This window comes from Carassius carassius, chromosome 42 (genome assembly GCF_963082965.1).
Source record: "Carassius carassius chromosome 42, fCarCar2.1, whole genome shotgun sequence".
Classification (NCBI taxonomy): Eukaryota; Metazoa; Chordata; class Actinopteri; order Cypriniformes; family Cyprinidae; genus Carassius; species Carassius carassius.
Window position 1 is genome coordinate 19683922 of NC_081796.1, and position 144179 is coordinate 19828100.

The 144179-nt window shown below is 37.5% G+C and overlaps 6 protein-coding genes and 1 long non-coding RNA gene across 16 annotated transcripts in view; 6 read left to right on the top strand and 1 right to left on the bottom strand.

The window, feature by feature from the left end:
• Positions 1-73, bottom strand: part of LOC132124093 (kelch-like protein 24) — a 15408-nt gene extending 15335 nt beyond the window's left edge. The window contains exon 1 of the mRNA XM_059534892.1: positions 1-73. This exon is cut by the window's left edge and continues 110 nt beyond it. The gene's annotated coding sequence lies outside the window, so the exon portion shown is untranslated.
• Positions 74-1822: 1749 nt separating this feature from the next.
• Positions 1823-51726, top strand: LOC132124094 (SH3 domain-containing kinase-binding protein 1-like). Of its 5 annotated transcripts, none has more exons than XM_059534893.1 (19): positions 1823-2129; positions 13926-14083; positions 33496-33619; positions 34450-34476; positions 36239-36345; positions 36534-36717; positions 38358-38551; positions 43652-43727; positions 43852-43946; positions 44205-44306; positions 44629-44680; positions 45573-45644; positions 45900-46059; positions 47425-47498; positions 47749-47858; positions 48326-48475; positions 49424-49644; positions 49820-49883; positions 50956-51726. In XM_059534893.1, exons 1-19 carry the CDS (start codon positions 2126-2128, stop codon positions 50992-50994), a joined length of 2013 nt encoding a protein of 670 aa, XP_059390876.1. In that variant the 5' UTR covers positions 1823-2125; the 3' UTR covers positions 50995-51726. The 5 variants fall into 5 exon arrangements, with proteins under 5 accessions (XP_059390876.1, XP_059390878.1, XP_059390879.1 ...); XM_059534895.1 differs by having other exon boundaries at positions 47785-47858; XM_059534896.1 differs by having other exon boundaries at positions 36534-36660.
• On the top strand, positions 33626-34145 carry LOC132124095 (uncharacterized). Its single transcript, XR_009426715.1, has 2 exons — positions 33626-33868; positions 34101-34145. It is a non-coding gene; the product is annotated as an uncharacterized LOC132124095 (long non-coding RNA).
• A 4434-nt stretch (positions 51727-56160) lies between the features above and the next one.
• LOC132124098 (mitogen-activated protein kinase kinase kinase 15-like) lies at positions 56161-84531 on the top strand. Of its 5 annotated transcripts, none has more exons than XM_059534901.1 (30): positions 56161-56956; positions 58186-58325; positions 59096-59119; positions 61367-61444; positions 62253-62446; positions 62993-63161; positions 63242-63348; positions 63473-63643; positions 66382-66494; positions 66592-66751; positions 66931-67081; positions 67176-67283; positions 67368-67417; positions 68254-68349; positions 68426-68513; positions 68591-68724; positions 69081-69208; positions 69304-69434; positions 69515-69620; positions 70805-70962; positions 71249-71432; positions 74428-74605; positions 77340-77514; positions 77601-77786; positions 78820-78925; positions 79014-79245; positions 80100-80215; positions 81593-81708; positions 81848-81951; positions 83136-84531. In XM_059534901.1, exons 1-29 carry the CDS (start codon positions 56650-56652, stop codon positions 81926-81928), a joined length of 3987 nt encoding a protein of 1328 aa, XP_059390884.1. In that variant the 5' UTR covers positions 56161-56649; the 3' UTR covers positions 81929-81951; positions 83136-84531. The 5 variants fall into 5 exon arrangements, with proteins under 5 accessions (XP_059390884.1, XP_059390882.1, XP_059390888.1 ...); XM_059534899.1 differs by having other exon boundaries at positions 56162-56956; positions 81848-81924; XM_059534902.1 differs by having other exon boundaries at positions 56847-56956; positions 57588-58325; positions 81848-81924.
• A 15389-nt stretch (positions 84532-99920) lies between these two features.
• LOC132124010 (C-C motif chemokine 20-like) lies at positions 99921-101865 on the top strand. Its single transcript, XM_059534732.1, has 4 exons — positions 99921-100160; positions 100468-100570; positions 101421-101498; positions 101607-101865. Exons 1-4 carry the CDS (start codon positions 100049-100051, stop codon positions 101641-101643), a joined length of 330 nt encoding a protein of 109 aa, XP_059390715.1. The 5' UTR covers positions 99921-100048; the 3' UTR covers positions 101644-101865.
• Positions 101866-117790: 15925 nt separating this feature from the next.
• On the top strand, positions 117791-126890 carry LOC132124099 (transferrin receptor protein 1-like). Its single transcript, XM_059534906.1, has 17 exons — positions 117791-117911; positions 118046-118268; positions 118730-118901; positions 119031-119168; positions 120956-121040; positions 121133-121261; positions 121420-121518; positions 121945-122084; positions 122178-122338; positions 122418-122534; positions 122620-122705; positions 122803-122866; positions 125470-125575; positions 125675-125765; positions 125956-126189; positions 126304-126453; positions 126554-126890. Exons 1-17 carry the CDS (start codon positions 117867-117869, stop codon positions 126794-126796), a joined length of 2283 nt encoding a protein of 760 aa, XP_059390889.1. The 5' UTR covers positions 117791-117866; the 3' UTR covers positions 126797-126890.
• A 3983-nt stretch (positions 126891-130873) lies between these two features.
• Positions 130874-139931, top strand: LOC132124100 (activated CDC42 kinase 1-like). 2 transcript variants are annotated; one of them, XM_059534907.1, is made up of 16 exons: positions 130874-131545; positions 131701-131878; positions 132053-132123; positions 132710-132937; positions 133029-133181; positions 133368-133645; positions 133722-133848; positions 133928-134074; positions 134194-134288; positions 136052-136246; positions 136693-136784; positions 136910-136954; positions 137039-138420; positions 138508-138603; positions 138694-138821; positions 139041-139931. In XM_059534907.1, exons 1-16 carry the CDS (start codon positions 131498-131500, stop codon positions 139045-139047), a joined length of 3270 nt encoding a protein of 1089 aa, XP_059390890.1. In that variant the 5' UTR covers positions 130874-131497; the 3' UTR covers positions 139048-139931. The 2 variants fall into 2 exon arrangements, with proteins under 2 accessions (XP_059390890.1, XP_059390891.1); XM_059534908.1 differs by having other exon boundaries at positions 132731-132937.
• Positions 139932-144179: the final 4248 nt, after the last annotated feature.

The following is a 144179-nucleotide window of genomic DNA, read 5'->3' on the forward strand; positions in this document are numbered from 1 at the left end:
GCAGTGAACTAAAAAGATCGTCTGGAAAAAAACGGTCCGCTGGGTGCTTTATTGCCGTCATCACATGCGAAAAACATAAACGGCAATCAGCTGATGGCGTGGGGAATTCTGGGAAATGTAGTCGTCAACTCAGTCTGAAGGAATGACGGTAGAGGCAGAGGGGACTACAAGTACCAGAGTTCTCAAAACGCCACATGGCCACAGATTGTTTGTAAACGTTTCATCAGTCACAGGAGTGGCGGAGGTGAATCTCGTCTGAAAGATGTTCAACTGACGTTGTGTTTTTCTCTTAAGAGTTTAGTAGAAGCTTATAAATGTTACAAAATACATTTTGTATGCCTTTTGAAATTACAAACAAAAACCAAGACAGTAGGACGACAAATACAACCCACATATTCTACCACACACTATAAAAAGTTGCAAAATACAACAATACCAAGGTCTCCACAGTTTTGACTGATACAGTGTAGTACTAACCCTTCTATTTGATAGACCTCATTTTTCGAATCATTTAGCCGGCAGATAAATCTATACATAAGATTTCTTAACAGTGCAACGTTTTTCTTTCGAGTACATTAGTGGTCGATGTTCAGTGCTCTTTCTCGCCTCCATTGTCTGAGGTTCAAGACAAAGATGTCCTTCTGCCGCAGTCCTTTCAACCGCAAAGCCAAAGTTTTAAACAGTGACTGGCTGTGCTGGAAAGCAGATGAGGCGGTTGAACTTCCTTTCTTCTGAATGCCTGGAGGCTAAACGTACAATGTTGATGCCTAAAGCGTTCTCTGGAAGACTTTTTCTTCCTCTTTCAATGCTTTCACCTGCAGTCTATCTCTGTCCTGTTGCTATAGTGTGTCTCTGTCCTCACTTGGTATCCACACCATTAGTCCACAGCAGCTGACTGCATTTTCTGCTGTCTAAAGCACATTCCTCTTTCTCTGTGTGTTTTATGTGATTAGTAGTCATCCCAGCATTAATAGTGCTATAATACAGCATGGATCTAATCAGATAAGCCCCACTAAAACACAACAGGGGAAAGCCTAGTTCAAGTTCACTGACTTAAGCCAAGCAGAGTATAATACAAGAAGTATTGATTTTTTTTTTTATATTCGAATATTCATTAAAGAGGCATGGCCAGAAATTCATTCAAACTGGCTGTTGTATCCTAGACTAGACACAGGGTGGCAGCAGTGGCTAATGGAAACAACATAACAGGACATTTGCAAGTGCACACAAATGGGGATATGGGATTATTTGTTTTATCAATAGAAATTTAGAGCTCGTGTGTATTTTATACAAATAAATCCACGCTCTATAATATACCTGTAATTATTTGTTAAACATGGTTAGGTCCAATCAGCCACAGAGTTCATATAATAACATTTTATTTAGGGTACTTACCCTATATACCCTAATATGAAAGTGACCATATTTCCTGTAAGTGTTACATGTTGTAATAACAGCCCTCTATTGGACATTACACCGTTTAGAAATAAGTAGTAGAATTAGTATACAAATTTGGGAATATTACAATATTATTTAAACAAAGCACTGCCAAGTCTCCCTATAGATTACATTCCTTTCAGACAATTTAAAGTTATTCAAAAGTAACCAAATATGTTAGACCTCAGTGATTAATCTCTATAATTATCAGTATCGATTTTTTATTTTTTATGTTTTTTAGAAACAATCAACTGCGATCTGCAGGCTCCAGGTATTTGTTTGTTAAACAGCGGAAATCCAGTTCGATGTCCTCGATCATTACAAGCGCATCTCTCCAGTTCTCGCGAGAACTTTCGGTTCACGAGCGCCACTGAGCGCAGTGACGGCAAGCTGGAGTTAGTAAAGCGACGGAGGCAAAACTGTAGTGAAGCTTTTTACGGCTGGGGCAACATCCACATCATCTCTTCCCCCTCTGCATTGTTGCCCCTTCCCTTTTTTGCTCGTTTTAATGAGGGGAATAATAATCTGTAAGAAATATGCTTAGAAGCCGCGTTGCTCTTTGATTGTAAGTGATTATTTGCGGTATTTCCGACCCGGGGGCTTCATCTCCTGCAAGTAGCGGATTTCTGGCTTTTTCTCTACATTGAAAGACATCCTACACAAACACGCCGCGTAAACAAGTTCATAAATGGGTGAGTACAGTAGATTTGTGGATAGTCCGGTTATTTTAAGCAAGATCTTGACCAGAGTGTTTTATTGATGTGGCATACAATACATTAACGAAACTGAAAATCATTGATAGTGCTTGCATCATGCATCCGTCGCTCTCATTAGAACTACATTGAAAGAAGATCTGATGATTTCAAGATGTGGACACGTTTGCATGTTTTTCCTCTCCTCCCCTGTTCGGAGATCATGAAGAGTTAAAAGCTGAATTTCATTTCCCTCTGAGGTTTCCTTCTCTCATCCAGCTGTCCGTTATGTTTCTATTAACTGATGTGGTTTTTGCTACGTTGTTTCATATGAGGAACCCTCCTTTTAATATGCATGTTATTTCATTAGGACATTACAATGCAACGGAAACATGCATTTTTAATTGCTATTTTAAAATTGTCAGTATCAGCATAAACTTTACTAGATTGGCTGTCAGTAAGTATTAAACAATGCACATATTCTATTTTCAGATATTTTAGTGAATATTAAGTAAATATATGTGTAAAGTAAGTGTTCATTTGAATTCAGTGCATTGTTTCCAAAAGGAAAGCAAAAATGATGTTGAGATTCAATTATGTCTAAATGTAAAAGTTAAAATGCTTTGTATTTTTTATAGCATTAAAGTCGGCATTAAACATAAAAATCCACCCTATCTATTTTCTAAATGCATGTTATTGATCTTCTTGTAAAGTTTTAAGCATGCATGTTTCATTTTTTATGTTTCATTTGTATTTTTTGGACATGATAATTTAAATCAAAATGTCATAACTTGATCTTCTGGTGAACGAAGTCCCAGCCGTATATTTTCTTTCTTTTTCGATTTCAATTGGAATATACATCACAATACGGAAGAGAAGGCTGGTTGCTACTTCTGTTTCATTCATCATGACCTTTAAGTAGAAAAAATGGAATAACATTGAACAAGCTTATTTTCTGTATTTAGTTCAAAAGGCAAAACATGTTTCTTGAATAAGGTTGTATCAGTTAAAATGCCGTTATGTGCTATGTTCTTGAAATAGGGTTTAAATAGTTTGTACGTGTGTTTTTTAAACAGACTTTTAGACAGTTTATCACAGTCCATAGCTTGGCAGCGGCAGCCAAAGACGTTTTTAGCATTTCAGTCCAAAAAAATAGTTGCTGGTGTCGTTTTCTTACATTGCACTGATGATAAAACAGGATGACAGACATTTTTGAAGAATTCCACACTATTGTGGAATGAGATGTTCAGAACTGCAGTCATCACTGTAACCTCAAATGTTGTGTCATGCTAAGCAGATCAGAGCCTATCATTGACAATGGATAACAACCATTGGTGATTTACATTAACAAACTAAAAACACTAATTGACTGAAGCACTAACAGATGTACGATCCTCTTATGATCCATTCTGTTCTATCCACTCTCCCGTGACGAATTCATGAAAAGTGCAGCATCTTTGACAAAACACCAGCGTGAGACAGTCACACATGTGTCTCTGATCTTTCGGCAAGATTCATCAAAGCGTTTAGATCAACAGATATACGTGTTGAAAATTGAAACAGCACAATATAGGTTTTGAGCACATTGCACAGCACATTTGGTTACATTCTTCAGTGACTAAAGCCATCCGTGTACAGACCTACCAGAGTGTTTGTTAGGAAAAGTTTTAGTTAGTTTCTGCTTAAATATAAACACTAATGGTTATAAATGACAGAGGGCCAGCTGTGTGTACCAACTATTTAAAAAAATAAATCAGTCAGAAACAGGACTACAGGAATTATATGATTTAAAAATCAATCTGACAATCGAGGCATGCTCTGCTCTAAGTTAAAAAGTGAGTAAAAAAAAGGAAATTATGTGCAAACAACTATTTTTAGCCCCTAAAGATTGTATATAATAGTACCTTGAAGGGATACCCAAAAATGAAAATTCTCTTCTTATTAACACACTTTTATGTTGTTCCAAACCTGTACAACTTTCTTTCTGTCAAGTTATGTTGGAGATAAGAGTAAGATTTGTGGAATATACAGTGGAAGTCAATGAGGTTCAAAACAATACTGTAGCCCATTAACTTTTATTTTAGAGACAGAAATACAGCAAGACATTTTTTTTAATCTTTCACATTATAATTCGTGTTCTACAGAAGAAACAAAGTTATACAGGTTTGGAACAACATGATGCCTGTAACTTTAATGATAATGCCACAGAGGAACAATATAATTGGAATCCCTATCAGAATAATATTTTCCAGCTGATGAATCCTTAAAAGCATTGACAGCCAATCAGAATCTTTTGCTGCAAGCTTTTCCTCCACAGTGATGTGGTGAGCTTTGGATTCTGGAAAGTGTGCAGTGCACTGTACTCAGGTCTCTTTACTATCATGGCTGCTGTGTCATGCTCATTCATTGCCTTTTGGCAGAGAACAGGGAAGTGGTGACAGAGGTATGTTTCTGTGTATGATAAGTTCCCGTTATGTAGTGGAGCATTTACACATCTACCTCATGTTCCTCCATGTTATGATAGTTGCTCTTTTATTGCCAGTGGAAACAGTGTAGGGGAACCAGTAGCAGCAGTTGTACTTATCACAAGATCTACACATCGGCAACTTCTTTTGTTTATGGTTATTTGGTTAATTTGATTATTCTTTCAGCCTTCAACAAGAGTATTTTCTGCTCTCCGTTTAACACATCTTCCATGTTTAAATCCATTGCTGTCGATTTCCCCGTGAATGCAGCACAGATATTTTCTGCAGATGCCTTCTGACTCTGAGCATCCCTATGTTGGGTAATAGTACTCATAGATCTTTATAAAATATTCCAGAAGAGAGCTATTTTGGACGGAATTAACACAATACGTTTATGTGCATGTCACCATAGGGAAATGCACAATATGCAATAATAAAAACCAAAAGGTTTTGTATTAAAAGGAAAAAAGTTTTCTTCAAAAAGAAAGAGTTATGTCTGTTTTGGAGCATGAGTAATCGTTGATGTCTCAAGTCTGCGGGAGATTGCTTCATTCAAGAATAAAAGTCATGTCACTTCATGCGATAAAAGAGAAGTTCCACGGCTAGTGTGAGAGTTTTGTACGATATTGTGTACAAAATATCCCATACAGCTGAAAAAACATCTTCTGAAAGAGCTTTTGTAGATTAATAATGTAAGTGTTGATACACTACCTGAATATATATCTGCAGTAGGATATACAAACAACCGAGTGGTTTTTACATGCAAGTACCTTCATGATTTCTTAACGTGTCTGACGTCGGAGCTGTAACTTTTAAGAGAGAGTATTTGTAATGAAAGTTGTAATGATGAAACACTCAAAGTTTGTTGAGTGTTGGCTTTAAGGAAGTAGTGTTAGACTTTGTGGTCAGGATTCGAGCGCAAGAGTTTCTGTCCTACATACTGCATCATTTAATGGCATGTAAACTACATGTTTTATGCTTCTGGGAAAAGTGCGTCATTTTATAACTTGCACCAATCATTTGTTAGTTTCTCTAAATTTCTGCACATGACCCAAGTCTAACCCACATAATCAGTGGCATAGGCGACAAAATTTGGGAAGCCAAGACACATGGCGAGCCACGTGTGGTCATGCATTTAAGAGGATCTTGCCCTTTTCTTCTATAGAGGTCCTGTAAATTTGTGGTTTGCTTGGCAGAAACTAGGATTGTAGTGGTATACCAGTATCACTATATCATGGTGTTAAAATTGATGGACATATTACAGTGTACATTTGCTTATTTACAATGCTGTGGAGCTGTGCAGTTCATCGGAATACAGTTTTTGATTCCGGCCTCCAATGATTATAAAAATACAATAATCAAGATAAATTAAAAAGTGACGTGACATACAGCCAAGTATGGTGACCCATACTCAGAATTGTTCTCTGCATTTAACTCATCCAAAGTGTACACACACAGCAGTGAACACACACCCGGAGCAGTGGGCATCATTTATGCTGTGGCGCCCGGGGAGCAGTTGGGGGTTCGGTGCATTGCTCAAGGGCACCTCAGTTGTGGTATTGCTGGCCCGAGACTCGGACCCACAACCTTAGGGTTAGAAGTCAAACTCTCTAACCACTAGGCCACAACTTCCCTACGAATGTTTATTCCGCCCCCTTTCCAGTGCATGTGCTCAGAGACGGAACAGAACTCGGACAAGCAAGTGAAGTGAAGGTGATGTTTGGCCTTTGGGTGCATACAGTATGGGTGTTCGGTGCCTTGCTCACTTCAGTCATGGTATTGAGGGTGGAAGAGGTACCAAAACTCAAACCCAAGACTTTTAGGATACAAGTACGACTCTCTAACCATTATGCATTACTGCCTAATAGCATAAGCAAAGTGAACTTTTAGTTTAAGATGCACGCCTAAACGGTCAAATGTACACAAAAATGTGCCGAAATATGGAGCTTGGTGATTATTCACGTAAATTCTCATCTGTCATGACTTAAGAGAGTGTAAACAGTTGTGAATGAAAATACGTGTGTAACAGTAAATTGGATCGTTGCGGCTCTTAAAGTGACAACAGGCTTTTCCTGCTGTTGCTTGTGTGCTTAATATTAATCAGACAACAAAAGACGGAGAAAATCACTCACTGCTTTTTACTGGAGGACTTTCAGCTTTAGTAAGAAACAAAAAAAGTTGAATTCTTCCATTTAAAACCAGACCATAGCGCAGTGTAATGAAATGGGTCAGGACTACGCCTGCGTTCACAGCACCGCTCTAAATGTGGTATGCTTGTGTTGGAATCTGCTCTTTATCACAGTGGTTGTTTGTGTCTGGGTAGTGGCTTTATGCAGTTATATTTGGCTCACAGTTCATTCAGTATACATTCTGAGGTGTGTAATGGGTCAGGATGGCATGAAATGGTTTGGCTGTGAAGGATATCATCGGTGTTCTTTTCTTTGACTCATCTTGGAGTCACTCTGAGCCGTTCACACCTAATGCTCATCCAGTCTTGAGCATGAGGTTTTTGCTGTATAAAAATACTTTTGCCAATGTGATTCATTTAATTCATGTCTGTTCCATCTAATGCAATCTAATAACATAAATTTGATTAACCTTAAGGTAGAGGCAGTCGGTCTGAGTCAGTATGAGAGAATGAACAATTTAAATCAGCTGTAAGTTACAGGCTTCCCACAGACAAGAACAATGAAGGATTTTAGTTCAGCTCAATCACATCATTGGCCAAAAAGGTTATTTGTCCAATACTGGAATATTATTGATCTTGTTCCAAATCAGTGGAACCTAAAAATAATGCTTGTATCTCTTAACTTATACAGTGGATTATTGGGTACAAGGCTTATATGATCGACATTAGCGCTTGTTCGGGAGTGGATTTTGTTAAGGGGCAAGTGAAAGAGTAAGAAACCTGATCAAGTAACCTGATTTAAACATCAATAACATACAACAACTTGGGCAGCACTGAAACTATTGCGAGAATGATTGTAGAGTGTGAATGATTAATAATAATTAACTTACATTTTAAACAGATTTTTGACTGTTTTTGCTCCATTTCACAAACAAAATAGTTCTAAGCAAAGCCACTGCAGAACAGTCACACATCTCCGAAAACAACACACAACAGTGTTTTCGTTTTTGAACGAATCAGGTGAGTCAATGAGCTATTCATAAAGGCCCTGTCCCAAATCACACCCTAAACCCTCACAGTCTTCCTCCACACTTTTGTGACATATTGGCGCTTTGACTGTTGGGTAGAAGTCTGCCACAGAGCTTACCTCAGTGCGGACTCGGCAAAAGTGTGCAATGCATTTAATAAGGTTAGGAAAATATTGCCCTTCATAAAGTTAAAAAGTGTCCTAGAAATCCATTTAAGGCAAGTATTACAAATATACTGATTAAAGTAAAACCTGATAGAGCACTGAGACAATTGCTTCAGATTATATTTACACCAAAAAAAAAAAATATATATATATATATATATTCTTACATTATAATTTTTTTTTTTTTTTTTTTTTTTTTTTTTTTCTTCAGACAAGTAATTTTTTTTACTCAGGTGAATGACATGTCAAGGCTAAATGTTGTAGGGGACACAAATAATACAGCTAAAATTGTACTTGTAAGTATATTTATATAGAGAGGAAACGTGGTTAGTTTGGGTTAGTTTTGGGCTAGTTTTAAATAGCAATTGGGTGTGCAAACGATGATCACACTACAAACAATACAAAACTATAATGCATTAAGAATGAATTGTTTAACTGGGTCTTCAGTTTATGATTAGCTCAGCTCACATCTTATCTGACTATTCTTCATGTTTGAGTCGTTCTTTCATCACGTGACAGCCCCATAAGCTTTGACCATAGACTGTATAAAAGGAGTTACCTTGGCAACAGATCTGTGTTTATTTTTTTAAATTATTATTATTATTTTTGTCTTTGTGATTTTAAGTTAACTGCCTTAATGTTTTAATGTTTGTATTGTTTAATAATAATAAAAAAGACTGTATAAAAGGCTTTAACCTATCGTTCGTACTTTTGTCACGTGACGTGAAGGCATTGGATAGAGAAATTAATTTACAAGCTTCCTTACAAACAGGTGCATAGTCATTATTATTATTATCAGCATCATCAATATTATAATTATTATTTACTCTTAAAGTTACTGCGTTTCTGGTCTCAAATTGTAGCTTTGACCCCCCCTCCCCGGCGGATCTCCGCCTATGGTCAGGCCTGCATAAATTTAGTCAGTATTACAAATCGAGTGTGTTGATGTTTAATGCATGAGCTCAGTGAGTTATGCTGCTGTGAAAGCGCATCACATTGTTTCACTGAGGTCCTGTTAAGCAGACATCAGTGCAAACCAGCTGAGTCCAGACACACAGGCTAAAGGAGCTATTTAAGAAGAGGTAGTCAGGTGGTTGGCCAGTTAAACACACATAGTCCTTATTTAGCTCAAGTGATGTTGTTATTGTAGTAGTTACTAGATTTTTAGATTTTATGAAAAAAAACACACTTAAGTGGTGTTTGCAGTGCATACACTGCAATGCTTCCAGTTAATTGGGCACTATTTGAATACATTTTCTTTTTTTTTATTCAATAAAATAATATTTAAATATAGTTAACATATTGTATTTTATTTAAAATAATATTTTAGTTAAAATAATATTCTATGTCATGTCAGTTACTTTAATATTATTAATTGCACAGATAACACAAATGATCAGTAAATCATTTGAAAATATATTTTGTCTTACAGATACAACTAAATGAACAGTGAAATATTTTCTTCATAGGGACATTTCCTTTTTTTGTCAATATTCTGTTATCCTTGATGTCAAATAGTTTTATATAATCAATTCATTACAATTTCAGAGCAATTATTTATAGTTACTCTTACAGATCACATTAAATTAGCAGTCCCCATATTTAGAATTTTTTACTCTGAATGTATCAGAATATAATTATTAGATCAGATGTATCAGTACTATGATAACTGGATACTATTTCAGTCTCTCTTGTGACCATTAAAAAAGCAGAAGAAAGACAAGAATTAATAAGAAACAGCTTTGTTGTTTTTCGTTGAGTGTAAATGTGTTTGTGTGGATCAGCTGAAGAAGGGTTGTGCTGAAAAGTCAGACAGAGGCTGACATTTGTGGGTCTGGCAGAGATTCAAGACAAACTCCTGTATTCTCAGTGCAGGGGTGTAAGTGTGGGTGGGAGGCTTTTCTGCAAGATTTCACCATAAACATGGCAGCAATGTCACATCTTTATTTCATTCCAAACCTCAAACAACCGGAAGACAACAAAGGGACAAAAACTGAGAGAGAAGATACTGCTCAAAAGAAAATCACAGATGGACCTTGAATGTTATCATTACATTTACATTTACATTTATTCATTTAGCAGACACTTTTATCCAAAGCGACTTACAGATGAAGACAGTGGAAGCAATCAAAAACAACAAAAAGAGAAATCAAGGGGTAGCACAACGTCCTTAACAGAATGAAAGATCTTTCATTGTGTTTCAAGCCCCTTGAAAAGTCAACGAAGAATAGTTGTGATTTAGGTCATGTTATGATTCGATGTATCTATGGCTGTAAAACTCCACAGAACGCAGGTGATTTCTAATTAAAATTGAACACCCATCTGTTATAAATTGTATATATTTCCCAATCCTTGTATGTTTGTTTTATTATATAAATATATGTTTATACTGTCCTGGTAAATTGTCCATTCGTATTTGTTTTCTAAGCTTTTTAAAACTAAATTCTACACTTTTCCCAACAAAACAAAGGTGAAGGAACGGCGAGAATAGTCTGCAGAGAGTCTGCACCTGATCAGCCATTACAGATGATAAATCTCCATATATCAATACAGACTGTAGCATTTCTGTATTTATGTGTGTGTGGGTTTGTGCCTGTAGGTTTTTTAATATCTGTTCATATGCGTAGGTGCGTTCCACCAGATGTTTGGAAGTTTTCGTTACCTTTGTGTTTGTTATGGCTGCGGGCTGACCGATTTCTGTTATACGACCTCATGCTTTCCTCCATGGATAGCTCAGCATTTTCCAGAATATTATGCAGGCTCATCTGAGGGATCATATAAGCCAATGCATTCTTGAGTATTTAATGGTAGGGTATTGATATCCTTCTGCATGGAGCAATGGGGTTGGTTGGTATCCGATATAAAATCTGTAGACAGGGCTTCTGATATAGATCAAACATTGTATAGAAGACACAATGGATGTTTGCATTATACTACTATGTGTGTGTGTTAGGGTTGTGCCGATAGACGATAGTATCGTGTATCGACGATAGTCAGAGATATCGACATAAGCAGATTTCTCTGTCGATAATCAAGACTATATTAGGCTCATTTTCCTATTAATGTATTAGATTATAATAATAATAACTATTATTTTTTTTAGGCTGCTTATTAAAATAAAACTGCCCAGCTATTTCATTTCAGCATCGCATTTCACACACACACACACACACAGCTCGTGTGAGCGCAGGAGGATTAGAGCCTGAAACTGTCCGCCTTGACTCTGATAACTCGTTAAATCCATGAAATGAAAGAGATAGAAAACGAGGAGTTGGTGTCCCACACATTTAATGGCTGCTACACGACAACACGCTCTTCTCATACATGAGAGATTAACTCTTTCTTGGCGTTACAAATAAAGTAAAGACAAAATATTAACAAGGCGGCAGAGCGAACTTATCATCCATAGTGGTTCTCACGTAGACCTTCTATTAGACTTATCACTTATAACACTCACTATGTGGTGATGACGTAGAAGGACTACGTGAGAACCACTATGGATGATAAGTTTGCTCTGCAGCCTTGTTATTATTTTCATGCACACTGCACTATAATGTGATGCATGCAAAATACAGAGTTTTGGCCGTTACTAAGTCTCCATCCACAAACAGACGTACATCGTCTGCAGATATAAGGTGTTTCATTGCACTTTAACAAGTAATCTGAACGGCCTATATATGTGCACTATTTTAAACGAGCCCTCACTGAGTTTAATGCCACAGTTATGTTAGAATGCATCTCATTCTTGTTTCTGTTGCGGTGCGTCGAGCTCGTCATGAGGCGCGCGGTCCGGAGCGCTGTATGACTGATGCATCAGTTCAATTCAACTTTACTCCAAATATATGAACTTACCTGTTTTAAATACTTTATATTTAACTTGTTCGTTTATGCCCAATATTAGTGTTAAACTGTTGGACTTTAAATGAAATCTAACATTGATTTTCACCGTTGACTGATTATGCAGAACATTTAGACTGATAACTTCCGCACACAGATGCTGCAAATTGTCACAGGACGCACGATATGACAGTTGTGTCTGACTATATATATGAACGTAGCTGTTTTAAATACAGTATTTTTTTATTTAACATTAGTTTATCAGTATGTTTTAAAGTATATTTTTTCAATAATTGGTGATTCCATAGGCTCTCTCACGCACCTGCACGGTTTAAAACACAAGAACAAAGAGTCTCTCTCTTGCTCCACCCATGCACGATAAGATCGTGTATCGTCGATCTCACGGCTGACGATATGACGATTTGAAACATGACCATATCGCCCAACACTTGTGTGTGTGTGTGTGTGTGTGTGTGTGTGTGTGTGTGTGTGTGTGTGCAGTGTGCAGTGTGCATTGCATTGGAGTGAGCCATGGGTGTGATCTCTACTTGTGTGGCATGGCTTGATGACTCATCATTCTATCTCCATCTCTCATCTCCATCCTCACTGTAACCCCTCCTCACCATTATGACCTCATGCAAACTATTATATATATGTATTATAATCTGTAAAGTGAAAATATCTTGTGACTTTAATTTCTCGTCTCCTTTCGCTTCTGCCTTGATCTCATCTAGAGTAATCCTCCTATCTGCAGCGAAAACATGATGCCTGCTTATGCTCCAGGGGCCTATTAGCTCTTATTCCTATGGAAGGACTTGTATCTTTCTTTGCTATCTCAGTAAATGTTTTATTGCTGTAAATATATGATTATGTGATAAAAATATGTTAAGATGTTGTCAGAGCAGAGCACAAATGATAAAGTAGTTTTTGTGGTAAGCATCAGTATTTCTATTGTTCATTTGGGGATTTGCATAAACCTTAAAGAGTGTAGTGTGTCATTTCTGCACCATAGTGCCTACAAATTAAATAAAAATAAAAATAAATCATTGGGATTAAAAGTGATTACACTAATGATTTTTTACAAACAGGACAATAAAACGGGTGGAAAAACTCCCTTTGACTTATATTGAAGGAGAGTCCCAAGCCATATCTAGACTCCCAACAAATTATTGAGATTTGGGAATGGGCTGATTTGACTTGAAACAGTAACCGCAACCAATCAGAATGCCATAGAAACGACCCAGAACATCTTAGAATCACGTAGAAACATCCTTAAAATCCCGCAAAACAATTTATGACCACCTAGCAGCACCTTAGAAACCATCCAGAACACCACAGTATAGCAACACCTATAAACCATCTAGAATACTCTAGAATCAACTTAGAACACAAAGACATCCCTCCAGAACCATCCGAAATGCCGATAATCACCTATCAGTGTCCTAGAAACCATCCGGGATACATTAGAATCATCTAGAAACACCCTATAAACAACCCAGAACAAATTATTATGACACACTAAAGCAGCATTATAACACAATAAAACACTCCAAACACATTGGAACCAACACTCCTAGCAACCACTCAGAATCCCCTTGTATCACTGTATAACACTCTAGAAACCATTCAGGACAACCTAGAATTACCTAGCAACACACTAAATATTCCAAACATAAAAACACCCTAGGATTATCCTAGATTCACCTAGCAATACACTAGAAACCAACCAGAGCACCCTAGAATCACAATATAAACCCTCCGGAATGCTTTAGAATGGCCAACCAACCAAGAACCATTGAAACCACCCAGAACACATAGCAGCCTAACAACACATGAATTAATAACATTTTAAACATCTTAGGACCCACCTAGCAACAGCGTGGCAACCACCTATAACAGCCTAGTGTTTTTGTTACCAAAACAGGATCTCTGTGGGTTTTGCATGTTGAATTAGAAAAGCCAAATTAATTATGCGTTTGCATTTCCTAAGGTGAAGTGTAATGACCACAATTCTATCTAGTTTTTAAGAGACATAATTGGATCTAATGCAGATGGAGCTGTCATTTTCATTGAAAGTTGCATGTCTGTGTGAGTCTCATACAGTAATACAGTATACCATGCTTCCTGTATGAAACTATGACCTCTAAACCTCTGTTTGTTGTCCTCTCTCTCAGTGGAAGCCATTGTGGAGTTTGATTACCAGGCCCAGCACGATGACGAGTTGACCATCGCTGTCGGTGACATCATCAGTAACATCAGGAAGGATGAGGGCGGCTGGTGGGAAGGAGAGCTGGACGGTCGGAGGGGGCTCTTCCCCGACAACTTTGTCAGAGTAAGTGCTGAACTCAGCATTTCCCCTTTTGACCTTTCCCTGCAGGAGGAAGTGGATGGATTCACATCCTAGACTTACCACTGGACGTCGGTTTCTCGCCTTAATTTTGCATGACCAAGCCATCAACACTGTTTCAGGGTGTTTGTGGGTGTGCGTAGTGTTAGGGCTGAGCGAAATAGCAAAAACAGTTTAAATTTCTCACTTTTTAATGCGACCAATTACACTACAGTTCAAATGTTTGGGGTCAGTACGGTAAGATATTAACAGTTTAACTGACTAAAAATAAATTAATGGTATTCTTGTGAACTTTGCACATAAGAAATGTTTCTTTAGCAGAAAAGCAGCATGATCATGTGACACTAAAGACTGGAGTAATGATGCTGAAAAATCAGCTTTTTTAATCAAGAATAAATTACATTTTAAATTAGTAAACAGTTATTTAAAATTTATCACAATATTTCACAATATTTTTACTGTGTTTTTGAACAAATAAAAGCAGTCTTGGTGAGCATTGGAGACAACTTAAAAAAAAAAAGTAATATGTTTTTCATCCCAGACTTGTGAATGGTAGTGTAGATTCAAAATGTTAAATCAAATAAGTTAATTACAGTAAAAATGTAATGATCTAATCATTGTTTGCTAAATTCGCAGTGAAACATTAGTAATGAAAAGGCATGGACAGTTATTTTTGCAGCTGACAAATGCATTTGCAGGAGTTTCCCTTTCAGACACAATTTATGCAAGGAGAGTATTTAAATATATCACACAAGGTGATTTACTAATATTTGCGGTAGTCAGTTTACTGGTATTTGCACCATTATTTTAACCCATTTTGCACTTGTGTTTTAAGTAGATTACCCACACCTGATTATCATGCTGTGCTCATTTGCGACCCTATGCTAATTTGTGATGCTCTTTGTAGATTGCATTGGTCATTAATGGAAATGAGCCGGCTGTGTCTGTGTTTTTTAATTTGTGCTAAAACTTTCCACTTCTGATTGTGCTTTTATGGCATTATCACTCAAAAATTTGGCACTCTATCTCCAAATGAAAAAATACATTTAAAAACGTATTGTTTGTGTTTTTCTGCCAAGTCATTGAATATTGTATATTGAATTTTCATTATATCGCTCGTTATATTGTTCAGCTCTAGAGTGTGTTGGCAATTGTGTATGTTTGTGTTAAGCTGAACTCAGCAGGTCTCTAACACTGACTGTCAGAGGATGTCGAGTGTGTGTGTGTTGACTAGAAGAGAATTTGGTAACACTGAGATGCAGCACTGCAGACGGACAGTGACACCAGTACATCAGGGGCATATTGCAGCAGAAAACCTGCAAACTCCTCCAGCAGATTGTCATGAGCTCAGGTGTGAGGAGTCCATGAAAGCTTTTTAGCATTGTAGCACCACATACTTGTTACACACTGGGACTGTTCTTTGTACTTTATTAGTACAGCTCTCTTTGTAATCTCCTTTTGTTTATTCTTCTTACTTTAAAACACATTACTTTTTAACAAGTAATACCACTAATGTTGGTGTGAACTTTAGAGAAAATCTTGTGGTTGGAAATGTTTACAAGTCAAGTCTCAAAGCCTGTGTATTTTTTAGTGTTTTGTGTGTGTGTATGTGTTAGTAGTTTTTGTATGTTGCAAGTTAGTTTTATAACCCTGTTGCAAATCCATTAAGTTTCTCGTTCTTTTAGTCTGTTCATTGAGCTGCTTTTGTAAATGAAACCATGTGAAATTGTACTTGAATCAAAGTTGGCAAGAACTATTTTTCTTTCTGTCAAAGCCCACTCAAAACTTGAGTTTAAGCAGTGAATGCGCTGTAGAGAGAGACTCTGTAGCTTTGCGAGGTCACTTCCTTTTCAATGGTTCATGGTAGGGAAGTGCAGACTTCCTCTGATGGCACTGGGGAGAGAAGATGCTTAACAGAGAGACAGTGTGAAATTCAACGGTTGCAATTTAAACAGCTCTTTTCACAGCTTGAGCACAACTGATGAATTCATTCTGAAGACACTAAAACAGTCGTCATGAAATCATAGTGAAGTTATTTCTATAAATAATCTTATGATTTTCTTCACAGACTGCATGTAAAAACTTGATTAGAAAAAAAGGTAGTGGAATAGTTGAACGCTGAAAATGTGAAAATGAACCTTAATGTTGTTTCTTCTAAAATGTGGATGATTTTGTTCTTATAATCAGAACAGATTTGGAGAAACGTAGGATTAAATCACTTGCTCACCAATGCCTCCTCTGCAATGAATGGGTGCCGTCAGAACAGCTGATAAAAACATCACAATGATACACAAGTTATCCACACAACACCAGTCAATCATTTTTTTTTGCACAAACTGTCCTAAACAAATGTGTTGGCAGATGGCATGATTTTTAATAAGAAAATATTTTAATGTAACTGTTAATATAAATAATAAACTGTCAATTTGTTAGGTTTCATCACATTGTACCACATTAGCTTGTTTACTGCCAACATGTGTGTCGTATTATGTTAACATGCTAATTTTGAGCTTGCCAAATAAATGGCTACTAAACAAGCTAGAGCAATATTTCCATTCTTAAAATGGTTCAGATAGTTACCATATACCCACACATCTTGCATAGTCATTTAAAATAAACAAAAAACTAACCTTTAAAATGGATGCTCATGGGTATTTACACCATTCAGCCCATTGTCAGAACAATAACACTAATGTAAATGGCAGGTTTTGGCTGCCGTGAAGTGTTTCAGAAGCGGTTCATGGAGTCTGCTTAGTACTAATGTAGGGCCAGTTTTGTTATGTTCTCTCTGTGGGTTCGGATATTGCTGAGTAGGGGTATCAGTAAAACAGTGCGTGAGTCATATTTCCACTTGAACAGCTCAACGCACATGCTCATGGTACGGCTCACAATGGTCATATGAGCACCCGAGAGAGGTTGGAACATTCACACTGTTTTGTTTACGCTAAAGTAATCAAGATATGTGACTGTGGTGTGCTGGTGTGTATTGGGACCCTTTCCAGAGGAAATTTGTATTGCTCATATGTTACTCTTTTGGCCTGTTTACTTTGATGATTGCTATCTGACTGGAGTTTCAATTTATACTTGACCACATAAAATATGTTTCCTGATGTTTATGATGTTAATCTGGTCTTCTGTTTCCGATGCACTACATACAAATATTCTGGAGTTTATTCCATGATGATGCTAATTTCAGGCAGCAACAGTTTCTGTTAAGTGATCTCTTCATCTCATATAACAGTTTTTGAGTTTTCCAAGCCACATTCAAGATGGATGGCAAATCTAAACATCTACTTTTACTTTATTTAATATTTCAGTAGACTTATTGGATTTCTCCTTCTCAGATTTACACTACCATTTTGGTATTTTTAATGTCTTCTATGCTACCAAGGCTGCCTTTATTTGTTAAAAAATACAGTAAAAATTAATATTGTGAAAGATAATTCACTTTTTTCAATTGTACTATTTATATATATATATATATATATATATATATATATATATATATATATATATATATATATATATATATATATGTATATATATGTATATATACAGTACAGACCAAAAGTTTGGAAACATTACTATTTTTAATGTTTTTGAAAGAAGTTTCTTCTGCTCATCAAGGCTGCATTTATTTGATCAAAAATACTGAAAAATGTAATATTGTGATATATTATTACAATTTAAAATAATTGTTTTTAAATTTATTATACTTTAAATTATCATTTATTTCTGTGATGCAAAGCTGAATTTTTAGGATCATTATCACATTCATTATCAAAGTTGGAAACAGTTCTGCTGCTTAATATTTTTTCAGAACATGTGATACTTTTTTAGGATACTTAGATGAAGAAAAAAAAAAAAAAAAAGCTATGTTTTTTAAATATAAATATTTTGTAATAACAATATACACTACTGGTCAGTAATTTGGGGTCAGTAACTTTTTTTTCTTTCTTTTTTTTTAAATAAAATCAATACTTTTATTCAGCAAGGATGTGTTAAATTGATAAAAAGTGATAGTAAAGAAAATATATTATTAGAATATATATTATTAGAATGTTTTTTTTTTTTTATAAATGCAGTTCTTTTTAACCTTTTATTCATCAAATATATTAGACAGCAGAACTGTTTCCAACACTCATAATAAATCAGAATATTAGAACGATTTCTAAATGATCATGTGATAGACTGATGTTACATGTGACACTGAAGGCTGGAGTAATGATGCTGAAAATTCAGCTTTGCATCACAGGAATAAATTATTTTTTTAAGTATATTAAAATAGAAAACTATTATTTTAAGTTGTGATAATATTTCACAATATTATTGTTTTTTCTGTATTTTTGATCAAATAAATGCAGGCTTGATGAGCAGAAGAAACTTCTTTCAAAAACATTAAAAATAGTAATGTTTCCAAACCTTTGGTCTGTACTGTGTATATATATATATATATTAGGGGTGTAACGGTACGTGTATTCGTACCGGACCGTTTCGGTACAGGGCTTTCGGTTCGGTGCACGTGTCTACCGAGTGACCGAATGCAATATTTTGTTTGCGGAACATAGGCACATTTTCGTGTTTCCAAACGAACATATTAAGTGGCGGAAGTCTCCGCGTTAAGCGCAAATCCCGCCTTGCAGCTGATTCTAAGGCCGGTGACACACTGGCTGCGTGGTGTGAGCATGCGTTTCTGCTGCGTGTCAGTTGCTTCGCGTTTTCTGTGTCTTTACACACCAGAATCATTCCTGACGCGGCGCTGGCGCGCTGCTGCTACTGTAGGTGACATAGAGGGAGACCTGCCGCCAGACCAGGATCTTGTCTTCACGACAACAATATCTATACTTAATGTTGAGCATAAATATAAAGCCTACTGATAAAGGACACCATCAACAGTATTGACGGCAAAATAGACTATGTTTGACAGGTGCAATATGCCAGTGTGTCACCGGCCTAATGTTTTCAAAAGGTATCACGCGAGTGTGAACATCACTACAACTAGGAAAAAAATGATTGTAATTCAAACGCAGCTCCCGTCAGCATTTAAACAGACCTTTGCTCTTAATTCCGATCGGTCCAACGCAATAACGGAATCTGAGCAGGTCTAAAAACTGAAACTGTTGATGCTGCACTTCACACTTTGGAAAAGTTATTGTAATGATTACAACCTTTGTAATCGTCGGGAAGAAGGAGGCGGGAACCGGCGGACAATCAAACAACACTTTAATAAAGCAAAATAAACACAAAACAGCGCACCAGCCCCTCACGGACGACTGGTGCGCGCAAATAAAAACCAAAACACAACTAAAAGCCCAGGCCTGGTCCTCTCTCGTCCTTCACTGTCGTCGCTCCAGTTTTATATCCTTCCATCTCCTCCATGGGCCTCGAGACCGGCGGGTCGAACAGGTGTAGCTCATCTCCAATCACTCCACCGGCCTCGCTCCCATGTCCCTCGGCCCCGCCCCACTCGTCACATACCCCCATCGCCCCTCGCAGGCCGGGGGGTACTCCCGAGACTGCGCTCTACCCCCCCCCCTCTCCCTCCGGGGGGATGCCGCTCACGGGGACCTGCGGGAACCTGGGGGTAGGACAGACGAGGTGAGAGAAAAGGAGATGGAAGGAGGAGCGACAGAGACGAGAGAGGGGAGAGAGGAAAAAAAAAAAAAAAAAAATCCGGTTCCCAGACGCACCGCTGCTCGGCCCTCCACCAGCTGGGCGATCTCCTCCGCGGTGCCTGGCGGTGGCACTGGACGGCCCTCGGCGGACGGCACGACACTCCTCCGCCGCCCGGTGTCCCCCGTTCCCTGCTCCTCCCCGTTCCGGCAGATGGCAGCAGGCTCCGGCCACCTGGCGAACGGCGCAGACTCCTCCGCTCCCTCACGGACGGCAGCCGCCCCTCCCTATCGTGGGCGGCCGGTAGCGAGCTCGCCCGTCCCCGGCAACTCGCTCCAGCCCACCGCCTCGAGCGTCCATGGCGGCACACTCCTTGCCTGCTCGTTGGCACCGCGGATTCACCACAGCGGCGAGGGATCTTCAGCAGCGCATCCCTCCTTCTCCCGGGCTTCGGCACCACTGTAATGATTACAACCTTTTTAATCGTCGGGAAGAAGGAGGCGGGAACCGGCGGACAATCAAACAACACTTTAATAAAGCAAAATAAACACAAAACAGCGCACCAGCCCCTCACGGACGACTGGTGCGCGCAAATAAAAACCAAAACACAACTAAAAGCCCAGGCCTGGTCCTCTCTCGTCCTTCACTGTCGTCGCTCCAGTTTTATATCCTTCCATCTCCTCCATGGGCCTCGAGACCGGCAGGTCGAACAGGTGTAGCTCATCTCCAATCACTCCACCGGCCTCGCTCCCATGTCCCTCGGCCCCACCCCACTCGTCACAGTTATATATATTTTTTAAATATGAGCCGGCCTACAAGCTGGGATTGGTAATGCTGCACTGTAATCATAGTTATTATACTATAGTTTTTATTATACTATACTATACTATAGTTTTTATTATATGATATTGGTTTGAGACTGAGAGTATTTTATTTAGTGGAGAACTTTGCAGCAGTATTTTATTTCTTATTCTTTTTTTATTTTATTATAAATTATATTTTATTATTTATTTTATTAAAAAGTATTTTAAAAAAGTGTAAACAAATTGTTAAAAAAAGTTTATAGTAATAAACAACCTGCAGTTTAATTTTTGCATTTCTTTCCCTTACTGTACCGAAAATGAACCGAACCGTGACTTTAAAACCGAGGTACGTACCGAACCGTGATTTTTGCGTACCGTTACACCCCTAATATATATATAAATATACATATATGTATATACAGTCGTGGGCCAAAAGTTTTGAGAATCACATAAATATTAGTTTTCAAAAAGTTTGCTGCTAAACTGCTTTTAGATCTTTGTTTCAGTTGTTTCTGTGATGTACTGAAATATAATTACAAGCACTTCATACGTTTCAAAGGCTTTTATCGACAATTACATGACATTTATGCAAAGAGTCAGTATTTGCAGTGTTGGCCCTTCTTTTTCAGGACCTCTGCAATTCGACTGGGCATGCTCTCAATCAACTTCTGGGCCAAATCCTGACTGATAGCAACCCATTCTTTCATAATCACTTCTTGGAGTTTGTCAGAATTAGTGGGTTTTTGTTTGTCCACCCGCCTCTTGAGGATTGACCACAAGTTCTCAATGGGATTAAGATCTGGGGAGTTTCCAGGCCATGGACCCAAAATTTCAACATTCTGGTCCCCGAGCCACTTAGTTATCACTTTTGCCTTATGGCACGGTGCTCCATCGTGCTGGAAAATGCATTATTCTTCACCAAACTGTTGTTGGATTGTTGGAAGAAGTTGCTGTTGGAGGGTGTTTTGATACCATTCTTTATTCATGGCTGTGTTTTGGGGCAGAATTGTGAGTGAGCCCACTCCCTTGGATGAGAAGCAACCCCACACATGAATGGTGTCAGGATGCTTTACTGTTGGCATGACACAGGACTGATGGTAGCGCTCACCTTTTCTTCTTCGGACAAGCCTTTTTCCAGATGCCCCAAACAATCGGAAAGGGGCATCATCTGAGAATATGACTTTGCCCCAGTCCTCAGCAGTCCATTCACTATACTTTCTGCAGAAGATCAATCTGTCCCTGATGTTTTTTTTGGAGCGAAGTGGCTTCTTTGCTGCCCTTCTTGACACCAGGCCATCTTCCAAAAGTCTTCGCCTCACTCGTGCAGATGCGCTCACACCTGCCTGCTGCCATTCCTGAGCAAGCTCTGCACTGGTGGCACTCCGATCCCGCAGCTGAATCCTCTTTAGGAGATGATCCTGGCGCTTGCTGGACTTTCTTGGACGCCCCGAAGCCTTCTTTACAAGAATTAAACCTCTTTCCTTGAAGTTCTTGATGATCCTATAAATTGTTGATTTAGGTGCAATCTTAGTAGCCACAATATCCTTGCCTGTGAAGCCATTTTTATGCAACGCAATGATGGCTGCATGTGTTTCTTTGCAGGTCACCATGGTTAACAATGGAAGAACTATGACTACGTTTACATGCTGTTAAAATTCGGGTTATGGTCGGGTTAAGGTCACTATTAGGGTTTCTGAAACATTCGGGATAACCCGTTTACATGCGTGAGCAGAGAGAGTTACCAATCCCGATGTAAACGGCGACGCACGGTTAGCGTCTGGACGTACGGACAACAAGACGCAATATGCGTCATTTCCGATTCTTCTTCCAGTATCCAAAGACAACAACAACAACAGCAGCAGCAGGCGGATAATGAATAGTTTGGGGCAGATAGCGATAGTCTTTGTTTGCGCTTTGGCGCTGGTACTGATCCACCAGCAGCACTTGACACTACTGTGCCTCTATACTGCACGCGGGGTTTTTTTATGCGCCGTCTCTGCTCAAAAGACCAAGATTCCTTGCGAATAGAACATGCGCAGAACACACATTTTGATGGGGATATGCCGAAATGCGTTTACAAGACCAAATATTCGGGTTAGAAAAGGGGTACCCCAGGTATAATATCCCGGTTTTTAAAAACTGGGATATGAGCATATCCGGGTTTTTGCTGGTGTTTACATGGCCGTGCGCGACCGGGTTATTGCTAATATCCCGTTTTTGAACGGGTTATTGGCTGCATGTAAACGCAGTCAATGATTTCAAGCATCACCCTCCTTTTACCATGTCAAGTCTGCCATTCTAACCCAATCAGCCTGACATAATGATCTCCAACCTTGTGCTCGTCAACATTCTCACCTGAGTTAACAAGACGATTACTGAAATGATCTCAGCAGGTCCTTTAATGACTGCAGTGGAAAGGTTTTTTTGGGATTAAGTTAATTTTCATGGCAAAGAAGGACTATGCAATTCATCTGATCACTCTTTATAACATTCTGGAGTATATGCAAATTGCTATTAAAAAAAATTAAGCAGCAACTTTTCCAATTTCCAATATTTATGTAATTCTCAATATATATATATATATATATATATATAGTTATTCCTGTGATGGCAAAGCTGAATTTTCAGCAGCCGTTACTTCAGTCTTCAGTGTCACATGATTCTTCAGGAATCATTTTAATATGCTGATTTGCTGCTTAAAAACATTTTTACTATTATAAATGTTGAATTGCATATACAGTCAGAGAAAAGTGAGAAGCAAGAAACTGAGAAGCAGAAGTCTCCATTCTTTCTCCATTTAGTCTTACCTATGGGTTTGTGAGAAAGAGATTGTGAACATTCAGACGCACATAATAAACATCTGAAAAATGTGGCATATTTTCTCCAGCTTCATTCCCAGACCCCTGACCACTTGAAAATTATGTATCTTACATAATCTTTTATATACTGTTAGTATGTTTATTTATTTATTTTAGTTCATTTTAGGCTGTGCTTTAAAAGGAATACTTTTAGTTTAGAGATTGCATATAAGTTATGACTCTAAAGTACCACTGCTAAAAATTTAAAGTTAGATTTAGTTAAATCATCTAGTCATTGAGGATAACTAGTCGACCATCTCACCCATTCTCATCTGATGTACAGTATAAGTGGAAGTGTGCACTTATCTTTAAGTGGAGAGACAAGTGTGCATGTTGCCATCTACAGGTGTTTCCTGTTTGAGGTCTGCCACAAGTAAATCTCTCACTTATCCTGTTTGTCTGTTGATTGTGCTCTGCCATGAAGCTGGCGCTTTCAAAAAGCTCAGTCAGATCTCTTGTAGTTCAGCTGAGCCTCCACATGCAAAGGGGAGGTTATAATAAAGAATGATGATAAAGATGGGCCGGTCAGTTCTTGAATGAGGGGCTTCCTTTCTGGCCGATTGGCTCAGTCATGCATGCGCTCCAGCTTCCTGTGTTGGTCATGTGATAATGGACCGATAATTTAGTCTCTTCTGTGATTAAATGAGTGGTGTAATTTAGAATAAACAGGCATCCGTTCTTCACAATTGCTCAATCATGTCTGGACTCGTGCCAACCCTCTATCTCCTTGGTTTTCTTCCTCTCTTTTTCATTATCTGATTCAAGTCGACACAGCTGGAAAGGATTGTTTCAGTATCATGTTTTAATTAACCTCACATAATCTGCTATTCTCTGAATACAAATAAGGAGACTATGTTCTGTCATAAATGACCTTTAACCTTTCATTCTTCGCTAGGGGTAATTACAGGTTTCATTTCACTAGATTTTATTTTTATTGCATTTTATATTTTGGATTTCATCATAAAACATAAATGGCATTAATATTGCTTATTGAGTGTGCATGTTTGTATATAAATTACATAGATCATATTATGATCTTATCATGGAACAATTTGTGGAAAAGCCATTCCATGATGATGACATCATAATATGATCTGTTCACCACACCTAATTTAATGCCATCAAATATTTATTGCGTACTTACAGCTTGCATACTTTCTGATGAAATGTGAAATGTGCAATAAAAGCATTACTCCAGCATCTTGCATAGCCTTTATGATTCAGCAGCACAGGCTCGATCCACTCAGATCTTGTGTCAGATGGTCCGCAATGCAAAACATTTAATCACTGGATTTGCCAAAGTTTGCGTGATTCATGACGTTGAATATTTGGAATATATTCATCATGAGCTTAATGAGAATCTTCTTTTTTTGTTGTTGTCTTTGCAAAATTTGTTGGTATTATTTATTGCCTTTAAGTACGCATCATAAGCATTCAAGTAAGTAAAGCAAATAATCAAATGTAAAACTCCCTTTAGTGTATTCATTACAAATAAATTGATTATTAAAACTACAAAAGCAGTTCAGTCAAGAGCAGCAAGAGATTCCTTCTTTATCGTTATATTAACATTAATGAGACAGACGGCCTATAAGTTAAGACCTGCTGTAATGCACTGATCTAATATAATGTTATACATCAGATGTTTTTCCCCTACAGTTCCCCAAATGTTCACTTAAGACATAACAGATTATGGATGTGTGAATACTTGTATAACGTAATTATGTGTATATGTATCGGGATCGCGCTGTCGGAAATGCCTTAATGCATGTGCGCGAGAAGCAATCGGAGAAAAGGTACTCCTATCAGAAAACATACAAAAAAAAGATAATTTTAGATGTTTAATTGTTATTAGAGTATTGGGATTGCTCGATGAGGGTTTAATAAATTTTTTTGGTGAAAATCAGAATTTCGACTCAAATTTTTACAGAATTTTTCACTTTATGGCGTGTAGCTCAAAATTTCCTCGTGCGCATTCCGACTCATTTTGCCAGCACAGGTCACATATGATCCAAATGTCTTGAAATGCAATTTTCTCAGCTTTTTGATCAAAATGTTGCTTTTTTTATGAGACTTAAAATAAAAAAAGAATGCTTTAAGCTAGAATAAATCTAATTTTTATTTTATTTTTTTAAGTAGAGGCTTTGTTCATTATTTTGATGTATTGCATGATCAGATATTCATACAACAAAATATTCTGGAGGCCATAAAACTTTTTGTGAAAATGATCAAAAATGCTTACAGTGGCTGGCAACCTTTTTCAAAAATGCTGTCGGGGATTGAGTTAACATATTAATGAAATGTTTTTCCACTGCTTGTTTTTGTCTTCATACCATAAACATGCTCTCTGTAAGGTGCTTTACATTTTAATTTCAGCTTTTTTGGCCCCTGAGATGTCTAACTAAATCTAAATCGTGTGTATGTGTTTATATTGGGTGTATGTTGTTTTTGTGTGTGTGACTGTCATTTCTACCTATCTGTACTTTTGTATATATTTGGGAGTGTGTGTCTCAGCGTGGGGCTCTGTTTTCGCTTCACTGCACTGATAATCCATGGGGCGGCAGCTCGCAAAACTGTGTCACAGGCAATGATGCATTCCACCCTGAAACGTGGAATTCTGTGTCCTGGACCCTGCATCCTGAAACAGTTGCTGATGTAACTGGGTTGTAGAGCATTTAACCTCCTAACCTGAGAGGGAGGTTTAGGAGGTGTGCTGGATTCTTAGAGTTTTACATCATTCTTTGTTCTCGCTGCATTCTTCTGTTCTACTCAGAACTGCACTTCACTGCAATCTCATGACATGACATATTCCCAGCCACCACTACTATTCCTAAGGTCCTTTTTTGGAGGATTTCACAAAGCCTTGGATTTTTTTTTAATGACTATGATGGCCTTAACAAATTAACCAATTGAAGTAACCAAATTTAATACCTATTTTAGGACCTGGATGCATTTGATTGTCTAAACAATGAATGGCCTAGTCAACTGAGGCAAGAAGCACTTGAATCATTTTGTTATGAGGGTAAACTTAGGTGAGGTTTCATTATTTTGATGAAATGTTGTCAATATTGTAGCAAAGCATGAAGCACATCTCACACAGAACACACTTTTAAACTGTAACTTTCTGTTTGTCAGCACAGCTTATTTGCATGACCGATAGAACCTGTTGCAACATCGGCATGAGGAAACATTTCACCTTATGTGTAAACCACTGAAGTTTGCATGTGAACAAGACTAAATGTGAAAACATCAAAAAATATTAAAACACCATTATTAAAACAGCTAGTGAAAATTGGGAGCAAATGAGAAAATTATAAAAAGCAATTTATCATAAAAAACCAACCATATTTACAGTACAAATTTTCAAGAAGACTGTAAGAAAAAGGATTCTTGTACAAGACCCAGATGCAATAACTTGATCATTTTCATGTGAAGTATTTGTATTTTTAATCACACAAGTATTAGATCAATCTGCCTGAACCTATTTTTTGTAAGACTGCACATTGTATCTGTATGTTAGCTTGCTAGCTGCTAACTTGCAAGCTACAGTACATACATGTTTCACATACATTTTCACATACATACATTTTCCAATGCCACAGTTGACATGGACATACGATCTTGTACTTTTTTTATAGCTGATATAGACCTTACTCGTGGTAGCCACTTGTTTAATTGTTTGATAGAAATGAAAATGAGTCTGTGAGGGCTTGAACATTCAGTGGATTGTACTGTTGTTTAACAACATGCTGATTGTTCGGTTGATAAAAAAGAATGAGCAGGCCTGTGGCATTGATCAAAGATCAGCGCCAGCATACCAAGGTCATCTACACTGTTGTGTATGAAAGGGCCTGTCATTCCCTGAAGCACATGACTTTTTTTCTCCTCCCTGTGTAGTGGAAGACAGTGGAATGATGGGATGCTGTGGAAACCAGCTACCATTGACCATCTGGAGCAGACCAGTGAGCGGGGGAGAGGAATGTAGATCACACACTTTTCAGAGCTCTGTTAATGCTATTGTGAACAGGAAGTCAGAGAAAAGGAGTCTCGTGACAGGCCTGAGTAGGAGCTAAATGTGTGTGTGCGTGTCAGTGTATTAAACAAATAACCGTGTTAGGGATTCATGCGCACATAGTCGGCCAGATTGAAATGAAAGCTTAATGAAAGTTGACTGGTTTGTGGTCGTAAGTATGTGAACACCCCCTTCTAATCTGTTCTTTTGATAAACAGACTCTTTCTGTCAGGTGAGTCTGATTAGGCCTCTGCTGCTCCCAGAATGCTTTGCAAAACCGTGGTTTTTGCTGGCATGTTTATTTTTACAGTTCAAAGGGAAAAGGTCTCATCTGGCCTGGTCTGCATGTATGTGTGTGCATACTGTATCGTTAGAAGGGGCGCACTGCAGAAGTTTGCAGCTACATACTGTGGTTTGACTTGACTCGAGCTCTGTCGAAGCCTATGACTTTGGCAGGAAGTGTATATTAAAAAAAAAGTGAGCCTTGCAGCTGCAGCTGCATGCCGTAAAGCGAGATGAGTGAGAAGAGATGGGTTGTGATTGTGCCCTCCACAAACACCACAAGTACCTACTTAAAATTATTTTTGTGCATAAAAATGATTTATTGTGCTTAAAAGGTTTTTTTGAGAATATTAAATAGTTTTAATATAGCCATTCAAAGGTGTCCTTTGTGAATATGAATTTGTTTGTGTGTACATTGGTAATGTGTAATAGAGTACTTTTAATATATTGACTTGTTGGTGTGGATTACATGACTAGTCAACTAATTGGTTAGAGATGTTGTGTTGATTGTTTGAATGTGTTTGGCTGCGGTGGCGGTTCTTTAAATAGGATGAATTCAAGTATGCAACATTTCCAACAGGGTTTTATCATGCAAACTGACTAACAGCTAATGTGCAGGGCATTGCTTATAGAAATACTGCTAAAAAAAGAAAAACTGCTGTTGTGATGCATCTTGAATGTTTTTGTGTCTGTATGATCCTCAGCATTGTTCTTGCTCAAGTTTCAATGTTTGACCTAGTATGTGTGTACTACAGCTGTACTTTGGCCCCTAGGGGCCTGGCTTTAATGTGTTTCCATGGCAGTGACACCATAAGGTATACAGGTAGACCATTACACATATGCCACACAGTCTATGCTTTAATTAGGCTGGTGATGATGGAGCGGCATCTACCTTGTTGTTTAACACATAACCAAAACCAAGTATGGTTTAAATCATTGGATGAAGTCAGATCAACCTTTTACAGAGGAGCTTCAACAACTACAAAAATATAATTCAGGACTGATAACTGAGCTTTTATCATTGAAGGTATTCTACACTATAACAATAGATTCAGTAACGCACGATTCTGAACACTGATGTATTTAGATATTCTCAGAGTTCCCATGACTGGCACTGGCCGATCCCAATCACACAGTAGGACTTTGTGAGATGTGGAGTCTAAAGATGACCCATCAATCAATGGGACCGTCTGTCTGCTAACAGTGACTGTGAGAACTTAGCACACTAACAAACATTATAGCTATTGCTAGAGCTGCAGCTATTTTGATAATCAATTCATTTTTCAAATCCCAATGTTGTCCTTCAAACAGTGACAAATTAAATGATCATTTATTAGGCCCAATTTCAGTTACATACTGTAGATATAAGCGCATAACCTGAATCCTATTTCTAAACTTAACAATTTCTCAATGTAAAACAATATAAAAAAACAAAAGACAGCTAAAAGTACAGTCACAATCATTTTGGATTGTTTTATTAAAATGGGACAGTACAGGATCAGATCACAAGCAGAAATTGGGCGTTCAGCTCACCGTGTGCTAAAAATATGAATAAAATTGGAATTTCTCCTTTTTTTAGATACAGGAACGCTGATTAAATGGAAAGAAATAAATGCACAGTGAAAATATCTTACATCTTTTTTTAGGCTTGCAAAACTATAAGAGATAATCTGCTTTATGGTCATAAAAGGAAGTCCTTCGAATCTTGAGTCAGTCTACTTCAAAAGTTTCTTAAAGTAATGGGTTACCAGACACATCAATATATAGACCCCAGAGGGTGATTTATAGTGATTAAAAAAATTCACATTTATATACATAAAAATAATGTTTTTTAATTAAATAAGAACTTTGTATAAAAATTTGATTGGGTGTGTGTGTATAGACAGATAGATATATGTAGATATATGTGTGTGTATATATATATATGTGTGTGTGTGTGTGTGTGTGTGTGTGTGTGTGAGAGAGAGAGTGTGAGTGTGTGTGTGTATACATATATATATATATATATAAAAGGAATAGATCCAAAATGACCCAGACAATACCTGTGTATTTTTGAAAATGGTTTAAATAATCTAAGTTACCAAACCACAAACTAAGTACTAACTTTTAAGTGGCCTGCAACACACACACTTCCTTCTTCTGAATATAGTAAAATGCTCTGTTGTAATAACTTTATTTAGAGTTTTGATAGAAATGATTGCTTTCAGTTTCTCTTTTGTGCCCAAGTGGATTGACATTGACATGCGTTGACACATTCAATTAAATATTTTAAGTTTAATCTATTTTCTGGTCCACCAGCTAGACTGGTCCACCAAACCAGTAGGAACCATCCTAAACCAGCTTGAACTAGCATGAAATTCTTCCGATCTTTTCAGCAGGTCGGTTGCTGTGTGCTCTTTTCATCATAAATAACTTGATAAGGCACCTATTGCAGAGTGAATGGAATTTTGTTTTCAGGGTTTTCTCTTGGATAGAATGTTTCTGGGATGCACACCAATGTGTTCACATACACACACTCACTAACTCACTCTCATTCACACTCACTAAGCAACGCAATACAGACATTGACAGGATCCAGTGTGTGATATGCTGCTCAAGAGAGAGAGAATGTACATATTGGTGTAAGCACTTAGTACTAGCACTCTTTCTTAATTATGTGTCCCATATTTCGAGGGAAAAACTTTTTTTTTTTAGCTTAAGTTAAGCTAGGCTTTAAGTCACATTGTGTGCTGTTTTAGCTTATATGTTGTCTTATTTACCCCTGACTTTAGCATTAAGGCCAATACCTATATACTAGTGTATTTCTAAAAGTTAGTGAAATTAGCTTTTAGCAGTACAGTATACTGTATGCACTGCAATGTTTGTTCTTTCTATTCCAAAAAAAACCCAATAACAATAAGTTCAGACCACTCATTTACATACCGGCCTGGTTGACAACTGTTTTATGCACAATCATTGTTTTAGATCAACTAACTGTAATACTGTATATGATTTCTATTCAAACTGAAAGCATAAATTTATACACTATGCACTGATGGTTTCAGAGCAAAATGCAAAACTTTGATATTTCATTCACTGAAGCGCTTCACTTGGCAGTGCTAAAACCAGCAGCGCATACCATACTTACTTGCCGGAAGCCAGCCAAAATAAAAACGTTTAGATTTAAAGGATGATTAAAATTCAGATTAAAAATTGTATTAAAAAGTTATAAAGAAATTTAATAAAATGAAAATGTAAATATTAGTTTTGTATTTTTTAAGTTTGATATAGAATAATTGTTTTTATTTCACTTTTTATTTTAAAATATAATAGTATTTTCACACGTTATTTATTATTTAGTTTATTAATATTTTTTTATAGCTATATTTAATGGGTCTCATGAGACCCAGACTGAAAAACTTATGTGTGACTTCTTCCCTATAAAAATATACACTGACATCAAATTGTGTGATATCAGGAGATTTTTGTGTGGTCTCTATTTAAGTTCTTGTGCATGTGATTGGTCTGCTGATTAGACGTTAAATTCATGATGAAACACATGATTATTATGGTTGAATAACTTTTCTAAATGCACACATTTTCACTGCTACATTTTTATTTCATGCTCTCTTTCTCTCTTTCAGTTTATCTCTCTCTCACACAAAGTCATCATAAAGAAAGCTAACCACTGTAACCTTATTTCATTCCCTGGCTGATAAGTTTTAAAGTTAATATTTCTACACATTATTCAGAAAAACAAAAAATCACATTTTCCTGTGTGAGAGACACTTCCTGGTTTGTGTGTTACGATAAGTCTTTGCATTTTAATTGGTTTTTTAAAACATCTTTTATTTCTTGGATTTCGGAAACACGAACTAGCTGAAAAATATTGCAACTTTGTTTGTTTGGTGTTTTTGTTGAACTGTAATGAGGTTTCAAACTGATTTGTAAAGGTTGGGAGAGGCTTTTCTGAAGGATATGTGAAGACTGGATGTTTTGTGATACTAATGACGGTTTTGATTGAGAGATAAAAGTGTGAATCTAAAATGAGAAAATGATGGTGTGTAAACAATGTCTAATAGCTTTAAAGCAATCTGTATGTATTTAAAGTGTTGATAAAATTCTCTTAGCTTTTACACACTTAAAATGAATGAAAACGGTACCAAAATTTTGATCTTTATCTTTGTTGACGAGACTTTCATATTTTGTTCTGCAAGTAATAGTAACCACAGACCTTGTTTTTATGTTATAAATCCAATTTTCTTTTTTTTTCTTTGTTTTTAGACATTCGAAATGGCAAATGGCTCAAAAATGCTATTTCTCTTATGGCTTTTTGGAAAAAATTACTATTTAAAATAAAAGACAAACCCTATAATATGTATTGCCTTAAGTTCCTGTTTCAATTGGAAGTATGTCACCACAGGTCTTAAATAAGGGCCCAAGATACATGTAGACATGAGACAGATTAAAAAAAGAAAAGAAAAAAGTAATCTGTGCTCTTGAAAAATTTAGGTGAGATTTATGATACCTGTTTGAAATATTGTCCACCTGCAGAATGACAACTTGATCTGCAAGGATGAAGCATCCAGCCATGTCAGAGTGAGCAAGAGGGTGAAACACGCAGAAAGAACTTGCAGGCAAGAGCAGAGAAAGATAACATGCAGGAAATTGAGAAAGGATGACAGCTCTGTGTGAGCCAAGAGATGCTCGAGATCTATTTCTGCATTTCTCTTAACCTTTGCACAGGCCTTAAAGTCATATACCTTAAATTCACACTATAAACAGAAGGAGAGAACGAAAAGAGCAATTACTGTGTGCACACTTTAAATATCTATCACATTACAGCTCATTGTATTATTCGAGCTCTCGAGACAACGAGCATCGAGCTGGTCAGTTTGTTATCCACAGTGTGATTTTTGGTGCACTTGAACAAATACTAACCTTTTTGACTATTGAAGGTTACCAAGTCCAGAAAAGATGACCGCATTATTGCAGATTTGGAATGAGGAGTATATATATAAAAAAACTAGGTAATCGTCCTCTATGAAAGGCTTTAACCAGATTGCTTTACTATGAAACTATTTGTGAAAGTGAAGAATTTAAGATATATTGTTGCAAATCAGTATTCATTAAAATGAAATATTGATTATGAGGCATTTTATTAATTATAATAAATACTGTTGTATTCAGATGAGCTGGATTCCAAAAAAAAGTTTTCTTTTCTTTTCTTTTGAATCATGCAATAAAATATACTAAATATTATTTTTTTAAATATATACATATTTCAAATAATATTAAAAATGTGTATACTTTTATTATTATTGGTATTGCTGTTATTGTTTAAAGTGTCCATATGTATATTTTTGTTCATATTTATTATTATTAGTATTAGTATTATTTTTACAAAGTCATTTATGTTTTCAAGCTCAACATGGACTTCTTCACGTGTATTAAACTGACATGAGCAAAATAAACAATTCAATTATTAATCACAATTATTTGTATTAGAGTTAATCACCAGCCACGTTTTTACAGCCTTAAAGCTCTAGTGGAGGAAGAGAGAAGTGCAGTACAGACAAAGCTGCTACTTCTTCTAACAGACGGACAAACAGATGGAGAAGTGTTTTAAAGCTGTGTGTGTGTGTGTGTGTGTGTGTGTGTTTAAGAGGTTGACTCTGAGTCACTGTACTGCCCATCCAGGAAATGAGCGTCTCTCTGCTCTACTGCACTGAGGCCTACATCATGGCTCTCTGTCTGTCTGTCTCTGTCTTACACACGCACACACAGTGTATGAGAATGGACTAGAGCTCCCTTTAGAGTTTCTGTGCATTAAGTCCCCTTTTCTATTTTTAGGAGATAAAGAAAGACTCAAAAAAAGAGGTGAAGAAGGAGTCCAGTTTGGCCGGATCCAAATCAGACCTGTCCAATGGCAGTGCCAGCCCAAAATCAGAACCCAGCCTCAGACCCGCCAGGAAAGGTAGTGTATCTGATCTTTTCCAGATCCGAAAAGTAGTCCAGTGCTTATTCAGCACAGTACACTTTCACAAGTACCCCCCCTCCTCCATGTCTCACAGAAGAGGATTTGGGGGGGTGCTTACATTTTCTGTCAAAGATTCAAGTAAACAGAGGTCCGGCTCAGGTTTGCTGACAGTTAAATAAAAAAATACTCTTGCAAAGACACTTAAGCCGGGTCAGAATATGTCTATTAGATTTTCAGAGTGTGTGTGTGTGTGTGTGTGATTTCAGACAAGAAACCATTTACTCCTACCACTTCGTTTGTGTGTGTGTGTGTGTGTGTGTGTGAGAGAGTGTGAGTGTGTGTGAGTGTGTGTGTGTGTATGTGTGTGTAATTAAACATTAATAAATCTCCCTTATTCTTATAATTACAGAAACTACACATGCTGTCTTTTTAGGTCCACTGTGAATCTTCTGATTGGTCACATTTATGCTGAACTGAGAATGTTTTCATATTAAATTAAGTAAAAATGCTCAATAAAAAAAAATACTTAACAATGTGACACTTGCTTTGATCTCATAAAAATGACTCACTTTTTAGTGATACTGTGTAATCATGTGATGTAATGACATTCAATATGTTAAATGCTAAATGATTAATATTAATTACTTAAACAATTAAGTAAATAATTTAGGTCACAGACATGTATTTAAATAATAAATCATTTGCACATATTTTAAATGGGACAGATACTCGAAACACGAGCTCTGTTTACAGCCATTCATTTATATCACCTGATTTTCAGACAACAGTGCTGGTGTTGGTTCATATGACTTTAATTTGTTTTGCAGATAGAGATGTTGGCTTCCGAAGGAAAAGTGAGTCAAAATATGTGTGTCTCATTGGTTTCACCAGCGTATTAAGTATTGAAATCTTTAGGCATTCTCAGTGCTCTGTGGCATCAAGATATTAATATCGGTAGATGAGAGCTGGAGTGCCCAGTTTCTCCATTCTGTAGAGAACTGAAACTGGGCATCTGTTGTCAATGCTATTTGTTGTCATGAGCCACAGAGCTCTATGTGTTTAGTTAGTAGTCTTGGAGCACAACGTGTAATTAATTGTTTAGTAAAGAGAAGACAGACATCTAGTGCTAGAATGTATAAGTGCAGCACAACTGTTTTCAATATAGATAATAATAATAATAAATATTTTAGCAAATCAGCACATTAGAAAGATTCCTGAAGGATCATGTGACAATAAAGACTGGAGAAATGGTTGCTGAAAATTCAGCTTTTCCATCACATGAATACGTTACATTTTAAAATATATTAAAGTAGAAAACATTTATTTTAAATTGTCCAAATATTTGACAATATTGCTGTTTCTATATTGCTATTTTCTGATCAAATACATGCAGCCTTGATGAGCATAAAATACTTCTCTCTAGGGATGTAACTATTCACTAAACTCACGATCCAATATGATTCACAATATTGATTTCACGATACGATTTTCTCACTTTTTTTTTTTTTTTTTAGCAAAATAAGATCTAGGACAAATTTTAAATGTTTAAGTGTCTTTTTATTATTGCTTGAACAAAATGCTGCATATCTCTTTGTGAAATTCAAATATTTCAAATAACAAAACTAAATTGAAATTTTTAAACAAACCCCAAATCAAATAAATAACACTAATAAAATAAATCTCTTCATATTAAACAAACCTGTGCCCTTTCCATTTGAAATTACAGGCAATCACTGTATTTTAATCACAGTCCAAGCAAAGATGCTACATACATGCAGCATGAGCAGTTTTTAATCTAAATTAGATTGTATAATTTAGAAATTTGAACCAAAAACAGAATTTTGTGAAACTAAACTACATGAAACATATCTGCACAAAACAGAAACAGCAGATGGGCTGAGTGAAAACGCAAATTAACTCTCTAACAGCAGGTGGCGCTTATTGGAAGAGCAGCAATACAGCGTTTCCTTGGTTACAGCTTTAAACAAACAGTTTAATATTCATTATACAGAGGCAGGTTGTAAAGAAAATACTTTGAAAACTTTTCTGTAGACAGTCAGTTCCTCTCAGAGATACATTCCTATAAACTCCTACCTCCAGCTGTATTGCTATCCGTTTAACCTCTAAACCAATTTGTAACAATATAAAACAACCTTCATAGTCACGGGAAGGAGGAGGCGGGAACCCGGCGGACATTTAAATCAAACTTTAATTACAAAATAAACACAAAAAGCGCGACAGCCCCTGGTTTATGCACAAACATAAAACAAACACAAAATAAAGTCCAGGCCTGGTCCTCTCTCCTCCTTCACTGTTGTCGCTCCTCTTTTGTATCCTTCCGATCTCCTCCGTGGGACTCGAGACTGGTGAGTGGAGCAGGTGTCGCTCATTTCCCAATCACTCCACCGGCCTCGCTCCGTTCCAATGGCTCTCGGCCCCGCCCCACTCGTCACACGATTTAAATCGTCACATATTTGTATCGATTTTTCAACCAAATCAGGGTGCATTGTTACATTCCTTCTTCTTTGAAAACATTAAAATTCTTACTGACCCCCAATTTTTTTTAAAGATTAAAAACATTATTTATTATAATTTATACATTTTTCATGTAAACAGGTGAGGCAATCAGAAAAAGGCGTTGCAAAGCTGCCTTTAGCTACGCTCCACAGAATGAAGATGAACTAGAACTAAAGATCGGAGATGTTATTGAGGTTCTGGGAGAGGTGGGTACTGCATGATCATCCTAGTCACATTTTATTTATATATATATATAAATTTTTATAATTTTTTTTAATTTTTTATAAATTTTATATATATTAAATTATTATTTATTTTTTATTTATTTTTTAAACATAGAACCTCTTGTTTATCTGTAGTTCTTAAAATTGCTTCTGTGTGTTTGCTTGTTCAGGTGGAGGAGGGATGGTGGGAAGGCTTTCTCAATGGCAAAACTGGGATGTTCCCCTCTAACTTCACCAAGGAGCTGGCCGAGGCTGAGGATCTGACCCCACAGGATGACACCCGGAGCATACAAACCAGTCAGTCTGCACTGCATACTCATTTGCCCACATCTAAAACGGCTTCCTCACATCCAGGTCATTATAAAAATGGAATGGAATTTATTTATTTATTTATTTTAGTAAAGAATTATTGTCTTACTGAAGTGGCAAACCAGCAAGCAAGCAGATGGTGAAACATGAAAGTTTCATCACATTGCATGTGACACTGAGATTCACACCATTAAGCAAGCAACTCCCACAGTAATTTGTGAGTCTTGTGATGTTACAGATTGAAATCAGGTTAAGTGTGGGGGAGTCTCCACCTCCTCCCTACGGCTGATGAAGTCAGTTGGATGAGTAATGAAACATTTTTAAAACATGGAAGAAATGTATCCAGATACTTATAAGTTTTCCAAATAACCAGCCACATCTAACCACATCTAATTATGCTACATCCGTCTATAACAGTTCACTTCCTCTTCTGTTTATGACCAATTACAAATATTCCATTCAATCAAATTCAGCTCAGAACACTTGCTAAAAGAATATGAAATGTTTAGTTGCATGACGTTATTTATTAACCGGCAACAGCGATCTGTTTATATGCAAATGTTTTTTTAAATTATTGTAACATTAAAGGGTTAGTTCACCCAAATATTTGTCCATAAATTAATCGCCCTTAAGTCATCCTAGGTGTATATGACTTTCTTCTTTCAGATGAATCCAGTCTGAGTTATAAAAAAATATCCATATTCAAAATGTAATAATCACTTTAATCTAGCTTAAACCAACAGTTGTACACTGAAGCAGTTCCAGGGCGGATGACGTATACATCTAATACATCTGATAGATGAATGCACCAATGTCGCCACTTTTTTTGTACTTTAATTTTAATTAATATTATTTACACTACTGTTGAATAGTATGGGGTCGATAAGATTTTTTTTTTTTTTTTTTCAGTTTTATGAAATATCTCTATTATGCCCACCAAAGCTGTATTTATTTGATCAAAAATACAATAAAATAGTGAAATATTTGTACTTTTTAAAATAACTGATTTATATTTTAATTTATTTTCTAAAATGCATTCTAATATGTTGAGTTCATGTTGAAGAAATTGGTATTATTAGCAATGTTGAAAACAGATGTGGTTTAATTTAAAAAATAAAATAAAATTTTGTGGAAACTATAATACATTTTTCAGGATTTTCTTTAGTCATTGATGAATAGAAAGTTCAAAAGAACAGCATTTTTTAAAATTGATTTTTTTAACAATATTAATACTGTAGCTTTACTGTTACTTTTGATCATTTAAATGTTTCCCTGCTTAATAAAGTGTTCATTTCATTTTAAAAAATCTTACCAAACCCATACTTTTGAACAGTAGTCTATTTTGTTTATTTACTTTTTCAAATAAATTACTGTTTATTACCATGGTAATTTTAGCTGTGACATTGATATTGATACCAAGAATTGTGAAATGTCACCTATAATACCAATACCAGAAAAATCTAAAAAGTCAATTTCAATGTCACAGTTAAAATTAATATGCTAATGGTCCCAATCATTTATTAGTGACCTACTGAGATTTTGCTATTGTGCCAAACCTACACAGCACTCTAGACGAGGATCCCTGGACAGATCGACTCTAACAGTTCAGCTGCGAAGAATGCTGCATGCAAAGCTGCATGCAAAATACTTAAATCCTCCTTTGAAACTTGTTTGTGTATCTGCAGGCATAAAGGACAGCACCAGCTCAGAGAGTGATGGCGGCGACTCCAGTAGCTTACGGTCTAACACTGGCAGTGTGTCCTCCAACTCTGAAATTCAGCCCAAAAAGGTTCGGGGGTTCGGCTTCGGGGACATCTTCAAAGACCAGCCCATCAAGCTCCGCCCACGATCCGTGGACATGGACAGCGAGGGAGAGAAGGTGAGTTTGTCTCTGTATTTTAATGAAGCCAAAAAAAGTGTATCTGTGTTTCTTGGATTTTATGACTCTGTAATTACAGTCAGACCTTGTCTAGCTTGGTCCCCTGCGTTCACTCTGCCTTCGGCCCCACAGTCTCTCGTTCATTAAAACCTTCCCGTCTTCCTGGCCCACTGAGAGCAGCATGCATCCCTTTGCTCATTGCCTCATTTTCTCTATCCAACATTATTAGTCCCACATATAAAGAAGTCTTTCATTTCTTAGTCAGACATCATTTTGTTGTTGTTGTTTTTTGGGTTTGTGTTATTGTGCAAACTTTTTGTGTGTGTGTGTGTGTGTGTGTGTGTGTGTGTGTTTCTTTCTCGAGTTTTTGCTCTGAGGTGTGAGACAGTGTGGTTAAGAAGTCAATAGCTATGTTTGGAATAGCAAGGTAACATACTGTGCATACTATGGCTTAGGGCTGGGCGATATGACAAAAAAAAAGTTGTTTTTTCAACATGATTTAAATATTAAACAAATCACTTGTTAAATATCTTTGCAAAAAGATGCATGAACTACAACTACATCTTGTACAAACTGGTTCAAGATGTAGTTGTACGATCTTATACATATTAGAAATAATCAGTAGTTTCTCTAATATTATTTTTTACTCATTACTAGTAACTAGTTTACTTATTACTTTCTGGAAACAGTAATTCGTTACGCTACTAGTTACATTACTTTTTCTTCATGCCCCACAGAAGTTGTTACTGTGTATCTTCCACATAAAAGTCTTCTAGAATGTTACTAACAACATATTTCTGCCTCATTATTTGACTAAAATCCACATTTGATCGCAGTCAGAAGTTATTACAAACACTCAATAGCGATTAATAGTGACATTCAAGTAGAAATGTTGTCTTAGTCTCATTTATTGTCATGTGTAGCTTGAAGCTAATTGTCATTTCCCTGTTACCCATATACGGTTATATTTCATTATGTATTTTATCAACTCACATAAGTTTATAAGAAACTGTTTAATTTTCCCAAAAGATTTTTCATTATACTAATATATCATAATCTATATTATAATGTTGTGGGGCATAAATTCACTTGAGTTTTACATTTTATTATTTGTTAGTTGCATTCTTAATTAGTTGCATTTCAAACAAGTATTCCTTTCAAAAATAATTAATATCAATAGGTAAAATAAATATGTATTGTTTTTAAACACTGTATGTACCCTCATTATTGTACCCATAATGCAATGTTTTCAACTTGATTTCCTCTGATAATGGATACAGGTGTAATAGCAGCATCTTTTTTTTGCTCTTTATTTTCTTCAACTGACAAAAATTAACAAAAGTGCAAAATTGTCATATTTATGTAAATTAAACATGCAAACTGATGAAGTCATATGAGAACAATGTGGCTTAATACTCTTTAAAAATGTTTATAGTTGCATTTTGTTATGCGTGTGTGTGTGTGTGTGTGTGTGTGTGTGTGTGTGTGTGTGTGTGTGTGTGTGTGTGTGTGTGTGTGTGTGTGTGTGTGTGTGTGTGTGTGTGTGTGTGTGTGTGTGTGTGTGTGTGTGTGTGTGTGTGTGTGTGTGTGTGTGTGTGTGTGTGTGTGTGTGTGTGTGTGTGTGTGTGTGTGTGTGTGTGTGTGTGTGTGTGTGTGTGTGTGTGTGTGTGTGTGTGTGTGTGTGTGTGTGTGTGTGTGTGTGTGTGTGTGTGTGTGTGTGTGTGTGTGTGTGTGTGTGTGTGTGTGTGTGTGTGTGTGTGTGTGTGTGTGTGTGTGTGTGTGTGTGTGTGTGTGTGTGTGTGTGTGTGTGTGTGTGTGTGTGTGTGTGTGTGTGTGTGTGTGTGTGTGTGTGTGTGTGTGTGTGTGTGTGTGTGTGTGTGTGTGTGTGTGTGTGTGTGTGTGTGTGTGTGTGTGTGTGTGTGTGTGTGTGTGTGTGTGTGTGTGTGTGTGTGTGTGTGTGTGTGTGTGTGTGTGTGTGTGTGTGTGTGTGTGTGTGTGTGTGTGTGTGTGTGTGTGTGTGTGTGTGTGTGTGTGTGTGTGTGTGTGTGTGTGTGTGTGTGTGTGTGTGTGTGTGTGTGTGTGTGTGTGTGTGTGTGTGTGTGTGTGTGTGTGTGTGTGTGTGTGTGTGTGTGTGTGTGTGTGTGTGTGTGTGTGTGTGTGTGTGTGTGTGTGTGTGTGTGTGTGTGTGTGTGTGTGTGTGTGTGTGTGTGTGTGTGTGTGTGTGTGTGTGTGTGTGTGTGTGTGTGTGTGTGTGTGTGTGTGTGTGTGTGTGTGTGTGTGTGTGTGTGTGTGTGTGTGTGTGTGTGTGTGTGTGTGTGTGTGTGTGTGTGTGTGTGTGTGTGTGTGTGTGTGTGTGTGTGTGTGTGTGTGTGTGTGTGTGTGTGTGTGTGTGTGTGTGTGTGTGTGTGTGTGTGTGTGTGTGTGTGTGTGTGTGTGTGTGTGTGTGTGTGTGTGTGTGTGTGTGTGTGTGTGTGTGTGTGTGTGTGTGTGTGTGTGTGTGTGTGTGTGTGTGTGTGTGTGTGTGTGTGTGTGTGTGTGTGTGTGTGTGTGTGTGTGTGTGTGTGTGTGTGTGTGTGTGTGTGTGTGTGTGTGTGTGTGTGTGTGTGTGTGTGTGTGTGTGTGTGTGTGTGTGTGTGTGTGTGTGTGTGTGTGTGTGTGTGTGTGTGTGTGTGTGTGTGTGTGTGTGTGTGTGTGTGTGTGTGTGTGTGTGTGTGTGTGTGTGTGTGTGTGTGTGTGTGTGTGTGTGTGTGTGTGTGTGTGTGTGTGTGTGTGTGTGTGTGTGTGTGTGTGTGTGTGTGTGTGTGTGTGTGTGTGTGTGTGTGTGTGTGTGTGTGTGTGTGTGTGTGTGTGTGTGTGTGTGTGTGTGTGTGTGTGTGTGTGTGTGTGTGTGTGTGTGTGTGTGTGTGTGTGTGTGTGTGTGTGTGTGTGTGTGTGTGTGTGTGTGTGTGTGTGTGTGTGTGTGTGTGTGTGTGTGTGTGTGTGTGTGTGTGTGTGTGTGTGTGTGTGTGTGTGTGTGTGTGTGTGTGTGTGTGTGTGTGTGTGTGTGTGTGTGTGTGTGTGTGTGTGTGTGTGTGTGTGTGTGTGTGTGTGTGTGTGTGTGTGTGTGTGTGTGTGGACAAAGATGGCATGCAAATAGCACTTCTGGTACACTCGTCCGCTTAGAAAGGAAGTCATTATCAAAGAGTGTTTATGGAAATTCTTCCGCCCTTTGTGTCTCTCAACCTCACTTTGTTTAGTCCGAAAGAAAAGGAAATCTCTCTAGACTAGTCTCTGAATATCTATTATTATATATTCCAGTGCTTAACTTCCACCTGTCGCATACAGAGACAATTTTCTACTTTGCAAGGCGAGTAATCAAATGGAATTTGGAAATCCAGAAGCACTTACAAGCTGTAGGTTTACCCATATACAAATGTACCACTCCCTGACACGGCTCTCTTTCCATATTCGGCCCTCTCCTCCTCTCTTCCTTTCTCGCTCTGAGTGGTTTCCTGACTTCAGGGCTGTTTTATAGCAGAAGTAGGGCTTGTAAGAATGTAAGAGACTGTCATGACTCAAGGGGTGTGAACCGCAGTTAGACTGAAAGCTTGTTGGAGGTTCCTGTTGCAGGCAGCACTTGCACACGCAGAAGTAGGTTATCTCCAGCCGGCCGTTACTGACGGATTGTTTTGTCATTTTGCTGAAAGGTAAATATGAAATTAGCTATTTTTGTCTGCATTTCTCTCTTGATCTATTCGTCTTTTATGTTAATGATGATGTAAAAACTGTGGCTGTCAAGTGAGCTGTTAAATACGATGGCTGAGATGTGTTTTGTTTCATGTGGCGGTAATTTGGGCTTCGAGACACACCATTATGGGTGTTCTGGGCATGGAAGTCACCATCATGACTGCTCTAAATGAGAGGAAGAGAGGGAGAAGGAGGAAGAGTTTTTTTTTTCTCTCTCTCACCGAACACAGCAAATGTGTGTGTGTTAAGGCCACATTGGGATGTTAAAGAGCTTGTTGTATGTCGAGCTGGATTGATTCCCTGCCATGTTTGTGGAAGGACTGTGACTCCCCTGCTGGAAAGAGGCCAGAAAAACAGAGCCAAATATACAGTGTGCTATTCACAAACGTATGTTTGAATTCACTGGGCCCCTGACAGATTTTTCTGGCCACAGAAATGCACATCTTTTAACTAATACTGGAAATGATTGCAGATTATTTTCAAATAAATGCATCACCTCTTGCAAGACTGTTGAAGGAAATAGTGCCGCCCTCTTTAGGGTCTGGGTAAATGTTTCTAGTTACCCTCTTTGATAACCATTAACTTATCAACAGCATTATTATTTTTAATATGAATTGAAATTGAACTAACAATGAACGACTGTATTTTCATTAAATAATATTAACAGGGATTAATAAATACTGTAATAAATGTATATTGTCCATTGTTTGTTCATGTTAGTTAATACATTAAATAACATTAATGAAACCTTATTGTTTAGTGTTAGCATATTATGTATGATATAAATGTCTGATATAGATTTAAATTATGTGATACATTTGTTTTTATATTTCTTTTACACTCCTGTTCAAAAGTTTTTTTTTTATTTATTTATTTATTTTAATTTCTTTTTTAAATAAATTTATACTTTTATTTAGCAAGGATGCATTCAATTTATCAAAAGTGACAGTAAAGACGTTTAAAACGTTACAAAATATTTCTGGCTCAGATCAATGCTGCCCTATTGAACTTTCTATTCACCAAAGAATATGTTCTGTTCCACAAAAAATATGAAGGATCACAACTGTTTTCAACATTTATGATAAGCGATGTTTCTTGAGCAGCAAATCGACATATTAGAATGATTTCTAAAGGATCATGTGACACTGAAATGATGCTGAAAATTCAGCTTTGCATTCAAGGAATAAATTACTATAAAATATATTACAATAGAAAACCGTAATATTTCACAATATTAGAATATTACACCATTTATTTATTTTAATATTAACTTATGTATTTTGGTATTTGTTATCTTAAATACACTAAGCTTTGAACGGTAGCCTTTATAGATTGTTATTACAGTATTTGATAGAAGTATTTGATTCTCCTCAGCCTCAAATGGTGAAGAAAGCCGCTCCGGCTGTTGCCCAGGAAACCATGAAGGCGGAGCCTGAGAACAAGGCCAAAGGTAACAGGATTAGATCACACCTGTGCTGTGGATGATTTAAATGCTTGAGTTGTTTGTGTACTCAAATTGTATGCAAATACGCCATAATTGTTTCTTGATGTGACTGTGAAAATTCAAATTACAGCAAAGGAGCTTTGCAAAGTGATTTTCCCCTACGAAGCTCAGAACGATGATGAGCTGTCAATCAAAGAGGGAGATATCGTAACGATTGTCAATAAGGTGAGTTTGGTGGATACACCTCAAAATTGTGATAAAAAACAACTAACTGAGCTAATAAATAACTATAGTTTATTCTTTTTTCTTTTTATCCTGGTCCAAAATTCCTCTCCAGATAACTTTAAAGTGTATTATACATCAAATATGTTCTAACTGATGTTTACACTTTCAGCGTGGTTAAAGAAATTGTCACTGACATCCCGTCTGGCCTGTTTAGAACACAAATAGACTGATGAAATATGTGTTTTTCGCTGTGTGTAGGACTGTGCAGACGCTGGTTGGTGGCTTGGAGAGCTGAACGGCAAACAGGGAATATTTCCAGACAACTTTGTGAAGTTATTCATTCCTGAGGTAGAAAAAGAGGTGAGATCTTCTTGTTTGTTTCTCATTGACACATTTCAGCTGTTTCCAACGGGGAGCTCCCGTCCTGTATGACAACGGGCCTCAGTCTCTGAGTGGAGGCAGAGATGTGGTGAAACACACACACACACACACACACATGCTCCCCTCTGCCCTGTTCCTTTTTCTCCCTCTTCACCCTTTGCCTGATGTAGCAGCATGTTCTTTGATGTTTTAGTGCTGTTTGGCCTGAAGGGATTGTGTTTTTAAAAGGACAAATGTGTATGAGTCCATGTTTGTGTTTTAATAGATGTACTGTGTGTTAAAACTGTGTGTGTGCTCACAGAGACCTAAGAAACCTCCTCCACCTGCAGCACCAACCACTAAACAGACCACAGGTAACAAGCTCCTCTTCTTTTCTTTCTGCATTTTTTCTTTATTTCATCGCACTATGTAAGCTTACATGCCTATCTGTTTTTCTGCTCGATTTGTTTACATATGTCGATGTATTAACATTCACAATCGGGTTTAAACACCTGAAAAAGACACGTGTACAATTTTTGAGTATGACAAGCCAAATGACTTGCTATATATTTTAAAATGTGTAGCGTACAGTCAAAGTAATGTATCCCACAATGTAAAACTCTAGACTTGACCTTGCATTTCCAGTGTGACAAATCGACTCGATGATTGAATAATAATTTGTTTATGTCACTAAATTAAACATGAAACAAGGTCATATGAAGTTTTATAAAAGCAATAGAGCATTCCAGTTTAAAACAGGTTTAAAAAAATTGTTGATAAATAATCTGATTATAAGTAATCATGTCTCTTCAAGTTAATTCTGGCTCCACCTTGTGGAGAATAAGTCTATCTGTCTATAATATAATATAATATAACTTTTTTTTTAAGTTGTAAAACCTGATTATATTCTCCAGCTTGATTTAAGATGATGAAAAAAATATCAGCAAGAACACCTGATTGTCTGTACTAAGAGTCACTTGATCTGTGTTTTAATTTGTTTAATAAATAAATGAATAAATAATGTGTATAATTTAATTAGTGACTATAAATAGTGCAGAATCCTAAGTATTTTTCAAGTATGTTTGTTTGACATTTTTTCAAAATTTCTGGGTTGAAATTGGATTTTGAAACCCAGATGTTCAATGTGGTACCATACTCATCATACCCAAAACCTTTTGACATGTTTCTGTGTCACTTCATCTGAAAGCTTGGCAATGAGTCAGCTGTTCTCTGTTGAACCCTCATATTTTGTGTATTGATCCCCAGACAAAAAGACAGAGGCTAAAAGGGTTCCACCAGAACGGCCTGAATCTCTTCCACACAGAGCTGAGGAAAAAGGTAGGTAACATCTCTCTCATCTGTTTTAATTCGCTTTGGTCTGTTTGAGTTTGACATCAAACCTCTTACAGATCTGTGCTGCCTTTCTCTGAATGATTTAGATTGGCATACTGCTTGTGTGTTTGTGTGAGAAGTAAACACATGTTGGAATAACATTTTCCCTCTCTGCTTTGACAAACCCTCTCTTAGTTTCCTGTAAACAAACTTTTATGACTTTCTATGCCCTTGAATAATGATGATGATGATTACATGTAGGCGAGGAGTCGAAGCAGAGTGAGATTGCAAAGCCGTCCTTCCCATCTCTCCTCCCAAAGAAGCCTCTCCCCCCAAAGAACAGCAACTCATCGAATCGCCCATCATCGCTACCACCCAAACGCCCAGACAGACCCGAGAGACCAGCTGTGCCCAATATACCGTCAGTCTCACACACAAACACACATGTATCAGCATCACTAATACTAGATTACAGAACACACACATTTGCAAAGTAACAAGATTCTCAGTCCATTTTATACAACTATAAAAAGTTATAAAAATATCTATAATAATGGTTTCTTGATGTCTTTTTTGAGTGTTAAGGTTGATACAACATTTATTATGAGAACTTTATTTTCATCTCTAGTGATTTCTCTTCAAAATTACATTTTACAGCTGATTCATTTATTATTTAAAGGTACAGGTTGTAGGACCTGCCACTAGAGGGCGCACTATCAAAACAAAAACAATTGCGTGGTTTGATGACGCTAAGGAGGAGCGTGAAATGATGGGATTTATTGTTTTCTACCCAACCGCTGATGGTCATCAATCAGACGCGAGTTTAACGATTTGCACGAGTAGATTACATACAAAGTCAATGCAAAGACGCGATCAGACTATGGATCAGACGCGTCCTCGCGCGGGTCTAGAGACGCGATGCCCCTCGTTTGGCGTGTATGCCCCATAATACTAATCTTGTTGATCGTTATAAAAGCATACGTTTTCTGTAAAGATACGTATCAAAACAACTCACCTGTCGAGGAAAATACAAGCGAGATCGGTATCTCTTTCAAGTTGAAGTTTGTCGCGAAGCTACTTCCGCATTTGTCCACGACACAGTTGTCATGTGGTTTCTACGTCAGTAAAGGCGGTAACAAAGGGTAACTGACGTCATTGATAGGCGACTGCACTGCCCCGTGTCACTGTTTAGTATGGGAATTTTCTCATGATTTACAAGTAGTTGAAAACATTAGAGATATTATTAGTAATCAGCTGGACAAAATATATAACACTAGCCTAGTAGTTTTCGGATATTTTACTGCAAATATCTTACAAATTGTACCTTTAAGTAAAAAAAACAGTTAAATGGACACTAAGTAATTAATAAAAATAACTGAATATTAAATAGACTGAATCTCAAAACAGTGGCAGAACTATCCAAAAACCGTCTTTGCAGTTATTCCAGTGAATAATTGAATCCTTTTGTTTCTGAATCGATTCGTTTAGAATCATCTGAACATCATTTGTGCAGTAAATTTTAATGAATCAGTGAATCATTTTGTTTTCTCAACCGATTCATTTAAAGCCATTCAAGAAACTTCAATGCAAGTGATTCCACTTAATCAGTTTTTAATCAGTAATTAATTTGAAACCATCTAAATAAACCAGTTCACTCCAGTGAATCAGACTTTCAGTTCTGCATGTTAGAAATCCTCTCCATCTCTTATCACATTATTTCTCAGTATATCTGCTGTATTTTCATGTGTTAATAAAACTCATTGTGGTTTAAATCTCTTTTGAACAGGTGTGACAGTCCGAAGTCTGACATCAGTGGTTTGGCGGCTGACCGAGGCTCTGCAGACAAATCCGTAGATATCGGTGAGTCTCTGTCCAGAGCTGCCCTTCAATCCAGAACACCACTGTCATGACTAATAAGACTTATAATAATCCATATCTAATCCGATTACAACAGCTGTCTGTCCATCTCACTTCATTCGCCTCCATTCCTGGAGATGTGCGATTACGGTCTACGATTATGTGTTTTTTCCTGTGTTCGTGATTCATATGCATGTGATATATATGTGGTCCTGTGTGTTTATGTTTGTATTTGTGTGACGCTCGGCTGAAGATGTAGAAGACTTCGACTCCATCGTCTTATCCACAGAGAAGCTGAACCACCCGACCACGTCACGGCCCCGTGTGATGGACCGAAGGCCACGATCGCAGGTCTTCACGTCTGTGAGTCCACCAGTGTTATATTAGTAGAGATACTATTTTATGTTATTATATCATTTTTAAAATATGTAATAATTTTGTTGTTTTTTTATGTCTGTATTAAAAATAACCGTTTTTTTTAAATAAATATTACTATTTATTATTTTACTTTTAGTTATTTTAGTACATTAATTTAAACAAAACAAAAATAAGAAGCATTGCTTTAAAAAAAAATTTGTTAATGTTTAATTATTGTAACAAAGACACTTTTTTAATGGTTTTAGTTAACTATAATAATTCTACTACACAACATAAACATCCTGGTTTGTTATTATTTTTAACCTTGTCATATATTTGTGACCCTTCAGGTGTTAATCTGTCAGATATGATTGTGCTATCTGCTATGTGTGAATGTCACATGGGCTTACCCCTGCTTCTCCTGTCAGTGGGTTATCTGGTCACAATCATTAAAAAATCTCTCTCCTCCTTAGTCCTCTCTCTCTAGTCCTGACCTCCTGGAATCCCCATCTCCAGAAGAGGAGAGGAGAGAGAAGGAGATGGGAAAGGAAGAACAGGACTCATTCACTCACAAACCTTTTGACAACTCCAAGAAGATGCCCAAGGCAGTGCCAGTCATTACAGTAAGCCCCGCCCCTCCCCCTCCCAGTCACCCCCACCCATCCTTTTGCATGCACATCTCTGTCCTACCACAAGAGAGCGCCCTAGTCAAGCATTGTATGCACATTGACACAAAAAAGTATTACTTTTGGAAACCTTAGTCACGTTTTATTTTTAAATATATGTTATAATGTAAAGGTATGCTTACATTTTAAGTGTAAGTTCAGTTAAGTATAAGGGAGGTACACTCAAAAATTAAACGTTTGTCATTTTTTACACACCCTTGTGTCATTCCAAACTTGCATGATATTCTTTCTTCTGTGGACAAAGGAGGAAATAAATAAAAAATGCTTTATTTGTCTGTATATTAAAAGTCAATGGGGTCCAATGAAGTGCTGCATGGTCACATGTTTTCAGTGTCACCACCATATAGTTTCCAACAACTCTTTCAATCTTAAAAGCGGACTAGTGTGCAGATGAGTTTACCTGTTCGGCATGATGATGTTTAATGTTCCCAACAACCTCTGTAGTCTAATTTAACCAAAAACCCATTAAAACCCCCCATTGACTTGACTTGGGACGATGAAAGAAGAAGTGCTCTGGTTTTGGCCTAAAAAATATGTTATCCCTGCAGCACTCTGTTTTGTTTTGGACCCCATTGACTTTCAATGTATGAACATCGGTTCTTCAGAATATATTATTATGTGTTCCACAGTACAACAGATGTCATAAAAATTTGGAAGTATGTGATGATGAGTATTTAATGTTAGAGACTTCATTTTTGGGTGAACTATCCCTTTAAGTGTCCAAATACTTTATGGTGTCAGTGCACTGTATATTCAAGTACCCTCATACACAAACACACACAGAGACTGAGGTCCTGTGGAACGGCCTGAAATGAAAGTCAAACATCTAAGAGTAAATGTGCGTGATAAGCTCTTGTTCTGATTTCTCATGGGGGTTTTCCACAGGCTCCTGAAAAATCATCTTTCCCCCCTAAGCCCAGCGCCCCTCCATCATCTTCTGGGTCCAGTGGGGCTTCTCTCCATCAGGGCAGCACTGGTCTGCGACCCCATTCCCCTTCTGTTGATGCCAGAGGGAAGAACGAACAGGGTACCTCCACGCTGGAGGAGCTAAGAGCACAATTACGAGACCTGAAAGGAGCTGTGGAGCTCATGAAGAGCCAGCACAAGTATGAACAGACGAGATGGGGTCGGGACTGTGGGTTAGATGAAAGACAGACAGAGTGAAGTAGTGAAAGAGGGAAAGGAAATTGTCAAGAAGGGGTGGAAATTAGATGTGGGAAGAACAAGTTGATTGATTTGATGTCTGTTAAATGCGTGTAATTCTCAAATGTGTCGTTTCAGACAAGAAATCAAACAGCTGGTGAGTGAACTGGATGAGGAGAAGAGGATTCGTATATCACTGCAGGTGAGGAGACATTATACTAGTCATAAACGTAGCCCTAACCCAGTGCAACACCATTTCATAGTGATTAAAACAATCTTAAACCGCCAAATATGTATTTTTTTTAAATAGGTATTATTATAAATTTCATTCGTTATTTTTTTCATTTAGTATATTTGTAATTTTAATGTAATTTTTAATGTTACATTACTCACATAACGTAATGTAAGTCATTTAAATCCATCAACTCTGTTAATATTTTAATAAATAATTCTTACACTACCTTACAAAAACTTACTCTACAATTGAAATGATTGGAGTACCCTTTATATATATATATATATATATAATAAATAAATGAATACTTTCATTCAGTAAAGACACATTGCAGTAAAGATTTTTGTACTTTTTTTTACATAGTTTACAAAAACTTTCAAATAAATGCTTTCCTTGTGTCTTTTTTTTACAGAATCCTGAAAAAAATTGTATTTTAGTTTTCACTAAAATATTACACAGCTCTACTCTTTCAAACATTAATTTAACATCATTAATAATACATTGGAAATGGAAATGCATTTTGCGAATAAATTCCTCCAAGCGCATCAAAAAAGTAATGTGACTTTGCGCTATAGGACAATAAATCATGACTAACCAGCAGACCGATCTTGTTCCACAGCATCTAAAATGTTGTTGTATGGTCATTCGGAAATGCCTGAGCGAAGTCTGTCATCAAAGTATTTCTGTATAATTGCCTCCCAGTACTGTTAAACGACTGCGTTCCCAAACAGCAGCATCCTCCTGCGAAAGCAATGAGCGCATTCATTGTGTTTCGTCTGCTCGTTCTGATTGCAAGTGATTTATTATATAGGAAAATTATTATATTCAGTAGCTTCTCCTACTTTTCTTAGTGATGTGTAGTGCCAGTTTATCAGGAAGTTACGGTTTTGTTCTCTTCGACTCGTTGGATGGAAACGCTGCTTGTTTGCAAATGTTTTGTGCGATATTCCAATTTTGCGCATAAGTTAAATTCGTAACTTTAGATGGAAACCCGGCTTGTGTTTAACTGGCCACATCTTTGTGTTGTGTTCTGTTTTAGATTGAAGTGGAGCAGATTAAGAAATCCCTGTCCAAATGAACTCAAACATGCTGGATGTATCAAATGAAGGGTCAGGCTGAGGTTCCACACCACAGCCCAAGTAGATTGTGCAAAAAAAGGAACAATGTATCAGAACAACTGCTTAAAGAAAATAACTGTTTACCCCCCATTCACTTGTACTCTTTCTGCTTTCGTTTTTTAAAGAAGCTTTTTTTGCGTGTTGTGCTCAGACTGGCCGCTGACTCACAGACCCGTTGCCTGGGTGTGGCCTTACTGTGGGTCATGTGATTAAAGGGTGGCGATGACCCACACCTGGAGACAGGTGACAGAGGTTGCCATGGGGATTAGCTGGTCTCCTGCACAACTGACACAGTTACCCCATCATCACCCTCTCTGGTACTGCCTCTGAACGCTAGTCAGAGAAACATCAAATGAAGGAGAAACCAGTGTGTTTTACTTAAATACTGTTTACCTTAAGTTCTTTTCTTTTGACTTAGAGGCCTTCTGTTATTTTCTTTATATGCAAAGGTGCATTTAATTTCACACCGCTTGCAGTTTCCACAGCAACCCCAGATTTGAGGCCTTGTTTATTTGGAGCGTTCCAAACTTTTCTGTCTTTCCTATTTCTTTTACGTTGGTGATGACAATGAGAAAACGTACGTTGTGTTTTCTTGAGTTATTTCTTCGAAATCTTCTATATATACTTTTATATTTTAATGTAATAAATGCAATTGTGTGCAGATTTTATTAAAAAAGAAAAAACTTCGAAAAGTTGTTGCAGTGTTTCTTTGTTTATTCTAAATGCTTATGAACCTACTTGATGTCATCAATATCATGTATACACACACATAGTTCAGTTGTTTGTGTTATTATTGTTATTACTCTTTTATTTATTTTTTAATTTTTTTAATAATTGCATTGAATATACGTATTTAAGAAATTATGTAAGAAAATAACAATCTCACTCAAATGTCTTAAGTTTGGAGAATGAATAATAATATATAGATTTTCCCCATTATATATATATATATATATATATATATATATATATATATACACACACACACAGTACAGACCAAAAGTTTGGACACACCTTCTCATTCAAAGAGTTTTCTTTATTTTCATAACTATGAAAATTGTAGATTCACACTGAAGGCATCAAAACTATGAATTAACACATGTGGAATTATATATGGAATTATATACATAACAAAAAAGTGTGAAACAACTGAAAATATGTCATGTTCTTCAAAGTAGCCACCTTTTGCTTTGATTACTGCTTTGCACACTCTTGGCATTCTCTTGATGAGCTTCAAGAGGTAGTCACCTGAAATGGTTTTCCAACAGTCTTGAAGGAGTTCCCTGAGAGATGCTTAGCACTTGTTGGCCCTTTTGCCTTCTGTCTGCGGTCCAGTTCACCCCTAAACCATCTCGATTGGGTTCAGGTCCGGTGACTGTGGAGGCCAGGTCATATGGCGCAGCACCCCATCACTCTCCTTCTTGGTCAAATAGCCCTTGATGCCTTCAGTGTGACTCTACAATTTTCATAGTCATGAAAATAAAGAAAACTCTTTGAATGAGAAGGTGTGTCCAAACTTTTGGTCTGTACTGTATATATATATATATATATATATATATATATATACACACACACAGTAAATAGATAGACTGACAGATAAATTAGTTATAAAAAACACTTATCTAAATATAAAAGCGTCCTCAAACTAGAATCTCATCAACAATGATAAGGATAAGTAGCTGAATTCAGTCAGCTGAAAAAAATATATATATATATATATTTGGCCTTAAGGCTAACATATTCATACTTAACAGCCAAAACACTTCCTTTTTAATTTCATGGGGACTTTAACTCGATTAATTTATGTATCCTAAGTTTCTTAGTATCAACTAGTTCATCATGCTGGTCATCTTTGCTGAACATCTTAAATGAGAATAACGATGGAAAGCTCATTTCCCTTTCCAGAGCATATCAGAAACCTCCATCCAAGATTAAACTGCTGGTCTGTGACCACATTTTATATTCCTAGAAATGTGTTTGGATATGGGTTACAGTTACAGTTATGTAACATTTTAAAGGTCATGTCTGTGTGAGATGTTTTATGTGAAGGTCATTTTAAGTTCAGCTCCTAGACAGGGTAAAATCATACACCTCGAGCAGCTCTGATACACACAAGCATTCAATCCTCCCTCAGAAGTACACACCGCCTGCATGTAGTGTGCATATGGACCCCACTCTCTCTCTCTCTCTCTCTCTCTCTCTCAAACACATTTAAGACATTCACTGATATCATTCCATAGGCATCTGCTGCTCTTTATGGTATTTGATTTGGTAATTGAGGATCAGGTCTCCTGGGTGCTGTCCAGTGAGGCCTGCAGATGACTGGGTCTCCAAGGACGGTCACATCACTAATGATGCCCATGCAGAAATGAAGATGAGCCCACCACAGATATGGGTGTAAATTGGGTAAATCGTAAAAAAAAAAAAAAAAAAAACTTTTGCATTTGATAATGCATTACATTTCTTTGATCCTTCTATATTCTTTGATAATTCATATGTGTAAAAAGTTTAAATATCAATACATTTGCAGACACAATTATTGGAAATGTATATTTTATTCAAAAACAAAAGATGTATCAACCCTTTAGATGCACTTTTGTCAAGAGTTAAGTTTGAGGAACAACAGCTTGTAATAGTTCAGCATTACACCACAACCACACAGGAGTTAACCACCGAGAAGACAGTTTTATCAAGTCGTTTTAGTCTATGATGCCAGTATATCCACCGCATGTCTGAAGAAACAAATCCTGTGTTGTAATTAATATGTTTTTGTAATTTGTGTGAGTAAGGTGATGTATTATTCACATAATCACATATGTGTTGCCTGCCTTTTCCATAAACAAATGAAATAGATGATTAATTAGTGATATTAATAAATATTAAATCTTAATAAACAACAAAAGTCACATTAGAAAATAAATGTGTGAAAGTATTATTATTTTTAGTATATTAGTGTCTGACTAAGTGGTCAAATTAATATTTGACAACTTTTGCTTGACAGTAATATGTTGACTTTTATACACATACAGTGCATCCAACATTTGGTTACATCACTTGACATTTGTGAAGTCATAAAGTAAATCTTATTGATAATGTCTTTTTACGTATTTATTTATTTTACTTGTTTATAGACAAGGTAGGCACACATATTAGAATACAAATGAAAGAAAATTTGAAAATAAAAGTTATTTATTTGGTTGGTGATTAGAAAATTGCCAGTAGCAGTTCATATCATATGTTCAATATCTAAAAAACAAACTGTTGTTTAAAAATACAATAAAATGGTGAAAAAAGAAACATTGTAATATTTATTGTGTGAATATTTTTAATATCAATTACGAATGTTCCTCCATTATGACGTCACTTCTTCCACAACAACAACAACAAAAAAATTTTCTATGGTGAATTCTAAAAAGTTAGTGTTTGCTTACCAAGACAACGGTGTCAGCTAACAGTGTATGGAAGCCCAGGTTTCTTTGACAGTGGCCTTCAGCCCATCTGCATTTTTTGGTCTCTTTTTTTCTCATTTTCCTCTTGACAATAGCCCATAGATTCTCTGTGAGGTTCAGGTCTGGTGAGTTTGCTGACCAGTCAAGCACACCAACACCATGGTTATTTAACCAACTTTTGTTGGTTTTGGCAGTATGAGCAGGTGCCAAATCCTGCTGGAAAATGAAATCAGCATCTTCAAAAAGTTGGTTAGCAGAAGGAAGCATAAAGTGCTCCAAAATTTCTTGGTAAACAGGTGCAGTGACTTTGGTTTTCAAAAAACACAATGGACCAACACCAGTAGATGACATTGCACCCAAATCATCACAGACTCTGGAAACTTAACACTAGACTTCAAGCAACTTGGGCTATGAGCTTCTCCACCCTTCCTCCAGACTTTAGGACCTTGGTTTCCAAATTAAATACAAAACTTGCTCTCATCTGAAAAGAGGACTTTGAACCACTGGTCAACAGTCCAGTTCCTCTTCTCCTTATATAGCCCAGGTAAGATGCCTCTGACGTTGTCTGTGGTTCAGCAAATTCCTTGACATGTCTGTGTGTGGTGGCTCTTGATGCCTTGACCCCAGCCTCAGTCCATTCCTTGTGAAGTTCATTCAAATTTTTGAATCGATTTTGCTTGACAATCCTCATAAGGCTGTGGTTCTCATGGTTGGTTGTGCATCTTTTTCTTCCACACTTTTTCCTTCCACTCAACTTTCTGATAACATGCTTGGATACAGCACTCTGTGAACAGCCAGCTTCTTTGGCAATGGATGTTTGTGGCTTACCCTCCTTGTGAAGGGTGTCAATTAATGACTGTACAACTGTCAGATCAGCAGTCTTCCCCATGATTGTGTAGCCTAGTGAACCAAACTGAGAGACCATTTTGAAGGCTCAGGAAACCTTTGCAGGTGTTTTGAGTTGATTAGCTGATTGGCAAGACACCATATTCTAAGTTTTTAAAATTGATTGATGGTTTTTGTTCAATGTGAGCCAAAATCATCACAATTAAAAGAACCAAAGACTTAAACTACTTCAATCTGTATGCATGGAATTTATTTAATACACGAGTTTCAAAATTTGAGTTGAATTACTGAAATAAATTAACTTTTCCATGACATTCTAATTTATTGAGATGCTCTTTGTATGTGTAAAAGACAGAGAACATCAAGGTACATATCATTCGCGGATATTTTACGAGTTTTCAGTGTGCATAATTTTTCAGTAACACGAAAAGTGTGAAAACATTTTTAAGTTTGTGTTTTTAAGATAGAGCATAAAGCGCTAGATTAAAGAACAAAACAAAAGCAGTCTGTTGTTTTGTAAAAAAAAAAAAAAAAAAATTAATATCTAAAATGTCATTTTCAGCATTGCTATTAAAAACAATACAGAAGTTCAGATGTGGTGGAAATGATAAGTTCAGAAAGAAAAAAAGACACAATTCGTTTGAAGGTATGTTGGAGCGTGTGAAAAGTTTCCACGAAGAATATCAAGGTATTTTTGGACTAGTCCGGTTCCGAATATTATCTAATCTGAAATCAAACGAAAATTACAGTTAAATAAACCAGTTTGGCGAGCTGGAATCCTGGACCTGACGTAGCTCTGTTTGCCATGCGCGTTAACACGGACAAGTTTTATATTTAGACATCTGCTCCAGATGAATTAATAGTGACTGTACTTGCAGTAACCGCCGCGAGCTGCTCTAGATTTGCGCAGTTTTTGCCTCGCTTGTGAAATATACACACGCCTGAACGGAAGGACACACGTTTGAGGAAATGATCGGATGTTGCATTTTGCAGAAAGGGCAGAAGGAATGACTTCCTCAAATAGGATGGTAACGCGTGTCTTTGGAGACATAGCGCGCGCGGTGCGCCTCAAGTTTGTCTGACTTTCTGCACCGAATTAACAAATCGTTTCGTGTAATTGCATAACCGCTGGCGCAAACGAGATCAAACTGGACCACATTGTAATATGTAGTGATGCGCGCTGCTTTAATAAATCGCAAGACGCTGGACGTTACAGCCACGAGCCTCTCTGTGCCACAGGTGCACACTAAACTTTGGTTATTCATTATTGATTAACGGCGGAAAGAAAAGGAGGAACGCGCACAAACAATTACTCGCACTATGGAGATGATGTCCAATCAACCTACAGCAGAGGCTGGTGGCGACCACACCGCTGTGGCTTCTATGTCTGCAGGCGTGGAGAGGGCTGATTTGACCAGCCCGAGTCCGGTGACCAAACAGAGGTCCCTGCGGGCTGTTTATGTGTTGAATGATGGACTGAAGGCAGTGGCCGCTAACAGCCCGGAATCCGGGGCGCTCCAGTGTCTCCAGCGCGCCTGCGACGCGGAAAGTGCCATATTAACCACAGTAACTTTCGGACGATTAGATTTTGGGGAGACAACAGTGCTCGATACATTTTATGACGCAGGTAAGTTAACACAGCAAGGCTTTGTGGTACGCGAGAATAATTCCTGCAGCCCCTTAATACTACTTTCTGGATGTCTCCCTAAACTGGCACTACCGGTACAGCTCTTATAGTTTTTCAGAATGGACTTATTGAAGTTGAATCAGGTGTGATGGATTAAGGAAACATCCTTAATGAGTACTTTTGGGGGGCCTCCAGAGATCAGGGTTCCCACAAAGCAGCCATCTCTGCAGTATGTAGAAGAATAGAAACTATTGGCACATATCATTATAGATTTAGAGCTTGATTATGTTATTGAATTAATAATACTTAACAATAGTCTACTTTATTGTTTCCAACGAGAAATATGTAGAAATGTAAGTAATAGTGAAAGAAATATGTAAATGAAGAGTAGTAATATGCAAAAGAAAAAACTTTGGAAGGGTGTTATTAGAGTCATGATATCACTGCCTCCAGCACATTCCTTGATTTCATTTCCATGAATTTACTGGACGGTCTAGTATGAAGTCTCTCTCAAGCAGGTTTGGCTGCACGCGTTACTCTGAGTGATCAAAAACCTCTTACATCTGAGCTTTGGGAGGGTGAAAAGGGCAACTTTTTTCAAGTTTGATCCTGTGCATTTTTGTGCATGCAGAATGTAGTTCATGTGCAACACTTCTTCTGGGAAAGAACTCCAGAGGACCATTAAAAAAAAGTACATTTTAGAGCTGAAACTTTGTATCCCGGTTTTTCAAAACAGAAGTGAACAAAACAATTTTAAATATCCTCCCTATATAGCATTCTACAGATCTATTTCTTGTAATTGTATCACCCCCCATCACCCTTTTCCTTATAAGACTGAGTCATGCATCAGCTCCTGGTTACATCAAGTCTGGTCTTGTATTACACTGTTGCGTGGCTTTCAAACACATTTTCAGATGTTTGCATAGTTTCCATAGAATAAGCACAGATTGTGTTTGACTGGAAATGAACAAATATAGCCATATGCAGTAGAACAAATATGCCCTTAGGACTACTTTAAACAGACAAAAGGTTATTTAAAGATTTTATAATGTGTGATTTAATGGAAAGTCATAATAAACAAACAAAAAAAACACTGATAGAATTTTAAATAAATGATTGCTTCTTAAAGAACATGCATTAAGCTACACAGCTCACTGTACTGTTCTGCAGTAGTGGGATTGTGTACTCTATGGTTTTCTCGCATGCTTACTGTCTGTGATTGATTTCAGACATTGCAGTTGTAGACATGAGCGATGTGTTCAGACAGCCCTCTCTCTTTTATCACCTCGGTGTGCGTGAGAGCTTTGACATGGCCAACAATGTCATCCTCTACCATGACACGGACCTTGACACGGCACAGTCACTTAAGGTGAGAGTTACAGTCTAATACACACACAAACACAGATATGTTGACTTAGCAATCTAAAAAAGGACATATCATAGATTGTGTCATTTTCAGATGTTCAGTGGTTTCAAGAAGGCCGTTTGTAGGTTGACTTCTCCAAAAAAAAAAAATAACTCTGGGGTTTTTTGCTATTTTTTTAAATCAAATATAGCTTATGAATGACATATTCTTCTCATAACTTTTCTAAATGCCGCCACACAAACACTAAGAAGGATTGGTGGGGGGGTTATACCTTCAGGCCTATAGTTACACTCACATTTGGTATGTTTGTCATTTGTACAAAGTGGCGGCCCACTACCAGATCTTGACCTGCTATTCTCAGCTTAGCTAGGGGTTTATCTTTTCTGGGCACTGGACATTAAAGCTGCCAGAACAACACAGTCTGTATTTGAGCTAAGGCATGCAGTCAGTCCCAGGACAGCTGCACATGAACACGATTCACCAGAGACATTGGAGAGCATGTATTCTAGCATACTGAGATGATAACAATCATGCATGGGGTAGTGTCATGTGATATGTTTGTGTATTTGTTAATGTTCTGTGATGCTGCTGTGCCCAACTGTTTCAGTCAGGGTTCATTCACTGCATCACATGGCCATCATTCATGGAATAAAAATATTAATAAATGACATGATGACAAAACTTCCCAGGTGCTGTGGTCATGTGAAATAAAGTAATATACATGCATGTTTGGAGAGTTGTGTAATTGTTTTCCTTTCTTTTTTCTCGCATAGGACATGGTGGCACAGAAAAACACAGTAAGTATCAAAAAACTCTTTGCAAGACTAGTAATCTGATGAGGGTGGTGGACAGGCTGGCATTCATTGTTGGTGTGCCAAGAGCTTTGTGTATGGGACTATTTTTGGAGCTCTTGTGACATATGTGTTCTTGCTCTTCTGTGTCAGTCTATATCCAGAACTCTACACAGTGAGCAGATCATTTCCTGTACTCTACTTTATGGACATGCACTAATCTGTGGAAGGTTCTGGTGGCTCATTGTGTCCAAGTCGGAAGACTATTGCTGATTCAGATGAACTCATAAGGGCTCTCAAGGGCTACATTCACACTGCAGGCTGGAACAGGCTGCGACCTGTATCTGATCTTTTCATGACAGTCTGAACGACACAGATCCGATCTTTTCAGATGTGACCCAGGCCACTTATGTGGTCCTGAATCCGATACGTATCCGATCTTTTGAAATGCGACCTCCGTCGAACGGCTAGGCCACATGTATCCGACCCGTACGTCATTGATACGCTACAAACGTCATAATTCTGCGTTGAAGTAGGCGGGAACGAGAAGATAAACTGATGAATTCTGTATTAGTGAAGCCACTCACATCAGTATCCCACCACTCCTGGCTGCGACTCCGCACCCACACGTTTCTCTGTACCGACGTTGCTAACACTGCTCCACAAAACGCCATGGCCAAAAACCTTGCTCTCCTCCTTCTTTTTAATTTTCTTCTTAAAACGAGAAGATTGTATTTGTGCTGGCTCCGTTGGGAAAATAACTTTAATATTGCAAAAAGAGCTCCGCTGTTGACTACACTGTTGTTGACATCCATGTTTAACGTTAGCTACTTCCGCAAACAACAAGTGACGTCGTTGAGCGTTGAGTACTCTTCTGCGCATGCGGGTCACTTCTGGGTCATTTCACGTTCACACAGGAGATCACAAAAGGTCGCATTTAATTGGAAATGTGAACAGCCTTGCAAAAAAAATCGCATTTTTAAAAAAAATCGGAATTGAGCATTAAGCCCTGCAGTGTGAACGTAGCCAAGGTGTCATGGCACTTTGAGTTAGTGGGTGTTAGTGGTTTTAATAAAGGAGAGGGTCATTGAGTGCATGTCTTTGAATAAACCTCTTAAATTGAATGGCTGCTGAGAAGAAGCTGACCTTGACAGCATTCAGTAAGTGTGTACATTGTATAACATTTATGAATATGATTAATTGAAATGGCTCAGAATCAAGCAAAGGATTTGTTAACTTTTTATCATTAGTTATGTGAACAGAATTGAAATGATGTGTTTGCCCTTATTCTACATTTTCTTAGAGTGCCCCTATTATGCCTTTCATGCAATGTGTAATGAAGCTGTGTGAGAATGTAAGTGTAACTTGCATGCATGTAAACCTATTGTTGGAGACCCCCAAAACAACATTAGAAACACAGGAACTTTGTTTGTTCTGCGGGTCATTGTTTTTCATGCAGTTACAATGGGTATTGAATATTTTAAGAGCTTTAAAAAGCATGCAAAAGAACCATTTAGCACTATTCAAAGTCTCCCTGTGTCATATGATAGCTTTGTATGAGGAACAGGGTGAAATTCAATTCTGTATTTGTGATAATTAGTAGCTGTTGACCATGGTCAGTTTATGAGTGATCCATTCAGGCTAATGAATCAACCACTTCATTGAGAAGATTTGACAAAAGAATGATTAGTTTAGGAATCGCTACTTCTCTCATGAACACCAAGGAAAACTAGGGCCAATGTCAAGGATTTCAGAGAAATATTATTAATTATTGCTTAAATGTACAGTATGTTTGTTCCACACACCAGTGTGGTTAAGTAGTTTTTACATACTATTATAGTAATTATTAATTATTTTAGTTTGATATTTTATTTAATTTCACTTGAATTTTTATTACTTATGCTATATGCTTTTGTCATTTTTAATTATTTTTATTTAAGTAATTTTAGTTACAGTTTGTCGGCAATGCAATTTTTGCAATCGTTTTTTCAAAAAAAATTTCATGTAATATTTATTTTCTATCTGCTTTATTTAAAAAAAAATTATACTTTATTTCATTACTTTATTTTTTAATGCACCTTCAAGGTTTTTGCATCTCCTTGGCTTACTTATTCATCTGTAATTTCTTGTTTCCATTAATACTCTATAGTCTGTATATTCTGTCATTCTCTTTTTCTCTTTTCCTTTCAGTACCCTTCACTGTTTGCTCTCCTTTTCTTTCTTTCTCTCTTTTTTGTCTGTTATCTGGAGTAGGCTGCAAGGCCAGTTAAAATAGGATTTCCATGGGTCCAGTTGCCTTCCGAGTACAGGGGCTCCGGCCTAAGAAACAAAGTAGGTGCTATGAGCATTCTAGTGCATGCTGGGAAAATCCCATATGCATGTGTCAGAATGAGAGTGACGAATGATGTCTGTTACTATCTGACTCATTTTGTCTGGCTGACATTAAGTGCTCTGAATCAAAGTCAGTGAGTTATTTATTGCTGAGACACTTGGTTACTTTTAAATGATTAATCATTATTCTTAAGTGGATCCAAAGGCTTTAGGTGCCTAACAAACCACAGATTTGTATAATATCATGTACACCTGATTTTAATGATCTCATTCTTTTTTTGTTTTGGAGGATTCTGTATTATGTAAAATAACAATAAAGAAATAAAATACGGTATATACTTCATACATATATTTTTTATGGGTTTTTTTTCCTGACCCCTTAGAAGCCTCTTGCGACCTCCTTTTGAAAGAGATCATGCTTTAGCTGAGAGTGTCAGGATTTGCTAAGTATTCATTCGTACACCAAAGCCTTAAAATGTATGATGACTGTTTGACATGAAAGAGGCTTGGCTTTAGGTGACCCTTTACATTTGAGGTGTTGATGTGGCAGAGTGCTAAGATGTGCTTTGGCCCCGTCCTCTGTTTTGCTCTGGAATTCTAGGACAGTACATGATCACAAAGGTGTTAACAAGATTTCCTTGACGCTTCGAATTTCTTGGCTGCCAGCTGCTGAGTACATGATCACTAATGCACAGGCAGTCTGTACTTCTACAGTGTTGCAGACAGTCATGAATTATACATCATGACTAAGAATAGGTCTATATTGCATTTTTAATGCACAAATTTAGAATTTGTGTATCTTTTTTAGGCCTCCAGCGGGAACTACTATTTCATCCCCTACTTGATGATGCCCAACAACGAGTACTTGTGCTGTGAGAACGTGGCCCAGCGTAGAGCATCGGAATACATGCAGCCCAACTGGGACAACATTCTTGGACCTCTGTGCGTCCCATTGGTTGACCGCTTCGTCAGTTTGCTCAAAGACATTCATGTCACGTCTTGGTAAGTTTTGGCAGGATGCCCGTTCTCAGACAATCATTTACAGAGTTACGTAATGGTGTCACATCTAGCTTAACATAAATCAATATTACATGAAAAATTAATATAAATTACTTATAAAAAATTGATTTGCAGTGGAATTCTGTGTCTTGTGTTCATCATGGATCTAAATAAGGTGTCAAATGATCCTCAAGAAACACATCTTCTTGTCCCTGGTGTGAAGAAATGGGACTCAACCCAAATTGGATGTAGCGCTCATATTATATCTTCAAGACAGACATGCACATGTGCATGAAAGATTTATTAGGAACTCCATAAGTGTCAGGGTGTCCTTTCACCTGGAGCTCAGATATCAGAAGTCTAGAACATCACTGTAGATCATAGTGCCAAGATTTTCACATCCTGTGTAGCCAGATTTGGACTATTATGAAGTCTAACCCACTTTGATGGTCAGTGAATTTCGGTGGTCTGTGAGCGTCCCATTTGTAGGTGAGAGCACCTATGAATTTATCTGTGAAAACTAAACCCCATCTTCTTTCTCCCTCACAGTGCTTCATACAAAGACACCCTACTGAACGACATCCGAAAAGCTCGAGATAAATACCAGGGTGAGGAGCTGGCAAAGGAGCTTTCCCGTATCAAACTCCGCATCGACAACACTGAGGTTTTGACTCAGGACATTGTTATGAACCTGCTTTTCTCCTACAGAGATATACAGGTATGTAGTATAAACAAAGCACATCTAAACATCAAAAAACATTACTGGTGGTTTAAATGGTCTTTGGTGTGTGTTTTCAGGACTATGATGCTATGGTTAAATTGGTACAGACCATTGAGATGTTGCCCACCTGTGACTTGGCCGACCAGCCCATGATTCAGTTCCACTATGCTTTTGCGCTCAATAGGTGACCACAAATCTGCATTGTGTGGTATATTTTCCTATTCATATGCTTGGCAAACAGACATTTATCTTTAACAGCCCTTTGACCTCAGGAACAAATGCATTTATGTTTGCGTGTGCAATAACAGGCGAAATAGCCCTGGAGATCGAGAAAAGGCATTGCGTGTGATGTTGCAGGTTCTTCAGTCATGTGATCACCCTGCACCTGACATGTTCTGCTTGTGTGGCCGCATCTACAAGGACATCTTCCTCGACTCTGATTGCAAGGACACCAAGAACAGGGACAACGCCATCCAGTGGTGAGTGAGTTAAATGAGCTTTAACAGTGATTTTTCTTGTATTGGGCATTAAATGCACTAATAATATCCAGTAATTACATAAAATGTGTGAAAAACTCTAATTATATATGCTAAAAAAACTGAATACCCTTGAAGCTACTTTAAATGCACAAAAACACACCCAGAAAACCCTAGCAGCAACATTTAAATGTTAAAAACATTTAGAAATAAATAAAATAAAAATCACTCAAAATGTCCTTGCAGCCACATTAAATGTGCTGAAACACCCAAAACAACCAAGCAGTTGCAATAAATACACCTAGGTAACCTAGAACAGGGGCTCCCAATTTTTTCCATTCCAGGAGACACCTAAACAAATATAATTCATTTTAAGACCCACCAACATTTTCTCAGTTTGTGTAAATCCACATGGGGTTCAGAGTGCAATTTTTTCACATTAATTTCACACGTCTAGTAGAAACAAGGTTTTGTTTCACAACTACTTTTTTCTTTATTTACCCCAAAAGAATGGAAGTGAAGTGTGACAACATGCCCCATAGGTGGAGCACATTGTAACATCTGAGGGGCATGTTGTAACGACCATATGACAGCTTAAAATGTTACCTGATCTAATGAAAAAGGAAAACATAGAGATGAACACAATCCTCCCATCCCTGCACACACAGCTCTCACAGAACAGGAGACAAACAGACAAGCCAAAATGCTTTACATTTCTGAACAATGAACATAATTCATTATGAGCCATTATTCACCTGTTTATCATTAAAATTCATGAAAGCGTTTAATGTTAATGACACCGATAATGTCATAGAATAGCAAAGATCTAATAATACCATGTTAACGCTATATGTTTACGCACATTGTAACGCAGTGTTGCAATTGCCCATCTGCAAAACTGGAATTTAAAACTGGTCAGTATCTTACGCTAGTTAAATTGGAGATTAAAATAAGCTTTTTCTCATTTTACATAAACACTAAAAATGTATATGAAATATACTTTTGCTGTGGTTAAATGTTCATGGATGTTTTCAAAATATTTTTATATTTTGTCACTATATATATATATATATATATATGTATAGTTGATACGGCAAAGAGTACATTCCATAAGTTTTGTTATGTAGTGGTCGACCAATATTGTTTTTTTGACAGCCGATATATATATTATAAATATTTAAGAAATTTTAAATCATTTGACAATGGATTAAAAAAAATTGTAAAATAAATATCCTTTAGATGACAAAGTGTTTTTTCACCAATAAATATTTATTAAAAAAATAATTAAAAAGGAAGTAAACACTGTATCCAAAGAACAGGGCACTCAGTATTCTGGGAAGTTTATGTGCATTGGGAATCATATTTTTCAAAAGCCAAGGTAACACTCATTTAACATACAGCACACAGTGAAAATGACATGAATATGGCAGTGGGCCAATGCATAAAGCGCAGCATAATTTAAAAACACGAGTTTAAAGTTTAAAGCATTCAATTCACACGGACCGTCACACAGAGAACACTTCACAAGATGTCAGCTAGATTCGACTAAGTTTGCAAGGTTTGTGAAATTAAATGTTCATTAGCCATTCAAAGATTTGTTTAAATTATATAGATGCATATTTGCTTAGTGCTGACGGCAAATAAGAAAGTATAATGTTTAACTTTCTATTACTAATAATATAAAAGCTATCGTTGTAATACTTTCTGTATACTTTAATTCATTTGTTTAACCATTCTATCCGATTATTAGACAGACTTCTATCCATATTTGACAGAACTGTTAACGACGACGACAAACAAGAAAAAGAGTGTGAGCACTGTGCACTCAGACGCTACCCCTCTCAGCGCCGTCAAAATAAAAGTCCCACCTCGAACACATCGGCCAAGCAGAAAAACTTCAAATCAGCTGATGCCAATATTTGAAGAATGTCGAATATCGGCCGATATATTGCCATGGCCAATATATCGGCCAATATTCAACATTTTTCAAATATACCACTACTAGCATGTGTGGAAATGTTACAAATAACCATGTTAGTTTGTGCCCCGCTCACCCCAAACATGTGAAATGCTTTTTATAGACAGTTTCCTTGTGTTGGTAGGTAAACAAATGCATGCGAAGGAACGAAAACAACAAACTCTGTATATCTTTCTGAGAGACAACAGAACTGAGTTGAACAGATGACAGAGATGAATAAACAGACCTGAAACAGCCTTTCGTAACGTTTGAATTTTCCAGTGTAATGCAATCTCATGCAGAATACAGTGCAGTGATTGGAGTGAGTGAGTTTCTTCTCTTTAATAATGCAGACCGAGCCAATTAATAATGAACCGAGTCACTCTAAGACCCTAATTGTTATTACAACCTGTGTGTGTGTGTGTGTGCTTCAAAACACAGCGCATGTTTATTAGTTAAATTCCGGTCACAAGTAATATTTCAATTTCTATTTAATGTTGGTATATTGTGCAGCCCTTGACTAAACTGCTTGTGTTTTTGTGCTGCAACCAAGTGACTTTATGCGACCCTCCTTTTCCCACTCTGCGACCCACAGTTTGAAAACCTCTGACGCAGAACACTCTAGCAGCTGCACTAAATGTATTAAAATCACCCAGAAGTCCCTAGTAGCCATATTACATGTAATAAGAAAACCTTAAGAACTACTTAAATGTTTTATAACACCCAGAACACTCTAGTATAACATTTGAAAAAGTGATTTTGTATTCATGCACGTGTGTTGTAGGTATAGAAAGGGCTTTGAGTTGCAGCCCACTCTCTATTCTGGCATTAATCTGGCAGTGCTGCTTATAGTGGCAGGACAGCAGTTTGAGACTTCCATGGAACTCAGGAAGATCGGTGAGGAGGAACACACTTTCTGTTTCCTGTTGCTCTCAGACCATTCACTTGATTAAGGACACAGGTTGCCCCTTCTCACCCTCCCATTCTCTCTCAGGTGTGAGGTTGAACAGTCTGCTCGGACGTAAAGGCAGTCTGGAGAAGATGAATAACTACTGGGACGTGGGGCAGTTCTTTACTGTCAGCATGCTCGCCAGTGACATCCCCAAAGCTGTGCAGGCTGCAGAGAAACTCTTCAAACTTAAACCACCCATATGGTACATACAGAATACATAATCTGCAGATGTATTGTGTTGAAATAGAGTTGGAGCTGTGGCCTAATTTGAATCTGGCCACATCCTCCCTCTTCTACTCAGAATTTCTTGTATAGCTCGACATTTATTGTTAAAATGGAGGAAGTGATCTTAATGCAACTCGCATTCATTTCCTCTTTCAGGTACCTGCGATCAGTCGTCCAAAACCTTCAGTTGATTCAGCACTTTAAGAAGCAGAGCACTGAGCATTCTCCTCAAAGAGAGAGACTCAACTTCTGGATGGACATTATTGTGGAGGCCACACAAGGAACCACCAACGGCCTGCGTTTTCCGGTAGTACACCGCCTCACATGTGTGTCTCGTCCGGGACCACACCTGTGTTGACTGAACAGCATTTCATGGACTCATCACTTCTTCCATTAAACAGGTGTTGATTCTGGAGCCGACTAAAGTGTACCAGCCCTCATATGTGTCCATTAACAGTGAAGCTGAAGAGAAGAATGTTTCTATATGGCATGTGTCGCCTGCTGAGACGGTCAGTGGTGTAGATGACATCATGTTTGCTGTAAAATGTTATTTTGTGTATATTATATAATCTTCCTAACTGACGTGGTTACAGAAGGGAATACATGAGTGGAACTTCACAGCTTCATCCATCAAAGGGATTAGGTGAGAGTGAAATTATTTTCTGAATGTTGTTTCAAGACAAACAAACAAACAATGTGTAAGTAATAACTAGTTCTACTAGCCTTATCTGGCAAAATCATCAACTTGTGCGATACTGGTATCATTGTTTTTGTTTTTTATAAATCATATTGGTCGACATTGTATAATTGTGCTCGTATTCCTCTTTTTGCATTTAGATGAATGCTTACTTCAGTATTGTTACTGTTTATTAAAACTAAAACTTTGAACAATCATTTTCATTCATTAAAATAAATGTAAATAAATAAAAACATTTTTTAAATAAGTTGAAATACTAAAATGACTAAAACTAACACTGAAATAAAGCTAAATAGAAATATAAAAAAAATAAAATGAACAAAAAAGACATACATTCTAAATTCTGTTCTGATTCTGATAATACAGTATAGGAATAAAAATGAATAAAAAATTATTAATAAATAATATAATAGTATATACATAATACTAAAATAACACTGGCCCACTTTTAGTTAATCTTCCAAACCACTAATAACACTAATAATATTTGTTTTGTACACTTATAAGAGTAATATTTTTATGAAAATGTAAAAAAAAAACTTATTTCTAGTGTCTTTTATTCCTTTGTAATATAGTAAACAATTTTGATATTGACTTTTAATCAGCCATAACATGAAAATGGCAGAAATCTATTAATAGTGTATCCCTAGTCTTTACCCAGATTAATCTTCACAAAGTTTCTAAAAACTAGTGCTAATTTCTCACACATTGTTTCAACAGCAATCCTTCCATTTAAATATGATTTATTCATTAAATAAATCTCGTATTCTTCCACTCTCTAGCATCTCAAAATTCGATGAGCGCTGCTGCTTTTTGTATGTCCATGACAACTCGGATGACTTCCAGATCTACTTCTCCACAGAGGACCAGTGTGGCAGGTTAGTGTTCCTGAAGTCAATCGATTAGGTTTTAAAGTCTGCTACTGATGCATGGACGGTTGTCACTTATTTGAAGGTTCTGCTCCATGGTGAAGGAGCTGATCACAGACGGATCAGGAAATGCTGTCGAGCTGGAGGGGGAGGGAGAAGGAGACACCCTAGAGGTGAGAGATTCAAAAACAAGGTTTGTTTTTGTTGGATTTGTGAGATTTGGTTACTTAAATCCTGAATCATTCTGCAGTACGAGTATGACTACAATGAGAATGGAGACAGGGTGGTTTTAGGTAGAGGAACTTACGGAGTGGTCTATGCAGGGAGAGACCTGAGTAACCAGGTGCGCATTGCCATCAAAGAGATCCCAGAGAGAGACAGCAGGTGAGATACTTATGACAACCCATCTGACCAGCAGACCAGCATGGATGTTCACAGCATACTGAATGTGGAAAAACGACTGTTATTGTCGTCTTGCATAATTGACAAACTATTTTCCTGTTTGACACTGTATTGTATAAACAGAATTGTATAAAGCGCTATACAAATAAGGGGGAAACTAATACACACACACACATACACATATGTATATTTAGACCCAAAAACTAGATCAAATGAGCACATAACAAAATGGCTAAAGCTTAAACTAAAATGAAAATATAAAAATAAAAGCTAATTCGAAATATGAATAAATACTATAAAAGTATTTAAAAATACTAAAATAACACTGATACATTCAGGTATTCCCAACCACTGCATGAGGAAATAGCCCTCCACAAGTACCTGAAACACAGGAACATTGTTCAGTACCTGGGCTCGGTGTCAGAGGACGGATATATCAAGATCTTCATGGAACAGGTCCCTGGAGGTACATGTCTAATTTCTAATAACAGAATATAAAGAATGTATTTTCTACTTTACATTTGATTTGTTCTTCATAGTCATCATATTTTCTTTTTACAGGAAGTTTGTCCGCATTGTTGCGTTCAAAGTGGGGTCCTCTGAAAGAAGCCACCATAATCTTCTACACTCGGCAGATCTTGGAAGGACTTCGATATTTGCATGAGAACCAGATTGTTCATCGGGACATCAAGGTAGCTATGATAAATCTTTTGGATCTAAATTTGGGTGCCCTCAAAATGTGAATGTTCATTGACCGTTCATCTTTCCACAGGGAGACAATGTCTTAGTCAACACCTACAGTGGCGTGTTGAAAATTTCAGACTTTGGCACATCCAAGAGGCTGGCTGGAGTCAATCCCTGCACAGAGACGTTCACTGGTATTTGTTTCACTTTTATTGTCTTTTGTTGGTTGCAAAATGCACCCTCCGTGTGACCCTCTCACCGTTCCATTTGACCTGTGCTGTGTGTCATGCATCATACATCCTGGTGGTCTTGCCAGGTCAGGGTTTTAGGCTTAGTTAAAGTTCGGTCTATCATTAGCCAGACTAAAAAGGATCTAAGGGAGTTTCATTCCTCCTCTTTTAGTATGTATAGGCATCTCCTCCATCCAAACACTGGCAGGATACAATTATAAAGTGTGTATTAGTGCTCTATATAAGGGGTTTACAACAAGTTTCATAGAGAAAGGTTCTGAGAAAAATGGTGTAAAAAATGTTAAATAATGAATACATTGATTAATCTTTCAAATATATAGTGAATGAAAAATTTATTCACAGTTATTTGATTTACTAATTTAAAAATAAATAATTTGAAATAGTTTATTCCTGTGATGGCAAAGCTGAATTTTTAAGATACAATCTAATTACACAGCTATTTTTAAATCTTTTTTAAAGGAGTCTATTATCAGTCACCATGGCTGCATTTATTTGATCAAAAGTTATTTCTGTTATGGCAAAGCTGGATTTTCAAGAAACATTCCTATTATTAGAAATGTTGGAAAACATTTGTGCTACTTAATGTTTTTTAAAAACTGTGGAATATTTATTTTCAGGATTCTTTTATGAATAGAAAGTTCAAAAGAATCGCTTTTATAAAAATATTTATTTGTCACTTTTAAATAATTTAATGCTTTTTTTTTTGGTGCTGAACATTTTTTTTGTTTTTAGAATATTAAAAACCCTTGCAAAATGACTAAATTGGTCATACACTGGTGTGGACTGGTTCACCTCTTCGGAGCTTAGATAACTTTTATTTCCTGACACAGCGTTCCTTCCAGTGTGGTAAGCGATTATGAGTCCTGGTTACTGGTAACACGAGAATGTCTCCTGTGAGGGAGTTATTAGATTAGCATAGCGCCTGAGACAGGAGTGTGTTTGTGTTTCATTAGTGGCTGGTGAAGCATCAGAGCAGGTGCTCTCAAATGTCCTCCCCCTCACCTTCCACTGTCATCTTCATCCCTTCTGAGCTTCTCTCCTTGATTTATTTTATTTTGCCTAACATCCTTTCACAGCACATTCTTATCTAATGAAGATCTGCTATTCCCCTGTGAATCTCTCTCCAGGCACGTTACAGTATATGGCCCCTGAGATCATCGATAAAGGCCCTCGAGGTTACGGGGCTCCTGCTGATATCTGGTCCCTGGGCTGCACCATCATAGAGATGGCCACAGGCAAACCTCCTTTCCATGAGCTGGGAGAACCACAGGCTGCCATGTTTAAGGTATAAATATATATTCTTAAATAATATATATATATTGGTGCAAATACAGAAGATAACCAACCAAAAAATGATGAAAATTTGTATGTTTATAGAATAATTTTTTAAAAAGTATTTTTTTAAATCCTATTTTCTGAATAAAATAATGGATAATCACAGTATTTTTTAATATACAGGTGCACATTTTTTTTTATATTATTTGTTGTAAAATATTGTGTATTTTTGTATTTTTCAATATGCTATTAATCAAAGTCATCTCCTCCATTCATTTCTGTTCTCTTTGTACCAGGTGGGCATGTTTAAGATCCATCCAGAGATCCCAGAGTCTCTTTCGTCAGAGGCCAAATCCTTCATTCTTGCCTGCTTTGAGCCTGACCCAAATAAACGAGCAATGGCTGGGGACCTGCTCAAGGATCCATTCCTGCGTCAAAACATCAAAGGCAAAAAGAACAAGATCGCTTTCAAACCCTCAGGTAACGTCTCTGTGATAATGAGACCTGGGTTGACCTTTCCGGTCACATCCATGGTGTTTAAGGCATTTTTGGCCTTGTGAGAGTGCACAGAAAATTTTTCGCAGGCAAACACGCAGAGCTGCCAACCCATCCCCCCCATTATAACCCAGCATGCCTGCATCTCGCTGCTGTCTGGCATACTCGCAACAGGTCAAAACTGCCCTAGCTGGCCGGTTACAGTCCAGACTGAACTAACACAAGAGATGAGTAGGAACAACAGGACCTGGGAAAATCAATGATAAGGCCTCACATTACCTTCACAAATGATTTCCATCCAGCCACACGTCAGCTATCCTGCTGTCCATGAGAAGCATTCTCAGGGTGTGGTGTTTCACACAAACACACACTCTGCTTTCTCAGAAAATGTTCACAATTTCTCTTTGACACTGTCAGAGGAGTGACAAGCTCTGATCCAGTTTCTAGTGAGCTGTTTACTGCTATCCACTGCTATGTCATTTAACCTCATAAGTGACTGATTTTGAAACTTTATACACAGTGAGCAACCTAAATAGCTTTTTACAAAGAATAGTACAATAGTTTGATGTTAGCATGTTGCTAAGCTAATGGCTTGACATTCTATAGTAAGCATAGAAACATACAACCCACACAGATATTTGGTGACATTTTTAATCTATTTGGTTAAACTTTTTAATGACACTGACCTATTTTTATTTATTTAGTTATTTTAAATTAAATAGAAGTAATATGGTTACACTTCCATTTAAAAGTTTTTGTTTTTTAATGTTTCTGAAGGAAGTCTCTGATACTCCCCAAGGCTAAAAATGCCATAAAAACAGTTATATTGTGAATTTAAAATAACCGTTTTTATTATTACCGTATTTTCCGGTCTGTAAGTCGCACTTATTTTCATAGTTTGGCTGGTCCTGTGACTTATAGTCAGGTGTGACTTATTTATCAAAATTAATTTGACATGAGCCAAGAGAAATGAACCAAGAGAAAACATTACCGTCTACAGCCGCGAGAGGACGGTAATGTTTTCTCTTGATTCTTGGTTCTAAATAAATGCGACTTTAATGTCTCTAAAGTTTTTTCCTCGTCATGACGTATTTTTGGACTGATGGGAGTTATACTTAGGTGTGACTTATAGTCCGAAAAATACGGTATTTGAATAATTTTTTACTGTAATGTAATCCTGTAATGGCGAAGCTGAATTGTCAGCATCATTTCTCCAGTTTTCAGTGTCACATGATCCTTCTGAAATCATTCTAATATGAAGATTTGCTACTCAAGAAATGTAATATTGAAACAGTTGCAATGCCAAATATTTTGGTGAATGCAGTGATAAAACTTTTTTGGGATTATTTGATTAATAGAAAATTTAAAAGAAGAACTGAAATATAAATCTTTTGGTTATATTTTTAATGTATTTACTGTCACTTTAGATTAATTTAATGCATCTTTGCTGAATAAAAGTATTCATTTCTTTTTAAAAACCTTACTGACCCACCCTAAACTTTTAAACAGTAGTTTATAATCAACATTCAAGTCTCCTCTTAGGTTCAGGTATAATTTGGAACGGCATTTGTATCTGGAACACACAAGTGATGCCTTTATAGGCTTTATAGACCTGGTGTATTCCAAGTTTTGTTCATTAGACATTAGGCTAAATATTAATATATCAATATCTCCTTCTTCCTTAATGTCATCCAATCGGCTGATTTGGCTTGGATTCTCTATGTAACAGTGTGGCAAGGTTTGTATCCCCCATCTATGTATCCTTGTGTGTTCTTGAGGACCATACGCTCATAATCATTGGTGTTTTGCTGGTTACTGGTGATGGTGTTGAGTGTATGCTCTTTCTATGCTCTGATTGGTTCTTTGTGTCATATCTTTTTTCTTCATTCTCTTGATTTTTGTTTTGCTTTCTCTTCTCTGTGGTTTTCTATTGATTTGGTTCCAGTGTCACTTTAACATTGTGGGTAACACTTTACAACAAGGTTCCATTAGTTCATGTTAGTTGAACAATACGTATGTTTCAGTATTTATTCATCTTTGTTCACATTAGTTAATAAAACTGTTCATTGGCAGTTATTGTTAGCTCAGGTCCATTATATGGACAACTACAACTTTTGATTTTAATAATGTATTCGCAAATGTTGAAATTAACATTAACTTATTTTAATTAATTAATTTAATTAATTAATGCTTTAAAGTATTTTTTGTTTTTAGTTCATATTCACTGTTGTAATTGACAAATAATAACGAGTCGAATCTTATTGTAAAATGTTACCAAATTGTGCTATTATATATTGTGATAACCGTGTACTGTGGGGAGTACAGTGGAATGCTAGCAGGTTAAATTAAATTGGGGCTGTCAATTTAAAGGTTTAATTGGTGTAATTAATCCACTTAATCAGAATAATGAGATATCAATATTAGCTGATTTAAAAACCCTAATGAAAATATATTTAAGACATTTATTTAAGGTATTTATTGTTTCTCACTGAACAGGCATTACAAAATGTGACTTTAGAAAGTAATATATTATTGGTTTTATTTCCATATCATTGACCGTAAGTCTTTTAAGTCTATTATTGGCCAATAGGGGGCATGATTTACTTTTTTAAAATAATTAATAACAGTGTATGAACATTTTGAATTGGCAGCCCTAATATAATGTTAAGTTCTAAAAAATAAAATGTGTAAAATTAATTCAAAATATAACACTTGATTCTGAGCTCGTATAAAATTAAAAATAAATACATAAAATTATATATATATAAAATTTATATATATATATAATTTATATATATATATATATATATATATATATATATATATATAACATTTATATATTTCGTATTCATTCATATTTTTTAAAAGATTTGAATTTAAACAGGAGGCAAAATAAAAGCCAAAAATGCTCTGGTATGTCTGAATGGTTGTCTTTAGGTGCATATGTGTGCCATTCATGTCTGTGTTTTCCTCCCTTTAGACTACATCCGCAGTGTTTCCTTACCAGTACAGCTGCAGACAGAAGCCGCGGGGAGCAGCAGCAGTGAACCGGGCTCCGTGTCTCCCGACTGCGACTCCAAACAAGACGTGTTTTTTGAGAAGAAAAAACGCTCCAGCTCAGAGAACCTAATCAAACCACCCAACTCAAACTTCCTCAGGTGAGCTCAGAAGATGAGCACTAAGGTGAATAAAGAGCTATCATCAAGACTAGCAAGGGTCCGCTAACCGGTCCAGACAAGTTTTGGTCACACGCTGGTCAGCCATAACTGAAAGTGTGTATATGTATGTGCTTATGTGAGTGTTGGATTAGTGTCTGGAATGTTAATGACGTGACCGTGTTTACGGAGCTTGAGAATCCACGACCGCTTCAGCTCTCAGACCAACAGTAAATCAACTTCCTGGACATGAATCGCTGAGGCCTAGTCGACTCCTTGGAAACACTGTTTAATTAACGCGGTGGAATGAGGAGACAGGTGTGCTGGGCCCTGGTTTCTGGGCAGGTGTATGTACATGTGCGTAATGAGATAATGCCTTTTACAGCAGGTACTCTCTGGTTGCTCATAAAATAATCCCATGAACACTTTACAGACGCACACACACTGAATCACAGAGCTGTCAAACATTAACCACTTTTCCTCTTTCCTCAAATAAAATCATGTTTTTTAATCAGCACTTCAGATTTATATATAGTTTGGCTGCTAAAGTAAACACTGACATTTGAGTGAATTAAATTCAACATGGTTAAATTCAGACTTAGTTTATTTGTCTAAACTGACCTTTAAAGGCTCAACAAGTATGAGAGATCACCTATGAGCGAAACACACCTTAATAAAACCACCTTTCTGCTTTAATTAAATGGTTTATTTTTTGTTTTTTTTTATATATATAGTTTTTTGTTTTGTTTAGTAAAAACAGAGATTGTGATATATATACTGTATATATATATATATATTTTTTTTAAACAAAATATAAAAAGGTACATTATACAGTGATGGCATCAGATGATAAAGCTACCATATTGTATCTGCAGATTTCTACATCAAATAATTGATATTCTTTTGAAATTCAAGTAATCCTGGAAAATTAACAGCACAACCATTTTCAACATTGATAAGAAATGTTTGTTGAGCAGCAAATCAGCATATTAGAATGATATCTAAAGGATCATGTGACACTGAAGACTGGAGTTATGATGCTGAAAACTGATCTTTGCCATCACATGAATAAATTACATTTTAAAATATATTAAATATTATTATTTAATTTCTATATTATATTATTATAATATAATAGCTTTTGACACTATAAACCACTCCATACTTCTTTCCCGCCTAGAATCTTCCCTCAACATCACTGGCACCGCCCTTTCCTGGCTCAAATCGTATCTCACCGACAGACAACAGTTCATTCACATTAACAACTGTACCTCCTCCACTGCTCCGCTGTCCCAAGGTGTCCCCCAGGGTTCGGTGCTTGGCCCTCTTCTTTTCATATTATATCTGCTTCCCCTTGGCAACATCATTCGCCACCATGGTCTAAACTTTCACTGTTACGCCGATGATGTTCAGCTTTACATCTCCACTAAATCCATTACCTCCGTTACACACTCCACTATCTCCAACTGCCTCATTGACATTAAATCTTGGATGCACACTAATTTCCTTCAACTTAACTGTGAAAAAACAGACATGATCATCATCGGTCCCAAATCCATCACCAAGACCACTCACAGCTTCTCTCTCACTGTCGATAACTTCACCCTGTTTCCATCCCTTCACAGTCGCAACCTCGGAGTCATCTTTGACAATAACTTCTCCTTCGATCCGCACATAAAACAAATCACTAGAACTGCCTTTTTTCATTTAAAAAACATTGCCCGACTCCGTCCTTCACTCTTGTTCTCTGCTGCTGAAACCCTCATCCACGCCTTCATCACCTCCAGAATCGACTACTGTAACAGCATCCTGTATGGCACAACATTGAAAAGCTTAAACAAACTCCAATACATTCAGAACTCTGCTGCTCGTCTACTCACCCACGCCTGCACCCGCAACCACATCACCCCAGTCCTTAAGAACCTTCATTGGCTCCCGGTGCCACAACGAATTCAATTCAAAATCCTTCTCCTCACTCATAAAGCCCTCTATAACCAGGCCCCTTCCTACCTCACTGACCTGCTCCACCACCACAACCCATCTCGTTGCCTCCGCTCTTCCAATGCAAACTTCTTGACTCTACCTCCCAGGACCAAGCACCGAACCTGGAGGGATAGAGCCTTCTCTGTCGCTGCCCCCACCCTCTGGAACTCTCTACCCCAAAAAATCCGTGACTGCACTGACCTGCCAAAATTCAAAATCTTGACAAAAACTCATCTTTTTAAAATTGCTTTTAATGTTTAATTTAATAGTGTGTTTTATTTTCTATTTTGCTACATCTGCTTTACAATTTTTTTTTATATTGCTACATCTGTTTTACAATTTTCTGTAAAGTGTCTTTGAGTACTTAGAAAAGCGCTTACAAATTAAATGTATTATTATTATTATTATTATTATTATTTGATAAATAAATATAAATATATATTTTTATTTATTTATTTTTATTTTTTTATTTTTTTTACTTAAAAATCTAGTTTTATATTTAGAAGTTATATTTTAACAGTTATTTAAAATTGTGATAATATTTCACACTGTTACTCTTTTTACTGTATTATAGATTAAAAAAAAATACAGCCTTGGTGACCATAAGAAACATATCATCTTTCATAAACATTGAAAAAGTCCTAGCGACTCCACACTTTTGAACAATATTGTATTGTACATAATGTTACATCTGCATGAAGCTTTTTAGATTCATATTTTCTTAGCGAATCGGTGTGAAATGTGTGTGATGCAGTGTTCCAGATGAGAGTCCTACTGCAGAAGACCGCAGCTCTCCAGCCTCCTCTGAGAACAGCGACGCTGGGCTCTTCCTGCTGAAGAAAGACAGCGAAAGGCGTGCCATACTCTACAAGGTCCTCAATGAGGACCAGGATAAGGTGACATCCAACCTCATGGAGAACCACATCCAGGTATGTATCCCTGAGTAATTGATTGTGTGTGTTAGTGGTGTGTGTGAATCGGAATCATACATTGAGGATCGTATCTTGTCTTTTAGGGTCATGAGGAGCTGAAGTTGTCAGTGGACCACATTAAACAGATCATCTGCATCTTACGGGACTTTATACGTTGCCCGGAGCGACGTGTCATGGCAACAACTATCTCAAAACTCAAACTGGACCTGGACTTCGACAGCACATCAATCAACCAGATCCAGCTGGTTCTGTTTGGCTTCCAGGACTCTGTGAGTTGACTGCAGTATAAATAGTATTGTTCTCGATTGCTACTGTACAATATATGGTTTCCTACCCAGACATAATCTACTATTGATAAAATCCTATTTATGCTTCATTTTTTCATTTTTTAAATCTTAAATACAGATGTTGGACATACAGTGTCATTAGTACGGTAAGCTCAGAGATCAGGAAGATATTTTTTTTTTAATAAATAAATTAATACTTTTATTCAGCAAGCATGCATTAAATTGATTAAAAGTGACAGTAAAGACATTTATAATGTTATAAAAAAAATCTGTTTCAAAGAAATGCTGAAAAATAAATCATGGTTTTCACTGAAATATTAAACAGCACATTCATTGATAATAATAAAAAAAATTATTGAGCAGCATATCAGTATATTAGAATGATTTCTGAAGGACCGTGTGACACTGAAGACTGGAGTAATGATGCTGAAAATTCAGCTTAAAATTACATTTTAAAATATATTCCAATAGAAAACTGTTGGTTTTAATTTCAATATTATTTTACATTTTTACTATATTTTGATCAAATAAATGTACTCTTGGTGAACATAAACTTCTTTCAAAAACATATAAAAATCTAACTTTTTAAAATACATTTTATGAATTTTAATGAACAATGCACAAAGCCAGTAAGAATAACTTTTATATGATTTATTCTAAGCTCTGCTAGTTTATTGCATATTTTTATTGATCTTATTCCAAGTATTTGTATATATATTTATTTCTCGGCATCCTGCCATATTTTGCCTTTATTTATTATTTTATACTGAATCTTTCATTTATTTTATTGTGAGATATTGGAGAAATCTAATGCGAGAAGATGCATGATTTTTCTCATTGAACACTATGGAGCAAATTTTGCTTCAAAACCTTTAGATGAGTCTGTTCTCCTCTGATAAGGAGTTTGTATTTTGTTAGTTTCTTTCTTGTGCAGCATGAGTGTATCAATGCCTCCCTCCTGTGTTTGGTTTGAGTGATGAGATTAAGATTTCTCCTTCATCACTGTTTGTTTCAGGTTAATAAAGTGTTGAGGAACCACCACATTAAACCACATTGGATGTTTGCCATGGACAACATCATCAGACGGGCTGTACAGGCAGCAGTTACCATTTTAATTCCAGGTGTGTGTGTGTGTGTGTGTGTGTGTGTGTGTGTGAAAGAGACAGGGAAGATTCATTAAGATTCATTAAGCATCTGTCTCTCTTCTAGAGCTGCAGACACATTTCGGGCCTGCATCTGAAAGTGAGGGTGCAGATAAGGACGCAGATGAAGTTGATGAAGAGGATGATGGGGACTTCGGATCAGTGGCACGTACGACCCAGGAAGATCAAGCACTCACGTCTGGAGTCAGCACCCTCAGTTCAGTCATATCCCATGAGGCTCAGCGGCCACAGCAACCGCTGGGAGCCCAGCTTGGACGCCTCAAACAGGAAACCAACAGGTACACACTGTGATTCCTTAAAAAAATATTTACCATTCTGTTTAAGCCAGTTAAATATAAACAGTACACAAAATACGCTTTTGCCACCCCCTCCAGTGGTGAGTGAATGGAAAAAAATACTAAATACTAAATATTTGTTCCCGGTCACGGATCATTTCACATTATTTACTACAAATATACATGAGAGATCATTATTATGGGTTGGTAAGATTTTTTTGAACATGTTTTTGAAAGAAAACACCATAATTTTCTCTATTTTAATATAAATATTATTCGGATTTATTATAACAATTTTCTATTTTAATCGATTTTAAAATACATTTATTCCTGTGATAGCAATACTGAATTTTCAGCATAATTACTTCAGTTTTCAGTGTCACATGATCCTTCTGAAACCTTTCTATTTAAAAAAAAAAAACATTTTTTATGCCGCTTAATATCTTTGTGGAATCCATGCTAAATATTTTGCAAGAATATCTGATAAATAAAAAGTACAAAAGAACAGCTTTTACTTTAAACAGAAATGTCTTTCTCACTTTTGATGACATTAGACACTTTTCTAATACAGTTAATTAATGCTTCATTTCTCAAAATAAACTTACTGAACGGTAGTATGTATTTTATGTATTCCAGTATTTGTGAAAAACAGCACAGGTTATTTTTGCTCTTTGCACATTATATACAATATAAGACAGCTTCCAGGTTTAATTTTGGCTCATGAGCTTAATGGTTTTATGATGTTTTATTTTTAGATGTATTCTGTCTTTTCTTGTTGGATTTAGTCAGTGAAAGTTGGCTAGAATGTTTTAATAATGCTTTCGGAGAGCGTCTCAATGTTATTTCGCCCTCTTCAGGCTGCTTGAAGAACTGGTGCAGAAGGAGAGAGAATATCAGCAGGTACTGAGACAAACTCTCCAACAGCGGGTACACGACATTGAGCTTATCAGGATCAGACAACAGCCTTCTGCAGGTTAGTTGTGTAACTAAATCACACACATTTACTGATTTAGGCTAACATAAAATCCATTCACTCTGTCTTTATTTACACTGTAATCTTATGTACGTTTGTATGCTAGCTAAGGTAATAGAGAAAGTGTCAACTCCCCTCTATCTGATTTCCAGTGTCCTGTTCTGACCTTTAGAGTTGTTTACAACCAGTTTATAGGAAAACGCAAATACAGGATCTGTTAAAAGAAAACTAGTGAAGCGCTTTAATGTCTGCTACCTACCTTCCAACTTTTAAAATGACAGAACCCAATAAGTGGCTAATTTCAAGATAGAACTAGGGCTTCAACAGACTATTATTTTTACATTTGATTAACGATTATTAGCCTGATTAATCGACTAATCATCAATTATTTCAACAATTAAACAGTAGACTTTGATTATTTAGCTTTTGCAATTAGTTCAAAATATTGAGTTATACATATTCTAACAAATAAATTTAGATAATCACTTTTGAAAATCATATTATGTAATAACAGTTATTATACAATTCAATTATAAAAACAATATATATTTGGCACACAAAATAACGTGACAAAGAAACTTCATCTCCTTTTATAAGCCATATGGATAAGAAACAAAATAAAGGTAAGTGAGGATAAGTGGATTTATTTTTGAATAAACTGTTTTATTCGCAACATAATTTTCATTCAGGGTTATGAATGATAATCAAAACAGTCCTGAGCTAGATCAAGCTTTGATCTCTGCAAACCAAACTATTAATTTAATTAACTGAATAGATTTTATCATTAGCTAGCTAAACACTGGAGAGCTGCTTTTTAACAGAAAATCAAGTTGTAATTCTAACTGAAAGTGACACTGACTCTGGTTTTTCATGTTTAAAGCTGCTTGATTTAAGGCTATCTATTGCATAATGTACTATATAAATAAGCGTGGCATGACTGGACTTTACTGAAGTACCGAACTGCAGAGTTTGTGCAAACATCCACATTGTTGTAATCAGATGCTTTCTTAACTGCTGCTTTCTCGCCTTTGTCAGTTTTTTTTGTGTGTGTTTATTTTGTTATTGAGAGGAAAGCTTGCACCATATATTAACATATTCATCTAAACACCGCTCAAGAGCTTCAGGTTCGGCCACCTTTGCTCTGAAGTGCTGTCTTCTTCCTTTGAATTGCATCCAGGAGGGCGCTACAGCACCACACTGGTCAAATCACATTGTTGCAGGCTGTTACATTAGGTCATATGAGATCAAACGACTGCTCAACAACAAAAATATGTCAACAGTTTTTATTGTCAATAATGTCGACTAATCATTTCAGCCCTAGATAGACCTTAGCATCTGTGCTTTAATATTCCTAAATCCTTCCTTTGCCTTTAACAGAGATTTCCTCAAGTTCAATCCCCTCTATATTTCACATTGCTGCACATCCTGATCCTGACAAGAAGCTCACTGATTGGTTGAAGGAGCAGGGTGCCGACTCTGAGACCATAGACAAGGTGAAACATATCACACTGAACACTGTCTATATTGTACCTTTCCCACGATTAAAAAATGACTCACTTTTTTAAATTTCCATAAATAAAGAAACTGATGATTCATGCCAAGTTCTTGTGGTTTCTGTCTGTGTCTGAAAAGTTTGTTGAAGAAGATTTTACGCTCAACGACGTTCTATGCGATGTTACAAAAGAAGACCTGCGCTACCTGAGGCTTAGGTGAGGGCTTAATTTGTCAGCGTTCAAGTGAGTGATTGTGTACAGTTTACTCTTCCTTTGCATAATGTGGCCCTAATTGTTTGCCAGGGCCGTTTTTTTATTTTAATTTTATTTTTTTTATGCAATGGCAAAGCTTAATTTTAAGCAGTCATTACTTCAGTCTTCAGTGTCACATGATGCTTCAGAAATCAAAAACATTTATTTTTATTATCAGTGTTGAAAACTGTGCTTAAATGTCATGACTTTATATAGATTTCTATTGACTTTATACAAATATTATATTCATCATTTATATATGTGAACTACAACTACAAAAATAATTATAATAATAATAATAATAATGAGCCAACCCAAAATGTTACTTTTTAACCACAACCATTTTTTAAACCACAAATCACTGGTCTGGAAATTAGCAAGAACTTTGCTAATACTGTAGATAAAGTCATTTAGTGCTGGACAGCTTTTCTTAAAATGTTTAAGCTGTGTGGGTGAACTTGAATACTACTTTTTACAGGAAGATGAGTCAATGATGTTCCACTCAGTATTGATGGCTTCAAACAGTTAATAAATAGCTGAAAAATGTTTCCCCATTTAATTGGAGTTTAATGAGAGACCAAAATATTCTTTATGGGGCAAAATCAAGCCACTTCTTGGTTGTCTTTGCAGTGTAGGCAGGAGCATTTTTTTATGAAAGATAACATCTGATCATTCATCTTTAGACTACTTTTCAATTGTGGGAAGCACATTCTTCAGAATTCTTTCATACTCCAAAGCATTACTTGATATTTCACAGTAAAGCAAATCCAAGTTCCAGCAGCTGAAAAGGCTCCCCACATCATACACATCTGTGTTAGAGATGCATTCATTATTGAATCTCTCACCAGATCTTCAGACACTGCTCTGGTGCATCACACAGCTCCACCGAACCACTCTGAATCACACTTACCATACTCTACCAAAAACTTTGTTCCATCTTTGATGCTTTTCCGAGACAGCAATGGCATTTTAAGGAATGCATTTGCCTAATTCTTGCTAATTTCCTTGCAAGTAATTTGTGGTTAAGTCTATTAGAAGCTCAGAGTTTAGCCATTTTGAGTTTGGCCCATTTTTTTGCTCAGAAGTGCACAGCTGTAGTTATTCTGCAAGCTAAGTTGTCTCTAAAAAAAAAGTCTGCAATTAATAAAAAATATTGCATTTATTTCCCACTATAGGGGAGGAGCGCTGTGTCGTATCTGGAAAGCCATTCAGAGACACCGTAATAAAGGGCTTAGAAAGTTTCAGAAGGATGAAAGCAGCGAGAGTTTGCTGTTGACCGACACTTGAGCCAGCATAATAATACATCCACACACTATAATGAGAGCCCCTTACTGGCCCAAACCTTCTAATTATGTCATGCTCTGCTCCAGTTGGACATGTTTACTTCAGTCTTTCAGCTATGAGCTATGAATGTTTTATTTTTGTGCTATTTTAGTATATATTTTCAGCCTCTCCAGCCTTTCCAAACATCTAATTTCCATTTGATTCCAATGGGAATATCCATGAGGATGTAAACGACTCTTATCAAGGAAAGACTGCACTTTCTACTTTTTACACTGCCAGGCCAAGAGGGGTCATGTGATCCTCTCCAAGTGCCTTAGGAATGGGCCTAGGACGGGGAGAGCAAACAGTGTTACCTACTTAACGTAGGACTTCAGATCATGCCATTTTGAATGAGAGAAAATCTAGGTTTATATTTGTTTTAGCTTAACAAGTCTGGAAAATGTATTATTCATTATAAAACAATGTTTTGTTTTTATGAGGAACTGTCTAGACTAAATGAAAACACACCTCTTGGACCAGGGCTAAGGAGCCTCTTTTAGATGTATTTTGATAAGTTGGATATAATTACCCCAGTATGTAGATAAATAATATGGCACTCAGTGGTTGCTTGTACGTCAAATGTTGCTCATCTGTCTTTTTACATTTTTTACATTTTTTTTTTTTTTTTTAAATGTGCGAGACCAGGCTTGCTAAAAGCAAACCAAGTATTTTTCTTAAACCGCCATCCACGTTTCACAAACATACACTATATCCTCTTTCTTAAGAATGAAGTGGTCTATTGTGTTAGTAGCCGCTCAGATTCAGGTTCATTCAGCCATTCTATTTTCTGAATGGATCAAAGCATCAAAAGTGCTTATATAGGATTTACAGATTCGTATATATGATTTGTTTGTTCATTTTTTTGTTTTAACAAAAGCTGCCGTGTTTGAGTGTTGACTTGTACACGTCGACCTATCATGGGAACGGTAGCGCTTTGAGCACCAGTGTTCCATCTAAGCTATTTAAATAATTTCTCTGCTGTGTGCACTGAAAGTGATGTGATGATGAAAGATACTTATCACCTTTCTTTTGACTTAAATGATTTATAAACTGGATTTTCTGGCTGTGTCGGAGACAAAATGTTCTTAAATTGTTGTGAAATTATTTTCAGGATTCTTTAATGAATAGAAAGTTTAAAGGAACAACATTTATTTGAAACAGAAATCTTTAGTAACATGTTTACTGTCACTTTTGATCAATTTAATGCACCCTTGCTGAATAAAAGTTGTAATTTCTTTAAAAAAAAAACTTACTGACCCCAAACTTCTGAACGTTTTTTTTAATTTATTTATTTAAATGTAATTTATTGTGATATATATTTATAATCAAGTGTATTAACACTTTATACAGACTTCATTAAGAATATATATATATATATATATATATATATATTCATCATTTATATATATGTGGAAAAAAAATGGGCCAAGCTGAAATGATTTTAAGACTTATGATTTGTAAACTGGATTTTCTGGCTATGTCGGAGACTAAATGCCAACTTGTTTCTCTGAGCTGCAAAACAGGTGAATAAAGTTTAGACATGCAAAAGCTTGCACTCCTGAGCTACTGCAAATGCTGAAACAAATTGTTGTTCCATAAAGTCACATGGCAGGTATTAGATAAAGTCATTTGACTGCCTTCAAATATTTGACATAGTTTAAGCTGTGGAAAATGTTGCAATCGCTGGAAACATTGTCAAAAGGAAAAGACATTCATTTAAAAAAAATAAATGTTAAGTTATTCAAAAAGAAATGTAATATTTTATAAGGACCTTAACATTGTTACTATACCATTTCCTGTTCTGTATCATTTAGTGTTTTCGGTAAATTTCCAAATGTGTTGTTGTTGTTTTGGAATTGAGCTTATCATTTTAGATTCAACATTATTTTATGCTTTCTGACAATGACGTGATGTGATATGATTTTGCCTAAAGGTCACACCTGCACATTTTGCATGTTTTGCAAATAGAACTGCTTTCTGGAAACACGTCATGTTTTGGAAAGTTTTTCGGTGAAAATCATTACAAACTCAGTTCCTGGAGGGCCAGAGCCCGGCAGAGTTTTGTTCCAACACGCATACCATGCATTTTAAAAATTTGTTGAATCCGGTGTTCTTAATTAGGGTTGAATCTAAACTCTGCAGGGCTCCGGCCCCCCAGGAATTGAGTTTGACACCCCTGATATAAATGCTTCATTCATTCATACACTCATCCAGTCACTACAGTTCATGATTTAGCAGCTTGCTGTGAAGAGGGAGTTTTTAAGTAAAAAATGACATGCATTTCCTCCTGGGCCTCGCACAATGCTATCATGTGACTTAGAAAAAAGTGAATGTGCCAGTTAGCATTTGTTTGTGTTGTTTGGCTTTTTTGAACTTAAGAAATAGTGTGGACATCTTGAAGTTAACATCTTGAAGTAACATATCTAATATAGTTGTCCTATGGTATATTAAAAGCCATACGTGTTTGGAATGTGAAGCTTTGGAACAATGAGAAACATTGACAAAATTTGTCCGACGTGTAAATATGATTAAATGGTTGTTTTTACTCTTGTCATTTCAAATCAAATCAAATAAAAAATTAGTCAGAAATGCAGAAAGTCTGGTTCTGAATCGTTGGGAGCATTAGCCTAAATTGAACATTCGCAAATGAATCGACATTTAAATGAAATTTGAATGAAAATTATTTTCAGCCAGTCTAATTTAGAAATGAAATCCCATTGTTTTTGTGCATTGCGTCATATTTCATGACAGTTTTTAGGGACATTAGGAGGGGAAATTTACTCCCTCTCAGAACAGAGGATTTTTTTATAAGTGACAGCCATATTAGCAATCGTTCATAGCTGCAACATAAAGAAGTGTAAGAGAATAATCTCACACTCTAAATTATGCACAGATACTACAGTTCCAGTACAAGCATGGAATTTCATGTTCTGGAAATATAAGCTCTGTATGAAAACGTCAGGGTGCTTAGACAGGAGTCAAGTCCTTTCATGGAAATGATGTGGGCTGTTGTGTTCAAAATGACTGTAGCTGGAATTTAAATCATATGTATTATGATTTAATCATATACATTTAAAAATTCTTTGCTCAAAAATGATATATTGTAAAATATTATTACCTTTTCAAATAATGGTTTTCTACTTTAATATACTTTATACTAAAATATAATTTATCTCTGTGATACAAAGCTGATTATTCATCATCATTGCAGTCTTCTTATTTAATGAATAGTTAAAAAAGAACAGTTTTTATTATCACTTTTTATCAATTTAACACATCCTTGATGAATAAAAGTATTCATAATATAATGAATTCAAATTGAATTCAAAATAATAATAATAATAATAATTACTAACCCCAAACTTGAACAGTAGTGTATATTGTTACAAAAGATTTCTATTTTCAATAAATGCTGTTCATTTGAACTTTTTATTCATCAAAGCAAAAAGTATCACAGGTTCAAATACTGAACTGGCACTGAAGACTGGAGTAATGACTGCTGAAAATTCAGCTTTGCATCACAGGAATAAATCATATTTTAAATTATATTAAAATAGAAATTTAAATTGCAATAATATTTCATAATATGAAAGTTTTATTTTCTGTGTTTTTGGTCAAATACATGCAGCTATGACGAGCAGAACAGTCTTCTTTAAAACACATTAAAAATCTTACTGAAACAAAACTTTCATAAAGCAGTGTATGTTTTAGTCATAATACATACAATTATGTTTAGATAACTAAATGCATTTCGCTGGCTTCCAGCATCCCCTTAAAAAAGATGCATGCAAATTGTTGATCAGATCCTTTTCTTAACCTCTGGTAACCTCTAAATATCATTTATTCTTAAGTTGAAATGAAAGTTCAAGGAGGGATGGGCATCTTCGCAAGTGATCTGTGACTCTATCACAGATGAGAAGCTATAAAATGAGTTAACCATGATGCAAAAATGTATGGCATTCAAACACCTTTCATGGAAATAAACTCAAGTATTCAAGTTATTTCCTCCAAGATAAACAATCATGTAAGAAGAGAGCTGCAAAATGCCTTCTTTAGTGTTACTAGTCTGCTTTCAAGACACGGTTCTTAAAATAATTAATTTTGTCTTGGTGTGAAGAGCATTTTAATGATCGGAATAACTTTTTTCTGCTATAAAAACCTTTAGTGCAAAGGGAAATGTCCATTGGATGTTAAAGCTTCTTCTGATGAAGAACCTTTATTGTGAAGAGCGTGTGCTTTTAACAAATATTTAACAACATGCCTGCTCAGTCACAGAAAACACTAGACTGGAAAACATCGAATGGAACCATTTGAAACATTTTTCCCAGAGTGAGATTGGGGTTAAGTGATTATTTACTGTTACAATTTAATAGATGAACAGATATTTTAAGATTTTAGAAGGTTATCCAAGTACTTACATGGTGAAGTGAACATTGAGATAAATGTTATATTAATAAGTACATAAATATTTATAAATCACATTTCATTATGAATTTTTAGTGTTCAGTTGATTGCATGACATTTAATGGCACTAAAAATGTATATATATATATATATATATATATATATACCTGCTCACACGTGCACCTGCTCATTACGGGCTGAGCGGTCACACCTGCAGCCCATGAAGGCCGGGCTTTATAAACTGCACCAATGAACAGAGACGTGAGAGATGTCTCCAAAGACTCAGCTAATTTTTCTCTGTTGTTACCCTGCAGACAGCAGTGTGTGACCACCAGCCCTCGACAGACACAGACTACACGGACCCACACAGCCCTGCGCACCGAGAGAAAGAGAGAAGAATGCCGAGCACCGGAAACCCCTCACATTGGCTATTTTTTCCCTCACGTTTGTCAATAAAATCCACCCTTCGGTGAACTCACCTTGATCCTCATGTCATGTACTTCTTCACCCCGTCACACTGGTGGAGAATGCAGGCATTGCAGTGAAGAAGTTACCGACCAGTATCCCACCACATCCATTGTCACATCACTTGGCTTGTTAACATCACTTGGCCACCTAACACCGGGAGGCTGGGGAGCGAGAGCCGCCCTTTCCCCGAAGGGTGGTCCAGGAGCAAGCACGCCAGAGGGCACCCAGCGACCAGTCGGCAGGCCAGAGGTTCCCGGGCCACAGGACAAGCCCATGCCAACCGAAGCTTCCCACTCCCCTGGACGGACTTGGCAAGGTCCCTACACCGTCATGGAAAGGATTGGCCCTGTCCCCTACTGAGTCCGGCTCCTCGCTCATCTACCTCCCGTGGCTGTTGACATGGACCCCTACCTTTAGGCCACCCAAAAGTCGGAGCTGGAACATCTGGTCAGTCAGTTCACTGATGTGTTCTCTCCCCAGCCAGGGCGGACCCACGTACACAAACACGATATCCGCACAGCACCCAGAGTGATCGTCCGGCAGCGGCCCTATCGCGTTCCGGAGGCTCTGCGACACGCCATTGAGGAAGAGGTACAGGAGATGCTGAGGTTAGGGACCTTGAGCCATCACGCAGCCCCTGGTCCAGCCCCATCGTCATGGTTCCGAAGCCCGACGGCACCTTCCGCTTTTGCTATGACTTCCGCCGCTTGAACGAAGTCTCGGAGTTTGACAGTTACCCGATGCTACGGGTCGATGAGCTGTTAGACCGCCTAGGAAGGGCCCGGTACATTTCGACCCTCGACCTCACCAAGGGCTACTGGCAGGTCCCCTCAACCGAGCAGGCCAAGCCGAAGACGGCGTTCTCGACCCCTAGTGGCCACTGGCAATACCGGGTCCTACCCTTCGGCCTGCACGGGGCTCCCGCCACCTTCCAACGTCTAATGGACATCCCCCTGTGGCCCCACCAAGCCTATGCAGCCGCCTACCTGGACGACGTGGTCATACACTCCGATACTTGGGAGGATCATCTGGAGCGGCTGCAGAAGGTGCTATTGGAACTCCGCCGGGCTGGGCTGACCGCCAACCCCCGTAAGTGTCACTTGGCCCTCACCGAAGCCAAATATCTTGGCTACCAAGTGGGTCGAGGCCTCATTCGACCCCAGGAGAAGAAGATGGCGGCGATCTGCGCCGTGGCCCACCACCAAAACACAGGTACGGGCCTTTTTGGGGTTGGTGGGATATTACCGCTGTTTTATCCCTAACTTCTCCTCCTTGGCCTCTCCCCTGACAGACCTGACCAGGAAGGGGCAACCAGAGAAGGTCCCGTGGAACCCGGAGATGGAGAGCGCATTCCAGCGGGTGAAGGCCGTCCTAACATCCGAGCCCGTGCTCCGGGCCCCCGACTTCAACCACTCGTTCCAGTTGCAAACGGATACATCTGATACGGTCCTCTCCCAGGTCCTTGACAGTGAGGAACACCTGGTAATTTATATCAGCCGAAAGCTGACCTCAGCGGAGCGACGGTATGTGACCGTCGAAAAGGAAGCACTGGCCGTCAAGTGGGCAGTTCTGGAGCTCTGCTATTACCTCCTAGGCCACCAGTTCACCCTGATTACGGACCACGCCCCTCTGCAGTATATATAAACTTTATTACAGGCTCTAGACCCAACAACAAGACAAACAACATAACAGAAGGAATAGATACATAAACACATATAAAAACATACTTTGATTCATGAGAGTCTCAACAGGCACCCATACCAATGTTTCCACAAATATGATTGATATCTAACCGAGCTGCACCTAGGGCTTGTGAGCATCATTATAATACAGTTTTGAGACTCATCAAGTCGGGACATGAACTTAAACATTAGGTTCCTCAAGAGAGCCTGTAAAGTGCTTAGCCCTGAGTCACAAAAGAGCTTACTTGCACTGCTACTCCTGGGCTTTTCTAGCAGTATCCTCAGGCAGTCATTATATGCTACCTGAAGTTTGCGCATGGTCTCCTTTTTGTAGTTGACCCACAATGGGGCTGCATACATAGGGGTGCAATATACACGAAACAATCTCACTTTTACATCATCAGAACAGTGATGGAATTTCCGGACTAACATGTTTGCTTGAACATACAACATTCGTCTCTGCCTATACATATCTGCATCATCTTCCAACCTGTCAGTGATGATGTGCCCAAGATATTTTGTACAGTAAGCTACACAGAGGGATTGCCCTGACAGGTAAAACATTGGAAAATGCAGCTTCTGATCCTCCTTGGTCCTACATATCAATACAACACTCTTTTTTGCATTGTACTTTACATCAAACTCAACCCCATACTCAGAGCATATATCTAATAGCTGCTGGAACCCAACAGTGCTGGGGGACATGATAGCCAAATCATCTGCATACATCAGATGGTTTAACAGAGTGTTCCCTATCAGACAACCTGTCTTACACTTCCCAAACTGTTTCGACAGGCTGTCCATGAATAGGTTGAACAGAGCTGGAGTCAGAAGTCCCCCCTGCCGTACTCCATTGCCTACACTGAAGGGTGAGGATAGGCTGTTTCCCCATTTAACTTGTATATTTTGTTTGGCATACCAGTAAACCAGGATACGTATGATGCATCCAGGCACACCCCTAAGCTTGAGTTTAGTAAAAAGCTTATGGTGATTTACCCTGTCAAATGCCTTGAAGGCATCAATAAACCCTAGAAATATTGTAGAGCCCTGCCTTCTGTAGGATTCAACAGCTTCTTTCAAGGCATAGATACATAGATCTGTACTGTGCTTGGCCTTAAAACCAAATTGATTTTCTGTAGTATAAATGAACTCACTCAGTCTATCTAGTATCATCTTTTCTAAAACCTTTGAAAGAATGCTGGCTAAGGCGATGGGTCTATAGTTATCCAAACTCCCTATTTTACCTGCCATATCCTTAATGACTGGCACTAATGTGACTGTCAACATGGCGTCTGGCAGTATGCCATGTGTCATCAGCCCTGTGAGGCAGATGGACAATAGAGCTGCTACCCTGGGGCTGGCTAACTTAAGGTGCTCCGCAGTGATGTTATCCTTGCCACTAGCTTTGTTATCAGCTAGTTGCTCTATAACATGATAAACCTCGCTAGGAGTAAAATGAATCACTTCCTCCTTTATCTTGCCCACACAATAAGGCTCACTTTTATTAGAATTAAACAGAGCTGCGTAGTGCAGCCTCCACTGCTCTGCTATATTGTCTCCACCAGATACCCCTTCAATGTGGCATGGCAGTACTGCTTTGGCCCTATTTGTAGCTTTTACCTCTCTCCAGAACTCAGTGACATTGTTACCAAGCAAATTTTCAGCCATAGAATGAGCTCTTAAGGCTTGCTCATGCTTCCCATGAAGAAGGCCCGGGTGAAGGACACCAACGCCAGGGTGACTCGGTGGTTCCTCGCGCTCCAGGACTTCCACTTCACCGTACAAAACCGGGCGGGGATGGCCTACGCGAACGCCGATGGTCTCTCGAGGATATGGTCAGCTTTCGCAGGTCTGTCTGGCTCCACTCCCTGCCCTCCCCTAATCTACCCACTTCTCCACAGGGACAGGACGACGCTTGGTGGGGGGGGGTGCGATGCTTGTCCCGAGCTCTCATCAGCGTCGCCCTGGAAATAGAGCAGGCACATCTACACCTGCTCATTACGGGCTGAGCGGTCACACCTGCAGCCCATCAAGGCCGGGCTTTATAAACTGCACCAATGAACAGAGACGTGAGAGATGTCTCCAAAGACTCGGCTAATGTTTCTCTGTTGTTCCCCTCCAGACAGCAGCGTGTGACTGCCAGCCCTCTACAGACACAGACTACACGGACCCACACAGCACTGCGCACCGAGAGAGAGAGAGAAGGAGAGAAGAAGGTCGAGCACCAAGCACCGGAAACCCCTCACGTTGGCTATTTTTTCCGTTTGTCAATAAAATCCACCCTTCGGGGAATTCACCTTGATCCTCGTGTCGTGTACTTCTTCACCCCGTCACTAATATATATATATATATATATATAGCATAATACATTACAAAAATTAGGATAAGTGCAGGTTACCATAAATATAATCTAAATAAATATAGGAATTTATTTAACAAATAATAAGCATACAAACTTAAAATACTTAAAATAGCTTAAAGCACTACAAAATATAGTCAAAACCCTTCAAAATGACCTTATGACAAACAAATATTTTTGGATGTTATTTTGTCTTGTTCTATATTTCAATGCAGAATTGTATTTCTACATTCTATTTCATCAACATTTTTGGACCAAATCTACGTAAGACCTACACTTTTGAAGTTATCATTCTTCTCACACGGAACATTATTAAAATGTTTTTGTGGGTGCCATTTATAGACCTGAAGAGCATCTAAATTTAGCAGTTTCCTAATTTAAGACTTCTGCATAAGCAAAATACATATAATAGCTGGAGAAGAAAGGTAGACAATCTACTTTAAGCTCAGATGCAAAATTCAATTCAATTTTATTTATATAGCGCTTTGTTAAAATACAGATCGTAGCAAAGCAGAAAATAAAATTTACAGAAAATTAAGTTTCTACAATATTTAGTAGTAGCTTATCAGTTGTGACTGTCAGTTTATGTGCATATGAAATGTATGGAAAATCTATTAAAGACGTAATCAAACAGATGATAAACACTATTAACAGCTATTATATGATGCAATCAAACTTGTAGCAAAATTTGGTAGTTTGTTTCAGGGTTGGGATCATCTCATCTCAGGTGTTCTGGATCCACACTGAAGCTTGGGTACTTGTACATTTAGATTGTCCTTTTTTTTCCACAATTAAAGACATTTAAAGGACACATCCAAAACTAGCCAGTGCAACTTTTAATCCTTCCTGCAGTGAGTTAATCATTAATTTCAGCACATTTTACACCAACTAGAGTTGATGGAATTGGTGACACCTGCATGGATTAAAATAATATCCAGCCATTTAGTAACAGAAAGCTATCGTGTTTTCTACTTTCTCTTGCTCATTCATTCATGCTAACACTGTATATAATTAGCTTTATTGACTCACATGTAATTCATTTGACTTTAACTGATGAATTTATTCTCTATTTTGAATAATTCTAGAAGTTAGCATGGCAACCGATCTCTTGCACAAAGCAGCAGAACTACAATGAAGAAAATGAACCACACAAAGCTTTTCATCAGGGCAAATATCTCAATGTAAGACTAGAGCCAATTTAAAGGCATATTTTGACTTGATCAGGGTGAAAAAAGAATTAAAAGCACAAGCAACAATTGAAATCTGAGCCCGAAGCACCTTTCAGACTATTCTTAAATTTAAGTTAAAAAAATAAAAAAGGTATTTCAATAGGTGTGTTTTTCCTTAAAGGTACAGTTTACCCAAAGATAATAAAAAATCTGTCATCATTTACTCACATTTGTGATTAAGTTAGGGTCCAAGACAATACTAGATCCTATTTGTTATTGCTATTGTTATTGTTCCACACAATACAAACTATATCTCTTTAATGCTCTTGACCAGTTGATGTATATACAATTAAAGCCTTTAGTGTAATGAAGTCGGCACATTTGATCATCTTCAGTTGTCAGTAGTTAAACGTTCAGCGGAAGTCTGTTACTGCCCAGATAAAATATTAACTGACATATAATTTATGTAATAGGGTGTGACAGCTGTAAATGCTTAAGTTGTTGTAGTTAATAAGTACAGTACAAAGTTTCGAGTAACATAAGGGCAAATGAGATGATCCATAACAGTTTCTTTCTATCATATCTCTTTTACATAAATTTGTGTACAAATCATCCAAAATGAATCTCCAACGTCAGATTCATCTTAAGAAATTAGATTAAGAGAACCAAAGACTTAAACTACTTCAGTCTTTGTGCACTGAATTTATTTAATACACGGGTTTCACAATTTGAGTTGAATTACCGAAATAAATGAACTTTTCCACGACATTCTAATTTATTGAGAAGCACCTGTATGTGGTTCTACTGCTTACACATACCATTATTTTAAATTGCAATAATATTTCACAATATTACAGTCTTTTTCCCTGTATTTTTGGTCAAATACATGAAGCAATGATGAGCAAAAGAGACTTCTTTAAAACATTAAAAATCTTACTCATCTCAAACTTTTGTACAGCAGTCAGTGTATATGTTTTAGTTACATATAATATGTATATATATATATATATATATATACAACATAATAAATATAGATAATTAAAAGTATCCCCTTAAAAGAGATGAAAGCAAATTGTTGATCAGATCCTTTCTGAAGCTCTGGTTACATCTAAATATAATTTATTCTTAAATTGAAATTAAAGTTCAAGGAGGGAAGGGCATCTTCGCAAGTGATCTGTGATTTGAAGCTATCAAATGAGTTAGCCATGATACAAAAATGTGTGGTATTCAAACAACTGTCATGGAGCTAAACATAAAGTATTCAAGTTATTTCCTCCAAGATAAACAATCATGTAAGAAGAGAGCTGCAAAATGCCTTCTTTAGTGTTACTAGTCTGCTTTCAAGACACAGTTCTTAAAATAATTAATTTTGTCTTGGTGTGAAGAGCATTTTAATGATCTGACTAACTTTTTTCTGCTATAAAAACCTTTAGTGCAAAGGGAAATGTTCATTGGATGTTAAAGCTTCTTCTGATGAAGAACCTTTATTGTGAAGAGCGTGTGCTTTTAACAAATATTTAACAACATGCCTGCTCAGTCACAGAAAACACTAGACTGGAAAACATCGAATGGAACCATTTGAAACATTTGTCCCAGAGTGAGATTGGGTTTAAGTGATTATTTAATGTTACTATTTAATAGATGAACAGACATTTTAAGATTTTAGAAGGTTATCCAAGTACTCACATGGATAGGTGAACATTGAGAAAAATGCATATTAATAAGTACATTTATTTATAAATCACATTTATTCATTTTTAGTTTTCAGTTGATTGCATGAATAATGCAGTTTGCACTTTTTATTCTTAAATGGCTAAAAGACATTTAATGGCACTAAAAATGTATTATATATTTAGCATGATACATTTAAAAATGTATTAAAATGAATGCAGGTTGCCCTAAACATATACCATATAAATATAATATAAATAAATATAGGAACTTATTTCACAAATAAAAAGCGTACAAACTTAAAATACTTAAAATAGCTTAAAGGAGTCATAATAAGATGGTATTTAAATTTTTTCTTACTTTTTGGAGTGTTACAAGCTCTTGGTGCATAAAGAAGATCTGTAAATTTGCAAAGATTATAGTCTCAAATCCAAAGAGATATTCTTTATAAAAGTTAAGAGTCAACCACACCCCCCTAAAATGCCTCGTTCTAACATGCCCACACATCTCTACATCACTGTGTGGGTAGATTTGTATAAGACGGCCCAAATGTTTACTCAAAGAAAGAAGGCCTAACTTTTATTCTTGGTGATGTCGCTGCTGCCATGTTGTGGAGATGCTGTGTGTTTCATTGTAAAAGCGAAACTACTTTGTTTGGCCTTCCAAAAGAGGACACAATTAGAAATCAGTGGTTAAGTTGTATTTACAACACTGCTCCAGAACAGTACAACCTAAATATACAGATGTGTGCAGCAGATTTTACGGAGGACTGTTTTCTGAACCTGGGAAAGTATTCTACAATGCCGCTGTCTGTTTCTATAAAGTGGGTCAGTTCTAACTTTGCAAGAACAGTCTGGAACTTCTGATCACAGTCTGTAAATACGTTTTCATACTTAAAGGATTTGCCACTGATGATTCAAATGCAAGTCTTGAGCAGTGAAGACAGAGTAACGCTTGTTGTCATTTCTCCGATCAAAAATGCAGACATGGTTTTATGTTTACGCAGCACGATACACAACGAGTAAGAAGAGAGCATAAGTCAGGGGTGCCCAATAGGGCTGGGATAAACGATTATTTTTTAAATGATTAATCTAGCGATTATTTTTTCGATGCATCGATTAACGATTAATTTTTTCAGACCGATTCGATTTCGATTATCTCCCCATTAATTGACTACTAACAATTTATACATGTTGATTTACATATCTGAATGAAAATATAACATTGCAATATATGTTTATTGCTTTTAAAATTACAAAATAAAAGACTGACTAAGAATGCATTACTTTGCACTTGTATAGAGATAGCATTCAATAAAACCTTGAAGCCTTGAAAACACATAGCTTACTGAAACAAGCTTACTGAACACATAGGGCCTAGCTTACTGAAAAAAAGTTCTTCTTTCAGATGAAAATAACAACAACTTGATGTCTAGCATTCAATAAAAAAGTTCACCCAAAATACTTGTTTAGAGCAATTGAAAGAATACAGTGACCAATGTAAACTTTAGGGCTTTAAGCTAATACAGAGAGTGCTTTTCCAAAAAATAAAAAATAAAAATTAACAGTGGGAGCCAGCAGCCTGTCATGTAGAAAAAAAAATCTCCGAATGCTCCACTTGAAACTTTGGCGTTCTGCCCATTTTTATCATGTCTAATGATTTTGGTTAATATGCACGAGGGAGAGAAAGAGAGAGCGAGAGAGAGAGAGAGCAAGACAGCGCTCGTCTAGTTTGAAAACTGTGAGTGCGTGAGCGCGCGTAAAAACTTGGGTGTTTCGCCCTTTTTCTATCGTGTTTAATGATTTTGATTAATATGCACGAGGGAGAGAGAGAGCAAGAAGCGCTCGTGTAGTTTGAAGACTGTGAGTGCGCGAGCGCGTGAAACTTTGGTGTTTTTCTATCGTGTTTAATGATTTTGATTAATATGCACGAGGGAGAGAGAGAGCAAGAAGCGCTCGTGTAGTTTGAAGACTGTGAGTGCGCGAGCGCGTGAAACTTTGGTGTTTTTCTATCGTGTTTAATGATTTTGATTAATATGCACGAGGGAGAGAGAGAGCAAGAAGCGCTCGTGTTGTTTGATGACTGTTAGTGCTCACGCGCAGCCGGGGCTCTCTCTCGTATGCGCCCTGTTAGGCGCAACACAGTCATTCTATTCTACATCACTCACCGATCAAATAAGGCTTTGACAGCCGCCCAAAAAAAGATCAATGCAGAAAAACCCCTGGATTGGTTATATAACGTTGGACAGAATGTTGATCCAGCCATCGCGTATATTCAGCGCACATAAGGTAAACGTTTTGCAAACGTTTTTTAGAGAAATAAAAACAGGTCGACGAATCGATGCGCATATTTTGCGTCAACGTATTTTTTCCGTCGACGTCATCGATGACCTCGACGCGTTGTCCCAGCCCTAGTGCCCAAACTTGGTCCTGGAGGACCAATGTCCTGCAGAGTTTAGGTTCAACTTGCCTCAGCACACCTGCCTGGAGGTTTCTAGCATGCCTAGTAAGAGCTTGATTGGATGGTTCCGGTGTGTCTAATTGTGGTTGGGTCTAAACTCTGCAGGACACCTGCCCTCCAGGACCGAGCTTAGGCACCCCTGGCTGGTATAAGTCATTATAATCAGTAATTACGTCCCCACTGAATGCAACAAATGCCTTGTTTGGAATGGGTTTTATCAAAGTCCTTTTAGGCAAGTCGTGCCACTGAGGATTGAGGAAGTGGCATGTCTCTTATAAATTGTCTCTGGTTTTATTGGTACAGCATCACAGTAAGTTTAGGGGCATAACATTTCCATCACATGCTTGAGGTATTCACAATGCAATCACAACACACTGGATAGCTAGCCAATCAGCGTACGCCTTGCTTTTCAGAACAATGAGCTTTGTAAAAATCGAAGCTTTTCAGATAGGGCGATAGAGGAAAAACAATAATGTACTGTGCATTGTGTGGAAAATACTGTATATATTTTTTTTTACCTTAAAGTGCATAAATACAGTGCATTACACCAAAAACAGCAACATTATATGACCCCTTTAAAGCTCAAAATTACCTTATGGCAAACAAATTTTTTGGATGTTATTTTGTCTTATGTCTGTTATATTTTCTACATTCTATTTCATCATCATTTTTTTTTCCTGCCACATCTACGTCATGCCTGACCTTCTGAACTTCTTCTCACATGCAGAACATTATTTAAATGTTTATATGGGTGCTATTTATAGACCTGAAGAGCTTCTAAATTTAGCACTTTCCTCATTTTAGACCTCTGCGTAATCAAAATACATATAATAGCTGGAGAAGAAAGGGGGACAATCTACTTTAAGCTCAGATGTAAAATTGTACATTCTGATTTTACTTTTTTTCACAATTAAAGACATTTAAAGGAACCATTCCAAAATTAGCCAGTGCTATTTTTAATCCTTCCTGCAGTGAGTAAATCATTAATTTTAGCACATTTTACACCAACTAGAGTTGATGGAATTGGTGACACCTGCATGGAGTAAAATAATATCCAGCCATTTAGTAACAGAAAGCTATCGTGTTTTCTACTTTCTCTTGTAAATATGTATATAATAAGCTGTATTCACTCACATGTAATTCATTTGACTTTAACTGATGAATTTATTCTCTATTTGAATAATTCTAGAAGTTAGCATGGCAACCGATCTCTTGCACAAAGCAGCAGAACTACAATGAAGAAAATGAACCACACAAAGCTTTTCATCAGGGCAAATATCTCAATGTAAGACTAGAGCCAATTTAAAGGCATATTTTGAGTTGATCAGGGTAAAAAAAAAATTAAAAGCACAAGCAACAATTGAAATCTGAGCCTATTCTAAAATTTTGTTAATCCAAGTTAAATGATAAAAAAGGTATTTCAATAGGTGTTGTTTTCCTTAAAGGGACAGTTACCCAAAGATAAAAATTCTGTCATCATTTACTCACATTTGTGAGTAAGTTAGGGTCCAAGACAATACTAGATCCTATTTGTTATTGCTATTGTTATTGTTCCACACAATACAAACTATATCTCTTTAATGCTCTTGACCAGTTGATGTATATACAATTAAAGCCTTTAGTGTAATGAAGTCGGCACATTTGATCATCTTCAGTTGTCAGTAGTTAAACGTTCAGCGGAAGTCTGTTATTGCCCAGATAAAATATTAACTGACATATAATTTATGTAATAGGGTGTGACAGCTGTAAATTCAGTACTTACATGGTTGTAGTTAATAAGTACAAGGTTTTGAGTAATGTGGATTTAGGCCAATGAGATGATTCATAACAGTTTCTTTCTGTCATATCTCTGTTACAAACTGTTACAAACATCTAAAATTAATCTCCAACGTCAGATGCATCTTAAAATTAATTCATTAGATTATTACCTCAAGTTAGAGTGCAATACATTGTTGACAAAAATGATTGGCCTTCAGACACTTCTGTCGTTCAAGTGTGCAACATGATGATGGTGATTTCATGAGTATTCATATATTTCATGAATATTCATAATATGTGGTTCTACAGACGTACAGAAATACTTATTTAAATCAATGAATATTTAATTCACGCATTCTTGAATTCTTGAATCAGTCGTTTGATTGATTGTATTTATAAACACAGGTGTGTATAACAGAATTTTCCATGTCTAAAAAGCAAAAACTTCAATAAAATGTTTAGATGAATTAATTTTGTCATAAATTAGTTTTTAAATGATTATTTTCAAGCATATGAATAATATTTGACCCTTGGCTGGTTTAGTGCCAGACACATTGATCAGAGGCATGTGGTTATGGAACCAGGAAGTAGATTATAGTTCAACTGTCTCACACACCTGCCCCGACCGCAGCGTATATCCACATCTGAAGAGTTTCATTTGGCGAGTGAACATAAATTCCAAAGGGTGGGGGGAAATTCCAAATGAAGGTTTAAATTGAGTGTTCATCAGTGAAGTTCATCAAAGCTCTTCAGAACTTTTTCTGTGTGGATTACCACTCTCGTAACAACACTTTATGAGATACTGGAGCACTTCCAAAGATCAAAAAGATCCAAAGATGGCTTGCCTTAAAATCTACACTTTGAGTTTCCTCCTACTCTTAGCTTTTGCTTTGGAGACAGATGCAGGTAAGTGAATGTGCTTTTAAAAAATATGTGAAACTTGTTCTTTGAAAAAACTGAATGTTCTGCTGAATGCGTTAATGATCCACCATATAACACACACGGATTACATGGAGTAGTATTTTCACTTTAAAAATAAAGATTGTGTTTTGTGCTCAGGGGCACAGATTTAGTATAATGAAAGATAGATTACGTATTCAGCTTTCCTAGCTGAATGGATACTGGGAAACTTTTGTATTAGCAGTCTGATAAACCAATGCATGTAAAGGTTTGTGTGAACAACAGAATAACACTTTCCCTTCCTATTTCACAGTGAGTTGCTGTCTTAGTTACACGAGACACCCTCGACGCTGTGGAATTCTGAAAGGCTACATTATCCAAACCATGACTGGCAGCTGTGATCTTGCAGCAATAATGTAAGTCGTATTTTTTCATACATGTTTGATGTACTTTATGTTGACTGTGCAACTTTTACATATGCACACATATATATAATATTCTATATACTATTAATTTGTATCAACTTTTATAATTTATAAGTTACAATTGTATGAAGACATGGCAACTTTGGAAAGTGCATCTTTCTATTTATCTATACAGATACATGCATATCTATAAAACTTATATTTAGCAAAATTGACAAATGTGTGTCGAATTTTTTGCAAAATTAATACAAAAGCATTATATCCTAACACATTAACTATTGTTACCAAATCCCTATACGTCCACCTGTGCTATTATGATGACTTCACTATTGTTTTAGATATTATATTATAATAGAGAATAATACAGAGTAAATGTGTGCACTCAAAAAAGGTTCAAAAGCTGTCACTGCAGCAGTACCCTTACAATATGTACACTTTTGTACCTTATTTACCCCTAAAGGATGCATATTCTGGGAGTGTGTTCATTTAATTGTAATTTGTAAATATATGAAAAGAAAAAAAAACATTTAATGACAATGATGAATGTCATTGTCAATGATGACAATGAAGGTTTTGTTGATATTATTTATATATAACTACATGTGTTATAAATATATAGAATATTATTATATTATTAATATAAAGCATTTTCTGTTATGTTTATATTTAACAAATTTTGAAATTAATCAATTCTTTATATATTTTTGGGGGTTGAGAAAGAGGATCACGTGAATTTGCAATGCCACGCACATAAGCTGTGTTGACACTGATTTTACAGACATTAGACTACTGATAATGTTGTCTCTGGTGCTAGAGTTCACTGTATTTTACATCATTTCAGCTTCCAAACTGAGAAAGGAAAATCAATCTGCGCTGACCCAGCAAAGGATTGGACCCAGAAGAGAGTTGCGTGCCTGAAGTAAGAGAGCAAATCTTATCAGTCACCATCATAAGGAATGCAGTCTTACTACATATTGTGCCCATAAGAAAATTAACTGATGGAATAAAAATGTTTTGTGCCCTTTAGGATGAAGGCAGCAAGAATGAAGACTGGCGGTTTTTAATGTTTTAAGAACAGCAAAAAGTAGAGGCTCGTCTGAAGTTTTCCTCTTTAATAAAGAGAACATATATTCTTTATATTGGCATCACTTAAATGCACTTTCTTGTACAGAGTATTTATGGAGGGAAAATACAAGGTAACTTTACTACACTGTGGACTTTAGGCCTCTTTCTTTTTTTAAACTATGCAAAATATTTTATAGCTCTTTGTATTCAGTTAACTCACTAATCAATTATAATAAATACTATTTAAATGTCACCTATAAAGACCAATATAAGCAAAGGAATTATATATTTGATATCATTCACAAATGGTTTTTAAGGGTGCATGTATTTTGATCTTTATTTTGTGGAATGACCCCTTTGGTCAGTCAGTGCTGCCCTCTACTGTTAAAGCAATGCCAGTATGACAGAGTAGGAAATGTTTTTCCATCTTTAAATTTAATAAACATTTTATACAATTGTGTAGATAAATTGTTTTTGTTTTCTGTTACATTTCACTTATATGTGTTTTTAAATAAAGGTCACCATTTCAATCAGCATTTCTGTGATGAACTACAACTCAGCACTACAATGTTGTTGTCCTTTGTTTTTCTGAATTGTGGATCTATAACATTTGCAACGCAATGAAAACATAAACTAACTTTACTATACTATGGATTTTCGGGTCTCTGGTGTTTTTTTAGCAACTTATATACAGGGCAAAATATTTCAAAACTCTATGTATCGAGAAGGGTTAATTATTAACTTATCCAATTTATCCATTTATTTATATGTACTAATATAAATGCAATAATCACTTATTGTGCTCAATACATCACAGTAATCCATATGACTCCAATCAAACAATTAACATATCGAGAAAAATAAAGCTATGGGTTTGTGAGAAACAAAGTCATCTTTAATAAATGTTTAACTTCAAACTATTAGTGAACTAAAGTCATATAAATTACTTGAGAATTATTGTGATTTTTTTTTTTTTTTTTAGCTAAATTCAGTTCATCGATGATTCAGTGATATCATCATTCAGTTCAGCTTTCTTTGTAATAGTGTCTGTGCAATTAATCAAGTGTCCCCAACTTAGCAAGCCAAAGACAGTGGTCCATTTAGGGTGCATCTAGTTGACATGGTCTATGCTGACATTCATATGCATGGTCTACGCTGCTTTGATATGAACTAGATCCGGATGGCTATGGTGACCTCAGAACCTAAGAATGAAAGAGATTAATTTTAGCATAGTTGCCATTCTTCTTATGATTTAGCAAGTACATCGGGTGTCATGAGAAGTGTTCCTGGTTCCGGATGACCTAATTAACGCAGCCTAACAATCCTTTAACAGGTTTGAATTATAGAAATGTGATAGTGTGAGCATCATAATTGCTGGAAAAATGTGGTTTTACAAATGCCAGAAACATGGCTTTCAAAGGAAGCATTGTTATCAAATAGCACACCCAGATTCCTAACTGATGACAAAGAATTGACAGAGCAGCAATCAAGTTTTAGACTAGCTGTATCCCAAATGATGCACTACACTATACACAATGTACTACTGCCCTATGTACTCAACCAAGTAGTGTATGAATTATATAAGGTTATTTTATCATTCATAATCAGAGTCTGATAGCCCCTCCCCCTTCTCAATGTAATTTAAGCTGCAAAAGTTGAGTGCATGAAGTGTCCAACATCCAGGTATATAAAGTACAATTTTTCTTTTTGGAATTTTGAGTGTGAACACACTGCTCACACTTTTTATACTACAAATCGTCACAGAATGGTGCATAAGTACGTGATTTGGGACACATATTAAAGAATACCCAAGACGTGTTAATTGTATAGTTTTGAATGGGCAAAAATGCAACAGTCAATATGGCAGCTCTGTTGAAGGAAGCCCCGCCTTCTGAATAAAAGAGCCAATCGATAATCAGTATAAGTCATCACATCACTGCAGCTGACATCAAAACAGAGCAGATTTTTTTTAAAATCTTCTAAACAACAACAACAAAAATATATATAGAGAGAAACAGAACCACGATAAAACAAACATACAAACAAACAAAATGTCTCAATATTGAGACACAATGAGAGGATAAGATGACTATCAATAGTAGGTAACACTTTACAATAAGGTTCAACGGCTCTGCGTCAGAAGTCCTGGTGGCTATAGAAACAGTCAGTGTTTCAACACTCAAAAAAACATTTATGAGACAGTTCTTGTCAGATTTCATTGGTGGTTTCAAATATGAAATTTAATCGTAAGCTCAGCTAACAGTTTTGGAGAGTTTGATGTTTCCCAATTCAAAGGGTGCACTTGCATACTCAAGAGGCGTTTCAAAGATAGCCACCGAGTGACATGACTTGCCTTAAAGGTGCCATGTGCAAAAATAACCATCAGCCAACCTGCAATACACGAATAACTCGCACGGCTTGTGGGCGTACTTGAACCTGATGTCAATCGTGTGGAAAGTACAGTCCACTACTTCATTTCAGTTCAGGGAAGAGAGCGGAAGGATGACTGAAGCCCTTGGCAAGAGACCACCACCCGCTACAGGGAAACAACCGCGCTCGGAATCACAAATCAAATCCGATAAGAAAAGGAGCCGAACCAGAGTAAACATCGGCACTGCTTTCAATCGCTGGAGACAACTGATGGACCTGAAAGAAATGAGGTTCGACACCGAACTTGCAATATTTCTTTTGGATTGGTAAGTTAAATGCTGTTAGTATTTCGCTAGAAGTTTGTTTTATATGTTTGTGTATTTTTTTTCGGGGAGTTATAACATAGAAATGTATCGAAGGCTGTTCGATAAACGTGCTAATGTTGGCGATGGCTAACCGTAGCTGCGTTTGATAATTAGCTAGCTATAAATTACCCATTTTTTATATCATAACTAACCTGCTCTGTCTAGTCTGTTGGTCTCCGTGTCCTCTTTGCTTCGTGGTTTTTCTGTACGTGAGAAAATTGATGTGTGGCGTGAAAGCGTGTGAAAAGATTCAATTGCGTGTGTCTCACAGTGAATGCTTGAGAGTTGGCAGCTCTGGTTACGTTGGTTGGCGCTAGCTTGGTCAACATCAGCTGTCTGATGTTGACCAATGATGTTGACAGAATGCTGTCTGTCAAATTAATTTAATTCAAATAATGTGTATATACAACTCAAAATGTAATATGAACAAAACGAATAGGAACATATTCACTGGTAAAGGTGAAGGGGAGTAGCTTGAAGATGTCATGTTTCAAAATCACTTGACATCACCCAACGTTCCTCTGGAGGCAAAACGTCCTCTTAGGCTTCGGCTATGGCTCTAGGGTTGTTGTGAAGGTAGGGGCGGAGCATAGAGACTATGTCTTTTCTCGTTTGTTACTCTAGAGTAGACCAATTCACTTTATTAAGGCATACTGCCCCCATCTGGTATGGAATGTGGAGTATGACTTGATTTTTTTGCCAGACATGACAGATGGCACCTTTAAAGGGACTTTGTTATTATATGTAGGTTATTACATGCAAAAGTTTTTGGTCCATAAATAAAAACCTAATTTTTTTTTCTGAATTTAGCAATACTTTCTAACTTTTTATATCAACTATGCATTTAATTCGTTTTGTGTATGCATTCCATTAGTTCAGGTGCATGTCTACATAAAAAGCAAAAACACAATTTTGTCTGATATAATTCTTCCCCTGCACATTTTCAAGAGATAACCACATTGATTTAAAAATAATCAATTTAAACATCCTTGTCATGGTTGTGCCATGCTTGTTAGTGACCTGCAAATCACAACAGCAAATCCTGATCTGTGGTTTCATTCAAATATGTGCTCTTTAGTGTTCAGTGTTAAGAATCTAAACACAAGTGCTCTAATGCGCTAAATCTAATTGGCTCAACTTGAGTAAAGAAAAGATTGTTTTTACATTTCAACAATTGTTAATAACATATGTCAAGGTTTGAAATTGCCATTTGTAATGGGAGAAACAGTCAGTCACACATAGGAAGAGTAGAGCTGCATAATTCTGGATAAATTGAGAATCACGATTTTCTAAACAAAATAGCTTGTAAACTAGATGTTCTGTCAAAAAATTAATGTTAATTGCTGCAGTCTTGCTGCAGACCGGGGACAATTATAACACACTCAATTCCTTCAATCAGAAACAAGCAAGAGAGATGGCTCTTATTCTGCATATGCTCAGTAGGATCCTCTCACTTCCTGTGAAAAAGCAGGCAAAACTCTGTTGTGTTATGGGTAACAGTCTGTAGATGGCGCTGCACAGGCGCAGCCGCCATTATGGACTGAAAGCTGCTGAAATCGTTAGCACCAGTTTGAGTGTAGAGGTTTTGCTGTTCGTTTTTAGAAATCCATACAAAACTTGAACTGGCTAGTAGCTGGCTAACAAGTAGCTGGCTAGTAGTACACTAGTTTCCGAAAGATGGTCAGAGTTCTTTTTTGTTGACTAATGCTTCCATTCTATGTCAATACCTCTTCTCTCACAAAAAGAAAAAAAATACAAACAAACTTCTCATACACAAATGCACACACAATAGATGGTGGTGTCTGATTAATTACTGAGATCTTATGGCACCACTTCCATTTTAGTACTGTTTATAGTTCATGTGTGCACTTGCTAGATTGCACATCTTTTTTTTGGAAAAACGTTCACTGTGTGCACTTTCACTGAAATACTATAGCAGCTTTAAAATATTATAGAGGTATTACAGAACATCACAGAAGTATGTTATGTTCTGTAATACCTCTATAATATCCTAGAGCCGCTATAGTATTTCTATAGTAGTCTTATAGTACTTCCATAGTAATATTTTGTCCCAAAATACTATTTTCCTAAGGGTAATTAGGCCATGCATAACCAACACAGACGTATATTTTCTGTCATTTAACGTCGGTCATCCTCATTAATGTATTTTAAATTGTTTTCATATTTAGATATGACGGCCAGAAAAAATTAAGTTCTGTTAAGTTTTTCAGTGCCATTGACTCCCATTATTTCTCGCCGTTTTCCTTCAGTTTTCAGTCCATAATGGCCAATAGTATGTTCCTGCACAACCTGAGGCTGCAGATTCAGGACCGCAGATCTAGGACAGATTCTAGGACCCTAGTTTTTCGTGACAGCGCCACCTATCGTACTGGAAGATATAGCAATGGCTGCAGTTTCAGGACCGCAGTTCTAGTACCCTGTTGGTTTAGTTTCCAGTCATGTTACTTTGTATATAGCATCAATATATTCATCTCAGTAGTATTTGTTTTTAAATGTGATTTTTGATTCAAAATGCAGCAGAGGTTAATTACTAAGTGTGCTTTGAGTCACAATTTTAAATTTAAACATGAATTTACACAAAATATAAATGAAATATCAATTTTGTAAAATTGATGTATATCAATTTTAAAACAATTGTAAAAAATGAAGAACCTTAAAAGTCTTCGTCTCTTGAATTATACAGTATATTGATTAACCTCCTTAAGGTGAATTAGGCTAGCTCATTATCAGGTAAGTTAAAGTTGGAATCAGCGTATGGAGTCACTAAATTACAGCTGATATTTTAAAAGTTGTTGAGAGGCAAGACAAGACACAAGAATGATTCAAGAATGTTTATTTATATATAAATATATATATGTCATTTTTGCAACAACTTTTCCATCAGTTGCTGCATGGATAGAATGGCTGTAGGCTTGAACTCTAGAGAGAGAGCGAGAGACAGAGAGAGATAAATAAGAAACATTTGTTTAACATATTCAACTGGAATATGTATATATGAAAAGTGAAAGTCCTTGCAGCATGTGGTGCATCTCTTCAATTCGGGCAGGGATCTCCCTTTCTGGATCGTTATATGTATCTTGAAAAAGAGAGAGCCTACTTGTTAGAATATTTTGAGATCATGAAAATATCCCTAGTGCCTTTTTTAATCATCTGTCCTACAATGAGCCTAACCAAATCCATAAAATCACTTCATATTGGCCATGCAGAACATGACACAAACTAACACATATCAATGGACTGTATGTGGAGTAGACCTGCAGATAAGGCCAAATTGTAACAAGCTATTAAAATTGCCAAACGCCTCATTCATCATTGCAAAACAATGCCAAAACAACAGGCTAAAACATACTGCAACTAGGCAGTCAGTGCAGTTTAATTATGAAAGATATTTTATACATAAATATAATACGTATAAATTTTATACGTCGTTCATCTTTAATTAGTGTTGATCCAGTACGGTAGGTGGCGCTGTCACAAAAAAACTAGGGTCCTAAAGCTGCGGTCCTGAAACTGCAGCCTCCGGTTGTGCAGGAATACCCTTCTCATAATGTTTTTTTTTTTTTTTTTTATTCAACAAACTCAAATACAAACAATATGAAAAAAAGTGAGTTGAATCAAAATAAATAATAAAATAAAATTACAGCTAGGGCTTTGATTGCAAAGTATATTTTTCAATTAAATTAAGAAGTTTCATTGCTTGTTTACTTTTCATTATGTTAAGGGCTTTGGTGAAAGAAAGAAACTCGTTATGAAATACATAGAACCTAGGTTTCACTTTCATATATTTACATTTGTGAATGTAAAATTTTGCAAGAATAATTATATTATTTACCAGGAAGTCCCATTCATTATTGTCCAATACAACTCCATAAACAATGTCATTCTGAGAAAAAGGTTCAGTACGGATCTTTGTGTGCAGCCAGTCATGGATATCAGTCCAGAGACCTTCAGAGTGCATACATTGAAAAAATAAATGAACAGAAGTTTCAATATCATCACAGAATACACAATTGTGCGTTTCAAAACCACACCTCTGTCGTAATAATTCACCAGATGGATACACACCTTTTAAAACCTTGAAATGGATTTCTTTCGCTTTTGGATTTATGGGAAATTTGAAGTATTTAGAGCGTAATGAATATATAGTATCTTTGTTGAAGATGTGTTTAATTGAGTTTCGAAAAGACAATAAAGGGTGTGTAATATCATCAAGCATCTTTCTAATCATTTTATTAGGAATTTTCATACTCTTGAAATCACAATTTCCAACTAATAGATGTGGAAGATTAGGGGAAATTTGAGTTGAGTTCAAAACAATCTCTTGAATCAAATTTAATGTAGGAATGGGAATGGCTCTCATTATGGAAGCGAAGGAATTGCGATCAACTGAAAAATCATATTTAAGACAAAAATTTTCATATGTCATCACACTCCCATTTCCATCAGTCAAATGAATTAAGGACCAAATACCTTTATCCATCCAGTCCTTTTTGTATAATGATTTGTTTTTAACTGTAATGTATCTGTTGTTCCAAATCGGCGTGTTATGCGGGGTGAAATTATGGTTGTACAAAAGTTTCCAATATAAAAGGACTTGCTGATGAAATAGGGATAATTTGACCGGAAGTTTCTGGATATTAAAATCACATTTTACCAGGAAGTCGATACCTCCCAACTTTTTGAAAATTTCGCTGGGGATATGATACCAAAAGCTCTTATTGTTAAGGAAAGATGTTAACCAGTTAATTTTCAGTGTTCCATTAATAAAATCAAAATCAATAGCCTGTAGGCCTCCTTCTTTGTATTCTTTGGTCATTTCTGTTCTTTTAATATAGTGCATTTTCTTTTTCCAAATATAATCAAAGTTGATTTGGTTGACCTTTTTGATGGCTCTGTTAGGGATGGCCAACGAATACGCCGGGAAGATACATCTGGATATACTTTCCATCTTAGTAAGGAAGACCCGCCCAAGTAAACTAATGTCTCTCAATAACCAGGAGTTAAGTTTAGTTTGACATTCGGTTATTATTCTCCACACATTCAAATTTTCACTTTCAGCTGGGTTTCTTGATATGTGAATTCCTAAATATTTGACAACAGATCTTATAGGAATGTTGTATGCTTCTGTTAAGTCACTTTGATGAATTGGCATTAATTCACATTATTTCAAATTAAGTTTAAGCCAAGAGGCACTCGAGAACGTATTAATTGCTTGTATTATCTTAGGGGTCTCAGTTAGGTGTTTCATAAAAATGGTAGTGTCATCTGCAAGCTGGCTTATGACAACAGGTAGCCCCATAACATTCAATGTCTGAATTTTTAATAAAAATAGAAAGCATTTCTGTGGCAATAATAAAGAGAAAAGGAGAGATAGGACACCCTTGTTTGACTCCCCGTTTAATAGCAAATCTTTGTGATGTACCACTTGGTAACGAAATGGAGCTATTTGAATTATCATAAAGAGACTCTATGGTGGCACGAAATTTGTTTCCAAAGCCTAAAAGATAAATTGTCGGTTGCTTCCTTTAACATGAAAATGAACGGATTTTTTAATAGATCCCAGAAGTGTCGGTAGAAATTGGAAGTAAGGCCATCACAGCCGGGAGATTTATTTAAAGACAGGTTTTCTACAGCTCTGTCTAGTTCAAGAATAGTGATATCAGCTTCACATAACTCTACAAAATCATCATCAATACAGGGTATAAGATCCTTAATATGGTTGAAAAAAGAGTCTGAATCAATCGCAGAGAAGGTAGACGAGTATAGCTTACTGTAAAAAGAAGTCAATTCCTTTTTAATCAAGGTTGGATCTGTACATGGTTGGTTTTGAATTAATAAAGTTTTAATTGAATTTCTCTCTTGCCATCTTTTTTCTAATCGGCAGAAATAAGCTGTGCTTCTTTCACCATCTTCAATCCATTTAGCTCTGGATCTTATGTAGGCCCCTTCTGCTTTTTTTAAATAAATCTCATCAAGTTGTGTTTGTAGAGTTAGTAATTTCTGTTTATCATTATCATTTGGTAGTGCCTTATTACAATGAATGTTTATTTCTTTAATTAAATTAAGTTCTGCTAGTTTGTTATTTTTTTTAAATGATTTCCTAAAATGAATGGAGAAATCTCGAAATTTGAATTTTAGAAACTGAAACATAGGAAATTATAGTGTTATCAGTCATCACTTCAGTAATTAGAGATTTAATACCATCACAATATGCTTGACAATTTAATAAAGATGAATTGAATTTCCAATAGCCCTTATTTCTGCAGCCGCCACCAGGAGGCTTAAAGAACAACTTAATGACCGAGTGATCAGACAGAGGAGCTGCTGACATACAGCAGTCTGAGACAGAACACATTATTGAAGCCGAAATTAGCCAGAAGTCAATCCTGGATTTTAATGTATTATTCGGTTTGAACCAGGTGTATTGTCTAACATTGGGGTGTACAAGGCGCCAGGGGTCTACTAAGTTATGATTGCCACAGAAATTAGATAAGGCAGGGTTATGAGCGCCGTCACGTCATGGGGGCAACTGTTGCTATGGAGCGTTCTATTGAGTTTCGCCTCTTGGGCTTCTATACTCTTTGGTATTACACAAGATCAGTGGGTATTACACATGTCCCAGTGATAGAGTTACTTTACATCTGTAAAACAATTTTAAAGTGTTGCCTACATCTCACCGCTTGATATACAAACCTGCAACAACACCCCCCTCAATAAATCAGGAAGTCAGGAAGTGACGTTAAATTACGCGCGCATTGCGTGAACAGTGAGTGCGTGCGGACAGGTGTTGCCAGATTGGGCGGTTTTGAATTTGAGTGTGCGGCTAAAAATTGGCTTGGGCGGGCGGACAGATTTTGGGCTGGTTTGGGTCAGTTTGGCGGTTTTCACACATATAAATTGTATAAGCTAACTGGCTAAAAACAAGCCCGAATGTGCATATACTGCATCCACACAGTCGTCACGTTATAAACACAGGCACACTGCAGTGTAGAGGCGCTGATGCTGATGTGGACGTCGCGGCCGTACTTTTAGGCAATCACTAGGGATCTGCAGACAGACGTGAGGCTTCATCATTGACGGGGGATCTGCAGACAGCGAATACCCCTATATATATATATATATATATATATATATATATATATATATATATATATATATATAGGCTACGATCCTGTCTTTTATCTTTTAAACAGTCCAGATTGGTATATCCTTGAAAGCAGCTGAACGTGTTAGTTTTGACTGCAAAGATATAATATTGTACAATATGAACTTCACAAAAGACTTAAGCCCAATTCGGACGGTAATTGTTTCTCATGGGGACTTCTGTAATAATAAAAAAAAAAACCCACATAAAAACATATCACATCAGGGATAAAACTCATGGATAACGGATGGCGATTATTATTGTTGTTATTTTTATTTTTTTATTGTTGGATTAATGAATGACGACACAATTTTGATTGTCTTATGTTTGCATAAACAAGTGTGAAATACATAATTACGTTAATTTCCTGTTGACACTGAAAATATGTTTTTGTTCTTTCGAGGGTATCGAAAAAAATTATTTTATTTTATTTAAAAATTATTTTATTGACGTTTTGACGATGACTGCTTACATATTTTAACCATATTTGGTAGTTCTCTTTAATACAATTGCCCTGATTTGATATGGGAAATTTATCTAACGTTTTATATATTATTTTGTCGTCATTATTTGGTTTTGCGGAGTTAAAATGGCTCTTAACAACCTTGACGGACATATTCTATCACATTATTTTGACAGTTAAAGTTTTGGGCGGTTTTTGTTGGAGTGGGCGGGTTTTTGCGAGTTTTTTGGCTGGAAATCGTTCATACAATCTGGCAACACTAGTGCGGTGTTAACTTTTACCGTGTGCTTGCAGCGGCTAGCGAGCGCATGTGGAAAACATTAAAGACACAAATTCGATTTTAGGTACTGACAACTAAACGCACACGAGAGGAAAAATCATTTAAAGGATCAGTTTTGTCATTTCAAAGTAAGTACTTTGTGTTTCAATACGCCATTGTGCTTTATTTTTTTTATAAATTAGCAGGAAGGCCTGCAGTGTGACAGCTCGATGATAATGTCACGCGCTATCAATGAACTTAATGCCATGCTTTGGGTTTATAAATAAGTTTAACTGCACATTAAAAATGTGGTTAAATCTAGAAAGATCAATACTGTAGACCAGGGGTGGGGGCTTTGATCCTGGAGGGCCACTCTCCTGCAGAGTTTAGCTCCAACCCTGAAAAACCCCGGGAAAAAATACATTACCTAACCGCATCCTGAAGACCTTGATTAATTGGTAAAGGGTGTGTTTGATTAGGGTTGGAGCTAAACTCTGCTGGAATACCAGTCCTCCAGGAACAACGTTTCCCATAGTTCCCTTTCATAGGTCACTTCGATGCTGCGGTGACGTCACCGTATGGGAACACCTCTCGGTGTGACGAATGTCTGAAGCCCTATACCATCCCGCCAATCCTATTGGCCAAATAGTACTTGGCACCGCCCCACATATGCGTACGCATTGTATACCTGGATGCCGCGCGCTATTTCACTCAGATTTCATTTCCTTCGCGGACGCGATGAATTTTCGGAAGTGTAAGGAACCGTGTACCAGGTTTATCAGGAATGGAGACTCTCATGAAAGATGCGTAGTGTGCTTGGGCTTACATAACGCACAGGCAGCACTTAGCGGCCTTTATTCTTGTCCCCACTGTGATGGCCTGATTCCTCGCAGGCCCAGGGAGATTGAACGGCGGCAGGCGCCCGCGCGTTCTCGCTCAACCTCTTCTCACCGCCAACGAGTTGCCTCACGAGAAGAGCCTTCACCTATGGCACCCCCTCGTAAGGATTGGGGTCCTAAGGTTTTTCCACCGGCTCGCCAGCAACAGCGAAAGAGGTTAGACCTGAGCTAGACGGCTAATGCCTCTTGTTCTCGGGCCCCTAATAGCAGCTCCTGATACTCTTGCTGCTTGCCAGGGACTGTGCCCTCCACTAGAGAGTGCTGTTGGACCGTTTTTGCGCATCCAACCCTCTCACTGCAGTCCCCACGCTCAAACATTGACTGTCTCGCCGCAAAGGGCGCTTCGAGCAGCATTGGATCGAGTTATCATGTCGAGTGTCCCTCAGACACTGCGCAATTCAGCCTTCGGAATCTGAGGGACGGTTCAAGGGTCTGGCAAAAGTTTATGACGGCTCACACAGCCGCCGCTTTTTCGCTAGCGGCAGAGCCCGATGTTCATCTTGTTGGATTAATTCCTGCCGTGGACACGCTTCAGGATTATACACAACGAGACGCAATGACTTTGACGCATGCGCTTCCCCTGCTTACGAACGCCATGAGGCTTTTGTGCCCGGACATTTTAACGCGTATGAAAACGTTGCAGAAGGCGGAAATCTTGAAACCGCTAATGTTGTTTCGAGCTGCATGGGAACTCTTGCCCGGCATTTCACAATGGGTGTTACGCACAATTCGTCATGGATACACCATTCAGTTTCGAAGGAGGCCCGCGGAATTCTTCCCACGGTTGTGAAGCCAAAGGAAATAGCGGTGCTGCGACAGGAGATGTCAGCTCTGCTGAGCAAAGGGGCTATATAGGAAGTACACCCCTCTCAGATGGAGTCAGATTTTTACAGCCGCTATTTTGTTCTACCAAAAAAAAAACGGCGGGTTGCGACCCATTTTGGATTTACGCCGTTTGAATCTTGCACTCAGGACGAGCAAATTCAAGATGTTAACGGTAAAATCTATTTTGTCTCAGATTCAATCAAACAACTGGTTTGTCACGATCGATCTGAAGGATGCATATTTTCATATTCAGATCATCAAGAGACACAGGAAGTTCCTCAGATTCGCTTTAGAGGGCAAAGAGTATCAATACCGCGTTCTTCCCTTTTGGCTTAGCTCTGGCTCCCCCAACTTTTTCAAAATGCATGGATGCAGCTCTGGCCCCGTTGCGGCTCCAGGGCGTTCGCGTGTTGAATTACTTAGACGATTGGCTGGTGTTAGCACAATCGCAGACCCAAGCACACTCTCACCGGGATCTTGTGCTGAATCATCTAAATAGCCTGGGCTTATGCACGAATTTCCAGAAGAGTGTTTTAATTCCCTCTCAACGGATAACCTTTCTGGGAATAGACTTGGACTCTCGCGCGATGACAGCAAGACTATCTCTCCCGCGCTGTCAATAAGACAGTGGATGTCAACCGAATTCCTTCTAGTTGGAGTTCGGCTGGGGATTTGTGCTTCCCGAGAGACTGTCACGAAAGACGCGTCTTTGACCGGTTGGGGAGCTGTCTAGCACCCAGCTCACGGAGTATGGACGGTGACACAACGCAGTTGGCATATAAACAGGTTGGAATTACTGGCGGTTTTTCTAGCTCTCCAGTACTTCTCGAATCTGCTGATCGGCCGTCATGTACTGCTCAGGTCAGACAACATAGCGGTTGTGTCGTATCTGAATCATCAAGGAGGATTACGCTCTCGCCCCATGTGCAGGCTGGCGAGAAATATTCTTCTTTGGTCTCAGAACAGATTTCTGTCGCTCTGAGCGGTTCATGGCCCTGGACGTTTGAACTTCGGAGCGGATTTGCTATCCAGACAGACTCTGGAGCAGGGGGAATGGAGGTTGCACCCCCAAATGGTGAGCCTCTTATGGCAGATATTTGGAGAAGCAAGAGTGGACTTATTCGCGTCGAGCATGACTACGCATTGCCTGCTGTGGTTCTCCCTATGCCCTCCATCGCCCCTGGGCTTGGATGCGTTAGCTCACAATTGGCCCAGAACCAGCTTGTATGCTTTTCCCCCGATTCGTCTAATTCCAGCGGTGTTATCCAGGATACTGCTGGACAGAGTGGAGCAGCTGCTGCTGGTGGCTCCGTGGTGGCCAGTGGTGACAGCCTGGGCCACGAGTTCCTTCATGGGATTTATCCATTGTGTTGCAAGGTTTATCAGGGCATACGTTTGAGCCCTTGGAAACTATACCAGATAAAATCCTGACTCTAAAGACAGTTCTTCTTGTGGCTTTATCCTCCCTCAAGAGAGTTTACAGGCATTTACAGGCTCTTTCTGTTTCACCCTCGTGCATGGAATTTTCACCAGGCTCTGTGAAAGTATTGCTGTGACCGAGGCCTAATTATGTCCCTAAGGTTGCTTCTAACCCTTTTCGCTTTCAATAAGTGGTCTTGGAGGCTTTACCCCCTGCAGAGGCGGGGTCAGGAGATCTGAGTCTTTGCCCTGTCAGAGCGCTAAAGATTTATGTTGATCGAACAGCCCCATGGCGTGAGTCTGACCAGCTGTTTGTCTGTTTCAGACACAAGAATAAAGGCCATGCTGTCACAAAGCAACGCATGTACCATTGGCTGGTGGAGGCAATATCTTTAGCCTATGAGGCGCACGGACTCGCTTCGCCCTTAGGAGTTAGAGCTCATTCCACGAGAGCAGTGAATTCTTCACAAGCTTTTCTCAGTGGATCTTCTATGGATGATATCTGTGCTGCGGCAGGATGGTCCTCACCGAGCACTTTTATCAAGTTTTACAGTCTAGATGTGAGGACGGCTCCTGGCTCCCCGGTTCTCTCCGCTTGAGCAGATGCTTCCTTGGATCCCAGCATGCGTGGGGCGGTGCCAAGCGCTATTTGGCCAATAGGATTGGCGGGATGGTATAGGGCTTCAGACATTCGTCACACCGAGAGGTGTTCCCATACGGTGACGTCACCGCAGCATCTAGTTCCCTATTCAGGGAACCGTGGTTACATACATAACCGAGATGACCGTCAACTTGCAGATAACTTTTTACCGAGTTGGCGGAAATGCATATACTTTGGTATTTTATATAATATGAAGAAGGTCTGCCTAGGCATGGTATGATCCGAATAAAGGTTTTTTTTTTATGTGCTAAGGCTTGTTTTCTATTAATTATTTCTCTAGAAAATGAGAAAGTCAATAATTAAGGACGAATTATATTTCTGCACAACGTGCATGTGAACAGGAAATGCTTAATTTGACCTTCGTGTTCTTCAAAGAGTGAGGAATACATATTTTTGCTTTGTATTTATATATTAACATATTAACTACTTTATAGATAACAAATAAAAAAATAATTATGTTGGTATTCGTCCTTGCTGTAAAATGTAACTTCCTTGTAACCATGTGTTCAGGAAATGAAAATAACATTTAAACCGTTATTTTGTAATTTTGTTAGTTCTCAGTGCTCTGTAAGGATCGGTTTGTAACCTGATTTACAATGGAAATCATTATGGACCAGCTTCAATATCAGTGTATAATGCTGGTTGTGACAAACACATGGTTTTCATCATTCACAGTGCTCTCTGGGTATTTGACCAAGTCCTGAGAGAACAGATCTTCATCCATGTTTATTCAAACTTGAACTGCATTTATGCTTGCAGAGCTCAACAATAAGGTGATTCAATTCATTGGGGCCGAAATATTGATATCACATATCTAACAAAGTACTTTTTTCTTTACCTCAATATCCACCCTGTTATTATATCCCTTCGCTTGCAGAATAAATGAATCGGGCTGACATTTGTGCAATAAGAAGATTGGAATTTCAAACGTGTATGTGTGTATCTGTTTTCCTGTTCAAGATTGTTTTGTGTTGAAACATGAGAAAAGCTGGTTTGTGTTCAGGAACCTTGTATTCTTTCGGCTAGATTGGGTGTCATCAACGACACAATTGAAAATAAGACAAATGTCGTGTAGCTTTTCATTAATCTCATCTTACTCAATCATTAGATCTTTGGTGTTATTGTTTCAAGTCTTATCTGATAAATTTTCAAGTGACATTGCATGCCATTGTAGTGCCGCAAAACTAAAAAAAAGCCGCCAATTGTTCTGTTGGGTGAATCAGTAGGAAGTTCCTCTAAGCGTGCACACAAACATTTCCTTAAACGCAACACACTTTTTTTTTTCTTTTTTTTTTATCAAACATAAGTTTATTCATTGGAATGTAGAATAACGAAAGGATATAATATACCTCAAAATGTCACTATGGGGAAATATGTCCAGCAACTGTTTTGATGAACAGTTTTGATTACTTATATTTTCAAAACATAGTATTTTTTTCAGTTTTGTATTTTTTGCTATAGCTTCCTTTGTTTAGTGTAAATCATTTAATGGATCACTAGATTAGTGAATGTTTGTGGTGCACGTCGCATTATCAACATAATATAATCTCCATATTGATTTTTATCCACTGCTAACAACCAGGAGAGCCACTATATAGGGCGGGGGTTTTGGGCGGAGATCAACGAATCAAAAGTCTACTACCTTTTTCAGTGGATGAAAACATTTTTGGACTTTGAACAAGGAGGGCTGTGTTTATGAATTCAGAGGCTTCAAAAAGAGCACTTCGTCCAAGCAGGTTCTTCTGAGAAACTGTGTGTTGCTAAAGATATTTAATATCTCTTCCATTTCAGATTCCATGGCAGGAACAATTGATCAGGCCAGAATGAAGTTTTCAAAAATAGTAAGTTCTGTTTTTGACAAACTTGTTGTCTTAAAACATCTTTGATATTTTAAGTACAATACTTAATACTTTAAATATATACTGTATATATTTCTCTGGAACTTGGAGCCTACTTTTTTCCCCTCTGTTAATAGGTAAACAGTAGCTTGTATACCCAGTTCAATCGATCTCAGAATCCTGATGGAGAGAGCAGCCGCGTGGAGGTCAAGCTTTGTGCAGATGGTGAGGAGGAAATGGATGGAACAGAACTAGGACCCGTGCAAAATGACACGTACACAAGAACCAGTCATTCTAGGCCATGGAACAGGTGGAGGATTCTGGTTTGGGTGGTTGGAGTGCTGGTCATCTTTTTTGTAGGTGAGGTATTTTTTTGTTTGTTTGCTGTTTATTCAGTTTTTTACTATAGGTGAATGAATATCATTATTATGTAATAATGGACCGTATGAAATCAGTTTTATTTATTCCCAAATTCTGTACTTTCATATTTAAATAGCGGCCCTTTTTTTGCATGTCACAGTTTGATTGAATTCATTACTGAAAAGGATCCATTCTGTCCTCATTGTGGAACTCATAGGGCCATGTAAATATAAAGAAACACAAATTAGAATATAGACACGAGTAGAATTTTTTATTTATTTTTTTATGTTAGAAGAGATATTAAATTGGTTGCCAGGGACAGTGGTGAGTTAAAAAAAATGCTTGACCCCTGTGAGTGATCAAGCAAAATTGGGTTTTTCAGTGAGCCATTTATACTGCTCATGTGAGAAAGTATGAGAAACGACACTCATAGTTTTCCTTTTACATTTTCCATGTCTCAGGTTTACTCATTGGATACTCTGCACTCCTTAAGTCTGAGTCGGCTCCCTGCCCTTCGAGAGTTCCACCTATTCAAGAAGTTCTGCCAAATTATCCACCTTCTTTGGATTGGAGTGATCTTGTTAGACTTCTGAATGTTAAACTGTCCTCTAAAGCCATTGAAGATAGATTAAGGTAACTGTAAATTATCTAATATTATTGCTCATTGTGAGTTTTAAACATTAAAACAATTGTGATAGCTTAACTTAAAGTACACACATCTGTTATTGAACTTCTCTGATTTTCTGTTCCTCTTCCATCAAGCGAGTTATCCCAGAGTGACCGTAAAGCAGGATCATTTGCAGATAACGAGTTAGCTGATAAGATCCATAATATTTTCACGCAACTGAAAATGGACCCCTGGGTTGATGAACACTTTGTGAAGCTACAGTATCCTGACAAGTCAGTATCAGCTACATTACAGCAAAATAAAACCTCTCAAAACACCTCCGTAACTGCATAGCAGCAGTCTCAAACAGCTCAGAACACCTTAGCGCTTGCATAGCAACATTCTAAAAGTCATATAAAAGTGAAAGTGACATGACATATGGCCAAGTATGGTGACCCATACTCAGAATTCGTGCTCTGCTTTTTAAGCCATCCAAAGTGCACACACACAGCAGTGAACACACATACTGTGAACACACACTCGTAGCAGTGGGCAGCAATTTATGCTGCGGCGCCCAGGGAGCAGTTGGTGGTTCGGTGCCTTGCTCTAGGGCACCTAAGCACTGTACATGCACTCCCCCCACCCACAATTCCTGCTGGCCCGAGACTCGAACTCACAACCCTTTGATTGTGAGTCAGACTCTCTAACCATTAGGCCACAACTTCCCTAAAGACAGAAGAGGGCTCATTCGGGATTTGAACCCTGGACCTCTCACACCCCAAGCGAGAATCATACCCCTAGACCAACGAGCCACAGGTTAACACACTAAAACCACACTGAATACAAAAAAAAAAAACAAGTAGTAACACTAATTTGCACATAACACACTCAAAACATCTCTGAACACAGTAAAAACCTAAAGCCCAAAGTATACCTCAGAATTTTTTATGTGTACACACGCAACCTTTCAAAGTATACTCCATATGACAGTGTTCGCGAACGCAAGCAGTCGACACGTGCTCTAGAAAGCTACATCTTTAGTACAATATCTGCTCTATTTTTCTCCAGACATTATAACCTATAAAAATGTCTTTGTACTCTTTTAAACTAAAGTTATAACTCAATTTTTTCGTGTCTCCACAGTTTTGTTTCTGTTGTTGTTCTGTCTCTAGTTTAGTTTTCTACTTGTGGAACAATGGATTAGTGCAAAACTAATTAAATGTGTATGTGAGACCTGCACATACAAAGTACGCATGGTTATAAAAATCTTGTGGTGCGCATACTATTCTAATGATGAAATTCACATCACACATACTGTACAAGTGAATTATACTTTGGGTTTAATACAGCTTGTTAACAAGTGCATAACAGCTAAAAACCACTCTGAACACCAATAAAATCTAGGGCTGGGTAATTGTTTTTTAAAATGTGGTCTATTCAAAATCGATTCTCAAAGGCCACGAATCGATTTTTTTTAATGATTATTTTATCTTAAAAATGAAATAACTTGATCCTGTTTGATCAAGGAATGCGACTGTTCTGACTTTTTGCAGCATACGTTTTTCATCTTGCATCAAAATTCCATTGTATTTATTTAACATAATTCTATGCATTTGATAATTAGAGATGGGTTCTGTTTTAATGTACCCAAGTGTACTTTAAATAAGAGTTTAATATACAGGTTTGTGGCTCTTAATTTTTTTTTTTAAATATAGTATTTGTATTATATCTATATTCATTGAGTTGAATCGAGAATAGAGTATAGAAAATCGAATCGAGAATCGAATCGATTTGAGAGCTTGTGAATTGAAATTGAATCGATCTGGAACAGCTGAATCGATACCCAGCCCTAATAGAGACACACTAGCGAATGCAAAATAGGCCTAAACCCTCTCTGAACAAAATAAAACATAGGTACATGTTAACAAATACATTGCACTCTAAAACCTCTCTGAAGACCCTTAACCCCACACGACAACATGCTAAAAACCACATTGAACACCTTTGCAAATGCAATCATAGCTTTTACTCTTTCTTTGGATATGTTATTTATAATTTGGACTGTATTTAACTGTAACAGGTCCAAACCCAACAAGGTTGAATTTGGGTCAGTGAGTATCCGTCCAAATGGGTTCTTGGCTTACAGTGAAACAGGACGTAAAGAGGTGAGCCTTCCGCTTTCCCTGCTGGAAACACTTGTCTTTCTGTATTTTCTTTTTCTTTTGTTAGTCAGCCTACTTTGTAATTATTTTTACAGGGCAGAGTGGTGTACGCCAACTATGGTCAGCTTTCTGACTTTGAGACTGTGCAGAATGAAACATACAGACTGAGTCTAAATGGATCTGTTGTACTGATGAGAGCTGGAAACATCAGCATGGCACAGAAGGTGATTTATGAGTAACGGGTCAAAAAGTTAATCTTCCTTGTGACTATATACAGTATTTTTTCTAAGAGACTCATGATCATTTGTGTCCAACTTTATTAATAGTAACAGTCTGGTACTTTTTGCAAGTGCTGATCAAATTATGTTTGTCACCATTGTAGGTTATGAATGCAGCTAAAATGGGTGCTATAGCAGCTCTGATCTACCCAGACCCAGCTGACTATAACATAATATCTGAGGATATTGATCTCTATGGTCATGTAAGTTATGCCAAAGAATAATATTCATATGTTTATTGATTATTTTTTTAAATTTATAGATTAAAATGAAATTTATTTGCTTAATATTATTTTGTAATATAAATATTTTATTTTATGTATATATACTTTTTTATGATGAAGGCAAAGACAATTTCTAAATTAGAAAAAAAAGGGATTTAATGTTGACTCCTGTTTAGGGCGTATAATCTACATTCATATAAACTCCCACCACCAACTGTTTTGAGATGTTGATGTTGATGTTTAACATCTCAGCCGATTTGAATCGTCTCATATTTGCATGTTATTTGAACCAGCTTGTTTTGCATTGTTATATCCCTACTCATATGATTCATTAAAAATCACTACCTGTGACAGTAAAAAATAAAGCAAGCACATTTATTTACATATTCCGGTTCTTAATTACAGGTCCACCTTGGATCAGGTGATCCTTACACCCCAGGATTCCCATCTTTTAATCACACACAGTTTCCTCCTGCCAAGTCCTCTGGTCTTCCTGGAATACTCGCCCAAACCATCACTGCTAACAAAGCACGTGAAATCTTTAAGTATGTTATAGGTTTTTGTTTACTTTGATAATTCAAAAAAAATACTGTTTTGAGAAACAGAAAGCTTAATTGGTGTTCTCAAATTTCTCACAGAAATATGGGAGGGGATGATGCCCCTAATAGATTTAAGGGTAACCTCCCCACATACAAGTTGGGAAGCGAGAATGACCGCATAACCGTAGAAGTCAATAATAATCTTGCCCACACTAAGATCCATAATGTGTTTGGAGTCATCAAAGGATACGTGGACCCTGGTGAGTTTGTGCTTTTTGCTCAAATACATTTATAGAACAAAATGTCTGTGATCTAACTGTGGTGATGTGAATCCGGCAGATCGTTATGTTGTGATTGGAGCGCAAAGGGACTCCTTGAGCTTGGGATATGCCAAGTCTACAGTTGGCACTACTCTTCTGCTGGAGCTTGCGAGGGTTTTCACTGAGTTGAAGAAAGGTATGTCTTTACGCACCTGTTTTCAAATAGAGTCTGAGGGTGTATTTTTGTGGCATACACTCACTCCTCATCCTCATCATCATAGAGGGTTTCAGACCCAAAAGAAGCATTGTGTTTGCCAGCTGGACTGCAGGGGATTTTGGTAACGTCGGAGTTACTGAATGGCTTGAGGTTTGTGTGCTGATGTCATCTGTGCTTGGCTTGAATAATTACACATGGTTTGAATCGAAATGCAGGTTTTTTTAATGTGCTGTCTTTTGCTTTTCAGGGATACTGGGCATCACTGGATCGAAAAGCCTTTACTTACATCAGTTTAGATGGTGTTGTTACTGGTAAGTTTGCTGTGTTCAAGTGACAAATATTTATTATAAACTTTTGTTCATCCATTTACAATTTTTGTAAATGACAAAAAAATTACTTGTATATTTACTAGGGATGTCACGATAAATTAATAATGTGTTATGGTACTAAGTAGTATCTCTTATTTTTAGCTAAGACTTTTCCTCCTCTTCCTCTTCTTTGTCTGGCATAAAATTATATGCAGCTCCTCTTGTATAAGGGGTGTTACAACTGAAAATCCATAACAATATGATTGAAAGTTGAAATTTGGCACATACAGTACAGACCAAAAGTTTGGACACACTTTCTCATTCAAAGAGGTTTCTTTATTTTCATGATTATGAAAATTGTAGATTCACACTGAAGGCATCAAAACTATGAATTAACACATGTGAAATTATATATGGAATTATATACATAACAAAAAAGTGTGACACAACTGAAAATATGTCATATTCTAGGTTCTTCAAAGTACCGTATTTTTCGGACTATAAGTCGCACCTGAGTATAAGTCGCATCAGTCCAAAAATACGTCAAGACGAGGAAAAAAAACATATAAGTCGCACTGGACTATAAGTCGCATTTATTTAGACCCAAGCACCAAGAGAAAACATTACCGTCTACAGCCGCGAGAGGGCGCTCTATGCTGCTCAGTGGTAGGCTTCAGGAGCACTGAGCAGCATATAGCGCCCTCTCGCGGGCCGTGGCTATAGATGGTAATGTTTTCTCTTGGTTCATTCCTCTCGGTTCATGTCAAATTAATTTTGATAAATAAGTCGCACCTGACTATAAGTCGCAGGACCAGCCAAACTATGAAAAAAAGTGTGACTTATAGTCCGGAAAATAAGGTAGCCACCTTTTGCTTTGATTACTGCTTTGCACACTTTTGGCATTCTCTTGATGAGCTTCAAGAGGTAGTCACCTGAAATGGTCTTCCAACAGTCTTGAAGGAGTTCCCCGAGAAATGCTTAGCACTTGTTGGCCCTTTTGCCTTCTGTCTGCGGTCCAGCTCACCCCTAAACCATCTCGATTGGGTTCAGGTCCAGTGACTGTGGAGGCCAGGTCATCTGGCGCAGCACCCCATCACTCTCCTTCTTGGTCAAATAGCCCTTGATGCCTTCAGTGTGACTCTACAATTTTCATAGTCATGAAAATAAAGAAAACTTTTTGAATGAGAAGGTATGTCCAAACTTTTGGTCTGTACTGTACAGTAACGCATTAAGCTGAATTGGCTGCATAAAACATATCTGCCAGTAGGCAGTCAGATTTTACTGGTTAATAACTTCATATCTGAATTTCCAACCATTATTAAAATGCACATAGTCATACGGGAAGTATTGGCCTAATGGTTAGAGAGTCGGACTTGCAATCGAAGGGTTTTGAGTTCGAGTCTCTGGCCGGCAGGAATTGTGGGTGGGGGGAGTGCATGTACAGTGCTTAGGTGCCCTTGAGCAAGGCATCGAACCCCCAACTGCTCCACGGGCGCCGCAGCATAAATGGCTGCCCACTGCTCCAGCTGTGTGTTCACTGCTGTGTGTGTGCACTTCGGATGGGTTAAATGCAGAGCAAGAATTCTGAGTATGGGTCACCATACTTGGCTGGATGTCACGTCACTTTCACTTTTCACTTTCACATTGTGTGAAAACAAGTAAGTGTGCCCAATTTTGTGAAAATTGGCCCATATTTTCTTAGGTCTTGCCCATTATGACTAATAGATACATAAATGAAGTTAACTCTTTACAATAAGTTTCCATTAGTTCATATTAGTTAATGTATTAACTTACATGAACAAACAATGAAAAATAAATTTATTACAGTATTTATTTCTTTGTTAATGTTAGTTAATGAAAATACAGTTGTTCATTGTTAGTTCATGTTAGTTCACAGTGCATTAATGGTGCAATGTGTAATTTTTACAAAGATCTATTGACAGAAAAGCAAAATAATATACATTAATATTTTTTCAGAAGTGTATAAAGATCTTACTTAAACCGTTATGTTTTAATACATTCAGCAATTTCTGTCTACTGTACATACACCATGGGTTGCCTTACATTCGCAACTTCACCGCTAAAATTTACACACTACACCTTTAACTAATGTTAGCAAGCACAAAGTTTGATTTTAATAATGCATTAGTAAATTTGGAATTGACATTAATTAAGATGAATAAATGCTGTAGAAGTACTATTCATTCTTAGTTCATGTTACCTAAAGTTGTTATCTAATGATCCTTATTGTAAAGTGTAACCTAAATGCATATAAATTATCTCTGTTGTGCCTGTTCAGATTTGCACGTATTTGTTCATTAAACCCTTCCATATCAAATGGAAATTCCAAGATTTTGACTTTGCTGTAAAAACACATCATGTTGGGAGAGACACATGGCACTTTTATCACTTCATCCTTCATTTTAAAATTACATTTAAATCTGTTATGTTTGCATTAACAAAAGTACATATTAGTGCCTGTGAACCTATGAAATTTGGTGGTGCGCATGTAGTGGTTCGAGTTTCCACTCATTCCATTCCCACTCCTGTTTCCTGCTTTTCTCCCTATTCTTTAAAAATCTTATACATTTCTCTTTAATCTACAGGTGCAGGTTACTTTAGAGCTTCTGCGAGTCCTTTGTTGCAGACCCTTCTGAAGAAGACCGTGGTAAAGGTCAAAAGTTCCAGTTCAAGCCTTCTACAGATAAATGAGTAAATCTGCTTTGATTTGTGTTTTAATGATGGAAATATCTGTATAGTCATGATTGTTTCTGTGGTAATATGATATACATGAATCTGTTTCGTGCTCAGGCTGGAAACCATGCAGATGGATGATAGCGCATATCCTTTTCTGGCCATGTCTGGAATCCCATCCGTGTCTTTTAGTTTTGTCTCTCCTCCAGTAAGTGTTTCATCTGCCTGTCAGTTTAATAAAATAATAATAATTCTTATAATCATGGTGTACTCTCCACAAGCCATTTACTTATAATTCAAGCTCAAGGGCTTTATGAGTCTGACAGCTAAAAATGTTGCTCTGTTCATAAGCGTCATCCAAATGTTTGCATACTCATTTTATGATGTTCTTCCACTAGGCCTCTGCTAAAGAGTTTTTTGGAACAAATCTGGATGATAAAGCTCACTTAGACAGCATCACCAATCAGAAAGTGGTTGAGTTGTCAGTGCTTGCTGCTCAGGTTGCTGGGCAAATGGCCCTCCGGCTCGTCCATGACCACATCCTCAAACTAGATGTTAGCAAGTATTCTGATGTCATCACAGACCATGTGAGCGCCATCATCCAGCATGTTGATGTCCTCAAAAAGAACAACGTAATGCTTTTTGTCTTATGAATTATGTCTTTGCAATAAAAAAAAATACAGTAAAAACTCTTGAACTAAAATAAACTAACCTAACTTCATTGTCTCTCAATGTTCTTTTAACAGGTCAGTAAAATTGAGTCTTTGTCAACGAAGTGGCTGAATGCTGCAAAAAGCTCCTATAGTCGTGCCGCAGCCTCCCTTAATACTGACATAGGGAATACCGACCTGTATGATATGGAGATGTGTCGCATAATCAATAACCGCATAATGAAGGTGAAGTTATTCTCTTGGTCTTTCTAGGCTCGTCTTGTATCATTGCTCAATACATATTGGCCAAGTTCTCATGTTTTTGTTGTTTTCTTAATCTTTTAAGGTGGAGAAAAGTTTTCTCTCTCCTTACGTTTCTTTGAGAGAAGTCCCGTTCCGCCACATTTTCTTTGGTAATGGGTGGCAAACCACCACAGACCTGGAAAAGTACTTTGGTGATGTATATGAAATGAAGACAAGCTTCGACATAGACCAGGTCTTAAACAAGTTCGCTCTACTCACCTGGACCATCCAGGGCTGTGCCAATGACCTGGCTGGAGATATCTGGTCCTTGGACAACGAGATCTAGTGTTTATCACTGTTGCATCAACCAACTTGTCATTGATTTTGCTTGAAAATGTTTCTAGATACACAAGTATAATTGTGTCACTATGAAGTATATCTGAATTTATTTGGAACAATGAATTTTGACCAAGCTTATCTTCAAAATTTCTGATATGAAAACTTTAAATTAAACTGTGTACGATCTTTAATTATATTAAGAACTAACTAGCTCTGGAAATTATTTTAAGGTGCATGTGAGGTTAAATTTGTCCCTTCTAATCCATGACACCGTTATCAATTTGCACATGTACGTACTGAGTAAATCTTGTCCTCGGTCACTACTTGGGAGTTTTAGTTCCTTTCGCACCTTGTGTAAAACCCCAACTCAGCCTCTGTGACCAAATGAGGACCATAATATATTTATTTCTTATTTATTTATCAGTGACAGTGTTCACTATAAAAGATGTCTTTATTTTTTTATTTTTTTTAATTATCGGAAGCAGTGACTTCCATAATTGTGACTGTTATACTGTCAGTTCTTAAAAGCAGCATCTGCTAAAAGAAATACATGTTACCAACAGCTGGCATTAGAAATGTCTCTTGTTACAGGTGCTTGAGGAAGTACGGTAAGCTCAAAAGCACCTGTTTTAATATTACGAAGCAGTTCCACTGTATTTTTGAAGCAAAGCCCTAAATTGGCAAAATTTGAGATTTTGAATAATGTTTTTTTTTACAGATATCCTTGTATTAAAGTATCTTTTTTGTTCTTCTTGATCTGATACGATGTAAAGAATTGGCAAGGCTAGTTTCCATTTTGGCCAAATACATGGACTCAAGCATATTTGTGACAACAGCATTTCTATGTAACATTTATATTTCTATTCTAAATCCATTATCGGGAGCAGTGTCTTCCATAATGTGGAGTGTTAGTAGGTAGTTTTTGCCTACCGACGTGTATATATCGAGGACAGTGATCCTCATATTTCACTGTAGGGTGGATCAAATTATCGGGTACAGTGTTTCCCATAGTTTATGTAAATATTTATTTTTCATTATCCTGTTTTTGTGTGGCTTATTTCCTCCTTCGTTACTATTAATAACTGTAATCTGGGTAACTGTTGAAGATGATTGTTACATCTAGTCATGACATCTAGTCGTGTTTTGTTTTTCATTGTCAGTTTCTTTCAGTGTATCAATGGGTTCTTGTTTCAGATAATATAAGTTTTCTGGCCTGTTTCTGCTTTTAATTTTTTTTTATATTATGTTTGACTTTTGGTTGCTTATTTCTGTATCTGTTCTTTTTTTCTATAAGGCAGGCGTTACAAAAGAGGATGTGGTCGTATTCCATAATTATTAGGATATGGTGTGACTTTAGCTTACTGCTGATTATACATAACGGTTTCATGTTTATACACATTTCAGACAAAGTTTTTGGTGGGGGGATTTTTCCAAGTGTGTATTGCATGCTAGTCTTTTTTTTCCTCATTGTGGCACTTACCAGAAAGTTACGGAATGTGTTTGGTCTTTCATAGCATGTAGAATTGTGCATGAAATAAATGTAAACATCACAGATTATGTTAAAACAAAGCAAATTATCTGTTTCAAGCAGAATGTAATGGCTAAATAAATTACTAGATATGATTCTCAACTTAAGAATGAACGCTTCTAGAAAAGCAGTGTTTGATTTACTAAATTCATATGAATCAAAATAAATAGCACAGACAATTGATCATTCAAATATGTCTAGATGTTTTGTGGTTGCAACCTTTGATTGCTATTGATTGTTAAAACTTGTTTTTATCCAATATCTGTTGACCTTCGTTCTGTAATAAACTCTGGCGTAAAAAGAATTTTATTGTTGTGTAAGACTACTAATATTTTCTTACCTCACAAGACACTTTACGGGATTTGGAACAGATCTGTAATTTTCTGAAATCATCTAATTAAAATCTTAATTCTAATAGTGCCAAAAGGTGTGCAGTATAATCTAGTGTATTTGTAATTGGATTAGTTTTAGGAAATAATTAGTTGGTGGTCCTCAATAGAAAGGACAATGTAATGCAGTGATTGAAAAAATCCCCACAATGCACCATGAAAACCAGTGAGTGTAGGCTGCTCAGTGTATTGTATTCACTATTAAAGCCTGTAACAAATGATACGATGGGTATCAGTTAGTGATGTTATAGTAAATTACCTTAAAATGTTCCACTATAGGCTACTACGACCACTAACCCTGTAGTCACAATATAGGGCAGATTCAATGGACAAAATAATGTTATAATTCACATGTACATGTTTAGATTCAGACTTTATTAATAATATTTACATTAATTTAAGAACCACGGTCAATTCAAGATTCCCATTGAGAACGCTGTCTCCTCCGCACACTTGTCTGCGTAAAAAGCTTCTGTCGCTTTAAGAGCGAGATCCATCCGTGTACTGAGGCTGAAGAAGGATTACGACGGCTGAGTAGCTAATACTGTTTCAAATTACAATTTAAAAGGTAAGTAAATAATTTGACTGTGTTTGAAATATCACTTACTCAAAACAGCATGAATGTAAGCTCGGGCCGCGGTACTGAATGTTAGGGAATCGATGCAGGTACCACTGCGCCGCGTTAACCATCCTAATGACTGCATCACTCCAGAGCCTGAGATCAGTACGGATAACACCGACCTTTAATGCCCATTTGGTTGAACTCAACTATCTACATATAGATTGGTTTCTTACGCTTTTTTGAATTAGCGTTATTTATGTCCGATTCTGTATCTGAAAATAAAGTAGACTATGGCCGTGTCTCAAAACCTAGCGCTATGCCTATCTAGACAGCATGGGCCCGAGCGGACTCGGAACGCGCGTGTGGTCCCTGAAATCCAGGTGGAAAACGCGATACGATTTTATTTCTTTTTGGATCTGTTCTGATTAATATTTCTGGTAGATTTAAGCTAATATAAATAATAATAATCAAATAATAATAATAAAACGGGGGGGGGGGGGGGGGGTATTTGTATAATTAGGGCAGGAAAGCAGTCATGATGATTCAAGGATGATGTTTATATGATTCATGATCTTCCTCCTACATACATATGTGTAAACCTCTGAAGTGATGTCAAATGTTTGTGAAGACACGTAACAAGGTTATCACAGCTCAACTCCTTCTATGTTCATTCATCTCCGCAGTTTTGCAGTTTGAGGTTGACCAGTCAGAAGTGGCCTTGATTTGGCTCATATTTGCCTGCCATCGCGCTGTCAAACACTGGACCGCAGGAGGACGGTCTCTGACATCAGCATGTATTTAGTGGACATTTTCTAAAGACCTCAGGACTGACCTAAATCTAGGTAAGACCGCTGGATAGCACTTGACCATAAATGCCTAGTTGGGTCAATAAGCAAGGCTATATTTAGTTCTTTAAACTTATGAGGCTCTTATGAGGCCAGTGTGTTACATCTCTTATCTTACGGATTCAGAGTTTCCTCATGTGCGTAGGGGATCTCTAAAAGGGAAAGAGATGCCATGTGGCATTCTGTCTGCTATAGTCAAACTGTAGTTGCCAAGGGTTACTGCATCATTTTCATAGTTAGGACGTGCTGTCATCACACTCAGCGGGTGGTTTCTGATGGTTTAGGTGTTTAGTGAGAAAGTGTGAATAAATATGTACATCTGGGGGCGGATTTATTTCTGGGTGTTGGACATGCTTCCCCTTACTCACATGGGAGACTGCATAATTCATCAGTAGTGAATGGGTGATCATGTCCTGTGTAGGGTGGGACCAGCCATTCATAATAAGTTCTTACTTAAATTAGAATATAAGTCCACACTAGAGGCTTAGTAACTACTAGCTAGTTTGTTACAATTCGGCTGTACCAGTTGTTCGTAAGGCAGGACATAGCTAGTAGTTCTAAAGCTCTTGGTAAAGTAATGCATAGTCACATAATATGACATTTACCTTAATTTATCCAATAGAAGCCTTCAAATACGCGAGCAGAACTTGTTTATTAAATGCTGTGAATTTCACCTATTTTACCTTCATTCTAACTTCTTTTGCCTTAAACAACTAATTACAAACAATACTACTTAACCATGAATAATAATTCAAATAAGTATCAATAAATACCTAAACAGTGGGACATTGAGCATTTAGAACACATTCAGTTTTATACAGCAATACTGCTTTTAAGGATTGTGTCTGAGGTCTGCTGCACTCGTACTGCAGATCGCAGTGACTCAGCAAGAGAGAGCAAAATGCTGCTTCTGGAAAAGGCTCTTATAATGGACGGAAATGCCTTATCGCTAAGAAGCTGTGACCTTTTTGTTCATCTGACAAGGAGTTGAGACTAAAGGAGATGAGACAGAGGATGGATGCTGGCATGTTTGGAAGACAAGACAGGGCTGCAATTAACTGGATTTAAGGCACTGCGTGCACTGATTCATTCATCCAAAAGGGTCTCTGGAGCCTGCGCAGAGGTTCTGCAGCAGAAGACCCAGTTTCTCATGAGACTGCAACTATTGTTTCATCGAGGAATCAGATTACACACTGTATTCTCTACTTGAGCTTATAAAAGAGTTTGCTTTTGTAGCAGCTGATGGGATGAAGAAGAATCCAACACAAATATCTCACAGATTAGAGGAGACGCCTGACAGTTTACTGTGAAAACAGGACACACCCTGAGGGAATGCGGTTCACTCATACACACGGTGCCTGAAAATACTGCTTTCCATGTAGAAATGGCGGCGGGCTCAGACTATCAACGGCAATATGATGCAAAAGATGAGGTAAAAGATAAGGTTTTCTCTAAACAGCAAAAAAAAAAAAAAAAACTTGATGTCTAAATATCCTTAAAATCAGATAGGTTTGCTTGAGAAGCAGAACTGTGGAGGATAAGATTGTTTATTCTTAAAACAATAAGTCTTATTTGATGTGTGTGCAGCTGGACGGTGGAGACATGCAGTCTGAAGAGGGAACCGAGTGGCTCATGGAGCTGCTCACTGACGTGCAGCTCCAGCAGTACTTTATGCGTATTCGTGATGAGCTCAATGTCACACGTCTCTCACACTTTGACTATGTCAAAAATGAAGACCTTGAAAAGATTGGCATGGGCCGACCAGGTGAGTGGAGTTGCATGTGTTTTAAGTGTGTGAGATGAGTTTTGAAATTTGTTATTAATAGTTTATATGTTTGTATTTATTTGGCCTTATATTAATTTACTATACATTATATAATTGACATATTTATTATATTTAGTCCTTCTGGTGTTTTTTCTGCTTTCTCTGGCTGTGCAGGTCAAAGACGGCTGTGGGAGGCAGTGAAAAGGAGAAGGGCCATGTGCAAAAGGAAGTCATGGATGAGCAAGGTATTGTGTGGATCCTGAAATTAAAAATGCCAAAATGACTGATTGTGTAACAGATATTCAAGGGTTCCATCTAGTTTTATTTTTATGGACTTTTAGTTGGTTTCTATTTTGTTTCATTTTTCCCTTGTTTTAATTCCTCCTACCCATTCTTAGTTGTCAAGGTTTCTGACTGTAGGTAAAATTGACTTTGCTTTTGTCAAAAGGGGGCGCTACAAGTGTCTCCCCTCCACGTCCATTCTTAACTTTTGCCTACGCCTAAGGGCCGACATCTTTGTATGTGAATTTCATGAACTTTTTTAGCATGCAAAGAGCCACAAAAACATCCCAGAAGAGTATTAATGTTTGATGCGTTACAATGGCAACACTATTTAAGATCAAGAATCCTTTCGCATTTTATATCAGCTAAGTCTTCTTGACCTTATACTGATCAAGCTAGAAGGAATTCGGGTAAATGCAAGTGAATGATTTCAAAGCCGTTTGAGCATTTAAGTTTCATATAGATATCTGCCAGGTTTATAAAAGGTTACTGTATGAGGAGCTACTGCATCTTTAAGGCAGAGGCAGGTGGAATCACCCTCAGCCGTAGTCTCTGTGCTTGGGCCAGCAGGTGTTCACTGGGAAGCGGCCTGACTCGGATTCCCAGACCCCAGGGGTGTTCCGCAGCTCATCCCCATCCTCAGTTCAACCAGACGGACAGCCAGCCAATCTCACCTGCATCATCAGTGACAGAGACCTCACGCTCTACGAGAAACTGGGAGATGGCTCTTTCGGAGTGGTGAAACGTGGAGAATGGCAGGCCCCGTCTGGAAGAGTGGTATGAAAAGAGGAAAATAAGTGTCTATAGTAATGGTGAGGTATCCATATGCAAAATAATATAATAGATAGCGTTTCTTCCTCTGCTGTAGCTGAGTGTGGCTGTGAAGTGCCTGAAGACAGACTTGTTGGAACAGGAAGAAGGTTTAGATGACTTCATAAGGGAGGTTAACGCCATGCATTCCCTGGACCACCACAATCTTATTCGTCTCTATGGTGTTGTCCTCACACACCCCATGAAGATGGTAATTGAAGTACTAAAAATGGCATTCTGGGGTTGCAAAAAAATGTTTAAAATACAACTAATCCACTTTTTTCAAGAACTTCTTTTAGAAACAACATTTTACAGATTGTTTAAACACTAGTGTACATGATGTTCCTTTTGTGTGATCTTTTTAAAGCACTTTATCCATTTTTTTTGTGTGTTTCAGGTGACAGAACTTGCCCCATTGGGTTCATTGTTAGACCGCTTGAGGAAGCGTCAGGGTCATATTTTGATATCAGTACTGTGCCATTACACCGTTCAGATCGCCTGTGGAATGGCGTACCTGGAGTCCCGACGATTCATTCACAGAGACCTGGCTGCACGCAACATCCTTTTAGCCTCCAACGACCTTATCAAAATTGGTGACTTTGGCCTCATGAGGGCCTTGCCTAAAAACGATGATCATTATGTGATGCAGGAGCATCACAAAGTCCCTTTTGCCTGGTGAGAAGAGTACTTCACCAACTTCTACTCATTAATAATTCCCTGAGCCCACATCAAAATGATCTGTGCTTTGCAGGTGTGCTCCAGAAAGCCTAAAGACCCGAACGTTCTCCCATGCCAGTGATACTTGGATGTTTGGAGTTACACTGTGGGAAATGTTCACTCATGGGCAGGAACCTTGGGTTGGACTCAATGGTAGCCAGGTATACCCTCACACCTGACCCCTGAAATCGATTTTTCTGCAAGTCTGTGTGACATTTGTATGTGTGTCCTTCTGTATAGATTCTCCATAAGATCGATAGGGAGGGAGAGAGGCTTATCAAACCAGAGGACTGTCCACAGGACATTTATAACGTCATGCTGCAGTGCTGGTCGCCTAAACCTGAAGACAGGCCAACATTTGTGTCCCTCAGGGACTTCCTTGTGGAGGTAAAGTCTTAGATATTAACAGCAGAGGGTGAATATCCTGAAAAGAACATCCTTGAACATGAATGTCAAAATAATTTTTAGTTGTTTTAATCAATGACATCTTTCTAATTTGCTTTTAGACAATGCCCACTGACATGAGGGCGCTGCAGGACTTTGATGAGCCAGACAAACTTAAAATTCATGCTAATGGCATCATCACCATAATTGAGGGAAGGTGAGGACATATTTTGTCACTTTGTTAGGTGTTAGATGTGGCTGTATTGTGTGGTCGCGGTCAACCTACAGTCCAGGAAAGGATATATATATACAGGTGCTGGTCATATAAGTAGAATTTCATCAAAAAGTTTATTTATATCACTAATTCCATTCAAAAAGTGAAACTTGTATATTTTATTCATTCATTACACACAGACTGATATATTTCAAATGTTTATGTCTTCTAATTTTGATGATTATAACTGACAACTAAGAAAAATCCCAAATTCAGTATCTCAGAAAATTAGAATATTACTTAAGACCAATACAAAGAAAGGATTTTTAGAAATCTAGGCCAACTGAAAAGTATGAACATGAAAAGTATGATCATGTACAGCACTCAATACTTAGTTGAGGCTCCTTTTAATTACTGCAGCAATGTGGCGTGGTATGGAGTCGTTCAGTCTGTGGCCCTGCATAGGTGTTATGAAAGCCCAGGTTGCTCTGATAGTGGCCTTCAGCTCTTCTGCATTCTTGGGTCTGGGATATTGCATCTTCCTCTTCACAATACCCCATAGATTTTCTGTGGGGTTAAGGTCAGGAGAGTTTGCTGGCCAATTAAGAACAGGGATACCATGGTCCTTATACCAGGTACTGGTAGCTTTGGCACTGTGTGCAGGTGCCAAGTCCTGTTAGAAAATGAAATCTGCATCTCCATAAAGTTGGTCAGGAAGCAGGAAGGATGAATTGCTCTAAAACTTCCTGGTAAACGGCTGCGTTGACCTTGGACCTCAGAAAACACAGTGGACCAACACCAGCAGATGACATGGCACCCAAAACCATCACTGACTGCAGAAACTTTACACTGGACCTCAAGCAACGTGGATTGTGTGCCTCTCCTCTCTTCCTCCAGACTCTGGGACCCTGATTTCCAAAGGAAATGCAAAATTTACTTTCATCAGAGAACATAACTTTGGACCACTCAGCAGCAGTCCAGTCCTTTTTGAAGCGAGACGTTTCTGACGCTGTCTGTTGTTCAAGAGTGGCTTGACACAAGGAATGCGACAGCTGAAACCCATGTCTCGCAAATCATCCAATGCCTCTTTTGCTAGTACCAAAACGTCGTTTTAAAGCTGGTAACAGAGGCTTGAGACGTTGATAGCATTCTAATGCAGTTAATAATGAAGTTATTAGAAAGAGAGCGAGAGCGACAGAGACATACGCACACACACACACACAGAGAGAGAGAGAGAGAGCTTGTGTGAATTAGGCTAACATACCTATGTGTGTATCTAAACACTCTTCTGCTGCAGCACATCTAAACAGCGCTGTTACATCGCTAGTGAGAAAAGTCATGTGTAGCCTTTAAGTTGCTACACTATGCTAACAGATAATATCATACGGTTTAACTATGCAAAGTGATATGAATCTTTAATGCGGTCAAGAGAGCTGCCTGGAACTACGTTCGCTGTGCGTTTCCCAGAAAATAATTGCACACCTCAGAACATTCGTCAGCCAATCAGATTCAGGCATTCAACGGCCCCGTAGTATAAATGAATAAAATATACAAGTTTCACTTTTTGATGATATTCTAATTATATGACGAGCACCTGTGTATATATATATAAGAATGTCAACCTAAGTATGTTAATATAAATTCATAAAAAAATCGTATTCATAGTAATATTCAACTTGAAAATCACCATAAGATTAATTGCAATTATTTTTAGTTTTAAACCTTTACTACTTTTCTACTTTTAAACCTGTTTTTCTGTGCTGCAGAGCAGAGAACTACTGGTGGAGGGGTCAGAACAGACAGACCCTGAAAGTAGGACAGTTCCCTAGGAATGTGGTGACCTCTGTGGCTGGACTGTCTGCTCACGACATCAGCCGACCTCTCAAGCACAGTTTCATCCACACAGGCCATGGAGACACGGACCCACACCGTAGCTGGGGTGCCCCTGACAAGATTGATGAGTGAGATACCATGACCTTTTACGAGTGACCTCTTGTTAACAGCCTCTATTGAATTTTGATCTCTCAGGGAACAGACTGCTTTACTTGTTTTCACCAATAGAGAGCAGCAATATATTATTCTAAACTAGCAATTCTCAACCTTTTTGACTTCTGGAAGTTTTGATATATATTAATTAACTATGATTCATTTCGCGATTTCAAATATTTCAAGCACTAAATGATCTTCAATTAAAAACAACAATTATTGAGGGGAAAAATATTTTCTTATTTGTTATTTTATGTAGGAAAAAAATTCCATCTTGATTTTATGTTGTTTAGCATTTTAATTTAGAAAAGAAGTCCACCAGTGGGCCCTGGCTCCCTTGTAGAGAACCACTAGACAACTGTATCTTGTGAAAGTATGTAGAGGTGGATTTTGTTATTTACCCAGTGTGCTTTGTGTTCAGTCTGTACCTTGGTAATCCCATGGATCCACCAGATGTTCTTGGGATGGATTTAAATGCAACGAAGCCCACTAAACTTCCAAACCGGTCTAAAAGTAAGCAATCATTTGATCTTGTTGTGTTGGGCTGTTCTGTTCTTCTTCAGATTCATCACATCTCTTTTTTACTCCGCTTATCTTTTTTTAATTTCTGATCTTTTCTGCTTCAACTGTTATGTCAGAACAACCTCCTCCTAGACCTCCTAAACCAGCCATTCTTCTTAAGAGTAAGAACCATTTCTCTTCTTCACTGCAATCATGCTGCATGACAAAAACACATTTCTAAGTTTTGCCTGATGACTTGTTTCCAGAACCATTTTATGACTCTGTGCTGGATGACGATGATGATTTGATAGTGACAGGTGTGAAGAAGCTCTCTCTTAAGACCTCCACATACCTGGGTTTGCGTCTCCGCCCTTGGGAAAGCACTAGTCTGAGTGACCGCCTTAGCGAAGTCTCGCTCATTGACTTTGGAGATGATAGCTTCAGCTCATCATCACCCTCCCCCATTATAGAGACCACCAATCCCATCACAGCAAAGCCACCTGCATCCTACGCTGCTTCCATCTTGGATATGGTGCCACCACAGAGCCCCAATCGAGCGCTGCCCAACCCCATGCACCCTACTCCAGTGGTGGATTGGGAAATGTGGCCCCTGCCTCCTCTTCCGGCCTATGACGATGTGGCCGTGGAGTGTGCAGAGCAAGAAGACATGGAAGTGAGCTCCATAAATGCATCCGTGTCACAGGAAGACGATATATCTGAACAGACTCAATCAGAAGATGATGTTAAAATTGATAGTAAACACAAGATGGAGGACAATCTCGTTCTACCAACCAAGCATGCTGAGGAAACCCACTCCTTTACACAATCAGCAGACATCTTTAAGGAGCTACAAAGGGAGGTGATGGTGAAGCTTCGGGTCCCTCCGACTGGACGTTCCCTCCCTTCTTCACCCCTCCCGACTCCTTCAGCTCTCGCCCCACACCGCCAGATCATCCTACCCTCCTCCTATGAGGACAAGCCTCAAATCCCTCCAAGAATCGCCATCCCACCCATGCGTCCATCTAAGCGGCCAGGGATTTACGGCAGCAGTTTGTCAGTTTCCCTTGGAGACAATGAAGACAGGAGCCGATGTCCGCCTCAGATACCCCCGAGGGATCATGCTCTATCTCAACCCAACTCTCGGGCACCAAGCCCCATGGCGCCCCAAGGTGGCTCCCCTCAGCAAAGATCCAGCCTCTGTTGCGTTGGATCCTTGGGTTCCTGTCTGTCCCCATCGTCATATTCTTCCGCGCCATCCAGCTCCTCTGCCATGTCTTATACATCGACGGCCACCACTACAAGTTCTCATTACGTCTCTACTGAAGTGGCCCAGACTCCAGCCAAGAGTCCATGCATCGTTCCTATCGTGTACGGTGGTGTGAAGGCCAGCAGCACTCATTACTACTTGCTACCTGAGAAACCAGCATACCTGGACAAGTATGACAGGTTCTTAAAGGACTCTGAGGGAAATGCGGAGAAAAAAACAACCAATATGGCCACTGTGAGACCCATGGTTCAACAGCAAGTTAACAAGCCCAACACTTCGCCTAGCTACACCAGTGGGCCATCCAACAGTGGGACCTCTAATTGTCTGGCCTGGTCGAGCAGCACCCAAGCAGGTGCCTACAACCGTGTCATAGTCCAACAAGTAAGCAGCTTATCACCATATGTTCTCACCATTGGCTAATCAGTGATGTCATGGTATTCGAAGACGACTGATTGGGTGTTTCTGTAGGTGCAGGAGGCAGTACATGGAGTGACTGTGGAGGAGTGTCAAACGGCCCTTCAGACACACGGCTGGAATGCTCAGGAGGCTGTGAAATATCTTAAGGTATTTGTGTGCTTAATTTCAGACTCAAAAGAGGGAAATCATTTTTTGATAATAAAAGAGCATTTACATATATATTGATTCCTGATGTAGGTGGAGCAGTTGTTTCGACTGGGTTTGAAGGCTCGGCTTGAATGTGTGGAAGCTCTGGAGAGATGTAGCTGGAATCTGGAGCAAGCCAGCACCCAAATGCTGGACTCCTTCGGTCCATCTAGACATAGGTAGTAAATGATGATTAAATGGATTGTTAAAACAAAATTTTAAATTCTGTGGAACATAAAATTGTAATTATGTCTCAGGGTTTTTTGTTCATACAATGAAAATCAATAGGGTGCAGTGTTGGTTTGGACCCCATTGACTTTAATTGTATCGGGGGGGTAAAAAAAATTTTTTTGATGCACTTTACATCATCTTATTGATATCTTTCTGATTTGTGTCAGGATCTAATGGCTGGAAGTAGAAGAACAGAGCTAATCTCCATTCCACTGCAGCTAATGAGAATTGAGTTTCATCTACTGCTCGTTGACTGTAGACCAGTAGATATTTGCAGGTCATTTGAATATTCATTGCTTTATTGTTTATAATCAATGCAAGACAAATGCAAAATTCACTTACTTGAAGTACAGCAGTGCAATGTGAACAGCTGAACCATGTACTTAAGACTGTGTGTTATATAAGTGTTAAAATAGAAAAAGTTAGCTTTTCACTGCATTATGTGACTTTTCAGCATTCAGCTTGTGAAATGTTTGTAGTTTATTTATTCAGAATATGTTTCTGCACTGGCATAGGGATGATCTGAAAATTGGAGAAATAATGTGAATCTTATCAGCACAGCCATTGAATATTATGAGATGACAAGAGTTGTAATTTTACTTTGCCACTGATTTTATGTAAAGACATTGCAGGGTATATTGTAGAGACACAATAAGCTTTTAAATGGATATATTGACCATTGAGGTGTTACATTTACAGTTGTTGAGCAAATTTTCACAGGCAAAACCTGTAATTTTAATAGGAATTTACATGACCAGAAAGTTTGTATACTTGTGAAAGATTTCCTCACAGATTTCACAGTGGGTTCAAGTTGGTCACTAGCAAATGACCAACAGAAAGCTGCTTGGTGTGAAAGTGACTTCTGGGTGAATTTCAAAGAAACTTCGCTAATGTGACCGCAACTTTACGCTCCTGTTTATGCATAATGCTCATACGTCTGTTAACTCTCATACATGATGTTGCATGCAGTTCACAGATGTTGCTCTTGCTTATTTAAACATTTACTAGTTTTTCATTCATTTAATACTATTCAGTGGTGTTCAAATTAGTCGCAGTCATGGACTGTGCAGCCACAGATCTCCCACGGCTGGTTATATTTTTAAATAATTTTTTTGATGGTCTCAGGATGGTCTCTTAGCCAAAATAATCTGGGATGAGAACGAGATGAGAAAGATGATGAAAGAGAAAGATGATGAAAAAGACTTGTGTAGTGAGGTATATGTTAGAATACACCCATTTTCATGTGCCATGGTGACTGCATACAATACTGCACCTACTGTTTTATTTTTTATTTACTGTGAAATTTATTAATTTCCTTGTTAGTTTCCTTTTTCATCACAGGACCACTTAAGACATTATGTCATGAAGTGTCATTTGTTCTCAATTTCTGATTTAGCTGTGATGCTTACTTTTAAGTAAGTGGAAATTTGAACTCATTACACATTTTGCGATTTTGTTAAGGTTCATATATCACAGAAACTTCACTTAGTCTCCGTTTGAAGATGGGAAGTTTGTATTAATGAAATTACCTTATCTGTCACATGAATGGAACTGAGTTACAGGTTTTTTTTTTTTCATGTGCATTTTTCTTCTGTCAGAACTGTATGTCTCACACATTACATCAATCACACACAGACATCTGGCTAAGCAATTTGAGGCTTCTGCTCTGTGCTTGTGATTTTATCTGCCTCTTGTCCAGATGTTCAGTATTCTAATTATAGTTATATATTTTACCTGCACTGGTTTTGTGTTCGTGTCTATGCAATTTGCTGTTGCAGATCATTTTTTGGAATATAGCCTGTGTCAGTGCTCACCTCATGTAGGTTGCATCCCACTTTTTATAAAGTGAATAGCAGAATGCTGGGCTTACTGTAAAAGCTTTATAAATGTTTGTTGTATAATTATCAATCTGTATTTTTGTATGAAGTAAATATTTAAAACTGTTGTGATTGGATTTTCATTATTTCACCACCCTTTTTGCGTTTAAACAATTATGGCAGCAATTCAACATCAAAAACTGTGAGAACAATGTAAGATCCTTTTTAAATCAAGCAGGTCTCATTGAGCCTGGAAGTAGAGCTGGAAGTAGGGACCCACTGAGCCTTGTAATGGAGCTGTGCCATGGGGCCCACTAAGCTTTGAAGAGGATGTGCATTATAAATGTCTATGAGTCATTACAAGCCTTACAGAACAACCACTCAATGACAGAACGTACAGGCCAAAGTGGTGTCTAAAGAATATGTTTCGGAGAATATAAAATAAAATAAATCGATTTCAATAAATTAAAATTAAGTTCAAATCATTTAACTTTATTTATTTTCTAAAATATATTATTTTATAAGCCATCAGACGTTTACAAGCCATAAAAAAATATCTAAATATTGAATATTTGACGATTTCTCTAAGCATTTAGAACTTTTCCTCAAATTCACCATTAGATGTCAGTATTATGCTAAAGAATGAAACATTTCTTTGCTTTCGAAATTCCTCATTTTATATTTCATACTCCCCGACTCTTTTGAGTCATGACTTTATTTTCCATTACACTATTGGCACATCTAGATCAAGCTTAAGAAATAACCCCAGTGCGAGAAACAATTCTGGTAAAAAAAAATATATCTTACTTTATATGCATTAATATAAGACTTATTATGTAATAAATATGGCTTAGTATGTTTTCTTTTATGTCAAAATTGATTTACCAAAGCATTATTATTATTATTAGGTGGCAAAAACGTACTTTCTTAGTTGTCTTCTAGCAATCAGCCATGTTAAAACATTTATTGTAACATAAGTCCATAACTCCACGGTGTGCATATTTGAATGATTTTTAAATATTTTTATCTAAAAGCAGGGCTCTCTCAGGGCTTATGTGCACTGTTGCAAATTTTTAATATAATATCGAGGCATATAAGTAACCACAGCTTCAAAAACAAGCCCAGTATTATTTGACTATATATTATCATCAATAATATTTACCTATAAATGAACCTTCACCCTATTAAACTGAAAACACAAAAATGATCAAACTGCAACCAAGTGGGTCCACGGACTGTCCTCTCATCTCCAATCAAAAATATATATCCGAAACTGTTCGTATAGGCTTACTTGTTTTTTATTAGCCCGTGATAATTAATAAATTACTAAAACATTGTTAAATAATTTTCATAATAAATAATGTAAAAAAAATCACCTTATAAAAGAAGGCCACAGAACTCATCTATTACATCTACTACGTCGCTTGGTTTACAACATCACACGCATAGACATCATATAGAGAGAGAGAGTGTGTGTGTCACAAATCATTATACATTGTTTCTTCAACTTATTAAAATATCTTATTTTACTGCAACTATCTGTTTCTGCTTCTTTATCATATTTATAGTGTGTTTTTTATAAATATCCTATCTCACATATTTTGATTTGTGACGTCTGGTCACTTTATATCTTATACTCTCACCTAAAGGATTATTAGGAACACCTGTTAAATTTCTCATTAATGCAATTATATAATCAACCAATCACATGGCAGTTGCTTCAATGCATTTAGGGGTGTGGTCCTGGTCAAGACAATCTCCTGAACTCCAAACTGAATGTCAGAATGGGAAAGAAAGCATTGATTTAAGCAATTTTGAGCGTGGCATGGTTGTTGTTGCCAGACGGGCCTGTCTGAGTATGTCACAGTCTGCTCAGTTACTGGGATTTTCACGCACGACTATTTCTAGGGTTTACAAAGAATGGTGTGAAAAGGGAAAAACATCCAGTATGCGGCAGTCCTGTGGGCGAAAATGCCTTGTTGATGCTAGAAGTCAGAGGAGAATGGGGCGACTGATTCAAGCTGATAGAAGAGCAACTTTGACTGAAATAACCACTCGTTACAACCGAGGTATGCAGCAAAGCATTTGTGAAGCCTCAACACACACAACCTTGAGGCGGATGGGCTACAACAGCAGAAGACCCCACCGGGTACCACTCATCTCCACTACAAATAGGAAAAAGAGGCTACAATTTGCACGAGCTCACCAAAATTGGACAGTTGAAGACTGGAAAAATGTTGCCTGGTCTGATGAGTCTCGATTTCTGTAGAGACATTCAGATGGTAGTCAGAATTTGGCGTAAACAGAATGAGAACATGGATCCATCATATCTTGTTACCACTGTGCAGGCTGGTGGTGGTGTAATGGTGTGGGGGATGTTTTCTTGGCACACGTTAGGCCCCTTAGTGCCAATTGGGCATCGTTTAAACGCCACGGCCTACCTGAGCATTGTTTCTGACCATGTCCATCCCTTTATGACCACCATGTACCCATCCTCTGATGGCTACTTCCAGCAGGATAATGCACCGTCACAAAGCTCGAATCATTTCAAATTGGTTTCTTGAACATGACAATGAGTTCACTGTATCTCAACCCAATATAGCATCTTTGGGATGTGGTGGAACGGGAGCTTCGTGCCCTGGATGTGCATCCCACAAATCTCCATCAAGGTCAACTGCAAGATGCTATCCTATCAATATGGACCAACATTTCTAAAGAATGCTTTCAGCACCTTGTTGAATCAATGCCACGTAGAATTAAGGCAGTTCTGAAGGCAAAAGGGGGTCAAACACAGTATTAGTATGGTGTTCCTAATAATCCTTTAGGTGAGTGTATCAGAATATAATATGTACCTGTTAAGCCTATGAATATTAAAATACGCTGAACCATATGTCCTATATCATAAATGACCTTTGCAGCAAAAAAAACAGCGTCAAAATCAGTTAGATATTCAGTGAGATATGATTAATTAAATGTGCTGACAGCTCATTGCACCTGCCAAACAAGTTACACTGAGTGGAGCTGGCGACCGATCCAAGATGGCGGCTCCACGGCCCGACCGTGCCAATAGGCAGTAGCGTTCGATAGGGCGTCTACCTATATGATGTCTATGATCACACACCTTCATGTTGAATGTTGTTGATGTGGCCAAATGTGGCATAGAGGGGGCGGAATGATTGACAAATTACGCAGTGATTGGCTACTGTGAGAACACAGAGTGTCAATCAATGCATTGGAGAATACGGAGAGCATAAATGTAAAGAAACGAATTTGCTTGTCAGATTTTCCTAACAAGCTATTTTTTTTAATAAGACCCAAAAGACTGCAACTCGGGATTTTTTTCCCACGCAATTTAACAAGAAATAAAAATAACACCGGTTACAGGTGTTATTAGATGGCAAGAGTAAGACATGTTTTTACATTATTTAACCCCATAACATTTATGGATTTCATTCCTGCTCTTAAATAATAAATGATATTTATTCATTG

Bases quoted from the DNA above. Each gene is read 5' to 3' on its own strand.
- LOC132124094 (XM_059534893.1), top strand. The intron at 33,620-34,449 runs GTAGTGTATCTG...TTTGTTTTGCAG, and splicing joins CCTCAGACCCGCCAGGAAAG to ATAGAGATGTTGGCTTCCGA. The intron at 44,681-45,572 runs GTAACAAGCTCC...ATTGATCCCCAG, and splicing joins AACCACTAAACAGACCACAG to ACAAAAAGACAGAGGCTAAA.
- LOC132124098 (XM_059534899.1), top strand. From the start codon at position 56,650: ATGGAGATGATGTCCAATCAACCTACAGCAGAGGCTGGTGGCGACCAC. The intron at 59,120-61,366 runs GTAAGTATCAAA...TATCTGGAGTAG, and splicing joins TGGTGGCACAGAAAAACACA to GCTGCAAGGCCAGTTAAAAT. The intron at 70,963-71,248 runs GTATAAATATAT...TCTTTGTACCAG, and splicing joins CACAGGCTGCCATGTTTAAG to GTGGGCATGTTTAAGATCCA.
- LOC132124010 (XM_059534732.1), top strand. From the start codon at position 100,049: ATGAGATACTGGAGCACTTCCAAAGATCAAAAAGATCCAAAGATGGCT. The intron at 100,571-101,420 runs GTAAGTCGTATT...ACATCATTTCAG, and splicing joins TGTGATCTTGCAGCAATAAT to CTTCCAAACTGAGAAAGGAA. The intron at 101,499-101,606 runs GTAAGAGAGCAA...TGTGCCCTTTAG, and splicing joins AAGAGAGTTGCGTGCCTGAA to GATGAAGGCAGCAAGAATGA.
- LOC132124099 (XM_059534906.1), top strand. From the start codon at position 117,867: ATGGCAGGAACAATTGATCAGGCCAGAATGAAGTTTTCAAAAATA. The intron at 122,535-122,619 runs GTATGTCTTTAC...TCATCATCATAG, and splicing joins TTTCACTGAGTTGAAGAAAG to AGGGTTTCAGACCCAAAAGA. The intron at 122,706-122,802 runs GTTTGTGTGCTG...TTTGCTTTTCAG, and splicing joins GAGTTACTGAATGGCTTGAG to GGATACTGGGCATCACTGGA.
- LOC132124100 (XM_059534907.1), top strand. From the start codon at position 131,498: ATGGCGGCGGGCTCAGACTATCAACGGCAATATGATGCAAAAGATGAG. The intron at 134,289-136,051 runs GTGAGGACATAT...TCTGTGCTGCAG, and splicing joins ATCACCATAATTGAGGGAAG to AGCAGAGAACTACTGGTGGA. The intron at 138,421-138,507 runs GTAAGCAGCTTA...GTGTTTCTGTAG, and splicing joins ACCGTGTCATAGTCCAACAA to GTGCAGGAGGCAGTACATGG.